This window comes from Cornus florida, unplaced genomic scaffold (genome assembly GCF_030987335.1).
Source record: "Cornus florida cultivar Cherokee Brave unplaced genomic scaffold, ASM3098733v1 CherokeeBrave_3.0.0_Hap2_Chr11, whole genome shotgun sequence".
In the NCBI taxonomy this organism is placed as follows: Eukaryota; Viridiplantae; Streptophyta; class Magnoliopsida; order Cornales; family Cornaceae; genus Cornus; species Cornus florida.
The window spans coordinates 84,609,743-84,753,921 of record NW_026775581.1 but is presented as its reverse complement, the minus strand read 5'-3'; the positions used below and the strand labels follow the sequence as shown (position 1 = coordinate 84,753,921).

The 144,179-nt window shown below is 34.2% G+C and overlaps 7 protein-coding genes and 1 long non-coding RNA gene across 11 annotated transcripts; 7 read left to right on the top strand and 1 right to left on the bottom strand.

Annotated features, from left to right (window-relative positions):
- Positions 1 to 33,154: 33,154 nt before the first annotated feature.
- Positions 33,155 to 33,877, top strand: LOC132281440 (uncharacterized). The gene has a single exon (XM_059783141.1). It carries the CDS (start codon positions 33,155 to 33,157, stop codon positions 33,875 to 33,877), a length of 723 nt encoding a protein of 240 aa, XP_059639124.1.
- Positions 33,878 to 34,795: 918 nt separating this feature from the next.
- On the top strand, positions 34,796 to 37,485 carry LOC132286512 (geraniol 8-hydroxylase-like). Its single transcript, XM_059788864.1, has 2 exons — positions 34,796 to 35,726; positions 36,713 to 37,485. The coding sequence occupies exons 1-2, from the start codon at positions 34,845 to 34,847 to the stop codon at positions 37,325 to 37,327; spliced, it is 1,497 nt and encodes a 498-aa protein (XP_059644847.1). The 5' UTR covers positions 34,796 to 34,844; the 3' UTR covers positions 37,328 to 37,485.
- Positions 37,486 to 62,700: 25,215 nt separating this feature from the next.
- On the top strand, positions 62,701 to 67,170 carry LOC132285357 (geraniol 8-hydroxylase-like). Its single transcript, XM_059787540.1, has 2 exons — positions 62,701 to 63,752; positions 66,340 to 67,170. The coding sequence occupies exons 1-2, from the start codon at positions 62,871 to 62,873 to the stop codon at positions 66,952 to 66,954; spliced, it is 1,497 nt and encodes a 498-aa protein (XP_059643523.1). The 5' UTR covers positions 62,701 to 62,870; the 3' UTR covers positions 66,955 to 67,170.
- Positions 67,171 to 86,287: 19,117 nt separating this feature from the next.
- Positions 86,288 to 100,556, top strand: LOC132283240 (secretory carrier-associated membrane protein 4). The gene is made up of 12 exons (XM_059785163.1): positions 86,288 to 86,474; positions 88,742 to 88,855; positions 88,959 to 89,021; positions 89,272 to 89,305; positions 89,408 to 89,530; positions 90,445 to 90,507; positions 90,600 to 90,693; positions 92,830 to 92,875; positions 92,978 to 93,045; positions 94,365 to 94,413; positions 99,867 to 99,932; positions 100,278 to 100,556. Exons 1-12 carry the CDS (start codon positions 86,418 to 86,420, stop codon positions 100,308 to 100,310), a joined length of 810 nt encoding a protein of 269 aa, XP_059641146.1. The 5' UTR covers positions 86,288 to 86,417; the 3' UTR covers positions 100,311 to 100,556.
- A 2,224-nt stretch (positions 100,557 to 102,780) lies between these two features.
- On the top strand, positions 102,781 to 105,813 carry LOC132283239 (phosphoribulokinase, chloroplastic-like). Its single transcript, XM_059785162.1, has 5 exons — positions 102,781 to 103,371; positions 104,330 to 104,414; positions 104,589 to 104,673; positions 104,962 to 105,206; positions 105,306 to 105,813. The coding sequence occupies exons 1-5, from the start codon at positions 102,848 to 102,850 to the stop codon at positions 105,555 to 105,557; spliced, it is 1,191 nt and encodes a 396-aa protein (XP_059641145.1). The 5' UTR covers positions 102,781 to 102,847; the 3' UTR covers positions 105,558 to 105,813.
- Positions 105,814 to 107,709: 1,896 nt separating this feature from the next.
- Positions 107,710 to 117,672, top strand: LOC132283717 (uncharacterized). Its single transcript, XR_009472120.1, has 2 exons — positions 107,710 to 108,057; positions 117,083 to 117,672. It is a non-coding gene; the product is annotated as an uncharacterized LOC132283717 (long non-coding RNA).
- LOC132285587 (uncharacterized) lies at positions 109,338 to 115,087 on the bottom strand. Its single transcript, XM_059787776.1, has 13 exons — positions 114,739 to 115,087; positions 114,437 to 114,648; positions 113,960 to 114,170; positions 113,631 to 113,868; positions 113,375 to 113,525; positions 112,835 to 113,142; positions 111,605 to 111,699; positions 111,368 to 111,544; positions 111,028 to 111,263; positions 110,538 to 110,748; positions 110,199 to 110,436; positions 109,955 to 110,105; positions 109,338 to 109,886 (listed from the first exon to the last, which is right to left on the bottom strand). The coding sequence occupies exons 1-13, from the start codon at positions 114,893 to 114,895 to the stop codon at positions 109,575 to 109,577; spliced, it is 2,697 nt and encodes an 898-aa protein (XP_059643759.1). The 5' UTR covers positions 114,896 to 115,087; the 3' UTR covers positions 109,338 to 109,574.
- Positions 117,673 to 121,945: 4,273 nt separating the features above from the next.
- Positions 121,946 to 141,787, top strand: LOC132283606 (protein TOPLESS-RELATED PROTEIN 2-like). 4 transcript variants are annotated; one of them, XM_059785592.1, is made up of 26 exons: positions 121,946 to 122,149; positions 122,915 to 123,020; positions 123,484 to 123,663; positions 123,755 to 123,868; positions 123,953 to 124,111; positions 124,285 to 124,462; positions 124,547 to 124,673; positions 124,780 to 124,892; positions 125,033 to 125,171; positions 125,342 to 125,451; positions 125,561 to 125,630; positions 125,750 to 125,823; positions 125,904 to 125,999; positions 126,197 to 126,292; positions 126,444 to 126,571; positions 130,777 to 131,011; positions 131,117 to 131,284; positions 131,378 to 131,485; positions 131,570 to 131,716; positions 131,989 to 132,099; positions 132,204 to 132,386; positions 132,523 to 132,651; positions 133,314 to 133,409; positions 133,570 to 133,755; positions 140,365 to 140,540; positions 141,298 to 141,787. In XM_059785592.1, the coding sequence occupies exons 2-26, from the start codon at positions 122,941 to 122,943 to the stop codon at positions 141,512 to 141,514; spliced, it is 3,420 nt and encodes a 1,139-aa protein (XP_059641575.1). In that variant the 5' UTR covers positions 121,946 to 122,149; positions 122,915 to 122,940; the 3' UTR covers positions 141,515 to 141,787. The 4 variants fall into 4 exon arrangements, with proteins under 4 accessions (XP_059641575.1, XP_059641573.1, XP_059641574.1 ...); XM_059785590.1 differs by having other exon boundaries at positions 122,625 to 123,020; XM_059785591.1 differs by having other exon boundaries at positions 121,946 to 122,804.
- Positions 141,788 to 144,179: the final 2,392 nt, after the last annotated feature.

Here is a 144,179-nt window from a genome sequence, read left to right as displayed (position 1 = left end):
GCAATTTAAAAACCTCCCGAAGCCTTATTTCTAAAACTTGGGCAGTAGCTCGGATTAGTTTTTTTCCCCTTGACCTGATTTTCTTGGGGGCATTCTGGGCAATTTATAACGCATTTTTTTTGTTTTCATCAGCGATCGGGGTAGGAAACTTGATTTTAGGGGGGTTTCTTCTTTGAGTTTTTCCAAAAAAGTCCGTTTAGATGCCCGTTTTTACTCTCAGTTGCAGCAGTGGTGGGTTGTCCTCGTCGGTCCGCCACGACATCATTTTTGTTTTTGACCTTTCTCTCCCGTCCGGACTACAAATTGAGTAAACTTTGTTTTGAACTTAACTAATTTGTCATTGACTTTCCAGTGGTGTGCTCAATAGCACCTGAATCCACTTTTTACAAAATGACCATTTTGCCCCTAGGTTCTTTTTGTCCGTTTTTGAAATGACACTTCTGCATTTGTTTCCTTTGGGTTTCGTGACCTCATTGAGGGTTACATTGGTGTCTTAGAGACGCATTATATCTCTAGAGACCGTTGTTTCACCTTTTGCTTCCGCATTTCGGATCCATTAGCGGGTCATCTTTTGGTCATCACTAATGCACCGGGTTTACAAAAACTTGGGCCGTCACAAGTCGTATCAGAGCTCCTAGGTTCGAAAACCTTAGGATGACGGGTTTTGGGTGCATATCATACTTTTGTTGCCATGCTCTATGTGTTTATATGCTTTATGATAACATGTTTTGGTTGATAACATGTTTATGTGCTTACGTGCTACATGTTGTATACCGTTCGTTTAGCATTGTTTTATTCTAATGTAAAGAGCATGACATGTGACGTATGCTAGATTAGAATTGTATATGCATAATTGTGTTGCATATTTGGCATGACACGGGATTGGTCATTGAGACACGAGTTGAGGTTGATAGTGATTGTAGTCACAGTTTAGTTTCGTGGTAGTATAAGTTGTTGTCGACCTAGTATTGGTTTTAAGGTAGGTGGATGGTCACATTTTGTTTAGGCTCTCGTGAGATGAGTTGTTTGGCGTTACCATAGTGCTGGATTTGTTAGTTTGGGGCCATTATAAGGTTATGGACCTCTTAGGATCCTTGATTGTTCAGGATGATTCCTCTGGAACTTGCGTTTTTCGTGGGCGGGTACGTTGTGGGCGGGTGCATGGCACTGTCATGCTATCGTACTGGCATGCCACATGTGCAGTTCGGATGGAAGCAGTGTCGATTTTGTTTTGATAGGCGTTGTCCTTTTGATCAATGATAATGGTGTTTGTTTTGAGGATCAGTCGTAGTGATTGATTTGGTTGTTGTTGGTATGGCTGTAGTTGCCATTTTCTTTGAGGAGTTCTTGCGTGATGACGCTTTTGCGATCAAGTCGATTGATTCATCCTTCGGGTAAAGTGAGAGCACTACATTGTTAGTGTCACTTGTAGTGTCGCCCTAGTTTCGAAGATGGATTGTTAGAGTCTTACCATTGCGGTAAAGGCTTCCGTTTGTTTGGAGACAGGTTGTTGTCGTACTAATTTTTGGAGACAGTTTATGGCTAGGAATTGCTTTCCTTTTTTCCTAGGCACTCTAGGACACGATGTCCATAGGGTTCATTATTGCATCTTTTTTTTATCTTCTGCAGTTTCGTTTTCTACTATGTTAGTAGTTTGATATATGATATTGTGATCCCTGAGTAGGTGGAGGTCTATCCACATTTGCATTCTTGTCGTGTGGCATTAGCATGCCTTCTTTATATGCTTAGAGATGCCATGTTGTTATTGCGCTTTAGTGACATGCTTTTGTGCTTACGTAGAGACGTGTTGCATGTACCTTTGATTTTTATCTATGTGAGTAGATTTTCCTTCTAGTAGTTGCATTCCTTGTCATATGCATGATTTTCAGGGTTGGTTTTCCCTTTTGTTTTCCCTCGGTTGCATGTGGAGTGTATGTGGGTTTCCGTAAGGGTTTCGCTGGGAGATTCCTTGTAGAGGAGTTGTCACATCTGTTTTGTCTTGAGCTGTCCATTTCCCTAAGGTGGGAAGGATGCTCCATTTTCGTGGTTGTTATATCGACACTTGTGGGAGGAGGGTTTCTTCTTTGTTCTTGGTTCGAGTAAGGGACTTCACAAGGAGTGAGTCTCTTCTCTTTGTTGCGTTGTGCACGGTTTTGGGAGTTGGTTGGTCCGTGAGGATCACCATTGTTGTTTTGAGTCCTTGGTGAGGATTTGATGGGTTGTGGTCGACTTACTTCCATGTAGGGGGTGAAGTCTTTGACCTTGTTGTCTTTCATTTCAGAGATGGAATCGTGGTGTTGTCCTTTTTAGGACTGGTAACTCCCTTTCTTTCGTGTCTTCCCTTGGGGAGTTTCTGCCGTGGTTGTTGACGGTTGTGGTGCTCAGAGTGAGTTGATTGGTATGAGGTCATTTTACGGGGAGTTGTGTCCATATCACTGAGGATTTATTTGATTTGTGAGGTGAGCTCGATGCACTTTTGAGAATATCTTTTAGAGACTTGTTTTAGTTTTGGAGACCTTGATGTGGTTGACTCTTAGGAGGAGTTTTTGAGGATCGCTGTTAGATATGGCTTGTTTGTGGAGTTTTTCGTCCTAATTATGACTAGGCGTGGTTTTGAGGAATGGTAGTTCCGATGATTGGTTGTGGATCGATCGAAATTAAGGAATTTTGATTTAGCTTGGTGTTGCCAAGCATGGTTTTGAGAGATTCATCTTATGACCTTAGTTGTTGGCATTTTGATGTGTGTGCCACTTGGTGGATTTGTATTTTGAGGATTTAGTTATCCGTGATAGGGATGTGGATCTGATGTTTGATCATGGTGATTGGTTTTGTAGTTGATCTATTTCAGGGAGAAATGTAGGACTTTTGATGAAATGTCTTGAGGTGAGGTTCATTTTTATTTTGGAGGTCTTGATTTGTTTGTCAGGTTTTGGATTCCTGATTAATGTTGTTAATAGGAGTGTTTTGAGACATTGGAGAGGTTGGTTTCGTTGTATTGAGGATTAAGGGCCTTAAGTATAGCGGTACCTATAACATTGTTATCAGAGTTTTGGTCCCCGTAGTGCTTTTGGTAATGATCTTTTTTGACATTGATGTCATTGGTATCGAGAGTTCCATGGGTAGACCTAGTGGGGGCAGGTTATGAATTAGTGCCTTATACTGTCATGTTACCATACAAAGTTGTGTGTTGTGGGCGAGTGCTAGTTGCAGTCGATGCTACCTTACTGACGAGTAAGTGGGTGGGCACTAGGTACTGTCATTGCTATCGCACATTTGAGTACGTCAAGTGCGGGATCTGGTCACTATTCATACTGTCACTTTGTCTTGTTCGGTACCCTGATATAATATGTGGTTATCTTGGAGTTATTTTGGTGGTTGTTTGTGGATCGGTTTGATGGTTCAGCAGGAGGGATGGTCACGGTTGTTGTTTTCCATTCTTTTGTCTGACCTTGGGTTCTGTGTGTAAGTTTTGACTAGTCGTGTGACCATGCGGTCACTTTTCTTTTGAGAGGTTGTCTTGTCATGAGCACGTAGGTGCAAATGACACTGGTTGGTGTGTTCCTTTTAGCTTGAGGTCGCTGGTGTGGCGTGTTGTGTGGGATGCTCGGAGATGTGCTCTGTAGTTATCCTGATTTCGCCTTTTGTTTTGTTGGGGCTGGGTTTCGGGGACGAAATCCCTTTAAGGTGGGAAGGTTGTAATGACCTGGATTTTCACGGATAATTTTTTTTCCATTGTCTTTCCTTTCTGAGTTTGGTTTCTCGTTGATTAGTGTCGTCTCGAGTACTCTGGAATGATTTCCGAGACTCGTTCTTGTGGATTGACAACTTCCTTTGAGGACCGAGTCATTTCGATATTTTTCATTTTTTGACATTATTCACTTTTTTGTCCTTTTCCCTAGTTCGTCCTTTTCCTTATTTTGTCTTTTCCCCGTTTGTCACTTTATTAGCGTAACCACACTTCTTGTGTTCGGCAGTTTGGTTTTGATTTCACGTATCTTCATTTTGAGTGGTTTCCATGATATACGTATCTTTACTTTTGAAAGAAAGTACTCTGGTTGCTCCCGGTGTCCGTAGGGGCATGGATGCAAAGTTCTTTGGAATCTTTTTCTTTTCTTGGGGGCTTTTCGTAAATATCTTTTGAAGATATTTTATTTCAGGGGTTTTTAAGAAAATATTTTTGGAAGATATTTTCATTCTGGGCCATAAGTGCAGTTTTCACTTTTTGGAGGAGCCATTGTGCAATTAATGAAAGTTATTGCAAAATGTCTTGTTTTGAGCTTGGATCCTCGTACGGGATTTATTTTCACATTTCGTCGAGTTGTGTACTCTTGGAATTTCCTCCTGGTCGATGTTTTCCAGTTTTAGGGTTTCTGGCCCCGGTTTACGCCAAACTTGTTTTGGGCATAACTTTCTGCTCGGGACTCGATTTTTGACGCCGTTTCCTCCGTTGTTCATATTTTCTTATTTTGAATCTTTTTCATTCATAGAATTTTTTCATTTGAGAGCGTCTGCTCAAATTTCACTTTTTCAGACCCAGCGAGGCCCGTTCGGGGCACTTTTTGAGATTTCTATAAAAAGGGGGTGAGATATTTTAATTTTTCATCTTCCCCACTCTCTTGCACGACCTGAAGCTTCCATGACAGCCCAAGGGAGGCTGCCACCTTCTCTATCCTCTTTTGAGCTTCATTCCTTTGTCAGAACGTAGTAAGGCCTTTGCGTTTTGTGTTCGTGTTGACTACGCGCTTCTTTCACCCTTATTAGAACCTATTTCTAGCCAAATTTTGAGTTGGGTTTTGAAGTCAAGTAGTGATTTTCATGGGTCCTCTTTGGAGTTTATCGTTCATGGCGTTGTTCCAGACAAAACCTTGAAGTTTCGTCGGATTCGAAGCGGTTTCCATTTGGTGGCTTTTGAGAATTTCATCTCAAATTGAGGTAGAGGATGTTCTAGGTTTTTGTGTGTGTTGTATTGAGTGTTTAACATGATTATATAACTTAATTGCATGCCTTGTATCGATTTTAGAAAATTAGTATTAATTATTTCTTTGTACGAAATTTAATTCACAAGGATGTGTATAACTTAGAATGGAATTGTGGCATGTTAGAAAATCATGTTTTAATATGTTTGTTAACATATATTAAATTGGGATTAATTGAATGAGAATTGCATATTTTATTTAAGATTTATCTTTTGTGAAAGATTAAATCCCATGGCCGTACCTAGCATAAAATTGACTTGTAATATGTTTTTCAATTATGTTTTAGCATGTTGTTTAACATACTTTAATTTGAGAGCATTTGGACAAGTATGAAAATCTAGAGATTTTAATTAAAATGATTAATTAAAATCTAATTAAGGGTTCCATTGGCCTAATTAAGTGTTTAACTTGATATTTGTGATAACTATGACTTATGTTCTAGCATATGTGTGATACCCCTCGGATCCGAGACGCGGGTTGATCAGGCCCAGGTCCAAACCCGAGGGATATCAGACAATTAAAGTATTTTAAAACGAACACGGATTACAAAATAATGAAGAAAATAAATAATAACGCTGAAAGAATTCTAAATTAAAAATCCTCAAACTATAATTATTAAAATCCGATAATCCAAAACTCCATAAGTTTAACAACTCGGGAATCCATCCTTGTGGACCCCTAATAAAATCCCAAACTGAAACTGAAATAACTGAAATGAAACATAAAGCTAAACATAGAGAGTAGTCCTACGTAAACGGAGGAATGAGTGTCTGTATTTGCTCTGCACGTCCAAGCTCTAACCACGGAACTGACGAACACCTGGAAAATAAAGAGTGGGTCAGGCCTACATGTAAGTCCCATTCTACTACGATCCAAACAGTAATCCGATACGCAGATACATTCTAGATAGCTCAACAATATCTATCTAGTCCATACATATATATATCCACACTAAGGGACATTCACTGGACTACAGTAGGGGTCTCAACCTGAATAGAAGGCAACATGTGAAAACGCACCCAAACGTGGGCATGAGTACCTAGACCTAACAGGGTACACCTCAACCTACTATAACCAGCTATGCATCCACTGCATATACGCACCCTAACTAACGAGTCTGAGACTCAAGCTCATCTCGTGATACCATAAACATATATATAAAGTCCGTCCAAAACTAGGGTATGTCATTTAAATACTTATTAAGATGACATACAATATGCAAACTAGTTAGTCACTCAACTTATTCAGTTGATATGACTTAACTACCATCCATTAATCTAGGAAGCCATTCAACTTAGTCGCAGTTGATCTGACTTAGTCACAATTAGGATTCAATATTTTTCAATCCATTCCTTTAATCCAATAGGTTAGGTTTAAGCGTTTTGAGCTAAACCATCCATGGTATGTCACCGTCCCATACCGGTGCATACAATCCTCCATATTCTTATAAATTACAACACATGCATAATAAGCTAGTAATTTACAATCCAAACCATTATCCATATCATTACAGAAAAGTATTTAAAATTGCAGCAATATAAATCTCAGCATTAATTCATGTAATTGTACTAGAGAATTTGATATTCCAACAATTAACATCCAGAGCATGCATAGTTCAAACCTTAAACATAAAATGATCTATCATGCATCCAATATAAGATTTATAATCTTATTTACAATTCATTATGTTGCCCATAATTTAACTAAACAATTTGGTTCTTTCCATCCATTATCAGTATGCTAAGTTGTATGCTTTTATACTGATTCATCCTTTAAATAATTTATAGAAATTATTTTCAAATCTATTTTGTCCAATTCCTTAGGCCTAAGAGATGTATTATACACTCTAGAACCTTCCCTAGTCCATTTAACCCATTAGATTTAATTAAAATAGGTTTTAAAACAAATCTGGGCATTAAAAACCAAAAATCCCAACTCAGCCGCCTAAGTTACAACTAAGCAGCCTAAGTTACCAACTCAGCCCCCTAAGTTAGTGCGGAGGTCGTCTTCTTCGTCTGTTCAGCCTCTCCTAAAACTCCATTGTTAAGGTCTCTAAACTTCAACCTATGTCCCATACGTCCATAATAAATTATTTTAAATGATTTAACAGACAAAGATTCAAATTAAACCACAATTCATGCATAAAGATTTAAGAAATAAAGAAATCATGAAGAAGCATATAAAATCTGAAACTCTCTGTTTTAATCCAATTAAACATGCATGATTATTATGTTTTTAGCATTAATTAAGCTCCTGGAATCTAGCTAGGCATGCACAGAACACAGATTAAAGGGAAAAAGAAGAACAGAAACTTGCCTTTGAGTTTCAGATTTTAAACTCTAATCCACGTCTCTGAACTTTCCGTCAATGTCTTAGGCTATAGTTCTATACCTCCAGTGCTTTGGTTCCATCCAGAAATAACCATGTTTCTTCCTCCTTGAATTGCTTTGTTAATTACCCAAGTTCCACTCTCTGTTCCTCTCTGCCTCTCACAACCTTACTTTGTTTTCTCTCAATATACTAAGTACGTGAATAGGGTTTTCTCTAACCCTAGAAGACTTATACAAGCTTATATATAAGCCCCAATGAAAACCTAATCCTAATCCTAAGCTAATTAAAAGTCAGCTATACAAAAACGTGATATCTAAAACAAAACCCGAAAACAATTAAAACATTTAATTCATCTAAATTAAATAAAGAATATAATAAACCATTAACTAAAAAAAAACACATAATTTAATTAAATAACACAAATACCATTAAGCAAATAAATTATTCAATTAACTAATACAATTAACACAATTCAATCAACTAAGCAAATAAATAAGCAAATACACAATTAAACAATTAAAACAAAATAATTAAACAATTAAAAATATAATTAAATAATTAAAAATACAATTAAACAATTAATTAAATATCAGGACTATCCTTTTAAAATTATCCTTTTAAAATTAGGGGTATTACAATATGTTAATTTGGAACCATTTGATGTTGTTTTAGAAGTTAGGGATTTGATTATCATGATTTAATTAAATTCCACTTTATTGTTCTTATGGCCTAATCGAGTTTTGATGTGGTGTATGTAATGACCATGCTGTATTATTTATCATGTATTAATTGGAGGTCATTTGATTGAGATTTGAAACCTAGAGATTTTAATTAGTTTATTGATTAAATTCCATTTCTTTTGTATTATTGATTAACTCATGTATTTGACATTGATAGTATGTTTAAAGCATGACTTTTGACTTATAATGAATTTATAAGTTTATGTTTTCAATATTGGGTTATATTGTTATAGCGTGTAATGAATCGCACTCTGAAGATTCGACATTGTCATCCTATAGTAGTTGTGGATTTAGAGCATGTATTGTGTGGTTACAATCTACTTGTGCATGGAAGGTGACTTCGTGTATTATATAAATCATGTATAAGTTGTGAACTTATTTGGCGTATTTTGGAATCACTTGGGACATTGTTTTGTCAGATGGCTAGAGTTTGGCTCTAGTATAGGGACGTGAGTCCTCTAAGTCAAAAGTTCGCGCGTTGGGTAGGCTGTCTGGGGGTTAGTAGCTCCAAATTTGCCTTGTCTCAGCGAAAATTCAAGCTTTGATGTCCAAGTCTTCCACTATTTGTTTTCGCATTCAATTCCAAGTTGACAACCAATGTTTAATTGTGACTTGTGATTTTGGTTATTGGCGATTTGACGTTGTTAAGTACATCCATACTAAATTGTTATATTTAGTTGATTTCACACTTTTAGATTTCTAGTTGATAGTCTAGAGAATCTATGTCTTGATGTGTGGTATTAGATATTCTAATTATACTAAATTGCTATATTTAGTTGGTTTAGCATTTTAGATTTCAAATTGATAACTTTGAGAATTTATATCTAGTTACTTTGTCTAAGCATGTTACTATCTAGTTTCCTTGTGTAAGCAAGTATATCTTGTTACTATGTGTAGCATGCTCTTGTGTTGTTGAAACTGCATAAAGGATGTGATTTGTGCTAGAAATGATCTTAGGTAGCTTAGGATGCTCCCTGAGTCTCACATAGACATAGACGTTAGGTGGAATGAACCATAATGATTAAATCATGCAAACTTGTAAAACGTAGGTCGATGCATGCTCATTTCCTATGAGTAGCTTTATGTTACTCACCCCTACGATACTGGGGCATATTTCAGGTACAGGGTTCAAGATTAGAGATTGCAATTGCTTGGGTGATTTGCTGAGTTGAGCTTCTTTAGAAACATTCTTGTTCACATGCAAGTGTTAGCATGTTCATGATTTGTCTATGAAATGTAATTTTTCTAACTTGAAGGTTTGACATGTCAAATGTTGTAAATGTATTATAATGAGGCCATAGGCCATTGTAGTACATCTATTTTATCATATTACATACACTTTCATGCGCACTTTGGTAAACAATACCTTCCCTGATGAAACAAAAACTCTAAGTAGCATTTTTAGGGAGTTTTACCCTATTCTGTTCTAGGGGCATTTCGGATATTTCACAATGCGTTTTTTTCATTTTTCCTTGTGAGTCACATAGAAAGCTCAATTTTGAGGGGGGTTTTTTCTTTGTGTTTTTCTAGAAAACATCATCTTGGCCCACAAAAATCAATATTTTTCTGAAAAATCCTTGCTGCCAGGTTTTGCAAATTTTTAGTACAAATGTAGTTGGTACTATTCATCGACTTTTTTTTTAAAATCGTCACAACCGATCCGACTTCCGGAGGTCTTGTGGGTGCATTTTAAGATTGAATTTTCAATTTAGGCAATTTAAAAACCTCTCAAAGCCTTATTTCCAAAACTTGGGTAGTAGCTCGGATTAGTTTTTTTTCCTCTTAACCTGATTTTCTTAGGGGCATTCTGGGCATTTTACAATGCATTTTTTTTGTTTCCATCCACGCTCGGGGTATGAAACTTGATTTTAAAGGGGGTTTCTTCTTTGAGTTTTTTCAAAAAAGTCCGTTTAAATGCCCGTTTTTACTCTCAGTTGCAGCAGTGGTGGGTTGTCCTCGTCGGTCTGCCACGACATCATTTTTGTTTTTGACCTTTCTCTCCCGTCCGGACTCCAAATTGTAATGACCCGGATTTTCACGGATATTTTTTTTTCTGTTGTCTTTCCTTTCTGAGTTCAATGCCTCTTCGCTTAGTGTCGTCTCGAGTGCTCTGGAGTGATTTCCGAGACTGTTTTCTGTGGATTGACAACTTCCTTTGAGAACCGAGTCGTTTCCACATTTTTCGTTTTTTGACGCTATTCACTTTTCGTCCTTTTCCCTATTTTGTCTTTTCCCCGTTTGACACTTTGTTGGCGTAACCACACTTCTTGTGTTCGGAGTTGGTTTTTGACTTCACGTATCTCCATCTTGATTGGTTTCCACGAAAGACGTATCTTTACTTTTGCAAGAAAGTACTTTGGTTGTTCCCGGTGTCCATAGGGGCATGGATGCAAAGTTCTTTGAAATTATTTTCTTTTCTTGGGGTGTTTTCGTAAATATCTTTTGAAGATATTTTATTTCAAGGGTTTTTAAGAAAATATTTTTGGAAGATATTTTCATTCTGGGCCATTAGTGCAATTTTCACTTTTTGGAGGGGCCATTGTGCAATTAATGAAAGTTATTGCTAAATGCCTTGTTTTGAGCCTGGATCCTCGTACGGGATTCATTTTCACTTTTCGTCGAGTCGTGTACTCTTAGAAATTCCTTCTGGTTATTGTTTTCCAGTTTTCAGGATTTCTGGCCTCGGGTAGCGCCAAACTTGTTTGGGGCATAATTTTCTGCTCGGGACTCAGTTTTTGACGCTGTTTCTTCCTTTATTCATATTTTCTCATTTTGAATCTTTTTCATTAACAGAGTTTTGTCATTTGAGTGCGTCTGCTCAAATTTCACTTTTTCGGACCCAACGGGGCCCGTTTGGGGCCCTTTTTGAGATTTCTATAAAAGGGGGGTGAGATATTTTACTTTTTCATCTTCCCCACTCTCTTGCATGACCTGAAGCTTCCATGGCAGCCCAAGGGAGGCTGCCACCTTCTCTCTCCTCTTTTGAGCTTCATTCCTTTGTCAGAAGGGCCTTTGCGTTTAATGTTCGTGTTGACTACGCGCTTCTTTCACCCTTACTAGAACCCATTTCTGACCATTCTTTGAGTTTGGGTTTGAATTCAAGTTGTGATTTTGATGGGGCTTCCTTGGGGATTATGTGCACGGTGTAGTCCTCGACAAAACCTAGAAGTTTCGTCGGATTCGGAGCGGTTTCCATTTGGTGGCTTTTGAGATTTTTATCTCAAATTGAGGTAGGGGATGTTGTAGGCTTTTTTGTGTGTTGTATTGAGTGTTTAGCATGATTAAACAACTTAATTGCATGCCTTGTATCAATTCTAGAAAATTAGTATTAATTATTTCTTTGTATGAAATTTAATTCACAAGGATGTGTATAACTTAGAATGGAATTGTGGCATGCTAAAAAATCATATTTTAATATGTTTTTTAACATATATTAAATTGGGATTAATTGAATAAGAATTGCACTTTTTATTTAATATTTATCTTTGGTGAAAGATCAAATCCCATGGTCATACTTTTCATGAAATGAACTTGTAGTATGCTTTTAAATGAAGTCTTAGCATGTTTGTTAACATACTTTAATTTGAGAGTATTTGGACAAGTATTTGTAACATACTTTTAAATGATTAATTAAAATCTATTTAATGGTTCCCTTGGCCTAATTAAGTTTTTTACTTAATAATCATGATGACTAGGACTTGTGTACTAGTATATATTAAATTGGGACCATTTGAAATTGCTTTGAAATTTAAAAGTTTAATTATCATGATATAATTAAATTCTACCTTGTTGTGCCATTGGCCTAATTGAGATTTTAGTGAATGTATGTATATACTATGCTATATTGTATAATATGCATTGATTAGGGGCCATTTGATTGAGATTTGAAAGTTAGGGAATTTAATTAGTTTATTTGATTAAATTCTGTTTCTATTGTTTTAATGATTAAATCCTGAAATTGGCATTGATAGTATGTTTGAAGCATGATTTTAGACTTCTAATAGTTTTATAAATTATGTTTTCAATATTGGATTATATTGTTATAGCGTGTAGTGAATCGCACACTGAAGATTCAACATGTGATGTTATTATAGCGCGTAACGAATCGCGCTCTGAAGATTCGACATTGTCATCATATAGTTGTTATGGATTTAGAGGATGTGTTGTGTGGTTACAACCTACTTGTGCATGAAGGTAGTTTCGTGTACTGTTTAATACGTATATAAGTTGTTAACTTATTTATTTTGGAGTTGCTTGGAATATTGTTAAGCTGTAATGGCTAGGGTTTGGCTCTAGTACGGGGACAAGAATCCTCTAAGTCAAAAGTTCGCGTGTTGGGTAGGCTGCCTAGGGGTTAGTAGCTCCAAATTAGCCCTATAAAGTTCGCGCGTTGGGTAGGCTGCCTGGGGGTTAGTAGCTCCAAATTTGCCTTGTCTCGACGGAAATCCGAGCTGTGATGTCCAAGTCTTCCGCTATTTGATTTCGCATTCAATTCCAAGTTGACAACCAATGTTTAATTGTGACTTGTGGTTTTGGTAATTGGCATTTTGATGTTGTTAAGTACATCCATACTAAATTGATATATTTAGTTGATTTCACACTTTTAGATTGCAAGTTGATAATCTAGAAAATCTATGTCTTGATGTGTGGTATTAGATATTTTAATTATGCTAAATTGTTATATTTTGTTGATGTTGCATTTTAGATTTCAAGTTGATAACTTTGAGAATCTATATTTAGTTGTTTTGTGTAAGCATGTTTTTATCTGGTTGCTTTGTGTAAGCATGTTTCTAACTAGTTGCTTTGTGTAAGCATGTTATATCTTGTTGCTATGTGTAGCATGCTCTTGTGTTGTTGAAATTGCATAAAGGATGTGTTTTATGCTAGAAATGATCTTAGGTAGCTAGGATGCTCCCTGAGTCTCACCTTTGACATAGACGTTAGGTGGAATGAACCACAATGATTAAATCATGTACACTTGTAAAATGTAGGTCGATGCATGCTCATTTCCTACGAGTAGCTTTATGTTACTCACCCCTACGATATTGGGGCATATTTCAGGTACAGGATACAAGATTGGAGATTGCAATTGCTTAGGTAATTTGCTGAGTTGAGCTTCTTTAGAAGCAGTCTTATTCACATGCAAATGTTAGCATGCTCATGATTTGTCTATGAAATGTAATTTTTCTAACTTAGAGGTTTGACATGCAAATGTTGTAAATGTATTCTAATGAGGCCATAGGCCATTATAGCACATCTATTTTATCATATTACATACACTTGCATGCTTAATTTGGCAAACAATACCTTCCTTGATGAAACAAAAACTCTAAGTAGCATTTTTAGGGAGTTTTACCCTATTCTATTCCAGGGGCATTTCGGGTATTTCACAATGCATTTTTTTCATTTTTCTTAGCTAGTCACATAGAAAACTCAATTTTGAGGGGGTTTCTTCTTTGTGTTTTTCCAGAAAACATCATCTTGGCCCTCAAAAATCAATATTTTTCCGAAAAATCCTTGCTCCCAAGTTTTGCAAATTTTTAGTACAAATGTAGTTGGTACTATTCATCGACTTTTTTTTGAAAATCGTCACGACCGATCCAAAACTTCCGGAGGTCTTGTGGGTGCATTTTAAGATTGTATTTTCAATTTAGGCAATTTAAAAACCTCCCGAAACCCTATTTCCAAAACTTGGGCAGTAGCTCGGATTAGTTTTTTTCTTCTTGACCTAATTTTCTTGGGGGCATTCTGGGTATTTTACAATGCATTTTTTTTGTTTCCGTTGGCAAATTGGGGTAGGAAACTTGATTTTAGGGGGGGTTTCTTCTTTGAGTTTTTCCAAAAAAGTCCGTTTAGATACCCGTTTTTACTCTCAATTGCAGCAGTGGTGGGTTGTCCTCGTCGGGCCGCCACAACATCATTTTTGTTTTTGACCTTTCTCCCCCATCCGGACTCCAAATTGAGTAAACTTTTTTTTGAACTTGACTAATTTGTCATTGTCTTTCCAGCGGTGTGCTCGATAGCACCTGAATCCACTTTTTACAAAATAACTATTTTGCCCCTAGGTTCTTTTTGTCCGTTTTTGAAACGACACTTCTGCATTTGTTTCCTTTGGGTTCCGTGACCTCATTGAGGGTCACATTGGTGTCTTAGAGATGCATTGTATATCTAGAGACCGTTGTTTCACCTTTCACTTCCGCATTTCGGATCCATTATCAGGTTATCTTTTGGTCATCACTGACGCACCGGGTTTACAAAACTTGGGCCGTCACACAAATTGAGTAAACTTTTTTTGAACTTGACTAATTTGTCATTGTCTTTCCAGTGGTGTGCTCGATAGCACCTGAATCCACTTTTTACAAAATGACCATTTTGCCCATAGGTTTTTTTTGTCCGTTTTTGAAACGACACTTCTGCATTTGTTTGCTTTGGGTTCCGTGACCTCATTGAGGGTCACATTGGTGTCTTAGAGACGTATTGTATTTCTAAAGATCGTTGTTTCACCTTTCGCTTCCGTATTTCGGATCCATTATCGGGTCATCTTTTGGTCATCACTGACGCACCGGGTTTATAAAAACTTGGGCCGTCACAGTGTTAAGAAATTTGGGGCTTTTCTCATTGTTGAGGTAGGGGTGTTCTAATACATGATTTCCTATGCTTCTTGTGAGTTAATTCTTTAATTGCATGTTTAATTAATTTAAATTCTTGCAAATTGTTTAAATATTATGTTTAGAAGGTGTGTGTATGTGAAAGTTGATATAATGTGTATGAGCATGCCTATGTGTAATGGAAATTGTATCTTGTATACCTAACTAGCTTGAATTCTTGCTAGTTACTTATGTGTTGTACATAGGAAATATGGGATTATGTGCTAGTTGTCAATTTGTGTAATAGCATGCACTTGTGAAATGGAAATTTCTCTTTATAAGATTAATATGCTAAATTAATGTTGAATAAAAGTATGAGGTACTTGTTTTAGAAATTTAACTTGCAAGCATGTGCGATGTTCTATAGTGGGATTAACAATTAGAAGTATGGGGCATTCATGCATCCATTGGGAAAGGAAAAAGGGAAAAATGCTTTAAAAGCAAGTGAAAGGATTTTGGGAAAATTATTTTTGAAAAGTGTTGCGAAAACCGGAAGCCTAGGAGGCCCCTAGTGGTCTGTGTTGTTAGTGTAGTCTAGAAGGGAGTAAGGTTGAGCTAACTAGGCTGGATGCGATGCCTTGGAGGTGCCTTGTGGTCGTGGATAGTTAGTCAACCCTCCATTCGTGACGTCTTGGAGGTGCCTTGGGTCGGATTACATTAACGATTTGGAAGTTGAAACGGGAATGTTTCGGAAAATGGGGATCGACATGAGCAAGGCATTGCACTTCATTGGCATACATGGCAAGATTGTGACTTGGGTGGTATATGTGTTTATATCGGATGTTGTGGTTATGGTATACATTCCCGGTATAATATGATCCCGTTCTCTTATTTCTTATTCTATACGTGGACTCACGGGGTCATAAGAAGTGTGTCTTAGACACTTCCTACTGAGCGTTTAGCTCACCCCATTATTTTAACATTTTCAGGTTCGGGAAAAGAAGTGGCGGGCGACAATCCACCACAGATCTTAGTTTGGATTAGAAGGATGTATCTTTTTGCTACCTTTTGTATTAGGCCTCATTTTATAAAGTGTTGACCCAAATCTATCATTTTGCAGCATGTGAAATATTTAGATACATTTTGTATATGGCATGTGAAATATACATTTTGTATATTTAGTAATTATGTTTAATTACATTAAATTATTTAGCGTATTTTATGTAACGTATTGTAAATTAAGTTAACATTGTTGTTGTTGTTAATGTATTAGATGTTAAAATGTATTTAAATATGTACGTGAGTGGAGTGGCGTGGGTGGTTGGTTATCAAATGTTGGTGTATTTTAGTTTTCTTTGGACAGTGAGTAATTGAGTGTGGATAACCCAAACCAGTTGACGTAAAATCCCATACGTCGATCGGATGACCTGAACCAATCGACGTGAATTTCCCACACGTCGATCGGTATCTTCGCAGTGAGCATATTCACTGAACAAGTTTTGAACCAGTCGACGTGTAGCCTTCCATATGTCGACTGGTATCCTGGCAGTGGGCTTTTCCACTATACACGTCCCAAACCAGTTGACGTGTGACTCCCCATACATCGACCGGTTCCTGTGCAGTAAACATTTGTGACTTATTTTCCTATTTTGCCCTTAACCACTCACTCAAGTGTATTGTTACACATTATAAGGTCCAGTAAAATACAATAATTATATTTTAGCCATGGGAATGACTATATTGCCCCGGACTTTATCTTATTTATTAAGTGATATAAGTTAATGACTATTTTACCCTTTGAGTCTCAGACCATTAGAATTGTGATAAATGACCATCTTGTCCTTGTTGGACTTTAATGTACAAATTTAACTTGAAAGGACCATATTACCCTTGGATAATTTTGGGTCGGGTAAGGACCCATTCAATGATCCGGATCCAATGGATTTGGGTCATTATAGACTGGAGAAAGCTTCATTGACCAACAAGATTCAAATTAATTGGATTCCTTGAGTAGGTTGGTCAGAGCCGATTTAATAAGAGAACGCCGACGATTATAGAGAACAACAACCATGAACGCCGGCGAGAATCTTCAGTTATGAAAAATCGGTGAAACCCGGAAGCGGCCAATCGACTGGAGAAAGCTTCATTGACCAACAAGATTCAAATTAATTGGATTCCTTGAATAGGTTGGTTAGAGTCGATTTAATAAGATAACACCGGCAAAGCTGCATCTAGTAACAATCTTTCTCTTTTTCTATTGTTCTATATTGTCTACTTTAATCAGTATACTTATGCATGAGATAGCCCGCCTATATTGAAATTATCCTTGTTTTCTCCTTTATTTTTTACACTTTGCACCCTCTGTGTAAATCATTGCTCAAAATTATAAATCCCAAATTAAAATACAAGAGGATAAACTATAATAGGCTAGGAGCTCTAAGATCATCCCTTATTGTGGAAAACCTTAATTTCTAACATAGTAAATAAGGGAAAATAAAATCTATTGATGTTTTCGTCAGGAAGTTACTATATTCTTTGGTGAAGTTCTATGTATAGCTCTTTCACCCTCTATCAAGCACTCAAGAATTACAGACAATGTTGATAATCGAGTTTCCAACGTCTTGAAGTTCCAAATGTCTCAATCACTTATATTTTGCATTTGTTGGACTCGGACCTGAAACTAATTCCTCTCCAGCCTAATCCACCACATGTAATTTTGCTGTATAAACTATTCAGTGGAATTTGAAAAATAAAATAGAATATGGATCTATGACAGTTCATGAAAATTGGAGTTTTTGAAAAGTTGTAACTATATTGATCATAACCTTTCTAGGGGTAATGAAATCATTTTTTGAATATCAACTATCAATGTGGTGCCATATCATACAGCCACCTCATTTAGGATTGAAAATGAACTTTTGGAAAAAAATTAAATTCTTTTATATTTCTTTCCATATTTATTATTTCTAAGAACTAATCAGTAAATATAGGCATATTCTTGCTTATCTTTATGATCAAGTTTGTTGAACTACAATTCTTCTTTTTGGTGCATAATTAGTTGTTGTGTTAAAGTTCTATGTCCAGGTTAATTTCTATTTCTTGTATGTTCAACTGTTTGAATATTGTTTATGACAAAATATATTTTTCAAGGAAAAAAATGAATACTTCTTATAAGTTGATTCCTTTCCTAGTTGTACTTATTGAACCTCTCTGAAAGGAATTAAATAGAATTACGTTTGAAAATTCCTTCGGAGTTGGAATGCATCAAAGGGGAGAACTTGACAAGTGATGTCGTTGGTGGTGGATGTTGTAGCACCTTTAACAAACACTAAACACGCAGTGAACGTTGATATCGACTACAACATCTAAATAGTGTATAATTTATTGTTTAAAAATGTTGTTATTGAAGTAATATATAAGATGCTATGTCAATACATGTGATACCCCTCGGATCCGAGACACGGGTTGATCAGGCCCAGGCCCAAACCCGAGGAAATATCAAACAATTAATATTTTAAAGTGAACACGGAATACAAAGTAATTAACAAATATATATATATATATATATATATATATATATAATGAACTGAAAGAAATCTAAAATATAAAATCCTTTAAAATTAAATACTTAAAATCTCAGATAATAATAATCCAACTCCAAAACCTCCAAAGGTACAACTCGGGAATCCATCCTGTGGACCCCTAATAAGAAAACCAAACTGAACTGAAAAACTAAAAGAAAACCATATGAATAGAGATCCTACATCATCGGAAGAATGAGTGGTCGTCTCTACTCAGCACGAACAAGCTCAAGTCTGGAACTGACGTACACCTAAAAAAAATAGGAGTGGGTCAGGCCCACGAACAAGTTCTATCCTACTACAATCCAAGTAGAGACTCGGTATGCATATACACTCTAACCAACTCAACAATAACTATATAATCCGTGTCTATATATATATATATATATCCACACTATGGACTCTCACTGGACTATGATACAGGTCTCAACCTGAGTAGAAGGTAACATCAAAACGCACCTGAGTGGGCATGACTACCTAAGCCTAACAGGGTACACCTCAACCTGCATAGCCAGTTACACGTCCTATTGCATATATGCTCCCTAACCGTTGACTCTGAGACTCAAGCTCAAGTCACGGTACCATAATAATATATTTAAAATCCATTCACATTCATCCATAAGAAATCCAGTAAGTCGTTCAGCTTATTCAACCGCACAGACTTATATATAAGGAGGATTCTATTTTGTAATCCATTCCCTTATTCCAAAGTAGGTAGGACTTAGCAATTTGACCTAATCCAAACCTAGTATGTCACCGTCCCATACCAGTACATACAATTTAATCCATCCAACAGTTGATATAATACATAATCAATGCACATAGCAACTGAACCATAATAAGCGTAAATAAAAATATAGATTAACATGCTTACTCCAGTAACTGATAGATCAAAATAATAAGACATATCAATTAATTCCATGATGAACATAAATTAAATAGCTAAGCATCATGTTCATCCCATATCTTCGTTACAAATTATCTTACTCTGAGCATATAGATAATTTATTCTTCTCGTCCATAAAACCATAACAAGTCTAATAAAACCATATTAATTATCATGCATGTCCACTATTAATAATATCATATTAATTAAAACTTCCACTCACAGATAATAAATAAATTAAGGTTCAGTAATTTAAAATCCCTTTGCAATGGAATAAAACAATTTCCGTCGAGACTTACCAGTGTTCAAGCTATAAATACCTACTGGTTTATTAAGCATTAATCCACTCTCAAAAGTGTTAACTAGACTTAGAACATCTCAAAACACCCAAGTATAGCTTCCTACAGAATCTGAAAATCCCAAAATCTGAGTTCCGTAGCCAAACAGGTCGTAGAAAACGTAAAACTGGAAGCCGGTTGAAAGAGCCTGCTCTTTCCAAAGAAAGAGCTTGCTCTTTCTTGCTTGGAGCCGGCTCTCCTAGTCTTGGAGCCGGCTCCAAGACCCCTTAGAGCCAGCTCCATGTTCCCATGGAGCCTGCTCTTTGCTCCAAAGAGCCGGCTCTTTGAAATCTTGAACCGTCTTTTCTCTGTTCTTCATCCCTTTCGCGTTCAGCGATTTTCCGAAGAATTGTTCTTCATCCCTAGGGTTCCTAAGTGTTTTAATTAGATTCCAGTGTGCTCAAGAAATAATTAAATTCCTTACTCACTCAACGACATTAATTATACATCAATTATGCCATAAGGAATTTAAACCGGGATAATTTCCATTCATGAACACCAACTGTTTTAGCAAATCAACCTTGCAACTAAATTACTTTCAGTGTTTCTCCAACATGTTATAGACCTACTAAAATTCATTATTCATCAATTTACATGAATTAAAACAGAATCTACACCAGAAAGAATTTAAAACAAAACAATATACAATATATAAACACATCCAGTTTGTAAGCATCTAACCATGGAACCCAGTTTAATTTTAATCCTTATTAAATCCTGGAGTTGTATTAAACGTGCAAAGAACACGAGTCAACGGGATAGAGTTAAGACAGAACTTGCCTTTGAGACTTTTGTTCAAAATCTCTACGTCGTCTTTTAAGGTTCCGGCGATTCCGACTATAAAATTCCTCCTTTGTTCTCTCTCTGCCTCCACAGACATGAATAGTTTTTATTTTAAACCCTAAACAGACGTATCCTACATATTTATAGAGTTATACCAAACCCTAAATTAATTCAAGCCCCAACTGAATTCTAATCGGCCCATAACAACTTAATCAAAACCTACGTCGGCTACAACCGTGATTTCTTAAAAGAACCATAGTCTAAATCATTAAATGAAAACAAATAAGTAAATTAAAATAGTGATTCAAATAAATAAAAATAATGACATTTAAACAACTTACCAATTTAAAATTAAGTCAAATAACTCAACTAATTCACATAAGTCAAATAATTCAAATAATTCAAGTAATTCAAGTAATTCAAATAATTCAAATAAATAATTAAAAATTCAATTAAAACAATAAATTAAATACCAAGACTATCCTTTTAAAATTAGGGATATTACATTCTTCCCCCCTAACAAAAAGAATTTCGTCTTCGGAATTCGCTCTTACCTTCTTCCCATAATTTAGGAAACTGCGAGCGAATGACATCCTCTCGTTCCCAAGTGGACTCAGCCTCATTGTGATGACTCCACTGAACACGAACTAAAGGAATAACCTTGTTACGAAGGATTTGATCCCGATGATTGACAATACGACACGGTGACTCCAAATAAGTTGCATCCGGCTGCAACTCAATCTCCCCAACATAGATATACTGATACCAATCCTCATCTCGTAAAAATTTCCGCAACATGGAAACATAGAACACATTGTGAACGTAATCCAAAGTATCCGGAAGTGCTAATCTATAAGCAACAGCTCCAACACGATCCGTGATCATGAATGGACCAACAAACCACGGTGACAACTTCATTTTCTTCCCAAAGCGCATAACACCTTTCATAGGCAACACTTTGAGTAAAACCTGATCTCCAACCCTAACCTCCAAAGCACGAGTACGCCGATCAGCATAACTCTTTTACCTACTCTGAGCAGTACGCATGCGATCCTGAATAAGAGCAATCTTCTCAGAAGTATCCTTAATAACTCAGGACCCAAGAATCTGCTCTCTCCAATCTCCATCCAACAAATAGGTGATCAACACGGTCGACCGTATAAGGCCTCAAATGGTGCCATACCAATAGTCTTCTGGAAACTATTGTTGTAAGAAACTCCACAAGTGGCAAATAATCCTCCCAGTGGCCCTTGAAATCAAGAACACACGACCGAAGCATATCTTCCATAATTTGATTCACCCTCTCAGTCTGTCCATCAGTCTGAGGATGATAAGTAGTGCTAAGATGCAATTCTGTACCCAAAGCCTGCTGAAAGCTCTTCCAAAATCCAGACACAAAGTTCGAATCCCTGTCTGATCTAATAGACAACAGAATACCATGTAGTTTACAATCTCTGAAATGTAAAGCCTCACCAATTGCTCCGAAGTTAAATCAGTGCAAATAGGTAGGAAATGAGCTGATTTGATTAACCTATCCACGATAACCCAAATGGAATTGTGACCCTTGAAAGAAGTGGGCAATCCCTCCACAAAGTCCATAGAAATGCTCTTCCATTTCCACTCTGGTATCGGTAGTGGTTGTAGAGCTCCTAGCGGCCTTTGATGATCAATCTTAACCATTTGACAAGTACTACATTGAGAAACAAACAGAGCAATGTCCCACTTCATACCTGCCCACCAAAACTACCGCTTCATATCCTGATACATCTTGTCTCCGCCTGAATGAACTAAAAACTCAGAATGATGAGTCTCCGTCATCACGTCCTTCCTCAAATCATCAGCAGAAGGTACCACTAAACGTCCCTTGTAACTCAAGCCTCCGTCAGTCCCAACATGGTAAAATGGAACCCCCCCAGAAGCTATCTCTGCAACTTTGTCGATACACTGCTGATCAGTGAGTTGTGCTTGTAAAACCTTGCGAATGATGGAAGGTGTAACCACCATGCAAGCCATAAAAGCGTCCGACAACTCATCTACATTCTTCAAAGCATTCCACTCAGTGGTGAATAAAGCAGAAAGACTACCAATAGGTCGGCAACTGAGTGCATCTGCCACCACATTCGCTTTCCCTGGATGATATTGTATAGAAAAGTGATAATCCTTTACAAACTCCAACCATCTGCGCTGTCTCATATTCAACTCCCGCTGAGTGAATATATACTGCAGACTCTTGTGATCACTGAATAATCTAAAAGACTCACCTAACAGATAATGCCTCCATATGCGCAAGGCAAAAACCACAGCTGCCAATTCTAAATCATGTGTTGGATAATTAAGCTCATAAGGCTTAAGCTTCCGAGATCCATATGAAACCGGTCGCTCCTCCTGCATCAAAACACATCCAAGACCCTGCAAAGAAGCATCTATATAGACTAGATACTCTATTCTGCTTTGTGGAATAGCCAGAACCGGTGCAGAAGTCAACTTAGTCTTCAGTTCATCAAAAGCTCGTTGACAGTGTTCATCCCACACGAACTGTACACCCTTTTTAGTTAGGTGCGTGAGTGGTCCAGCTATCTTAGAGAACCACTGGATGAACCTCCGATAATATCCAGCCAAACCGAGGAAACTCCGAATCTCGGTAGGTAAAGTAGGCTGTCCCCACTCAATTACGGCTGAAACCTTGGCTAGATCTACTGCTATCCCCCTTTTGGACACCACGTGACCTAGAAACTTCACTTCCCGGTGCCAAAATTCACACTTCTCGAACTTGGCAAATAACCAGTGTTCACGAAGTGTCTGCAATACTATGCGAAGATGTCTCGCATGATCGTCCTCCGACTGAGAATAGATCAAGATATCATCAATAAAGATAATAACAAACTGATCTAAATAAGCCCTGAAGACTGTGTTCATTAAGTCCATAAACACTGCTGGTGCGTTAGTCGTCCCAAACGGCATGACACAAAACTCATAAGAACCATATCTGGTGAGAAACGCTGTCTTAGGAATATCCTGCTCCCTAACCCTCAGTTGATGATACCTAGAACGCAAATCAATCTTGGAGAAATATTTGGCTCCCCTCAACTGATCAAACAAATCATCGATCCTGGGTAGCGAATACTTATTACGAATAGTAACCATGTTCAACTCCCTATAATCAATACACAGGCGAAGCGAACCATCCTTCTTTTTCACAAACAAAACTGGTGCTCCCCAGGGTGAAGTACTCCTGCGAATGAAACCCTGGCTGAGTAATTGCTGAATTTGATCCCTCAGCTCTCTCATCTCTACTGGTGTCATCCTATACGGTGCCCTAGCAATAGGTGTAGTGCCTGGAGCTAAGTCAATCACAAAGTCGATCTCGCGACTAGGTGGCAACCCTGGAATCTCCTGAAATATATTTGGAAAGTCCTGTACAATTGGTATACGATCCAATGATAGAGTAACTGTAACACCCCTAATGTTACAAAGGATAGTCCTGGAATTTCATTAATTATTTAATTGCAATTTTTAATGATTAATTGTTTAATTGCTTAATTTGTTTGAATTACTTATTGTTATTTGAAGGATGTGTCAGTTTACTTGATTATTCGTGTGATTGTTTTAATTGCATTTCATTGTTTAAGTTAATTAATTAATTAATTGTTTTGTTTTAATTAGTTGTCTTAATTGTTTTAATTTAATTATTTTAATTGAATTAATTTTGTGGGATTTAATACTTTTATTGTTTTAAATTAATTATTTTCAATGACTGGATTTAGTTACATGGATTTAGTTTTCTCTATGGGCCGAGTAAATCCAATTAGGGTTTAAGAGAGCCTAGGATTATTGCCGCCTATAAATACTCATCTACGGTGTCTGCCTAGGGTTTTAGAAGTAAATTACGCCATAGTAAGACACAAAAAGTTTGGAGACGTCTGGGGAAACAACCAAGGGAAGAAATAGAGGATTTGCCGGAGATTATAGACGAATGTTGGTGTATGACAAGTTCTATCCTTACTCTCTCCCTTAGGCTTCGTGTTTTTTGCATTCCTAAATAATTCTAGGATTGATTTAATCAATAAAAACGTTATCTGTTTATGCTAAAAAAATTGGATTATCACAGTACGTTTGCTTGCTTGCTAAACCAGTTAAACTGTGTTACTTGCTTGCTTAATTCTCTGTTTAAACCTATATATGGAATGTATTAAAGACTTAAACATGGACTGGGGAACCTACTGGGATTGAGTTACAACTTCTGGAAACAATAGCATAAGGCAGAGGAGTTGCAAAAGGGTTCTGAAGAAGAGGGAAAACGAAGAGACCAGGCAAGAGAGGGAGAGAGCCGGCTCCATTTGAGTTAGAGGTGGCTCCCAAGTGTGGGAGCCAGCTCCAAGTCCAAAAGGAGGCAGCTCCACTTTTGGGAGACGTCTCCTTGATGTAATTTTTATTTTTTTTTCGTTTTCAGTCATTTCAGTTGCAGTGGTTGGTTCTCTGTGTTTTTAGTTGGGTTTAGAATTGTGTGTGAGGTGTGTGGATGATGCTTAGAGACAATTCTAAGACTTCAAGGGGCATGCTAATAATCTAACTGTGGTTGTCACTTGAACTGTATATGTTTAAAACAAATTAATACACCGTGGTTGGGTTGAATGAATTAAACTAGTTAAATTCTTGGTGATCTGTAATCTTCTGAGACAAATAGTATAATTAAATCATGCTTCACCATGTAGCATGATCATGTATCTGAATTATACATGTGTAGGATGTGTAGTGTTAAATGATATTAAGTTTAAAGTGAGCACTAACTGGATTTTGTGAAACAACCTAAACTAAGCATGTTTAAGTATATACTGTGGTTCTGTTTTTGGTGTTTACCTTATCATTACTAGTACCAATTGTTGGAACGATGGACTTAGTTGATGTTTAACTTAACCGATGGTAAAATCAACGGCTGGATGTTGAATGCTAGTAAGGTTTAAACTTAGCATTATATCGAAGTTTGTGAAACACTATAAATTAAGCATGTTTAGTTAAATAGTTTGACTGTGCTTAATTGATACTTACCTTATGTTTGTTAGTATCAGTATTGGATATAAATTGAGTCTGTGTATGTATATGGTTGACTGTGTTTATTGATGCTTACACTATGACTGTTAGTATCAATGATGGAGATATGGATTTAGTTGATTTTTACTTTATTTGATTGTGTTATCAACTGCTGGATGGTTGGATAGTATACACCGGTATGGGATGGTGGTATACTAGGGACGGTTTGGTTTCAAAATACCAAAACCTACCTACTCTGGATTAAGAATTGGATTAACTAAAAGTTAAGTCCTATTGATTGTAGTGTCATGGCAACGACTAGTTGAGCGGCACTACCAGGATACAGGATGGATTTTAAATATATTGTTATGGTACCTCGATATGAGCTTGAGTCTCAGGATCGACGGTTAGGGAGCATATATGTATTGGGATGCATAGCTGGATACGATGGTTGGAGGTGTACCTTGTTTAGGTTTAGGTACACATGCCCACTTCATGTGCGTTTTAGCATGTTACCTCTATTCAGGTTGAGACCAGCCTGTAGTCCAGTGAGAGTCCTTTAGTGTGACTATATATATATTTACGGACTATTAGCTATTATGGAATTGTTTAGGGTGTACATGCGTATCGGGCCTCTGTTTGAATTGTAGTAGTATAGAACTTGCGCGTAGGCCTGACCCACTTCTATTTTTTAGGTATACGACAGTTCCAAACTGAGACGTGTTCGTGCTGAGCAAAGGTTTCTACTCACTCTACTGACGATGTAGGATTTCTTTCCATAGTTTATACCAGGACATTCTTTCAGTTGTTTTAATTCAGTTTGGATTTTTATTAGGGGTCCACTAAAGATGGATTCCCGAGTTGTTAAACTTATGGAGTTTTGGATTGTCAGTTTTTCAGTATTCAATTTTTAAAGGATTTATATTTAGTTTCTTTCAGCTTTTAATATTGATTCATATTTGACTTTGTATTCTGTGTTCGTTATAACATATTAATTGTTTGATATCCCTCGGGTTTGGGCCTGGGTCTGATCAACTCGTGTCTCGGATCCGAAGGGTATCACAGTAACCTCCTCCTTTGTTTCCTCCTCCACATGGAACAAATACGTGCTACCGCCCCCATTAGAACGTGGCATAGCTACAACATACATATCCTGACCAGGTATGGTGAACACAATAGACCTGTCAAAGCAATTAACTTGGGCATGGTAGTGAGATAACCAATCCATCCCAAGTATCACGTCATAAGTGTGCATGTCTAGGACCAGTAGATTGGCTAGAAATCTGAGTCTACCAATATCTAGTGTCACAGGCCCATCACTCTCACGTAAAATGGCTGTATCGCCCAATGGTGTAGAAATACCCTGAGGTCTAGTGCATACACTCATCCTCATCCCAGATAAAACAACAAAAGTCCTAACTATAAATGAATGTGTAGCACCCGTATCAAATAAAACACGTCCATGCAAACCATGAATAGGAAAATTACTCTCAACAGCCTGAGGTACATGAACACCCTGTGGCATAGAGTTGTACACTATACCATAGTGCAACTGCTGTTGTGCCTGTCCCTGAGTCTGCGATAGTGCCGGTAAAGCCAGATGTGTCGGTCCCTGAATCTATGGAACCTGTAGAACTGGTAGAGGCACTGGCGCCCTCTATCCCGGCTGCACATGTTGTCCCTGTTCCTGACCCTGTCCTGCTTTAAGATACTGCCTGGTAGTATGACCATACTCTCCACAAGTGTAACAACTACCCTGGAAAGTACCAAATGGCCTCCTCTGTCGGTTAGCCGGTGGCTGACCTTGTCCTGCCTGTGGTCCCCCATTCGGCTACCTCTGAATAGGTGTCCCATTCCTGTGAGCATCTGAACCACCCTTGTGCTTCTTCTGAGGCTGTTGTCCCTGGAACTTGCCTTTGTCATTCTGTCAGTGACCATTGTCGTTCCCCTTTTCAGCTGACTGATTATCAGAATCTTTATCACCCCGCTTCTCACCACGAGTCTGTCTGAAGTCCACGGTCAACTAATACTGCTGAGAGCGGCGTCTACCACCTGAGCATATGTAATATAAGCTGGACTACCTGTAATAGCTCTCTTGATAGACCACATCAATCCCTTAACAAAATTGTTGCGCTTCTTCTCCTCTGTATCCACCTCCTCCGGTGCAAAAAGAGACAAGCACGTGAACTGCTTCTCATACTCCGCTACTGTCATGTTCCCTTACTGCAGATTAAGAAACTCAGTCTTCATGGCTGCCCTGACTGCATAAGGGAAGTACTTTTTATCAAAGCGTGCACTAAACTGATCATAGGTCAATAACATCCTCTCCTCTGCGGTGGTAACTGACTCCCACCACTGTAGTGCATCTCCAACTAGCTTGAAGGTAGCAAGCATCTGCTTCTGAACCTCCGTACACTGAACCAAACGAAGATGTCGCTCAATGTCCTGTTTCCACTGGTGAGCTGCTTTCGTATCAGTGGAGCCTGAGAACACAGGTGGACTCCCCTTTGTGAAAGAACTCTTAGCCATTTCCCATGAGTCAGTCTGAACAACCGGTACTGGTACAGGTGCTTGCTGAATCGGTGGTTGATTCCAAAGTGCAGCTGTTACCCCAGCTTCTATAGCCCGAGCAACGAAGTCATTGAGGTGAGGAGGAAACTCTGGATCTCTAACCTGACCCGGAGTTTGCTGAACTTCCTCCTGCTCATTACGAAACTGACCATTGTTATCCTCAAATCCAGGCAATTGCTACTCCTCTTCCATTAGCTGACGCTGTAGGCGTTCTTGCTACCGACGTACCGCTCTCCTCTGCCTCTTATTTCCTTGCATGTTCTAAGAATTTAACACGGAAAGATAGACAGCATATTGCTTCTTGTTCCCACTGTTTCCTTTTACCATCTGTTAACACGGAAAGATAGACATCGGTACATTCTAAGCGAACCGTAAAAGAATTTAACGAATCCTAAACTTAAGCACTAATCAAAAGAAAACGCTACACGGAAGACTTAATACGAAACACCCTAGAGACACTTGAACCTGGAGTGCTCTGATACCAACTGTGATACCCCTCGGATCTGAGACACGGGTTGATCAGGCCCAAACCCGAGGGAATATGAAACAATTAATATTTTAAAGTGAACACGGAATACAAAGTGACTAACAATATATATATATATATATATATATATATATATATATATATATATATATATAACGAGCTGAAAGAAATCTAAAATATAAAATCCTTTAAAATTAAATATTTAAAATCCCAGATAATAATAATCCAACTCTAAAACCTCCAAGGGTACAATTCGGGAATCCATCCTATGGACCCCTAATAAGAAAACCAAACTGAACTGAAAAACTAAAAGAAAACCATATGAATAGAGATCCTACGTCGTCGAAAAAATGAGTGGCCATCTCTGCTCAGCACGAACAAGCTCAAGTCTGGAACTGACGTACACCTGAAAAAAATAGGAGTAGGTTAGGCCCACGAACAAGTTCTATCCTACTACAATCCAAGTAGAAACTCGATACGCATATACACTCTAACCAACTCAACAATAACTATATAATCCGTGTCTATATATATATATATATATATATATCCATACTATGGACTCTCACTGGACTATGATACGGGTCTCAACCTGAGTAGAAGGTAACATGCAAAATGCACCTGAGTGGGCATGACTACCTAAGCCTACAGGGTACACTTCAACCAGTATAGCCAGTTACGCGTCCTATTGCATATACGCTCCCTAACCGTTGACTCTGAGACTCAAGCTCAAGTCACGGTACCATAATAATATATTTAAAAGTCGTTCAGCTTATTCAACTGCACAGACTTAAGTCGTTCAGCTTATTCAACCGCACAGACTTATACATAAGGAGGATTCTATTTTGTGATCCATTCCCTTATTCTAAAGTAGGTAGGACTTAATAATTTGAGCTAATCCAAACCTAGTATGTCACCGTCCCATACCGGTACATACAATCCAATCCATCCAACAGTTGATAGAATACATAATCAATGCACATAGCAACTGAACCATAATAAGCATAAATATAAATATAAACTAACATACTTACTCCAGTAACTGATATATCAAAATAATAAGACATATCAATTAATTCCATGATGAACATAAATTAAATAGCTAAGCATTATGTTCATTCCATATCTTCGTTACAAATTATCTTACTCTGAGCATGCAGATAATTTATTCTTCTTGTCCATAAAACCATGACAAGTCTAATAAAACCATATTAATTATCATGCTTGTCCACTATTAATAATATCATATTAATTAAAACTTCCACTCACAGAGAATAAATAAATTAAGGTTCAGTAATTTAAAATCCCTCTGCACTGGAATAAAACAATTTCCGTCGAGACTTACCAGTGTTCAAGCTATTAACACCTACTGGTTTATTAAGCATTAATCCACTCTCACAAGTGTTAACTAAACTTAGAACATCTCAAAACACCCAAGTATAGCTTCCTACAGAATTTGAAAATCCCAAAATCCGAGTTCCGTAGCCAAACAGGTCGCAGAAAACGTAAAACTAGAAGCCGGTTGAAAGAGCCTGCTCTTTCTTGCTTGGAGCCTGCTCTCCTAGTCTTGGAGGTGGCTCTAAGACCCCTTAGAGCCGGCTCCATGTTCCCATGGAGCATGCTCTTTGCTCCAAAGAGCCGGCTCTTTGAAATCTTGAACCGTCTCTTCTCTGTTCTTCATCCCTAGGGTTCCTAAGTGTTTTAATTAGATTCCAGTGTGCTCAAGAAATAATTAAATTCCTTACTCACTCAACGACATTAATTATACATCAATTATGCCACAAGGAATTTAAACCGGGATAATTTCCATTCATGAACACCAACTGTTTTAGCAAATCAACCTTGCAACTAAGTTACTTCCATTGTTTCTCCAACATGTTATAGACCTACTAAAATTCATTATTCATCAATTTACATGAATTAAAACAGAATCTACACCAGAAAGAATTTAAAACAAAACAATATACAATATATAAACACATCCAGTTTGTAAGCATCTAACCATGGAACCCAGTTTAATTTTAATCCTTATTAAATCCTAAAGTTGTATTAAACGTGCAAAGAACACGAGTCAACGGGATAGAGTTAAGACAGAACTTGCCTTTGAGACTTTTGTTCAAAATCTCTACGTCGTCTTCTAAGGTTCTGGCGATTCCGACTACAAAATTCCTCCTCTGTTCTCTCTGTGCCTCCACAGACGTGAATAGGTTTTATTTTTGTTTTTATTTTAAACCCTAAACAGACGTATCCTACATATTTATAGAGTTATACCAAACCCTAAATTAATTCAAGCCCCAACTGAATCCTAATCGGCCCATAACAACTTAATCAAAACCTACATCGACTATAACCATGATTTCTTAAAAGAACCCTAATCTAAATCATTAAATGAAAACAAATAAGTAAATTAAAAAAGTGATTCAAAGAAATAAAAATTATGACATTTAAACAACTTACTAATTTAAAATTAAGTCAAATAACTCAACTAATTTACATAAGTCAAATAATTCAAGTAATTCAAATAATTCAAATAAACAATTAAATAATTAAAAATTCAATTAAAATAATAAATTAAATACCAGGACTATCCTTTTGAAATTAGGGGTATTACAATACACTTGGATAAAGGGTATACTATTCCATTTTCATCGTTGTGATTCTTCATATAAATCCCTTCTATGAGTTCTACTTTGATATTTGTTTGAATGACTTCATTTTAATTTTCGTATAAAAAATATAAGGTGAAGCAAACTATATGATTTAATATTCCTTATTGGGACTGAAATCCTGTCCATTTATACTTTGCATTTATGAAGTCACCATAACATGATAATTTTTGTAGTTTTTCTTGAAAGTTGTCCTATGATAACTAGTTGTAGAAACTTGCAGAAATTGTCATCTCAAGAATCTTTAAGATTAAAAGTAGATATAAGTTCTATTGTTATTTTATTGTCCCTACTGGTATAATCCTTAACATAGAAATATTCTTCCATAGATTCCCTTAAGGAACACTATGTACCAAATATTTATTATGTAAAAGGAAACAGTAGGAACAAGAAGCAATATGCTGCTAAGGAGTAGCTTAAAGATGTTTAAAGATGTGTGATAGACAGGTTCTTGCCACAACAGATAGGTCTTTGTTAACCATCTGAATTGTTGTAAATTATTCCCTTTAAGGCAAATTTTGAAAACAACAACAAAGGTGCCGCCGGTAGTCAATATCTCAAGATAACCCTTATCAAATGGCGAGCTAAGTAAAGCTCAAAACTACTACGAACCCCTTTAGCAAAGGGGAAGGCTAAGTAAAACTCAAAATTACTTTGAACCCCTTTAATAAAGGGATGAGTTGAGTGAAGCTCGTAATTGTTATTCCCATACTAAAAGGGGTAGATATCAAAGTGCCCCGTACTATAAGGGCTTGGGCTGAATGAGTCCTGCAATCCAAATCCCCGTATTTTAAGGGATTGATATCAAAGTGCCCCGTACTATAAGGGTTCAGGTTAAATGAACCCCGTAATACAAATCCCCGTATTATAAGAGATTGATATCAAAGTGCCCCGTACTATAACTGGCCTAGCTGAATGAATCCCGTAATACAAATCCCCGTATTATAAGGGGTTGATATCAAAGTACCCGTACTATAAGGGCCCGGGCTAAATGAATCCCATAATTCAAATCCTCGTATTTTAAGGGATTGATATCAAAGTGCCCCGTACTATAAGGGCTCGGGCTGAATGAACCCCGTAATGCAAATCCCCGTATTACAAGGGATTGATATCAAAGTACCCCGTACTATAAGGGCCCGAGCTGAATGAAGCTCGTAATTGTTGTCCTCTATATTAAAAGGGGTCGAAATCAAATTTCCCCATACTATAAGGGTCCAAGCTAAATGAAGCTTGCAATTGTCATTCCCAGTACTAAAAGGGATCAAGTCAATATGTCCTATATTAAAAGGCAAAAGGCTGACTACACCTCATTTCTTCATTAAAAGGCGAGAGGCCGACTACACCTCATTCTTTCATTAAAAGGACACGAGACCGACTACATCTTCTTCCCTTATTAAAGGGACGAGAGGTCGACAACACCTTCATCTATCATTAAAGGAACGAGAAAATGACTACTCCTTCTACACAGAAGGGTGAGATAATTAAAACTTTCTTCATTTACTAGAGAGACGAGACGACTACCTCTAGTATTAAAAGGGTCACCCTCATTAAGATTACACCTCTTTCCCCCATAAAGGAACAAAGGGTCAATTTCATATTCTTCCCTCGGTAAAGAGACGAGGGGTTAACTACTCCTTTATTAAAGGGTAAGCTCACAAAGCTCGAGCAAATACACTCCCTTATTAAAAGGGGCAAGAAAGTAATCAGCAAGCACGCTTAGCTTGGAAGGACTTGGCATTCCTGACGCTTAACAAGCAAGATTTCAGGAATGGGGGGCTACTGATACGGAATATTTGATTAGATAAGAATTTCAAGTGAAATGGAGACTCAAAGGGACTTAAGAAGATAAGGTGACCATCTCATAAGGTAATTAAAGGATAAGATTTGATTAATTCAAAGGTTGCACTAAAGATACGATTAACTAATCCCTTCTCTCCTAGAAGGAAATGTGAAAACGACAACTTCAACTTTCTATAAAAGTGAGGCCAGTCAACATAAAAAGGTAGGCCATAAATCCCATCCAACAGAAAATCTTTTCTGAGATATTCAATCGTCAAGTACTAACTTGATCGTCGGAATGCACCCGGCCGGCACCACGCCGGTCATCACTTCTCTTATCTTGCAAGAATGGCATTGGCTTCGGATCGTGCAGATTTTTGCATCAACAATTGTCAATCCATATGGTCCTTTCCCCAGCAAATCACCACACTACGACCACATCAAACTTCCCACCATCTCATCCACAGAAGCAAGATAGATTCATTTGGTCTCCATCCCCTTCAGGGAAATTCTCAATTGCCAACACAATGAAACACATAAACAGGCATCTTCCGACCTTTCATTGGCCACATCTTGTTCGGACTAAACCTTTGATACCTAAACACTCCTTTATTCTCTGGGTTGCCATTAACCTTCGCCTACCAACACTTGACAGGAGGTGTAATTCACATATTGACGCCACTACTTGCATCCTCTGCAGTTCGGATTTGGAGTCCCACGATCACCTTTTTTTCAAGTATAGCTTTGTCAAGCCCATGTGGAACTTCTTACAAACACGTTGTGGGTTCCATATCTTGCCGGCATCTTGGTCTGAGTTCATTACTTGGGCATCCTATCATTGGAAAGGGAAATCAAATTCATGGTTTTACAACAATTCAATTTCCAGATTGGCATTGGCTGCATTGGTTTACAACATCTGGAATGAGCGTAACAATCGAATTTTCAAGAAAAAGTTTGCCTCTGCAAATGCGGTGCTGCACCAAACACTACAATCAATTAGATGGAAGTTGATGTCCTCTCCTATTAAAGATTCCTTGATATCAATCGATTATATGCAGAATGGGGGATCCTTCTTCCACCTGATCAGCCTCCGGATCACTGATATTGTGAAGCTTCCTCCATGATCACGTTTCTTTGTGTTGTTGGATTTCGTTGTCCTTGTTCCCTCTGAGCTTATGGTTTTTTCCTCTGGGCTGGGCCTTTGAGTTTTATTTTTCTCTTGGGTTGGTGGCTCCTTGGGCCATATTTCCTATGTAACACTATGTTTGTACCCTGGTCTAACCTCTAGGCCTGTTCTATTTTATATTTATATATTGATTTTACCTTTCAAAAAAAAAAAAAAATGTTTTGTAACTGGGGAAGGAAACCCGAGAAGTGCTACGTTAATTTCTCCTCCTCCTCGGAGTCATGGAGTAAGTATGATGAATTCTTAAACAATAGTGTCAAAAGTGAATTATTGAACAATATTGTCAAAAAGTGATGTGGTTTATTATTTTATAAAAACCCTACCTACATTTTTGGACAATACTGTCAAAAAGTCTCTTTTATTTTATAGAAACCCTACCTGCCTTCCATTTCTCCTGCACGCCTCTGATTTTTTTATGTGCAGCACATGCAGAAACTTAATTCACAACTTTTTTTTTTTTTTGTTATTAAATGCTCAAATACATTTTTATTAATAGAACAATGGGCACCAACTCTTAGACACTGACTTGGTGTATGAAGGGTGATGGAGCGTTACATATTTTCTTTGGAAATACAAATTCTCATTTTCTCTAAAAGAAGAGTTTTATTTTCTTAAAATTGAAAAATAAAATTATATTAGTAAATAAAATTATATTATTTGTACGGATCTTATACGTACAAATAAGTTTGAAAAATTAGTTAGCAATATTTTTCTCAATTTTCTGGTCATCTTTTCCTTATTTGAAGAGGAAAAATTAATAAGACTCCGTATATGTGCGAAATTTGTCGGTCAATACTCAATGACTTGGGGTATCTACATTCATCAATAATTCTTGTTTCTATATATATATATATACATACTTTATCAAGTGACCACACTGGAGAGGTGTTTGAGAGAACACCCAAATGGAGATCCAATTCAACCTCTTCACTACTGCAGTAGTAATACTGTTATTCTGCCTCCAATGGTGGTGGCTCCGGCGAGCTCCTGCCGCCAAACAACCACCCGGTCCAACCGGACTTCCCATTGTCGGTAACCTCCTCCAACTGGGGAAGAAACCCCACCAGACAATGGCCAATTGGGCTAAACACTACGGCCCTCTCATGACTCTCCGCTTCGGCCTTGTTACCACCATTGTTGCTTCCTCCGCCGAACTGGCCAAAGAAATCCTCCAAACGCACGACAAAACCTTCTCCGACCGGCCTGTGCCGGATGTCATCGCGGCCCAACCCTACCCGGAAGGAACCCTTGCGTGGGTCCCCGGCAACCAAACGTGGCGCAACCGCCGGAGAGTCTGCACCACACAACTGTTCACCAACAAGACACTGGACACCATGCAACACCTCCGCCACAAGAAAGTCGGGGACCTCCTCGGCCATGTCCGGAAGCTCTGTGCTTCCGGTGAGCCGGTGGACATCGGCCAAGTGGCTTTCGCTACCACCCTGAACTTGATATCGATCACCATCCTCTCCGTCGACGTGATCGACCCGGACTTCGAGTCAGCTCAGGAGTTCAAGGACCTGGTTTGGAGGATTATGGAAGATGGCGGGAAGCCGAATCTTTCTGACTATTTTCCGGTGCTGAAATGGTTTGATTTGCAGGGAATAAGGCATCACATAAAGCCTTCTTATAAGAGGCTTCATGAGATCTTTGATGAAATCGTCAGTCAGCGTTTGAAATCTAGGGCTTTGGGTTTGGGTGCTGGTGATTTCTTGGAAGTTCTTCTTGATCAATGTGAAAAAGATGAATCGGATTTCAACAGCCTAACCATCAAGCCTTTGATCCTGGTAAGAACCATCAACTTCTTTTTGCTATGTAACTTCATGTTTTTGGATAGAAAATGTAGCACACAAAAAAGGATTTTTTGTTGGATTGATTATGTAGTACAGAAATTGGGATTTGCTTTTTCTTGAAGACAACTTGTCTCAGTCTAAAGAAAAGTTTAAAATACCTTTTTTTTCAAAAAATTAAAATAGTGACACATTTTTCAACATAGTAAAATTTTAGTGATTCCACAAGAGAAAAATCGAATGAAGAAACCTAGGGGCATGCTTGTTTTTGTAATTATGAAAATAATTTTATGCTTTTAGAAAATTGAAAATCAGAATATTATAGAAAAAAAATTTATTTAATTTAATTTTTTAAAAAATTCGGTTATAAAAATATGTGTTTTTAGATAATTGTGTTAATTTTATAATTCTTATAAAACAGTTTTGTGTTTTTTAAGCTCATGAAATTTTTTTTCAGAGTTATAAATGAAGTAGGTCCTAAAATTTTGAAAATAATATTTTTTTATTTAATTATATATATTATTTTTGAATAATACTATTAATTTCAAAGAGAGATGAAGACTTTTTATTCAATAAATATATTCTAATTATACCTTACGGATATGGTCTTTTGACTTTCTATTTGGTTCAAACTTGAGGACTTTAAAATCACCATCGGTGATTTATTTATTTATTTATTTATTCTTCGGAAGGGGGAAGGTCAAGAAATCCCACCCACTCAAAGATTCAGACCATCTGAACTGCATCCAGTTGGTAGACAAATGTTGTTTTACATTTATTCTTCATCATATTATTTTTGTATCAGCCTCAAGAATGCATTAGGCAGTAGTTATATTCCCTACTTTCCAAATTAAATATTATTTTTTAAAATTGTGTTTCACATGTAATCTTGAAAATTGTGACTCACAATTTTTTTTCAAAAACTACACTTAATTTGGGACAGTGAGTATAAAATTTTAAGTTCTCACAGTATACAATCACAGGACTTGTTTATTGCTGGGAGTGATACATCTTCAATAACAACCGAATGGGCAATGGCAGAACTTCTTCGCAGCCCGGACACAATGAAGAAATTACAGAACGAACTCATCCAAAAAATTGGCTCTAACCGGTCCGTCAAAGAATCCGACATTGATCACCTCCCATACCTGCAAGCCGTGGTGAAGGAGACCATGAGACTCCACCCCGCCGCCCCACTTCTGCTACCATACAAAGCCGGGACTGACGTAGAAATCGGCAGCTTCACCATATATAAGGACAACCATGTCGTAGTGAATGCATGGTCTATTGGTAGAGATGAATTGTATTGGGACAACCCATTGGTATTTAAGCCAGAGAGGTTCTTAGGCTCTGACATGGACTTTAAAGGCCAAGACTTTCAGTACATACCCTTCGGCGCTGGCCGGAGAATCTGTCCTGGTTTGCCTCTGGGGTTCCGAATGGTTTATCTAATGTTAGCTTCTCTTGTCCATGAATTCAATTGGAAGATCGCCGGAGGAATCGCGCCGGAGAATTTGGACATGGAGGAGCAGTTTGGGATTACATTGAAGAAAGCCATCCCACTTACTGTCATTCCTATGATGAAAAAGATGGAATGATTTAAGTCCTTAGAGTGTTTTTTTTCTTTTTCTTTTCCTTTTTTGTAACACTGATATTTCCATGAACATGTTTCGAGCTTCTAGAGCTTCTATGTGGTTCCAAGTTAGTGTTTCATTCCCTTAAAATAAAGAAATCCAATTTACTTGTCTTGATTCAACCCATTTCGATCTATTCATTTAAAGGCACGTGAACTTGACTCAACCTAGCCATTGGAGCAAAATCAACAAGATTCATATTAGTGTGATTGACAATTTGCAAGTTAGTTGATTTTAAGTGGAGAGTGTAATCAAATTCGTTGGATAATTAGATCAAGTCAATTAGATGGTGAAAACGTGCTTAAGAGAATGAGATATACTATTTTTTTTTTTGGAGGTAGCCACATGTTAGGTTACTTTTTAATATCATTTTATAACAAAATAAAATATACATTGCTTATGTCATCAAGAGGAATTGGTTTTTTCAACATTTAAGAAAAAGATGGAAAGAAAATTGGAATGGTACTCCTTTTACAATATGGTGCATGAGAGAGAATTATCTGAAAACTAAGCTGCACATGTACTTACAAGTGGAAAGGGTAAATGATGTTTTCTGTCAAACTTTTTAATTTGTACTTAATTTACACCTAAATAATGTAAGTGCCACGTGGTGACCAATTACTTTGATGCCACAACAAAAGCAAAACCAAAGCAAACTACTTTATAATAGGTACAAACATATTTTTTTTTTGAAATGGTTAAAAAAATAAATAAATAAAAAGACAAAGATGTCCAAACCAGCTCCATCATAAGTACAGTATTTTATGAATAGTGATATATACCCACCTGATTAAGTTTACTCTACATATCTTGTTCTCTTGGTTTTGTAATGAAAAATAGAAATATAGTCATTGCTATATATTGTTAGTTGTTGGTTGGGTGCAAGATCTAATAGGAACTGATCCGAGCAATTCAGTTGGGTTTCACACAGCTACTGATTTGAGGCAGGAATGGTCTAAATCGGTTCACTTCTGTGATGTTTCACATTATGTGTGGAAGAGAATTTATTAACATTTGTAAGAGGAATGTCCGATAAAGGGGTAGACGTTTTGCATGAAATAGGTAGGTCCTTCGTATCAGAGTCCATTCCCACCTAAAATATAGGAGAGCGTGCAAACACCTGTAGGTGGCTTCAATGAGAAAGTTAAAGCTTTAAGAATGAGTGACTGTGACGTCCCAATTATACGGGGAATGCACAAACACCGAAAGGTTAGATCAATGAAGATGTTAAGTATTACACTCACTTTTAGAATGGCGCTAGTTTTAACATTTAACAAATATGAGGGTATAAACAACTCTTTGACATAAAGCTTAAAAAATAAGCGAGGTAGCAACACGTGTTATTAGTTGGAATCGTATAACAATCGTGGAGGGACAGTTGCTTACACTCGTCTATATTAAGAAGAAGGTCTCATCTTTTACAAATTTGAGAAAAACTTTCTTACTTTAACTAAGATGTTGTTTGATAACTCAATTCAGTATTTAATTTTGATCGAATTAAGTATTTATTTAATTAAATGAGTTAGATAACAAAATTTGAATATAACTAAAAAATGCTAAGCATCGCTTAAAATGAGATAAAATTTTAAGTGATAAGGGCATCACTTATTACCGAATACTAAACGCTGAAAATTTTAAAAAATATTTATTTTTTAATGACCACTTAGAAACATTCGTACTTAAAATTTTCAATACTTAATTTTTAATTTTATCAAACAACATCTTAATATTTAGTTTTTGTTCAATTTTTGTGCAGCCAACCCATGCATCATGATTCACCCCCTCTCTCTCTCTCATTACTGAAAGTTTCCTGTTAATATGAGAAATGCCTCAAAACAATAGGTTAATTTTATATAAAATTCAAGCCAACCAAAGTAGAAATTGTATTCCTTGATTCTTTTTAATTGGTCTTTTACAAAGTTCAAGAACCTTCGTAGTAACAAAGAATTTGCAGCCTTCCTTTGTGGGAGCTCATTTGTTCTAAAGGAGTCGAGCCTCACTTTTTACTTTAATTTGAAAGATATAGGTCATACCAAAGTGATGTAATATTAAGTGAGAAATGCTATTGTGGCTCTTTTGGACAGGTTAAGAAGGCTTGAATTAATTTACAATTGGTTTTAAATAAATAAACAGTTGCAAATAGCCATGTAGTAGTAAGTCATCTTTTAAGTGATGAAATACATACATATATATATATATATATATATATATATATAGGGTTAAGTGTAAAAAAAAAAATTGAACATATAAGGTTTGTGCAGAAATAGTTTTTACTTTTTGAAAATGTGCATTTCAGTCCATAAAATTAAAAAAAAAAAAAAAAAAGGTCCAAATAAACCCATCTAACCACTTTTTGATCAAAAGTGACATAAAATAAATTCAAAAACCCTATTTTGCCATTGAGTTAAGTGCAAAAAAACCCTCATCTACTATCGATATAGTGCAAAACAATCTCTGTGTAGTATAAAACCCCTTATACTATCAATTTGGTGCAATTACCCCCTGTTCGCATAAAAAGACATTTACACCCTCTCCAATGTAAATGAAATAATATTAAAAAAATTAGACAATGTAAACTTACCATTTTAGATAATTTATTATTATTATTATTATTTTCCCTTTGTATTTGATTGATTGATTTGTAAGTCGTGGTGGTGAAGGGTTCAAAGGCAACCGAGGTGATGGAGGGAAAGGAGGAAGGGGCTTCAAAGGAGGAAGAAGCTTTGGAGGCCCCAGAGGTGGCGGCGGCTTTAAAAGTGTAGTGGCGGTCTAGATGATAGAGGGAGGGAAGAAGAAGCCCCAAAGGCCCTAGAGGTGGCAGCGGCTTTAAAAGTTGTGGTGGCGGTAGAGATGATGGAAGGAAAGGAACAGGCAGAGGCGACCGCACTGGAACCACCTCATGAGGTTCACCGTCCGCTATTTCATTGTCGTAGAATAAGACCTCAACCTTTCACCGTCAACCAAACTCCGGCGGCAAGTTCTCATCCTTATCGAACGGCAAACACCAACAGATCCAGACCCTTCTCATCAATTGCCATCACCGATGGCACATTAATAGCGTCTCAAGCTCGCCGTCCTTCACTGTCGCCAACAACCACCAACAGTTAGGTTTGTGATGTGACTTTGTTTGATGACACACTAAGTTAACTCAATAGATTGGCGCTAAACTTTGGCTATTGGGCTGAATTGAATGGCCAAAATAAACATATTGGTGGTGGTGGTGGTGGTGGTGGTGGTGGTGGGGGTGGTAATGGTGGAACGTAGGAGAGATGGGTAAAATAGGAAAAGAAAAGGGCAAAATAGGGTTTTTGAATTTATTTTATGTCGATTTTGACCAAAAAGTGGTCAAAGGGGCTTATTTGCACCTTTTTAAAATTTTATGGACTGAAATGCATATTTTAAAAAAATAGAGACTATTTTGCACAAATCCTATATATTTGGGTTTTTTTTTTTTTTTTTAATTACACTTAACTCTTTTATTTATATTTAGAGGGTATTAAAGTCTTTTTATGCGAATAGGGGGGTAATTGTACCAAATTGATAATATAGGGGAGTTTTATACCACACAAAGACTATTTTGCACTATATCGATAGTAGATGGATTTTTTTTTACACTTAACCCACATATATATATATATGGGTCAAGTGTAAAAAACGCCCATCAAGTATGCATATAGTGCATATAACATCCTTCCCTTGCAAATAACACCCCTCAAGTTTCAATTTGGTGCAATCAAGCCCTTATGGCAAATTTAAAACTAAATTTGACTAAAATACCCTTAGTCAACAATTTTATAAAATATATAAAAATACAAAATTTTGTAAAAAGACCAAAAAGATAATAAACAGTCCCATCACGTGCCTCTCACGCACCACTTCTTCTACAAACTCCCTCTCCTTCACCGTCACCAATGCGAACCAACAACCTCTCTCCCAACCTAGAAGACTCAACGACCACTGTTACCTAATCACAGTCAGATACATTAGCACCAATGAACGACGATGACGACGAACCCACCACTACCCTCCCGTAGCCGGCGACGACGTTGCACTTGTCCCGATCACCGCTATTGTTGCCCATCCGCGAGGACTGCTGGTCCGAGGACGCTACTCACACTCTCATCGAAGCCTGGGGCGAACGCTACATCGAGCTCAACCGCGGCAACCTCCGTCAAAAACACTGGCAGGACGTCGCCGACGCCTTCAACGCCCGTCACGGCCACGTCAAAAAGGCTCGCCGTACAGGTATCCAGTGCAAGAACTGAATTGACATTCTCAAAAAGAAATACAAGATCGAACGGCAACTACACTAGCTAGTGGCCTTTCTTTCCCACTCTCGAATCCCTAATCGGCTCCTCCTACAAGCCCTCGCCGTCATCTGCACCTTACCGGAAAACATCGCCGGATTTTAACAGATTCTTATCAACCCTATTCGCCATTGTTTAATTTCTTCTTCTCTCAACAGCCTCACCTACAAATTCAACACAAACAAAACCCAGATCCAAAAACCATTCAATTCCCACGTGGATTTAATCAGATTCCAAACAAACCCATAACATACATTTGCTCACACACATTACAAACAGAACTTTGGTAAGACCCACTAAAACAAAACTAAGAACGAATTAGCCATCACCACGAAATCCCCAAATCCAAGAACGAATCAGCCATCACCACAACCAAAATTTACATATTAGAGAAAATTTTAGAGAGAGACAGAGACAAAAATGCAAGACCTAATGTTGGACCGCTATTATCGACGCCACCGGAGTCCTTGGCATCATTTTCGACGTCTTCTCTTCCATCAAAGTCTTTTGATTTGACGGTAGAATTGGCCGAATTCCAACTCCCAGCAGCGGCGCTCCTCTTCGTACTGCTCAATCATCCTCATCGTCGCCACGCAGGATCTCGTCACCATGATGGGTCGCTTGCCGCCGTCGTCTCCTGCACTTTCCCCGCAGCCGTCTCTTGCGCCGGTGTTGGTAGTGGTGTGTGGTGTATATACGTCTGTATATATACCCAGTTAGTATATGTGTGTGTGTGTGTATATATATGAATGGATGAAATTGATTTGTGTGTGTGTGTGTGTGTGTGTATAGATATCTGTGTGTGTATATAGATATGAATAAGATTGATGGATAGAGTTAATGGGTGAATTATGGTGTGAGGAGGAGGAGGTGTGTGATACCCTCGGATTTCCGAATGCGGGTTGGCCAAGCCCACGCCCGAATACCCGAGGATATCAAAACAAATTGATAATAAACGAACACAGAGTACAAAAGAATAAAGAAGAATAAATAAAATGCTGACAAGAAACTAAAATGATAATCTAATAATAAACCTCAGAATATATTTTCATTAGTTAATAAACTCTTCTGATACAACTGATCCTCCAAAATATAATTTGGGAATCCATACTGTGTGGACCCCTAGAAAATCCAAACGAAACAAATGACAGCAATAACTGTCTAAATCAGGAAACTGAATCATAAAGAAACTCCTATGTAGCATCGGAAGAATGAAGTAGATTAATCCTCGCTCAACACGAACAACCTCTATTCCTGACGAACACCTGAAAAATAATTGTGGGTCAGGCCCACAAACAAGTTCTGTTCTACTACAGTCCAAGTAGAGATCCGATACACGTATACATCCTAGTCAATCCAACAGTAACTAATAGTCCGTATATATATATATACACACACACACTAAAGAAACCTCACTAGACTATAGGGTTGTCTCAACCTTAATAGTAGGTAACATTCAAAACGCACATACAGTGGACATGAGCACTTAGACCTACCAGGGTACACAACTACACTATATCTAGCTACACATCCCTAGCGATATACGCGCCCTAACCACTGATCCTGAGACTCAAGCTCATATCATGGCACCATACTTATATATATATAATCTAGTAACAATCCTATCCAGTATATATTAATCCTCCATAAGTCATTCAACTTGTTCAGCTGACTTGACTTGAATATAAGTAGAACTTAACATTTTAGTTAATTCATTCCCTTATATAATAAATTAATCCTCCATAAGTCATTCAATTTGTTCAGCTGACCTGACTTGAATATAAGTAGGACTTAACATTTTAGTTAATCAATTCCCTTTATATAAAATAGGTAGGACTTAACTGATAAGTTAATCCGTCCCTAAAATGCCACCGTTCCATACTGGTGCATTAAACTACACAATCCAACAATTAATGTAACGATTAAGGAAATACATCAAACAATCCAGAAATAACTATAATAATATAATATCAAGTTATCACAAAATAGGAATGACTTATTATTTATTTAAGCTTCTTATATCATATGTCCTACACAAACTGAATCTTATATATGATAATATTTTATTATACCGTCAAATAAGTATTCTCCATATTCAATTCATCCTACACATTTAATCTTAATTGCTAAAACATTTTAAAAGATTAAATCTATTCGTTTGTTTAAAACATTCAAATAGAAAGCATCATTATGATTGAGTCTATTTAAATTTATTTAAACCCAAACCTAGTTCCTATTTAATGTTCAGGAATCCTATGCATGTTTCTACGTTCCATCATTCCACAGATATGAAAAATACATAATGTAAACATATAAAAATTCACATCGAAAATCACATCAAAATCATGCATTTATCAATTCATAACACAAGAACAGATATGAACCAATTTCATAAAACCTATATTCTAATCCAATTAAACATGCATAATTATTTAATTTTATATGTTTAATAAATTCTGGAATTTCCTAGGCATGCATAGAAACACGAATCAAAGGAAAAGAGATAGAAGAAGAACTTGCCTTAAACTTTCGGATCGAAAGTTAAACATCTTCTTACTTGATATTCTCTCTACATGATTTTTTTCCTCATTCCTTCATTTTCCTCCTTCCCTCTCTAACTCTCTCTCTATAGAATATATCACGTGAATATTTCTAACCCCTTTTTACAACCTATAACTATATATTTATATGTTAAATAAAATAACCCTAACCCTTTTCCCAATCCAAGTCAACTTAAAAAAAAATAAATATTAAAATATTAAAAAGGTAAGTAAAATATGTTACGTATATAATTTATGTATATCTTTATTAAATAAATAAATTATACACATCCCATTATTTATTAATGGATTATGCAATAATACTTAAGTTATCATAATATTATAAAGTAACTTAAAACATAACACGTATCAAATCTATGTATATTTTATTATTTAAATATAAAACATATACATTAGATTAAATATTACTACTCAAGTTACTATAAAAGTAATTAATAAATTATTTTTCCTTTTATATATATTAAAAAGGTAAGTAAAATATGTTACGTATATAATTTATGTATATGTTTATTAAATAAATAAATTATACACATTCCATTATTTATTAATAAATTATCCAATAATACTTAAGTTACCATAATATTATAAGGTAACTTAAAACATAACACGTATCAAATTTATATATATTTTTATTATTTAAACATAAAACATATACATCAGATTAAATATTACTACCCAAGTTATCATAAAAGTAATTAATAAATTACTTTCCTTTTTTATATATGTATATAATATATATCTATATATATACATACACAACTATCCATGAGTAATAATCCATACACATCCAACCTCCTATCGAAATAGTCTATGGGACCCAATTGGTTCACCCATTACTACTAACCATAATCATAAAAGAAAAATAAAATAAAATAATAAAAGAAAAGAAAATATTTAATTTACAATTAATCAAAACACCATTTAAGCACATAATCTAATTAAATAATTAACATATAGACAAATACAAATAATACATAGACACATAATCAAATAATCAAGTAATACCTAATTCAATTAAACACATAAGCAATTAATTAAATAATCAATTAAATAATTAACAATACAATTAAAATAAATAAATAAATATCGAAACTATTCTTTTAAAATTAGGGGTATTACAAGGTGGTTGAAGAAGAAGAAAACGACGGTGGGAGGAGTTGGCGGCAGAGAGTAAAGAGAGAAAGATGGGTATTTTCGGAAGATTAAAAGGGCAAAATAGACATTACAACACTAATTCATATCAAATTTATGACAGATGGGTAATTTTGCACAATTTTAAAAGATTATGAGTACTTATTGCACACTTTTTAAAATAGGGGATAAAATTGCTACAAAAAATATACTTCAGGGTGTTTTCTACACTTCCCTCTGTGTCAGTTGCGATGCGACAATGAATGGAAGGAATTTCAGCAATTTCAGACATTGTTACAAAACATAAGAGAAAGCTTGAAGTTCAAAACTCGAATTTCATAATAATAATTATTGTTGTCTTGTTGTAGTTATTAAAAATGAAAGCTCGAATCAGATAATTGGCACAAAAAAGAAAGTTCAGAGGAGTTTTCCCTAGTTCTGAAGGTTTAATGAATTTTGCCCAAGAAAGATTATCAAAGCTTTAAATGAATTGAATGGCTTGGAAGCTCACACCATTAATCAACTACATTATTGGACCATTCAAGCTCTTTCATGAACACACACACACACACACACACACGCACACACAAATATATATATATATATATATATATATATATATATTATCAACCATCTATGATCTACCCCCTAACAAGTGATAACCTACCTCTCCCTTTCAATGTTTGGTTGCCAATTATTAATGCCTTGAAGTAAAAGTTATTTGATTAAGGGATATTTTTTTATTTTTGTAAAGGGTTTGGTTGAGGAATTGACAGAACGACATGTGCAATCTGATATTTTTTTTTTAAGTTTTGTAAAGGGTTTGGTTAAGGAATTGACAGAACGACATGTGCAATCTGATAAGTATTTCTTCAAAAATAAAATAAAATTATTTGGTTCTATGCAATAAATTTAAAATTGTTTTTTAGAGTGCATTTGATTGGATTTGTAACCTTTTGGTCGTCTCCACCATTAATGAATTTGATGAGAGTCAGATTAGAATGACGAGAGAGAACCTAATCCTATTTGAAAAATTAAATGCATGTCTTTAAGATTTCTGGAAGACTCAGATTTTAATGGGTGACTTTAATTTCAACCAGATAAAATTCTAATAAATAAATAAAAAATACTCGTATCAAAGAAATAGAACTTTTAAGTAAGAATTTGGCAAAATACCAGATTTTAAAAAATTAGAGAAAAGATGGTCATTTCAACTTTTTAATTAATTGGATCAAGTTCTTATAATTCAATTAAATTAGGACTTAATAATAAAAGGACAATAGTTAGGTCCTCACCAGTAAGAATTTATAACATACTCATTAGTGATATGAATCAATAATAAATTGACATGTGATTTTTAATTACCAAATCAAAAATGGTGACCATGGTAAATATCCACTTATTAAATCCAAAATTGTGATTTAATTACCATTTAGTAATTAAAATAAGAGGTCCATTTATTTTTGGTCCATGCAGTGAGTATGTCAGAAATTTTCATTGAGGACCTAAGTATTACCCATAATAAAATATTTGAGAAGTTAGAATTGATATTATGAAATGTAGGAAATACATATTTTTATAACCTTGCATAATCTCAACCACTTCTTATGCTATTTAAGATGAACACTGGGTCCTTCCTTTAATTGTGTAAAATTAAAGTATATGGTTTGGTGTCACTAATTTGAATTAGCCAAAATTCTAATAAAAATGAATAAAAATCTACTCCAAATTAAGATTTGACAATTATATACTTACGGTAATGTACACATATCACCCCTATACTATGAGATTAGTAACATATATACTCCTTAGGCATTTTCGGAATAGTAAAAGGGCAAAACAAGTATTACAATACTAATTTATGTTAGACAGTGTATTTTTGCACAATGTGAAAAAATTATCAACATTTTTTTGCACATTTTTTCAAATAGAGATAAAAGTGTCAAGTGAAGTATATTTGAAGGGTATTTTCTACAACTGTCCCTTATAATATTCTAATTAATTAAATTTGTTTTTCTTCCCACCAGTTTGTAAGTTTTACTTTCATTTTCTTATTCGCGGTTCATTTCGATTCAATTATTGATGGTCCCTGTAATCAGATAAAAATTATTAATTAATTAGCAGATTTAGGGAATTAAGTCAGAAGAAAGATTGTGTTTGATTCCATACTATTTGCAAGACTTCTTTAGCTCTCCTTGTCAACATCATAAGAGTTTTTTGAAAAATGGTATTCATAATTTGAGAAAAAAAAAAAAAAAAAAAAAAAAAAAAAAAAAAAAAAAAAAAAAAACAATAACGTAACTTCCTTTGAAATTTTTTTTATTTTTTATTCTTACATTCTCTAAAACTTCAAAATGTCCGAAAAACTCAAATAATTGATGCTTTAGAGTTGAGATTAGAGAAATTTTAGTTTAAAGTTTTAATTATTTTTTTTTTTTATTCCAAATCTAAAAGATAAATTTAGTGTTTCTAAACATACCATTTTAGTAATGTTATAATATGAAATTTTTGTCTTCTTGCCATAATCATGCAAACATGTTAAAGTGCACAAAATTCTATATATTAAAGAAATCAGACAAGCTTTTATATTATTAATTTTTTTTACTTCATTTGACCAAATTAAACTATAATCTTTAACCGCCACATGGAGAAATTATTAGATGGGTCAAACTTGACTACGGAAGCTCTACTTGTGTTCACTGGTGAATACTAACATAGAGCTCATGAATACTAACACCTTACACTTAATTCATATAATTTAAAAAATATCATACCTTTAATAAATATAAAGAAAGTGAGAATTTCTTAAAAAATTCATAAATATTTATAAAATAAATTATATCAAAAGATTTATAATAATATGTTTTAGGAGATAACGAGTCTAGTGAGCCCCGTTGACTTTCCTTGTGTAGCAACACAAGTTGTATTAGGGGTGTACACGGTTCGGTTTGGTCCAGTTTTAAGGATTTTTATAACCAAATCGTTCCCTACGGTTCCAGAAAATATGAAACCGAACCAACCCAAACCATGAAAAAATGGTGGTTCAGTTCAATTCAGTTCAGTTCCACGGTTCTAGTTGAATTTTTTTCCCTTGAATTGTATATACATATTATAACGGTTCGGTCTGAACTAGTCCGGTCCTATGGGACCCTAATCTAGGACCAAACAAAAATTTCACGATTCCATTATTTTTGAACCGTGACTAGACCGAACCGCTATGGAACCAACCCAGACAGTTTGATTTTTTGGGTTGACGATTTTTTTGCACACCCCTAAGTTATATGGCTTTAAAAATAGTGGGTTACGTAAATTTGAGGTTGCTCACTATACCATGGGCCTAATGTTGAGGTATCTTATGTCGGATCCAAATGGGAAGTAAAATAGGTTAGGTAGTTATACCTAATAGTTTAAACTTTTAGGTCTGATCGCAAAGCACCCAACCCATTACAGTTGGGATCAGAGCTAGTTCTAATATTTAATCCGATGTCACACCAAACTAATAATGACTTTGGAAATAAACTAAATTTTAAGCTCTAAATTTTCAAGAGTAATGATATATCATCCCAAATTAAAAAGATGCCCAATAATGGATGCGATCATGAAAGAGGGTGACATCATGTGCTCCCACTCACACATCACTCATTTGGCACACTATTTGACATCATTCCAACTACGGATGACAACTGGTGGGTTTACCTAAATATGTACCCGCCCAATTTAATTATCGATAAATTCATACTCGCCTCATGCCCACGATGAGTTTAAAAGTTCACAATTTATACCAGCCACGTTAGGATATGAGTGTACGCGTGCTCACCCCACCTAGTTTAAGTTTTTTTTTGTTTTTTTGGGTATAAATTGATAAAATGTATAGATTCTATACAATGTAAATACATAGGAAATAATGATATATATAGATATATATACACACATATACATAAATATATATGAACACAATAATTGTGTACATTTATAACATATATATACATCTATATATATACAGGGGCGGAACCAGGATTGAATTTGAGGGGGGCATAGTGTATGCTCATTATACTATGGGCCTAGTGTTGAGGTATCTCATGTCGGATCCAAATGGGAAGTAAAATAGGTTAGGGAATTATACCTAATAGCTTAAGTTTTTTGGTCTGATCGCAAAGCACCCAACCCGTTACAGTTAGAATCAGAGCTAGTTCTAATCTTTAATCCGGTGTCACACCAAGCTAATAATGACTTTGGAAATAAACAAAAGTTTAAGCTCTAAATTTTCAAAAGTAATGATATATCATCCCAAATTCAGAAGATGCCAAATAATGGATGTGATCATGTAAGAGGGGGGTTGACATCATGTGCTCCCATTCACACATCACTCATTTGGCACACTATTTGTAATACCCCTAAGTTTCAAAAGGATAGTCTCGGTATTAATTAATTGTTTTATTTAATGCTTTAATTTTATTTAATGCTTTAATTGTTTTCTTTTCATTAATTGTTTTATTTCATGTTTTAATTGGTTTAATTGGAATTAGTTGTTGGTTGACTTGTTTATTTGATTTCATTTTAGTTGCTTAAGTGTGTTATTTAATTATTTATTAAATGTTTTATTTAGTTTATTTGGTTAATGGGTAATTAAAATAAATTAGTTAATTAGATTTTTAAACGTGACTGTTATATAGTTCCTTTAAGTATGCACAGTAGCCGTCATTGTTTAACTTAAATTTCTGTATGGGCCGAGCAAATCCGATTAGGGTTGAGGGAACCTAAGATTAGTGTGGCCTATAAATACTCACTTAGGATGCCTGCCTAGGGTTTTAAGAAGAAGATTACGACATAGTAAGTCTGAGAGCAGTTTTAGAGACGGTAGGAAAACAGAGAGCAAACGAAGAAGAGTTACGCCGGAAAATTTAGACGAACGTCGGTGTAAGGCAAGTTTTGCCTTAACTCTCTCCCTTAGACTTCGTGTTCTTTGCATGCTTAAATAGTTTCAGGATGATTTATATGTTTAAAATAAAATAAAATAAAAAACGTTGTCTGTTTACTTGATTAAAAGTTTAACTGTAACAGAATCTGATATACCTGTGTTAAACTATTCCAAGTTGAAACTTTCTTGTTTAGTTCTCTGTTTAATCCACATTAGTGATATAATAAGAACTGAAACAAGGGTTGGAACATACTGGGATCTAGGTACAGTTTCTAGGAACCTACACAGTGAAGTGCCGGAGGAGTAGACGATGCCGAAAAAGAGAACACGGAGAAGAGGAGGGAGAGAGCCGGCTCTTTTTGGGATTGGAGCCGGCTCCTTTGGACTTAGAGGCGGCTCCAGGTCACTTAAAGGCGGCTCCAAGTCACTTGGAGGCAGCTCCAAGTGTTTTTGGAGCCTGCTCCATTCTTTGTTTTCCCCTTTTTTCATTTTGTTGGTTTTTCTCTTGATTTTCAGTGAGACAAAGGCTTGGTTATGAAGTTTCTAAGTTTTTCCTAAGAGAGTTCAACACTTTAATGAATGGTTTAACAGTGGACTGGTGTGGGAATAAATATTTAAGGGTAGTGAGTCTGCTCCATGGGTGTTCTCTTTGGTGTTTTACTTTCTGTTTTGCTTATTCTCCATTTGCAGTAATAAGGCTTCATGAGGGTTGATTTCTTATGTTTTAAATGGAAATTAAATACTGTGAGAAATAGTTTAGAGTAAAGTTAAATTGCCAAAAACAGAATAGTATAAAGCTGCACTCAGAGCATCTAACGTTAAAATTGTATGGAATCAGTTTAGGTGTTCTGCAGAGAGGTATGGTTTTGGTTAATTAAATTTCTTAATGTTATTAGAAGTTTCTGTGAGAGCTTATTTCACTGTTAATGGAATATGTCTGTACAAGTATAAAAAAATATACATGTTTTAAATCTATGTTGTGCTAAGATTTTATTGTAAAATTGAGTGCATAAACTTGTTGGACAGAAAACTACAAGTATGATAAATTACTTATAGTTATTTTTGCATGCCATGGAATTGAGTTAAATCATATCTATTTATGCTTTGTTGGTTATATGGAAACTGGAAATGGAGTTATAATACAGTTACAGTCCGGTGTGATCAGGTTATGGTTTCGGTGTTGATTTAATTAAAGCATGTCTGTTAAACTACTTTATCATGCTTAGTTTAGAATTCTCGGGATTGACATTCATATGGTCAGTATGTTTATCAACTGGTTTAGTTAAAGTGTAATACCCCTAGTTTTTAAAAGGATAAAATGGGAATTTAATTTTGATTATCTAAGTGACTTATGTACTTATTTGATTAGTTGTGTTTATTGTATTTGTTTAAATTAATTGACTGATTAATTGTGTGTTTAAATTAATAATTAATATTGTTTAAGTGTGTTTTATTTTATTATCCATTTGACTTGAAATTGTATGTGTGTTCTGTGTGGTTTTTAGTCATAATTATTTATTTATTTTTCTTAATTATGTTTAAGGGTAATTAATTAATTAGTTAGTTAATTTTGTTCCAGATAAATGTATAATGAACGTAACTGTTGTGGTCACTTGTTTATTACCATGTTGGGTGATAATTAGGTTTAGAGTGTTATGATTAAGTAATTAGGTAGCCGACTTGTAGTTGGGCTGGACTTAGGGTTAGGATTACTGGATTTGGGATTAGGGTTTCAGAGGAGTCTATATATATATAACGATTTATGTTGCAAAGGTTTTTGGGAGAAAACCCTATTCACGTAGGGGTAATTTAAGAGGAAAAACAGATATACATAGAGAGGGTTGTATACACTTCAATGTGTATATTCTTGTGTAGTCTGCAAGGGTTAAAATAAAACATTATTCACATAGTATTAATCTATGAAGCTAAGGAGGAAGAACAGAGGAATGGAACAATGGTCAGAGGTGGGAGCAGTATAAGAGAATTCTGAAACTTAGAAACGATGCTGCTGTAAGGTTTCAAAACGAAATCTAAAGGCAAGTTTCATTCTCTCCTTCCTGTAAACTTGTGTTCTGTGCATTCTTTATAGTCTCCAGGGACTAATTAAACTTTTAAAAATTCATGATTGACGCATAATGTATCAGACTGTAATCTGTTTATGGTTTAGATCACTGAAATTTGGTTCTTGTATAAAACTGTGCTGAGTATGGTTTTAAACTTCTGTAAATTTATTCGTAAGGAGTTTCTAGGATGGTTTGGACTACAATTTAACACTGAAAACTTTAAAACGAATTGTTGATATATGTTTCAGACTTTAAACTGTTCGTATGCTTAGTTAAACTGAATTTGGTTTTTCTTGCATAAACTGTTGTGTGTAGTTTAAGTTCTTTGTCAATCGGTTCACACTGGAATAAGAGGAGTCTCTAGGGGTTTAAGAACTTTAATTGACCTCTAATAATCTTAAGAAGTCTGGAATAGGATATTGGACGTCGCCGGAAACACAGAAGGTAACCGGACGAAGCAGAAAAGAAGTTGGAGCAGAGGAGAAGGCTCAAAGGGCGGAGAGGCGGCTCCAGAAGGTAGGAGCCGGCTCCCCCTTTCATAGAGCCGGCTCCAAGGGGTTAGGGAGCCGGCTCTAAGGTAAAAAGAGCCTGCTCTTGATTTTTAGAGCAGGCTCCTTTGGTTGGGTCTTGTTTGGGTGCGTTCTGGAATTTGTCTGGGCACTTTTGGGCCATGTTTGGGGTTTTTAAATGGTTTCAGGGACTGGAATGAAAATTCTAAAAGTAATTTCAAGGGATGTTAAACCATCTAAGTGTATGATTTGGTTCATAGGGCAAATGGAATAAACAGTGTAAAAATAAGTGACTTTGTACGCTGCTAACGGATCGGAAGGACTAAGTTGCTAAGTCTTGTTTTAAAAATTTAACGGATGGTAGCATGGACTTTAAACATGATATTGGGCTATATTGGAGCCACACTTGATAAATTAATGTTTATATATTCATGGATTTAACCGTAGGAATGTTCAACGGTGCAGGCTGTTAATGGAAAGAATGGGTTTAATTGCCCAGTTTAATTTCAGCAGTTTAACGGAGTATATATATCTTTATAAATTTTATTATGGTAGCATGCTAGGATCATTTATATATCATGGTTGATCTATGCATACCTTGGATATTAATTAATGAAATACAAATTCTTTTTCTGCGATATATGGATTTAAGCTTGGATAGTAATTGATGTGATATTAAGCACTATTCTACAATTACTTGGGTTATAGTTTGAATTTAAATTTCTGAACTAATATTTGGGTTCTGTTAATTTAATTGGATGTTGGCCTGGAATTAATCGAAGACATAACTATATATATATTTTCTGTCAATTACATAAATGGATGCTGGATTTTAACTTGGTGAACTGTTAAACCTTGTCTTGATTAGTTACGTGGATGGATTCTGGATTGCTAGTTGATGAACTGTTTAAATTATGTATATCAACTATTTGGATTACGTGGATATGATTTGATGAACTGCTTAAAATGTTACATCATTCAATGATCGTTTGCATTATATGTACCGGTATGGGACGGTGACATATTAGGGATGGATTAGATTAAAAAGTTAAGTCCTACCCCTTCATACATAAGAAATGGATTAACTAAAACAGTTAAATCCTACATGGATGCATGTCCTGTCAACTAAAACAGTTGAACGACATAATGGATATTTGTTTTATCTTTCTGCACTAGGAAGGAATTTATATATATATTTATAATACCGTGATACGAGTTTGAGTCTCCTGATCACGATTAGGGCGCGTATATCGCAAAGGTTGAGTAGCTGGATATAACTAATGTTCCCTGGTAGGTCTAGGTACTTGGCCGCTGAAAAGCATGTTTTATAGGTCACCTTCTACCCAGGCTGAACTATGTTATAGGCTAGTGAGCATCCTATAATGTGTATTTATATATATATGGACTATTGTAGATATTGCCGAGCTATCTAGGATGTATCTGCGTATCGGGTTTATGTACGGATTGTAGTAGGATGGAACTTGCATGTGGGCCTGACCCACCTTTATTTTTCGGGTGTTCGTGAGTACCAGCCTTAGGGTTTGATCGTGGTGATGCAGATACAGTCACTCACTCTTCCGATTACATAGGATTTTCTTTCTTATTTTGGTTTTCGATTTTAATTCTGTAAATGTTTTACCAGTTGGAATTATTAGGGGTCCATTAGATGGATTCCCGAGTTGTACAGATTTGAAGGATTTAAATGTTATTAATTTATTATTTTAAATTGAGGATTTTTATTTTAGAATTCTTTCAGCGTTTTGATATTTTATTCTTAATTCAAATTTTATTCCTATTTGTTTACATATTAATTGTCTGATATCCCTAGGATCTGTGCTCGGATTTGATCACTCGTGGCTCTAGAATCGAGGGGTATCACACAATTAGCATGTTTGATAATTATTTTACTATACCTGGTAGGGAATTGTTGATATTGTTATTGTAAATACTTTGTCAACTATTGGATGGATGGGATTATTTGCACCGGTATAGGACGGTGTCATATTAGGTTTGGATTAGCTCAAATTGCTAAGTCCTACCTATTTTGGAATAAGGGCACGGGTTATTAAATACAATTCTCCTTATATATATAAGTCGGTACGGTTGAATACGCCGAATGACTTACTGGATTCCTTGTGGATGGTTATGAATGGAGTTTAAATATATTTTTATGATACCGTGTCATGAGCTTGAGTCTCAGTGTCGACGGTTAGGGTGCGTATATGCAATTGGATGTGTAGCTGGCTGTGAAGGTTGAGGTATACCCTGTTTAGGTTTAGGTACTCATGCCCACTCAGGTGCGTATTGTGTGATGCCTTCTGTTCAGGTTGAGACCCTCTTCATAGTCTAGCGAAAGTCCAGTAGTGTGGATATATTTATGTACGGATTATTAGTTATTGTTGAACTATTTAGTATGTACATGCGTATCGAGTCTATGTTTGGATTGTAGTAGGATAGAACTTATTCATGGGCCTAACCCACTTCTATTTTTCAGGTGTACGTTAGTTCCAGGTTTGAGCTTGTTCGTGCTGAGCAAAGACGATTTTTCATTTTACCGACGATGTAGGATTTCCTTCCAGATATTGAATTTGGGTTTTATCTTTAGTTTTACTTTCATTCAGTTGGGATTTTTATTAAGGGTCCACTAGAGATGGATTCCCGAGTTGTTTAACTTATGGAGGTTTTGGATTGGTTTTGAAGTATTGGGATTTAAGTATATTTAATTTTAAAGGATTTTATATTTAGTTTCTTCCAGCTCTTATGTTTTATTTTTAAATTCATTTTGTCATCTGTATTCGTTTTAAACTATTGATTGTTTGATATTTCCTCGGGTTTAAGCCTGGGCCTGATCAACCCGTGTCTCGGATCTGAGGGTTATCACACTATTTGACATCATTCCAACTATGGATGACAACAGGTGGGTTTACCTAAATATGTACCCGTCTAATTTAATTATGGATAAATTCATACTCGCCTCATGCCCATGATGAGTTTAAAGTTCACAATTTATACCAGCCACGTTAGGATATGAGTGTACACGTGCCCGCCCCACCTAGTTCAAGTTGTTGTTGTTGTTGTTTTTTTTTTTTTTTTTTTTTTTTTTTTGGTATAAATTTATAAAATGTATAAATTCTATACAATGTAAATACATAGTAAATAATGATATATATATAGATATATATACACAAATACACATAAATATATATGAACACAATAACGTGCATACATTTATAACATATACATATATATATATATATATATATATATATATATATCTACATATATATATATATAGGGGCGGAGCTAGAAATGAATTTTGGGGGGCATAGTGTATTTGACAAAAAAACAAAAAAATTCAACTAACATCAGAAATATATATTTTTTTAAATCAGAAGGCGAACAAAAAAATTATTCAATGCCAATATTGATTTGTTGAACTAATAAGGACAGTTAAAATACTTGGCAAATATAAAAACCAAATATAGATTTGGTTAATATATCCATTGAATGCCAAAATAAACATTCGCAAATTGGAACCATAGATTTTGAAATTCAAACCCAAAATGTTGACACACACAATACAAAAAATTTGCATACAACTGATATACATACAATATGTTACAAATTGTAATTATATATATATATATATATACACACACAGTCAAAGTATGATAAAAACTAAAATAAATCTGTGAAATTCTTAAAAAAAAAACAAAAAACAAAACAAAACAAAACATAACCTAGGGTTTCTGATTCTTAATTGAATAAATAAAATAAAAACAAATTTTACGAGTGAATCAGTGCAAAGGGCTAATTCTTTCAATCTTGGGATTCAATTAGAGCATAAAACTCCAAACCAAATTAGTGAGTATGAGAATGGAGACCTGGACTCTGGAGGCTGTGAGAGGAGAGGTTTTTTTTTTTTTTTTTTTTTTTTCAAATTAGTAAGTATGAGAATGGAGACCTTGACTTTGGAGGCTATGAGAGGAGGGTTTTTTTTTGGTCTTAAAGCTGATGCAATTATAGTATAAAATAGTTAGTACAGCTAGGCAGATCAAATGGCAGAATATTTTAATAGGTAAAATGATTAAATCATCCTTAATATATCATCAAATATTTTTTTGAGGGGGGCATATTTGAACTTTTAAAAAAAATACACATAAGAGTACTAATTTTTGTTTTTTTAGGGGGGCCCTGGTCACGGTCCCTCCGCCCCTGTATATATATAAATATATATATATTTTTTTAAAAATAAAGTATAAAGGGTTGGACTAAGGATGGCAATTTACCCCAATCCGGTGAGGAACCGCCCCACCCTTGCCCCATTTAAAGCGGGTTTAGAAAACCGTTTATTTAAATGGGGTGGGGATGGGTTGGGGAAAAAAAAAAATTGGCCGGATTTGGGATTGGGGGCGGGGGCGGGGGCGGGGGAGGGGCACCCCTGCCCCGCAACCGCCCCGATTACATATGGAATTACTCCTATTAGCCCCTACTATGCTATTGTACTTACTGATTTAACATATTATATTATTTATACACTTATAAATAAACCCTATTTATTCCTATCTTCAAAATCGAGACAGGACAGGGCGGTTATGAGGATTAAGGGTAAAAAAATAATCGGTTATGGGGCAGTTTTTGGGGGTGCTAAATTTAAACAGGGATGGGGGATAGGGAATGAGAAACCAGCCCCATTGCCATTCCTAGGTTGGACTAGGTAGGAGGATATTTCTCAAAACCAGTCCCGTCCCTATAACCCGCAATAGGTTTAAAATCTAAATTCATACCTGTGCCATTAAAGACGTGCGAAAATTCGGTGGGACGGTACAAAAAATCATCCCTATTTCCAATCGGAAAGAAGTATCTTAAAACTGTATATTAATAAAAATGTATGCTTGTTCTTTGTATGTTTGCTTCCTTGCAAGGAAAAAGAAAAAGAAAAATAATTGAAATAAAAGAGAGTAAAAAAAAGCTGCATACGGTAGAGTATATTGCGGATTGGAAGTGAACAAAATTAGTTAATATTCGAACATATATAATCTTCAATGCTTTGTTAAAAATTATATAGGAAAAATGTTAATTTTTGGTCTTGATAATTATTGATATTGTAGCAAGTTTAACATTTAACGAGAAAGTATATTCTTATCATTTGCTGACTACCGGTCCTTTTTAGACTTCATTAGTTGAAATCATATCAAAAAATCGATTAATTTTTGTATTTTTACTTATACATATGTGTGTGTGTGTGTGTGTGTATATATATATATATATATATATATATATATATATATATATCTTCAATGCAATTCTGATCATAAACTCCATGATATCAAGTGCTACGGTCTCAACAATTTTTTGGATAAATCATACATAATTTATTTTGGAGGTGTTATGGTCAGATAAAGATTTGTAGATCCACTTCACGCTTCCATGGATACGAAGCACCGACGAGAAGAATCGAGTGATCAACTAGTCATCCACTAATGTTGAATGGGTTGGACTGGGTGGGAGGATATATATAATTTTTTTTTTTTTAAATAAAATATAATGGGTAAGATTGGATAGGAAGATATTTCTCAAAACTCATCTCGTCCTTATAACCTGTAAGGGGTTTAAAATTTAAATTTATATCCGTGTCATGAAAGACAAGGCGGTGTGAATTCGGTGGGAAGGTACAAAAAATAGCCCTATTTCCAACTGAAAGTATGCATCATAAAAATGTATATTTATAAACATGTATACTTGTTTTTTTGTATGTTTTCTTCCTTGCTAGGAAATAAAAAATAAATAAAAAATAAAATAAAATCGGTCTTTATAACTATTGATATTGTAGCAAGTTTAACTGTAAATATATTCTTATCGATCATCTGCTGACAACCCGTCCTTGTTAGACTTTTATTAGTTGAAATTATATAAATTCTGATCATGAGCTCCATGATATCAAGCGCTGTGGTCTCAACAATTTTTTGGTTGAATCTGTTGGGAAATGTGCAAGTTTTTAAAACTTTTGAGGGATTTGCAATCATGGATCTTGATTCATCACATAGAGACAAGTTTTATGCAAAAATAAATAAAAGATGATATATAATTCAATAAACAAACTGAATACTTACATCAAAGGTTTGAGTAAACCTTTTAATCTTTCCTCTAAAGTGAATGTTCTCACTTATTGTAGATTCCTTTAGCAAGATCTTTTCTCCTTCTTTTTTATTATAATCTTCCATTTAGGAATCACCAATATGCCTTGATGAATAACCTTAGAATCTAGGCTTGTGGTAGCCTCCTTTTAGAAGAGAAAACAAATCCTAAAATCTAGAGAGAGAAAGTGTATTCCTTTTTCTTGAAATAAAAGTCACCTCTAAAATATACATGGACCCATGTATATATAGGTAAAATAAAAATAAGAATAAGGAAACAATAAATCATTCTCCATCTCTAATTCAACTTTCTCAATTCTAACAGGACTCCAATATCAACTTGGGCTATTGGTGAGAATCCTTTTGGGCTTACTATTTTCTTGGCTCCTATAAATTAATAATTGGTCCGGTCCATTAAACCATAGACCCAATTCAATTAATTCATAAATTAATTTCTACTCCACTAAAAGAAATTAATCGCACTCCAATTAAATAGTAAATAACCTCTAAGTCAATGTTGCACTTTGACCCCTCTATACTTAATTATTTATCGGATAATTAAAGCCATCAATCCGACAATATAATTAATATTATTATTTTGTTACCTTTGATTACTTCCGGCTTGATCACAATAAAATATTTATTTGACAAAAATAATAATTTACTAAATAAATATATATAGAAAACATTTGTCTAAAATGTACGAAGGCCTTCGAATTTAATTTGTGATCAATCATTATCAAAACAAAATAAATACAAATAGTACTGATGCAAATATTGAGAATATAGACCTCTAACTATTAATTACATAACTACCCAAAGTATCGATCTAAGAATCCCGAGGTATCTGCCGAATAAATTAAAATAATTATTAATTAATAAAAGAGTCTATACTTTTCTCATACTTGAGAGTCAAAAGCCGTAACCGTGATAGAGAGCAATTGCATACGACAGCTCTCGCAATATATCTCGATCTATCGTGGACTCGGTTCAAGTTTTAACTAATTAAATATCCATCCATAATTACTGACTTTGAACCATTTATGATTACTAATTTATAACTCAGTATTAATTGCCATTACATACATATATATAAATTTATCTTGTAATCAAGTGAACACAATCAATTCCATAATGAATCGAAAAATAATACATTTCATTCACCAATTGTATAATATTTTAATAATAATATTCAGATAAGGAACCATAACTTTTACAATCCAAAATAAGAATTTACTATATTAGGACACACATATCCCAACAGAATCATTCATAATTTATTTTGGAGGTGTCATGATTAAATAAAAATTTGTAGATCCACTTCACGTTTCCATGGTTGCGAAGCACTGACGAGAAGAATCGAGTGATCGACAAGTTTAATTATTGAGAAAGATTATGATAGGACGTACACCTTTAATAGTATTTGTTGTCTTGTTCATAATAATTTAAAAGAAAAATGACTTTTAAATGAAATAATCAACCGAAAGTAGAGACCTATGATTTTTGAGTCCAGGGTGGTGTTAAAAGTTTCACATGGACAGTCACCCAACTTTCGAGTAAATTTTTTATTTTTTTGTGTTTAATGAAAAAAAACCCTTATAATCTTAGTGATTTTTTATATACGAGTTTACAAAAAAAAATTCATTGTGTTATTACTTACAAAATACACGGTTCATGTGTTTTTACATCACGTGAAAGACGAATTCATGACCGTTCAACTGTTCAAGTACTTTACGAATTGCCTCAAAAACTATCTTATGCACGTCATGGCATAGTTGAAACTTACGTTACATATTCAATGGCGCTCACCCATTTCTAATTGACTTTGGTGGTCCTTCTAAAATGACTTCATTTTTTCCTTTCCTTTTTGTTCACGTGCTAAGTTGAAACTTAGGTTACATATTTAATTCAATCACTTTAATTTTGTTTGGGGAAAAACACTCACTTACTACTAGTGTTGGTGCTGCTTCTTCTTCTTCTTTTTCTTATTTTATTTATTTATTTATTTATTTCTAAGTAACAATGTTTTTAATATGTCTCATTATAAGTTTTTTTTATTTAATTTATATGAATTATATCCAATTTTTATGTATATTATTTTAAACAAAAAAAAAAACAAATTACTGAGTATAAAAAATAATTAACTCTCTATCTCTCTCACTACTGATTGTATAATTTCAACTAATGTGATATGTGTTGATGGTATTTGAATGATTGTGGTGTATGATCTGTACTGATTTTATTATCTGGTGTGTGCGTGGTATTTGGCGCGCTAGAGGAGAATGAGGGTTGTACACGTGTGTTAGTGGTGATTGCGTGTACGTATATGATGCTATAATATATTAATATGTAAATATATATAACTGGAATGGGGGACTCTTGTTTTTCGAAAGTTTCGTATCGGGACTCTTTCGAGTAGGAATCAGTGTCTCTCCTGTGTCAATTTTGTCATGTGCTTTGAGTAAATAATTTTACATGGTGATTTTTTTTTTTTTTTTTTATTTATTTATTTATTTATTTTTGTCCTGACAAACAAAAAGTGAACAGGCCATTACTGGATCACTCAACAAACAAAACACAAACATAACAAAAGCATAACAGAACCACATACACATCAAATTAGACTACTCCAAAGAAACCTAACATTAAACTAAGACATGACCACCGTCATGAGAATTAGAGCTTAAACAGTTTCTGCAGGAGGAGATCGTCCAGCACCAACGCACCAAACAACAGCAGAAACCACCAAGAGGAGAAAAGCAGCAAGCAAGGCAACTCCAAGGCTGCATCTACAAGGCGCCGCCGACTGAAAAAAAAACCACCCAACCCCACATAAGAAGCGGGAACAACAAAACTCGGCATAAATCAGAGATCTAACTGGAGACAAAACAACAGATCCACCCGTTGAATAAACTATTTACAACACGCCAAGTTTATTATGTAATGGGTGGTAAGAATCGACACCTCCCCACTCCCATGGAAAGCAGTGGGGAACAAGTAAAAAGCCGAGATAATATATATATATATATATATATATATATATATATTAAATTCTCAATTTAATAGAACATGGTATAACATGTTGTATGTTTCATAATTTTTTTTTTTTTGTTTTTTTTTTTAAATTGTCAAATGGGTATTGCATTTTGTGATATAATTTTGTTGCATTATGACATAATTATGTTATGTTTTGTATTCGTGGAATGAGAATGAAAATAGAATGAAATGGTCATTTGTTATTTTATTGTTTGATTGTAAATATAAAATGATGTAGTTATTCTAATATTTGGTTACGACCAATTTAAAACATAAAATTAAATTAAACTCTACGAAACATTCTCTTACTGACAAATAAATTAAACAATCATAATAACATTATTTTATAATTTTTACTTCTTTTTTTTTTTGTAAAGGTATAGTAACGGTAAAGGAAAACGGTGGCAGAAGACAATGGTGATGGTGAAAGGCAACAATGGTGATGGTGGTGGTGAAAGGCGGTGGAGGTGGTGACAACGGTAGGGATGTGCAATGACTTTTCATTCTTTTTTATTCCAAGTGATTTTGAGTAAGGGTGAAGTTAGAAATTTTTTTTTTTGGTCCAAAAAATAGTCTAAAAAAAACTTCTAAAATAATAATAATAATAAAATTGTTGTAATAAATTTTATAGCTAGCAAGTGATTGACACTCGCTAGCACACAAACAATTCAAAACTCATCCCCAATTATTGAAAATCTCCGTATTTTTATTGTACCGTGACACTCTAGACGAAGTAAGCCATCCACCCCATAAGTTGGAAGATGAGGATTGAGGACTGTCCTCACCATATACTGTACAAAATTAACTTCCACCACCATCAACCTAGAGAGAGAAAGTGAACTAAAATGGAACTCCACATCCTCCTCTTCTGCCTCACCCTCCTCTGGTTCCTCATCAAACCCTTCCTCCACCGTTCCACCACCACCAAACTCCCACCCGGCCCCACCGGCCTCCCTGTCCTCGGCTCACTCCTCCAACTCGGTCCCAGACCGAACCAATCCCTCGCGGACTTGTCCAAACTCCACGGCCCACTCATGACTCTCCGCCTCGGCTCCGTCACCACCATAGTCGCTTCCTCAGCCGAAACAGCCAAAGAACTCTTCCAAAAACACGACCAAACCCTCTCCGACCGCACCATCCCCGACGTCATCACCGCGCAGCCAAACCCCGAGGCCACGCTCGCCTGGGTCTCCGGCAACCACCAGTGGCGCAACCGCCGACGTATATGCAACACCCAGATGTTCACCATCAAAAGACTGGACTCACTCCAACACTCCCGACACGAAAAAGCCCGGGAACTCGTCGGTCACATTGCAAAACACTGCGTTTCGGCCACACCAGTCGACATAGGCCGAGTTGCTTTTGCGACTACAATTAACATGATGTCTCAGACCATTTTCTCCATGGACCTGGTTGACCCGGAATCCGAGTCGGCTCAGGAGTTCAAAGATATGGTGTGGAGGATCATGGAGGACGCCGGGAAGCCTAACCTGTCGGATCATTTTCCGGTGCTCCGGTGGCTTGATTTGCAGGGAGTGAAGCGGCATATAAAGCCTGCCTACATGAGGTTGCATGAAGTATTTGAAGATGTTATTGATAAGCGGTTGAAATCTAGAGCGTCTGAGGGGATGACTAATAGGACTGCTGATTTCTTGGATGTGCTTCTTGATCAGTGTGATGAAGAGGGTTCAGGTTTTACCAGACAAACCATCAAGCCTTTGATTTTGGTAAGTTATCCTCATCATCATTTAGAATTTTCCGATCTCTGTTTTGGGTTGTCTCAAAATACCAAAAATAACATAACAAATATAGATTTTTAGCATAAAAAAGCAAACAAGAAAAAATACAACAAAAATTATTAATTTTGTCAATTCTAATTTACTAAATTGCGTGTATAAACCATCATATTAATCTAAGGCACCATATACATATAAAAATTAAAAATAATAATAAAATAAAATGAAATAGATAAATGCTTTTTTATAAGGAAAAATTACATATAAATAGATATAAATGGAGTTAAAGTTTCATATTTATTTAGAGATTGAGTCAAAGTTTTATATTTCTCTAAAATGGATTGCTGAGGTGGCACATGGTTTTTTACTGTTTAGAAAATTGTGGTGCCTAAAATGCCGTTTCCTAACAAAAAAGTAGTACCTTTAGTACAAAAAAGTAGTACCTTCAGTTCAAAAAAGTAATACATTCGGAGAAAAAGTAGTACCTTCGCGGGTGTTTAAAAAACATGGTACCTGGACGCCAAAAAGTAGTACATTCAGTTCAAAAAAGTAGTACCTTCGAAAAAAAAAGTAATACCTTCGCAGAAGGGTATTTTAGGCACCACAATTTCTGAACAGTAAAAAATCATGTGCCACGTCAGCAATTCATTTTAGAGAAATATGGAACTTTGACTCAGCCTTTAAGTAAATATGAAATTTTGACTCCATTATATGTAATTTTCCCTTTTTATAAATAACTTTTAGGTTTAATTTTTTTAAAAAATTAACATAATCAAACTTGAAAATTCATATATTAAAAAGGAAACAATAAACTATTATTGTTCCTTAAAATATTTTATTATTATTATTTTTTTTTCGGTTGGAAGTTCACGTGGTCTTAAAAGTTTTAATATCAAAAGTAATAATGTTGTGATGAGCAGGGGCACGAATCACCTGCAGTGAGCTCCCATATAGTTTCCTTCAGTAAACTTTAAGTGGTTCATATTTGACCACATCATTCTTCAATTAATGAACACTAAGATCATGTTTAGCCAATTATATCACTATTTATAAGTAACATTATACCATCATTTATAAGTAATATCACATAAACTAAAAAGTAATGTCACATATAAACATAAATCAATTCAACATATCATTTATATTATTATTTAAAATTAAAAGTAGTGACTTTTTTTTTATAAATGGTGATGTTACTTTTTAGACTCTGTGATGTTACTTAAAAATGGTGATGAAATGTAAAAATAGTCTAAAAAGTAATATCATCACGTTTTGAGGGTGAAAGATATCTATAAATGGTGATGATGTTACTTTTTAGACTATGTGATATTACTTTTAGACTTTTGTGACATTACTTAAAAATGGTGGTAAAATGTAAAAATAATCTAAAAATTAAATATCATTACCATTTATAAATAACATTACATAGTCTAAAAAGTAACATTATCACGTTACTTAAAAATGGTAATAAAATATTATTTATAAATAATGATGAAATTGTCAAACACAATATTATTATTTATTAAGTATAGTAAAACGTGATCAAATTAAGACCACTTATTGCTTATTGTAAGAAAAAGCATGAGAATTGCACAGAAAGTGATTTGCGCCTTACGACTAGTCATTATTACGACTCTTGAATGTCAAAATCAATATAATGGACTATTAGGACTCCGTATTTTTCGGCCCCTGGTGATTTGCGCCCGATGACTAGTCATTTTTACGACTCTTGAATGTCAAAATCAATATAATGGACTATTAGGACTCTGTATTTTTCGGCCCACACTCAAACATTAATGGTTTTGTCTTCATGTGTCGGTAGGTTATCTGTTGTGTCTCGATTGAAAGAACCAACTAGTTTTAGGTATCCTTTTCAACATTCAAACCCCACTTTGTTTCATTAAAGATTGAAAAAATAATAATAATAATAGAAGTAATTTTAGCCCAGTAAAAAAAAAAATAATAATAATAATAATAAATAAAATAAAATTTAATAGTATTAATCCAAAATATATTAATTCATCTCATTATGCATTTTTCGATGTGCATCACTGTCTAAACTCGTAGACTTTATCATTTTAAGTACGTCACTGTCTCTCTATTACCATACCTGCAAGGCCGCTACGCCATGCAAGGGAATATTATATATTGCATAATCGTTTACATATAGAAGTAGTAAATTAATGCTCATACGTGTATGTATCATACAGAATTTAACGTATATTATAGTTATAATGACTGTCCATACTAGTTCGAATTATTATATACTTTCTTGCATTTAACCACTATATCTAACATTTTGACCTACTTACTTTAGTAAAGATACAAGATTAGTTGGGTTAGTTGTTACCTTCTCTTGTATTATTGTATATAGCCCATTCAGAGTTGTAGCATCCACAATCTTGTGTTAGAAGTAGTTTTCAGACATTGAAATAACTTTGTATTGAAAAGGTAAGCACGAAAGGGTCCCAAAAAAACATAAAGTAAAATATACATGTTGTCATAATTTTATGATTTTCTTGGTATAGTTGCCATTATTGTCATAATTTTACTAGAGGTTAATTTCATCAAATTACAGGATTTGTTCATCGCCGGGAGCGATACATCCGCAATTACAACCGAATGGGCAATGGCAGAACTTCTCCGAAAGCCGGATGTGCTGCAAAAAGCTCGAAAAGAAATTGTTGAAACAATCGGTACAAAAAGACTGGTGACGGAGACAGACATTGATCAACTTCCCTATCTCCAAGCAGTTGTCAAAGAGACCATGAGACTCCACCCTGCAGCTCCACTTCTCTTGCCATATAAAGCCGGAGACGACACCGAATTACTAGGCTTCACCATACCTAAGGGCAGCCAAGTCCTGGTGAATGCGTGGGCAATTGGTAGAGATCCAAAATGTTGGGACAACCCCTTGTCATTTTCGCCCGAAAGGTTCTTAGACTCGAACCTAGACTACAAAGGCCGAGATTTCGAATACATCCCGTTCGGTGCTGGCCGGAGAATTTGCCCCGGTATGCCTCTTGCTGCTCGGATGGTGAGTTTGATGTTGGCTTCCATTATTCAGTCGTTTGGTTGGAGGTTGCCTGAAGGAACAACTCCGGAAAATTTAGACATGGAAGAGCAATTTGGAGTCACATTGAAGAAAGCTGTGTCTCTTCTGGTTATACCTACTGAAAGTGGAGATGTGTGAGGCTCTAGTTCCTTGCTACATAGTATTTATAATTCTACTCCTTTATGTATATGTGATCTTTTCACAAAAATTAAGTGTTTCAGTTTTGTAAGATTTAAAACTGCTTATGAGACAAAGTGGGGTGTGGGCTTAATTTGGTGTAATGGATTACTATTGTACAAAGGGTTGAATTACAGGTTTGAAGTAATAAACTTGGTTTGTCCTTTGACTTGGAAATCTAGGATACATATATTTTAAGAACTACTTTTGTTTACTTGGTTATAAGTTATAACCAAACAATTTTGAACTCATTTTTAAGATTCATTATCTGTCAAGTCTGTGTTTGTGAAGACAACCGGATCTTGGCTTACTCATTCTACTAGAGTTGGAATAATTGGCAAATGATTATTACAATCTAATTAAACAGATTACACCCACCCACAAACATTATTTTTGCAAGGCTCGAACTCTAGTAGGATCATTACGGATGGAAAGGAACTTCGAGAATTTTCAAGGGGGTTATTCTCAATCCCATGATCTCTGGAAAATACCTGAAGTACCTTCTTGTCATTTTGTCTTTCACCTTGCCCCGATCCTTAATAGGGAGTAGATATTGAGTGCATCGGATGCGTCATATTATTAGTGTACTCATTCAATCACAGTATACTTTTTAAAAGTGAGCAAGCTAGCTAGAATACATATTCGTATATGATGAGGACCATGAGGTTGCCTCAAGTCTGGTCCATGTCTAAAGAAACATTACTTGTCAAATTGCTTACATATTTGTGGTTTATAATGTGCTTTCGCACCCAAATCAAACTTGATTTGAATGTGTCCACATACAACTTTGATTTAGAAGCCTAACACAAATCATCCATCCAAGTGGTCCGTGGCAGGTTTTGGACAATCTGTGCCGGTCGCAAATAGACAATCTATACCATTTCAGGGATCTACTAATACATTAATTAAAGGTAGGTACCCTATATTAGATGACAAAGTTTGACACGATTCGTCTCGAATACGACATGAATGAAGTGGATTTGAGTTAACCTTAAACGAATTCATTTTGATCTTCACATTGATTGAAAATATCAAGATAATCTTAATAACATAATTTTGATCATATTCACCTATTAAGCTATATTGATTCATATTATTGTCAAGTAGAATAACTGAGATTGCTCTACTTCATAGATAATTAGACATTCTCTGAATCTCTGATGAGTGTTTTAGTAAAAACATTTTATTTTGATCGGTTCTATGATTATATTTAATAAACCGTTGATACCATATTATTAGTATCAATAACTTATGAGTGACCTTAGTATTAGATAGAGCTCAAATGTAATTGACAGTCGCCTTTATGATTCCTAGTTGTCATATTTCAACCGTGTCAACATCAACACATAAATTTCCTTGCCCATATGACCTCCACTGAGTGCCCTGTTCAACTTTATTATTAAATAGAACTCAAATGTAAGTGTAGGATGACATGCAAGTTAAGGACATCTCTCTCTCTGCATCACATATAATGAAAAGACCTACCCAAAAAAATAAAACACGCACACACACATACACGATGTCTATTTAAATTTGTGTTGTATACACCTTAGTGGTGTATATGAATCAATAATTATTCTATATAAATTATAGGACAATGTTGCAGTTGACATACAAAACTAACTAACAAGAATAAATTTTTGTGTCATCCATGTATATAAATAATACTCACCAGTCACCAAAAAATGTTTATATATATATATGAACATATATATATTAAATCAAACTGACCTTGTCCTTTGGAGAGCACCTTTTTTTGTTTTTTGTTTTTTTTGTTTTTTTGTTTTGTTTTTCCTAAATGGTTGAAGAGCACCTTTAGTTGGAGAGAGAGAGGAGAAATAAACTAAATTTACAACAAATTGATTCTTATAAAGGAAGGGGGTTTAGAGGTTGCCAATAAATACAAAAATAAAGTCACATAACACTTAAATGGCAAGAAAGTTTTCACCCATAATATGAAGAGGACAATATGCAACATGTTTATAATTCATGGACTGGATTTGCTCCCAAAAATAATTGAGAGGTATCCTACAATCTTTCAATAGTTGTGGGAAAGTTTTTATAGGGAAAATGATATTATTGACAACTTTAATGTCCCGACTTAAAATTGACAGAGATGTGTTATTCTAAAATTACCCTATTTTTAGTTTTTATATTTAATTTTATCATTATCAATATCAATAAAAGGTAATTACCAAAATAAAAATAAAAACGTTTGAAAGAAAAATAGTACTAGTATATATTAGTACTAAAATTTTGTTTTTCTTTACATGTTTCTTTGAAAGAAATATTTCTGGGAGCTCTATTTTTCACTTGTTTGAGTTGATAATAGCAGGTAAAAGACATCATTATTACTTTTATTTGTTTTCATAAAATACGTCCACCATTTGTCGTTTCTTTATCTTTTCAACTTTTTATAAAAGTATCATGTTCTTTTTCATTTTCACAACAACTTTCATGATATTTAAATATAATAATTTGATTTGTACAAAATCTAGAACAAAAACTGTCATTTTTCTTTAAATTTTTCTTGTTATTTTTTTTATCATTAAAACTAGGGTATTACATTTACTCCTTAATAGGAGAGAAAAAACTTTATTACAGTACAACGGGCATCCGAATCGTTCACATATTATACGTATTAATACGTATATTACACATATCGATAACAAATAATTGGATGTGCTTGCTTCCCCGTGCAATAAAGCTTTTGTTCAAATAGCGACCTTTAGGAGAAGTTATACTAGTAATATGATGTGGCAAGGCTGACACACAATTAATGAACACGGGGCATGTATTAAAATAACTTCATGGGAGCACATGGCTTATATATTTATTAAATTGTGATAGAAGTTGTCGTGATCTTCTCTAGATGACTTGCATTCATTCATTTTGTAACATGTGATACTTACATTAAAAACTTTGGAGTTAATTATTTAATTGAATAATTTTTTATTAATTATTTATACTAAATATAAATAATAGAAAATTTTATTTTCTTATTTTTTATATAAATAATCAATTAAAAAAAAAATTAACATTCACAGTAATTATTCAGTACAAAAATAAATTTTTGAATAAATATATACCACATCGTGACGTAGCATCAAATGTGGGTTGTTGGGACACCTATAAGCCGTTTTAAAACTCTTTGTTTTTTTCTTTTGAATTCTATTGGGTTCATGGGCTTGGGCTTTTGCCTTATTGGGCTGCTCTTTTTGTTTAGGTTCATATATATGTAAAAATATGCTTCTATACAATTGTTTGAAGGGAGGGAGAACCTCACAATCATATATATATATATATATATATATATATATATATATATATATATATATATATATACTAGGAAAAGGCACGTGCGACGGTGCGATCGTGATAAATATTTTGTAACTTATAAAATTTTTGTCTTCATATTGATTAATAAAAATTTATTTTATATTAATAAATAAATACTGAAATATTTTGAAATTGGTGATAGAGTTTAAGTTTCATAAATTAATAAATTCTTTTATGTTTTTATATTAATACTGAAATATGTATATTTTATTTTTTATTAAAAAATAATTTTTTATTTTAATAGTGAAATATTTGAGTTTTGCAAAGTAACAAATTTTTTTAGGTAATTTGAATTTTATTAGGTAATTTGTAATTTGAATTTTAACAGATAATTTGAAATTTAGTATAATTTTTAATTTACAATAGAAATTCAATTATATTAATTTTTAAATAAATTTTAAAATAGAAATTCAATTATACTAATTATACATTGGATTGAAATTGATATAAAAATTTATTATATGGAGTTTGTGGTTTTTGGAAGACCCTAGGTTATATTTTATTTTCTTTTAATATGTAATTTGTGGTACAATTTTATAGAAATTATTTTATTTTATTTAGATATATCTTTGTAAAAATTAGATTTTCTTTTATTAAAAAACGCATAAAAAATAGATAAATACAAGGGTTATATACTTATATGTGATAGAGTTCTCTTTTTGTATTAATTAATAAATATTTTTTATATTAAAAAATAAATATTGAAAGGTTCAAATTCTTTAACATTTATATTTTATTTATATCTATTATTATATTATTATATATTTTCTTTAAATATATCCTTGTTTAATGTGATAGAGTTATAGAAATTATTTTATTTTTTTTAAATATATCCTTATTTAATTAGATTTTATTTTATTAGAAAACTCATAATAAATAGATAAATAAAGGTTATACTTGATAGAGTTGTAAAGAAAATAAAATACTTAATTTGTGGTAAAGTTTTGGTAATTTGTGTTAGAATTTTATAAAAACTATTTAAATATATCCTTATCTAATGTGATAGAGTTTCATTGCAAATAAAATAGGTAATTTGTGATAAAATTTTATATAAATTATTTATTTTCTTTAAATATATATATCCTTGTCTAATTAGATTTTTTATTATTAAAAAACTCATAATAAAAGATAATTTGTGGTAGAGTTTTAGAAAATTTATTTTATTTTTATACCGATTATTAAATATTTTTTATATTAATAATTCTTGTCTAGTTATATTATATTTTATTAAAAAATTCATAATAAATACATAAATAGGTAATTTTTATTAGAATTTTATATAAACTCTTTTAAAAATATATTTTATTTTCTTTAAATATATCGTTGTCTAATTAGATCTCCTTCATCAAAAAAATCACAATAAATAGATAAAAACAAGTTATATGTGATAGAGTTTTAAAGAAAATAAAATAGATAATTTGTAGCAGAGTTTTATAGAAATTATTATATTTTCTGAAAATCTATTTATAATAAATAAATAAATAGGTAATTTGTGTTACAGTTTAATAGAAATTCTTTAAAAAACACTTTTTATATCAATTAATAAATATTTTTTTATATTAATAATTCTTGTCTAATTAGATTTCATTTTATTAAAAAAAAACTCATAATAAATAGATAAATAGGTAATTTGTGTTAGAGTTTTATAGAAACTCTTTTCCAACCTCTTTTTATATTAATTAATAAATATTTTTTTATCTTAATAATGCTTGTCTAATTAGATTTTCTTTTATTAAAAAAACTCATAATAAATAGTTAAATATGTAATTTGAGATATAGTTTTATAGAAACTCTTTTAAAAACTCTTTTTAAATCGATTAATAAATAATTATTTAGATTAATAATACTTGTCTAATTAGATCTCCTTTTATTAAAAAACACTTAATAAATATATAAATAGAAAATTTGAGTTAAAATTTTATAGAAACTCTTTAAATATTATATCTTTGTCTACTGTGATACAGTTTTATTGAAAATAAAATTTGTGATTTGTGATAGAGTTTTATAAAAATTATTTTATTTTCTTTAGATATATACTTGTTTAATTAGATTTAACTTTATTAAGAAACTCATAATAAAAGTTAATTTGTGATAGAGTTTTAGAAAAATTATTTCATTTTATATATCAATTAATAAATATTTTTTATATTAATAATTCTAGTCTAATTAGATTTTGTTTTATTAAAAAATTCATAACAATAAATAGATAAATAGATTAACTTAAATTTTATTAGATATACTTTAGAGTTTGATTGACATTTTTTTTTTTTATTTATAAAAACTCTTTGCATATCAATTAATAAATACTTTTTTTATAAAAATAGATAGTTAAATACTGAAACTCTTTGCATATGTAATAACACTATAGATAAATTTTTTTTCTATTAATTAATAAATAAATAAATACTTAAACACCTTGGCACAACTTTTGTATTTTACTCAGAAAATTAGGTTTTCTTTTATTAAAAAATTCATAATAATAAATAGGTTAATTTGAATTTTCTTAGGTAAATTTTAGAGTTTTATAGAGGTTTTTTTTCTATAAAAACTATTTTCATATCAATTAATAAATATTTTTTTAAATAAATAAATAAATACTGAAACTCTTTCCACATTTAATAAATATTTTTTAAATAAATAAATAAATACAAAAATTTTAGATTTACTTTTATTAAAAAATTCATAATAATAAATAGATAAATAGGTTAATTTGAATTTTATTATGTAGATTTTAGAGTTTTATAGAGTTTGTTTTTTTTTTTTTATTTATTTTTTACAAAAACTTTTTCCATATCAATTAATAAATATTTTTTATATAAATAAATAAATGCTAAAATACTGAAACTCTTTGCACAATTAATATTTTATTTTCTTTAAATATATCCTTGTCTAATTAAATTTAATTTTATTAAGAAACTCATAATAAAAATTAATTTGTGGTAGAGTTTTAGAAAAATTATTTTATTTTATATATCAATTAATAAGTATTTTTTATATTAATAATTCTTGTCTAATTCAATTTTCTTTTATTGAAAAATTCATAATAATAAATAGATAAATATGTTAATTTAAATTTTTTTAGATAGATTTTGGTGTTTGATAGAGTTTTTTTTTTTTTTTTTTTTAAATAATAATAAAATACTTTTCATAACAATTAATAAATATATTTTTTTATAAATAGATACTTAAATACTGAAACTATTTACACATTTAATAGTCGTATAAAAAAAATCTTTTTTATATTAATTAATAAATTTTTTTTATATAATTAAATAAATACAGAAACAGTTTGATAGAACTTCTGTATTTTACTTTGAAAATTAGATTTTCTTTTATTAAAAAATTGTAATTTGTAATACGGGTTGAAGTATGATAGAAAATATTTTAAAACTCTTTTTACATGAATTAATAAATATTTTTATATTTTAATAATTCCTATCTAATTAGATTAGCTTTTATTAAAAAAAAAAAAAAAAAAAGGGTAATTTTTGGAAGAATTTTAGAAAAATTATTTTATTTTTTATATCAATTAGAAATATTTTTTATATTAATAATTCTTGTCTACTTTGATTTTTTTTATTAAAAAACTTATAATAAATAAATAGGTAATTTGTGTTAGAGTTTAATATAAACTCTTTTAAAAACTCTTTTTATATCAATTAATAAATATTTTTTATTTTAATAATTATTGTCTAATTACATTTAGTTTCATTAAAAAACTAATAATAAATAGATAAATAGGTAATTTGTGTTAGAGTTTTTTAAAACCTTTTTTCATATCAGTTGATAAATAATTTTTTATATTAATAACACTTGTTTAATTAGGTTTCTTTTTATTAAAAAAACTCATAATAAATAGATAAAAAGGTAATTTGTGTTAGAGTTTTATAGAAACTCTGTTGATAGAGTTTTATGGAAAATAAAATAGGTAATTTGTAATAGAATTTTATTGAAATTATTTTATTTTCTTTAAATATATACTTGTCTAATTAGATTTAATTTTATTAAGAAACTCATAGTAGAGTTATATAAAAATTATTTTCTTTTATATATCAATTAATAAATATTTTTTATATTAATAATTCTTGTCTAATTAGATTTATTTATTAAAAAATTGATAATAATAAATAGATAAATAGGTTAATTTAAATTTTATTATGTAGATTTTAGTGTTTTATCATATTATTTAAGAAATATTTTTTTACATAAATAAATAAATACTGAAACTCTTTACACATCTAATAATAGTATAGATAAAAACTCTTTTTATATCAATTAATAAATATTTTTTTATATAAATAAATAAATATTGAAATACTCAAATTCTTTGACAGAGCTTTCGTATTTTACTCTGTAATTTTACTCTTTTTATATCAATTAATAAATATTTTTTATATAAATAAATAAATACTGAAACTCTTTAGCAGAACTTCTGTATTTTACTCTGAAAATCTAGATTTCTAAAATTCTTAATTTCTGTACCCCTTTTTCCTTCCTCCATGCCTCTATTTATAGGTTTCTTGGATGAATAGGATAATGACATGTGTCCTTTTCTAATAATGACATAATCATAACTGGGCCAGGCCGGTTATATTGTGATAATTATCCATAAAAAATAACTAAAAATAAGAATTTTATATAGGATATGATTGATTTTATTAGGTAATTTTTAGATTTTTATAAAAATAATAATTATCCATAAATAAAAAAAAAACTAAAAATATGAGTTTTATAGAATGTGATTGGTTTTATGAGGTAAATTAGATTTTCTTTTATTAAAAAACTTGTAATAAATAAATAAATAGGTAATTTGTGTTAGAGTTTAATATAAACTCTTTTTATATCAATTAAAGAAATATTTTTTATTTTAATAATTCTTGTCTAATTAGATTTACTTTTAGTAAAAAAAAACTCAAAATAAATAAATAAATAGGTAATTTGTGTTTTAAAAACTCTTTAAAAACATACTTTTGTATCAGTTAATAAATAATTTTTTATATTAATAATACTTGTCTAATTAGGTTTCCTTTTATTAAAAAACTCATGATAAATTGGTAATTTGTGTTAGAATTTTATACAAACTCTTTAAACACATCTAATAATAATATAGATAAAAACTCTTTTTATATCAATTAATAAATATTTTTTTATATAAATAAATAAATACTGAAAACCCTTGACAGAGCTTTTGTATTTTACTCTGAAATTCAACTCAATTAATAAATATTTTTTATATAAATAAATAAATACTGAAATACTGAAACTCGTTGGCAGAGCTTCTGTATTTTACTCTGGAATTCTGGATTTCTAGAATTATCAATTTCTATACCCTTTCCTCCTTCCTCCATGCCTCTATTTATAGGCTTCTTAGATGAATAGGATGATGACATGTGTCCTTTTCTGATAATGACATAATCATAATTGGACCGGGCCAATTATATTGTGATAATTATCTATAAAAAGTAACTAAAAATAAGAGTTTTATATAGAACGTGATTGATTTTATTAAGTAATTTTTAGAGTTTTATAGAAACTATAATTATCCATAAAAAATAACTAAAAATAAGAGTTTTATATAGAATGTGATTGATTTTATTAGGTAATTTTTAAAGTTTTATAGAAACTATTTCTACAAAAACTATTTTTATATCAATTAATAAATACTTTTTTATATAAATAAATAAATACTGAAATACTGAAACACTTTGCACATTTAATAATAATATAGATATATATATACATACATGTATTACGTATCTATACTTGCACACTAAAAGCAAAAGCCTTTCCTTGTCAAAAACCTTGCATTATTCAACCACTGAATTATGTTCAACTTAATTACGTGGTGTTACACATGGAGTATTAAGTAACTAAATTCACATACAGGAAATTATACTCCTAAATTATGACGAGTAATTGATGACAAACATGTCTAAAAGCGAGCAAGGCTAGAATGCATATACGTATATGATGAGGTTGCCTCAAGTCTGGTCCATGTCTAAAAGAAACATTACATATCAAATTGCTTACATATTTGTGGTTTATAACGTGCTTTCGCACCCAAATCAAACTTGATTTGAATGTGTCCACATACAACTTTGATTTAGAAGCCTGACACAAATCATCCATCCAAGTGGTGGTAACAGATTCTGGGCAATCTATACCAATCGTAAATAGACAATCTATACTACTTCAGGGATCTATTAGTACATTAATTAAAGGTAGGTACTCTATATTCGATGATAAAGTTTGACACAATCAGCATTGAATACGACATGAGTGAAATGGATTTGAGTTCACCTTAAACGGATTCCTTTTGATCTCCACATTGATTGAAAATATCAAGTAATCTTAATAACATAATTTTGATCATATTCACTTATTAAGCTATATTGATTCATATTATTGTCAAATAGAATAACTGAGATCGCTCTACTTCATAGATAATTAGACATTCTTTGATGAGTGATTTTAGTAAAAATATTTTATCTTAGTCAATTCTATCATTAAATAATATTTAATAAACTGTTGATATTATATTATTAATAGGGCTGCAACTTGGGCTGGCTAACCCAGCCCAGCCCAGCCCCAACCCAAAGATTTTGAAATTTGGACATACAATTCACAAATCGGGTTCATGTTCGGGTTGGATTTTGTCAAAACCCAGACATATTCGGGTTGGGCTCGGGCTCAACCCAAACCCAACCCGAAACCCGAAGAAAAAAAAAAAATCTCTCTCTTCTTTCTCTCTCCTCCTCTCTTCTTTCTCTTTCTCTCTCTACCCATACACATACAATTTCATGATATGCCGATCTAGTTTATATGTGGGTAGAAGCTTGCGATGGAAACAGAAAATTTTCCACTCTAGTTCTTTCTTTTTCTTTCTCTCTCCTGAACAAAAATATAACATATTTAGATCTGGAAAGAGAGAGAGACAGCGGCTAAAGCTTTGGATAGAAATAGAGAGAGACAGCGGCTGAAGCTTGGGATGGAAAGAGAGATCTGAAGCTTGGGGTGGAAAGAGAGAGAGACAGCGGCTGAAGCTTGCGATGGAAAGAGAGAGAGAGAGACGACAACTAGAGCTTGGGAACGGAACAGCGGGCGATGGAAAGTGAAAGATCTGGGTTTTGATTTTTTGAACAATCTGAAATGATGTGCCGATCTGGGTTTTGAACTTTTTGATTCTTGTAGATTTTGTAGTTTGCAGTTGGAAAGAGAGAGAAAGAGAGAGGAAGGGGGGAAGTTCAGAGAAGATAGAGGCGATAGGGGACGCTGAAATGATTTGACCTAAAAATATATTACTTTTTTATAATTTTTATATAATATATATATTCTGTGTCTATTCTGTGTCTTCTCTCTTACTTATCTTGTTTGATTATTCTGTTTATTGATTCTCATATCGTTTTACTCTTACTCCTTCCTGTAAGTCCAGATCCAAACAATAAGACCCGAGCCAAACAGTAAGACCCAAGAGAGGCCTGAGCGGGACAGCATGAGCGGATGAGTGCGTGGATAGGAATTAGATACCACTTTGAGAGAATCATGAAAATAACATGTTTTATCCAGTCAACCAACCAAAGATAGTTCGAGATAAGTAACCATGAATAGGTTATTCAGGTCTTCCTCTTCAATGAGTTCTAGATCCAGAACTAGCCTACCTCCCCCAGTTCCAAACATAGTCAATGAAGAAGAATACTAAGTTGAAGATATTAGTTTAGATTTTAGTGATTGGAGTATTTTTCGTATTCCAACCAGAGAAATCTACAAAACTAGTTTCTTTAAATCAACTTTCCTTAGTGACTACACAGTTAAAACAGTAGAACAAATCTACTCCCTATCCAGAGAACGTGAAAAATGCCAGTTACTCACTAATAAAGCAATCAAGAGACAAAAATATCGTGGATCCAATTTTATCCACATAGGTTTAGTCCAAGTGGCCATTAATCCATTTGGTGGTGCTGGTCTCAATGCCTCTGTACTCCTAGCCCTTCGTGATGCTAGATTTCTAGATTACGATGATAGTCTCCTAGGCATAGTCGAAACCAGTCTCTATAATGGTCCAGTTCACTTTAATTGCTATCCAGATCTAACCCTCAATCTTACTGATCCTCACCTATTAAAGGCCTCAACCCTTAATATTAAAACTTCTGGTTACAAAATGCTCCCCGGCTCACAACCTCTAGGTCTTATTTATCGAATTTAGTATAAGACAAGAGGAACTAATCTCAACACACAAGTAATGAAGAAAGATGCTAAAGGACATACTCTATTAATTGAGAGTAGTTCTGCTAATGCTAATATTCAATTCAAGAAAACTATTGTTTGGAAAGATATTTCTTTACCAAATGAGTGGATTCTTGAGAATGAAAATCATCCAGTTAAAATACAAAATGATATCTGTAGTCTTGATAGAGTCCAGGAATATCTTGACGGAACAGTCAGAATAAGCTTTGATGAACAACGCCTTCTGACTCGTTCTCGTCCTTCTTACTTCCTCCAAACGCGATCTTAACAAAGATAGTGACTCAGTTCCTCCTCTTGAAAGAAAGAATTCAAAACTTAATCCTCAGTTTAAAGACACTAAGTTAAAGGGCATTCACATTGAAGAACAAGTTAGTCATCCTTGTTATGAGCAAACTCCTCCAACTGATAACAAGTTGCAGTCTGCACCTAATTCCCCTTCACCCTCTGATTTCATTAGTAACCTTAACCCAGTAGATCTTTCACTAAATACTATTAGTAAACCTTTTAAATATAATCTCTCCAAGTTACATGATGAATATTCTTCCCAAGAAAATAAAGTAAAAAGAAGAGCCTTCCGAAAAAATCATACTGAGAAGGAACAACAAAGAATCCTCCGTCATTGGCAAAGATTTATAACAGAGCATCAATTAGAAATCAAAATTTTTGATTATCTAGAAAACTGTTATAATCAAGTCAATGTATTAACTAAAGTCAAGTGGAAAAAATCGGATAAATCGACTATTTCCTCTTCTCACCCCCCACTAGACTCCGTAACTCTAGATCACATGGGAACAGAAATTCCTGCCTCTCCTTTAAAAGTCACTACCACAGTCACTGATAACGACACCCGAAAAATCATTGAACAAAATAATTTCACTAATCAGTATTTACATACTATTGGAACTCAACTTGATAAAATTGAACTTTCCCTCACCCAATCTACCATTCCTCCTATTCCTTTAACTCCACTTGAGTCACCCATTATTTCTATGCCTACACAGCGAAAAAGTCTTCCCAAAGCCCTTCTTGATCCTTCTGTCATTCTCCAGATCGAGTCCCTTCTCAAAACCATGGAGAAAGGCAAAGCCATTAAAGAAGATAAAACCATTACTGTTATTAATAATACCGATGATTCTGATAGTCCTTCTTCCACCTCTAGTTACCCCTCTGATATCCAACAAATTGAACATGTTTTTTCTAATCCAACTAGTCTTACCAAAAATTGGTATCCTAGGCCGACACCCCCTGATCTTCAATATGAAGAAAGAAATATTCAAAATCAATTCTCTGTCTCTTCAGATAAACTCTATGAATGGAATATAGATGGTTTATCCGAACAGGAAATTTTTAATAAACTCAGTCATATTTCCATGGTGGCTAATAACTATGTTACCACACATAATCTTAGTCAACCAGAAATAGTTGATCTTCTTGCTTCAGGATTTTCGGGGATGTTAAAATCTTGGTGGGAAAAACACCTAACTGAAGATTCTCGCACACAGATCAAAAATGCTATTCAAAAAGATAATGATGGTCTTCCCATTTTTGATGAAGCCATAGGCCGAGCTATTCCTGATGGTGTTAATACCCTTATTTACACCATAATTGACCATTTCATAGGCACCCCAAGTAACATCACCTCCAGAATACATGACCAACTTACCAATCTCTCTTGTCCAACCATGAGTGATTTTAGATGGTATAAAGATGTATTCTTATCCAGAGTTATGATGAGAGATGATAGTAACAAACCATTCTGGAAAGAGAAATTCATTAATGGATTACCTAATCTCTTTGCTCATAAGATTGGAGATACTCTTAGTAAAGCCATAGGTAACATTGATTACGATAATCTCACATATGGCAATATCATTAGCTTAATCCAAAAGGAAGGATTAAGAATGTGTATTGACATGAAAATTAGTAATCAGTTACAAGATGATAGGAAGAGAGCTAAATATGAAATGGGAACCTTTTGTGAACAATATGGTCTTCCACCCATAGCTCCGTCCAGACAAAACCCCAAAACACAAAAGAAAAGTTACAAAGGTTACCGCAGACGTTACAAAAATAGGATCCAGTCTCTCCTAAAAATGAATACTATTCTCAAAAGCCTAAACCTAAAAAGAAATTTAGCAAAAAAGGCTTTAAGAAAAAGAATACTCCTACTACCCAAGATGTTAGCAAAGTTAAATGCCACAAGTGTGGTCGTTTAGGTCACTTTGCTAAAGATTGCTATGCAAAAATAAAGATCAATCAGTTACAAATTCCTAGTGAAATTAAAGAATCTATTTACCAAATTCTTCAGTTAAAAGACACTGATGACAGTAGTAGTGATCCCGAAATTGGTTCCTCCTCCCAGTCATCAGATGCTTCTCCTAGTTCTCCCAATGCAAAGACAGTTGCTGCAATCCTAATAAGTCACTTAATGTTCTCACAAAAAATGATGAACAATAACATTTGCTTATTGATTTAATTAGTAAGGTAGATGATCCTGAGTTAAAAACCTTATATCTTAAAAAACTTAAGGTATTATTAGGCAACTCAGAACCTGAAGCCCCAACAATTAGTAAACCCAATTTTAGCCTATATAAAACCTGAGAAAGGTTTAATAACAAACCAAAAGAAGTCACTATTCAAGACCTTCAAACAGAAATTAATATAGTAAAAAATGAGATTAAAAACTTCAAAACAGATCACCAAGTCATGAAAAGTGATATTCAAGAACTAAAACAAAATCCTGTTTTTTCCTTTACAGGAAAAGACTCTTCTGAGTCCTCTGATGAAGAAGCCTATGCTCATTCAGCAGATTCAAGTCATTCAAAATATTTTGAAAATTCTAAAAAACTCCAAACTTTGAGTCACATTTCATTCCAAAAATGGTATGCTAAAATTACCCTTATTATCAATAAAGATTTCAAACTTGAAGTAGTTGCCTTGATTGATACAGGAGCTGATTTTAACTGCATTCAAGAAGGTCTCATACCAATCAAATATTATGAGAAAACCTCTGAAAGGCTAAGCTCAGCTAATGGTAGTAAAATGGACATAAAATATAAGCTATCAAAAGCTCATATTTGCCAAAACAATGTATGTTTTAAAACATCTTTTGTCTTGGTAAAAAATATGACTGATAAGCTAATATTAGGAGTTCCATTCATCTACCTCCTCTATCCTTTTACTACTGATAATGAAGGATTAGTTACCAGACCTTTTGGACACAAAGTTCAGTTTAAGTTCCTTAGTCCTCCTTCCAAGAAAGAGTTAAAATCAGTCATAGATTCTTCTGTTTCAAAAACACTAAATCTATTACATAACAAAACTCAACAATTGAGTTTTTTAAAAGAAGAAGTCAATTACAAAAGAATTGATATCCAGTTAACTGATCCAGTTCTCCAAACAAAAATTCAAGATTTTGAACAACAAATTAAAAATACAGTCTGATCTACCAACTGCTTTTTGGCACAGAAAGAGACATTCTGTGAAGTTACCTTACATTAAATGATTTAAGAGAAGGCATATTCCCACTAAGGCAAGGCCTATCCAAATGAGTCCTGAAGTCATAGAATTCTGTAAAAAAAAATTAATGATCTTCTACACAAGAAGATTATTAAAAAGAGTAAGTCACCTTGGTCGTGTCCAGTTTTCTATGTTCAGAAAAACTCTGAAATCGAAAGAGGTGTTCCCCGCTTAGTCATCAATTACAAATCCTTAAATAAGGTCTTAGAGTGGATTAGGTACCCTATTCCCCTTTGTTCTATATAGAACTTTCCCTGAGTCACCTTACCGACCTTGCAAAATTAGTCAAATCCTATTTCCCTCTTAATCTCCATTATTATGCCGGTCAGCCATTCAAGTCACTTCAATTCTACAAGAATATTTTATACTCCACTAGTTCTATCCGGATTAATCCCATTTATGATAAAAACAACCCCAAAAAAGTCATCTACCATTCCTTTTACATCATCAAGATCATGTCTCTAGATGAATGGGGATCTCATTCAGCAACAACCAAACAGTTACCAGATCACGATTATTCATACAATTATCATGATTACATGATAGCTTGGTCTGTCATTTTACTTTACCAGAATCCATCATTCACCCATTCATGGTTCTTCTGTTTTGATAACAAATTTAATTACAAAATTCCTACTTGGTTTCTTAAATGGTGGTCAATGTTTGGCTCCATTCCAGAAATCCTCCCTCTTACTCTAGCAGATCAAGTCACATACTTCCACACAATTTACAAAACCAGTAAACATAATTCCCAGTTCCCAATTCTATTCCTATTTTCTTGCAAATACAAAGTCCCCTGGATTTTCAAATGGTTATATGACATTCAGGGAAATACAGTCATTCGTCGCCACTATGTCAAATGGTGGGATGCTTTCAAAATTGCCAGGATTCTTGATTATATAAAAGAAGAATTCCCAGCACCAGTTACAGTTGCTCTAGTCACAGCCACCCCTCTACAACAGCAAGTTACTCAGTCAAAACAATTGACCTCTGCCACTACTTCAAAGTCACGCAAATCCACTCCTAAATTAGAGTTGGATTATCTCAAGAAAATTGCAGCAGATTTAACCGGTCGCATCCAAGAGATGTCACAAGAAGAAGAAGAAGCAGTTGATACTTCCACTGTCGATGAATCTAGTTACCCAGTTACCAACCTATATGATGACCCAGTATTCCAAGATAGTCAAAATCCCTACGATGATCCTTACTAAGGGTTTTTTGGGAAAAAGTCAACAGTGCTACAGTAACATGTCAAAGTCACTATTTCTACAGTAACTGTCGGCAGAATCACTATTTCTACAGTGCTCCCGACAAGGAACTATTCATCTGCAGTAACCGTCGGCACAAACGACAGGAACAGTAACTCACTATTCATTAACAGTCAAAAGCAGTCTGAAAAGTCAAAAGTTACTTTTTGAAAGTCAAAAATTGCGCCTCAGATGTCTCTAGTCCCGCCTATAACTGCAGTGGTCAGTCCCATTACTCATTAGGCTTCGTTTGAGAGAGAATTCAGGCTTCATTATATTTTCTCATTGTAATATTCAGTTCAGTTCTTTTTCATCCTTTTTGAGTGTAATACACCAACAGTATGTTGTATACATCAGACTACTATCAGTAACATATCAGTTTGTAAGTTATTCAGTCATTATAATCTTTTGTAATTACTTTCTGTTTTAGTAATATCAATTTAGTTTCAGTTATTTTACTCTTATATATATATATATATCTTGGTCGGTTATATACGGCCTTGATTAATTTTTATATAATATATATATATATATATATATATATATATATATATATAATATAAATTTCAAAAAAAAAAACTTAACCCGTCAACCCGACTCAACCCGTCAAAAAATATTCGGTCCGGGTTATGACTATAACCCATGTTAAGTACAATTCGAATTGGCCTAACTCAACCCAATTCAGATTGAGGTTGGGTTGGGACTGAGTTGAGTTGGGTCAACTCAAATGTAATTGATAGTCACCTGTATGATTCCTAGTTGTCATATTTCAACCGTGTCAACATCAACACATAAATTTCCTTGCCCATATGACCTCCACTGAGTGCCCTGTTCAACTTTAGTATTAAATAAAACTCAAATGTAAGTGTAGGATGACATCTTATAACTGCAAGTTAAGGACATCTCTCTTTGCATCACATATAATGAAAAGACCTACCCAAAAAATTAAAGAATAAAACACGCACACACACATACACGATGTCTATTTAAATTTGTGTTGTATACACCTTACTGGTGTTTATGAATCAATAGTTATTCTATATAAATTATAGGACAATGTTGTAGTCGACATACAAAACTAACTAACTAACAAGAATAAATTTTTGTGTCATCCATGTATATAAATATACTCACCGGTCACCAAAAAAATGTTTATATATATATATGAACATATATATATTAAATCAAACTGACCTTGTCCTTTGGAGAGCACCTTTTTTTGTTTTTTGTTTTTCCTAAATGGTTGAAGAGCACCTTTAGTTGGAGAGAGAGAGAGAGGAGAAATAAACTAAATTTACAACAAATTGATTCTTACAAAGGAAGGGGGTTTAGAGGTTGCCGATAAATGCAAAAATAAAGTCACATAACACTCAAATGGCAAGAAAGTTTTCTCCCATAATATGAAGAGGACAACATGCAACATGTTTATAATTCACGGACTAGACTTGCTCCCAAAAATAATTGAGAGGTATATATCTTACAATCTTTCAATAGTTGTGGGAAAGTCTTTATAGGGAAAATGATATTATTGACGACTTTAATGCCCTTACTTAAAATCGACGGAGAAGTGTTATTCTAAAATTACTCTATTTTTAGTTTCTATATTTAATTTTACCATTATTAATATCAATAGAATGTAATTACCAAAATAAAAATAAAAACGTTTGAAAGAAAAATAGTACCAGTATATATTAGCACTAAAATTTTGTTTTTCTTTGAAAGAAATATCTCTACGAGCTCTATTTTTAACTTGTTTTTGTCAAAAAAGAAGAATTACAGGAGAATTGATAATAGCAAGTAATAGACATAATTACTACTCTTGTTTGTTTTCATATAATACGTCCATTTGCCGTTTCTTTATCTTTTCAGTTTTTTATAAAAGTATCATCTTCTTTTTCGTTTTCACAATAACTTTCATGGTATTCAAATATAATAATTTGATTTTACAAAATCTAGAACAAAAATTGCCATTTTTCTTTAAATATCTCTCATTATTTTTTTTATTCCCTTGGACTCACATATATAATTAGTTTTAATCATTATAACAATTAACAAATGTCTATCAAAATAATAGATAGATATTAATAATCAAAGACATAATATTTTATGTATAATTAGAAAGATGTAATGTGATATATATATATATATATATATATATATATATATATAATTTGATATACATGGTAATAAAAACTTTAATCCATAAAAAAACATACTATATTAAAATGAAACATAGAAAAGGGATTATAACTTTTTAAATAGTTAATTACATTATATTTTAAAAAGGGTCCTATTATATTTGACACATACTTAGCCACATTGATTCAGTAAAATAATAAATTTTTATTTGTCGAGATAAATAACAGGATTTTTTTTTTATTTATAATTTTGCCAAAAAAAATTATTTAAAAAGTTGACAAGAAACATTTATTACTTGCTTTCATTATAGTGTCTATCATATCACCATTTGAACAAATTCCTATTTTGTAAAAATGTCTATATACCCTGGCCACGTGTCATTCCACATGCTCAAATGATGTTTTGAGAGCTTTTTTCTACCATGGTCCCGTTTATATTGTTTAAAGGGCCTAACTCCGTGATTGATTTATCACAACTACCGTCGGAAAAATGAGTAAAAAATTTAAGATCCCGTGCCACAACATCAACGCAAAAATGGGTCTCTCTTTGGTGCAACAGAAACTACACCACCTATCAAGTTAACCAATAAATAGTCGCCACAAAACACCCACCTCTGCACTAAAATTACTCTCACGTGGCAGACACGTGACTATTTCGTTCTCTAACAAAATTTTACTGGTTAGATAGATGGAATAACCCTAGGAGATTGCACACCGAATACAAACCCCCCAATACTTACGTGAGGATACAACTGGTAATTTTGTCCTTTTCAAGGCGTAAATACAAAGCCACTTTCATTCTAAATGAAACCGCGCGGTGCACACAAATAACAAGAGTAGTGCTCTGTACTCAGTACTCTCTCCACTTTCTCTCTCTACATCTATCTACGCGGAAGTTTTTTCTGCAAATCTTTTGGGAACCAAAGAAGGAGAGACCATGAATCGGAGGGACGATCCGAACCCTTTTGAGGAAGAAGAAGTCAATCCATTTTCGGTAACCGTTCTCAATCCGCTTTCCTCTTGTACCCTTCGTAGATCCAACTTTTTAGGTTTTCAATTTTAATTCTGTCTAATTATTTCGTTTACTATCTTTAATTTATTATTAATGTCGTGAATGTGTTGATTTGTTTCATATTTTGATTTTTTGGATGTGTTTACGGGGTATTTTTGTAACGAGGTTTTGTTTGATCTAGATCTGAAAACCCCTCAGTCTTGAATTTTGGTATTGCTCTTTGTATGGACTGTTCTGGTGGCATAGTTTGGAATGAAAGGCAAAATGATGGGCATTTTTGTTTGATATGTACACTTAATAGTTTGAATTTTCTGTGTGGGATTTTTATTGGTATAGTGTAGTTCCAATAATACACATTGTACTAGTTAAGATTAGCGGGCTTTAAACTTAACTTCTTTAAATGGGATTATGAATGCAAAGTCTAATAATTGAATTTTGAGTTCTATGTAATAGTTTGGTTGAGACGATGAATATGATTGCATCCAATCACAGATTTATTGAAAATGTTCTTTGAATTTTCTTTTCTTTAAACATGTATCCACACGTTGTGCCAGTTGGGCTTTGAACCCTTAATCATTTAACCTCCTCTTTGGGGGTGAAGAAGATATCTTAATGCTTGGAGGTGGAGTTTTTTCATTTGTTGTACACATATAAATTTAAACAAAATCAAATGGAGTTGTGGGATTAGTTTTTAGAAGATAAGAAGGATTTTGATAACATTCTTTCAAATGAAAAGATGAGAAGGATTTTGAGAAAATTCTCTCAAATGAAAAGATTGGCAACAGAATTTGTATTGGCCAAATCAGAATGATATCCAAAAGACTGCATTACTACCCATCAAAAAATAATTTTCAGATTTGATTGTTGGAAAACTCACTTTGTAAACTATCATCTAAATAAGACAAATCTACCATGTTCCCACATGCATTACCGTGCTGATTCATTGCACCATAGCATGTTACTAGGCCATAAAAAACCTAGAGAATAACTAAACATCGTTACCCTCTTCTTCTTCTTCTGCTGCTGCTTCTCCTTATTTCTCCCATTGGAAAACATTTTATTTGGTTGACAATGTTTAACTCTAATAATTTCTTGGATTAGTCGGTTAGCCCACGAGGCTAATTGCTTTTCTATTTTTTCCCCCTCTTTGAAAATATTCAAACTGTAAATGATGTAATTAGTACATCTCTTGGTCCTATAATTGGAAATGTGGTTTGTTATTTCTCCCGCTAGCCTCTTCACAACACGCAATTGGCCTCTAACAGCAATTCTAGGACTCCAGAAGTAAAGAATTCTTTGTGTGAGAGCTTACAATGATGGCACTAAGATAGCATACTGCAGAAGGGTTCGGATTTGGTGTGATTCAATTACTAATATGTTGCAGAACTTGGAACCAAGTATGAATTTTTTTTCATACAGTTGTCAGCAAAGTATGCTTTAAAATGGTAAATGTGATGTTGTATACGTGAACTTAGTGAAGGAAGAAAAAACACAAATTAAATGATAAGCATAGGTAAAAATGTGAAGGAAAAAAAGGTTTTATTTTTCTTTTAATTTTTAATTTTTTAATTAGAAGAAATATGCCCAAAAGATGAAATGAAACTTATTATAATCCAATGCATGTTGATCAAGTTAATGGGATGTTTTCTTTTACTCCCTCTGTCCCATATTAGTGGTCCATTTTTCAATTTTGGTGTCCCAAATTAGTTGTCCCATTTCAAAAGTCAAAGTAAAATAATGCTATCTTTCCATCATTGCCCTTTAAGTTTTCAAAAAGTCTTCCAAAGTGATTATATACATATTTAAACGTAAAAGGGCAAATTGGTAATTTTGAAAGAGGACACTGCATTAATTGCATACTCCCTCAAAAAACTTCTAATACCAAAGATGGCCAACTAATATGGGACGGATGGAGTATCATTCATTTCATTTTATTTTTTGTTGTGATAGTAAACTATTGAAGGTGATGCGTATTGGTTTTAAACTTTTCATCAGGTGCAATGAAGTTCAGTAATTGCACCAGTAAAAAGAAGAATGTTACAACCCAGATGTAAACAAAATTAAGTTACTTATTACCTCCAGATGTACCAAATTTGGCTACTGAACAAGGAGGTGCATCTGGTTTCTAACTCGCTTTGATATTTTTATGACTCTGGTTGGAACATGTTGTTTGGATTTAATTTGGATTCTCTTGCTATATATTTTTATTCATGTTGCCTTATAATGCCCTTGATTGGATTTCGTTGCAGAATGGAGGTGGTGCTCCTGGATCAAAGTCCCGAATTCCTAAAATGGTTGCTCAGACTCTGGGTTTTGGCCAAAAACATGATGCTACCGTGGATATACCGTTGGATACAGTGAACGTAATGAAGTTACAGTTTCCTACTCTCTCTCACACGCACAGACATCTATTCCTATATGTAATTGGGTGCACTCAGTTCCATATCTTATGTTACTACATTGCAGGATGGAAGTAAAAAGGAGAAAGAACTTGCAGCTTGGGAAGCAGATCTGAAAAGGAGGGAAAGGGTTAGTTGAAAAGATTATAATTTTGCACTTCCTTGCCTATATATTTAATCATGTTTTCTTAATTGCAAAATCACTCGTTTTAGTTTCTTCCAAATATAATCAAAGTGTTATGTAAAACTTTGATTGATCTAGATGATCCATTGCTCTAAAATAATATTCTTGATTCTGAAATTTTTTTAAAGGTGAATATTCGTAGGCATTTCATTTGAATTTAGTACTGATGCATGCTACCTTTAACTGCCCTTTGTAGGACATTAAACGGAGAGAAGATGCTGTTGCCAGCGGTAAGTCGCAAAATAAAGGCAAATTTTAGGATCACATTTTTGTTTTTCCTTTTCTCATGCCGCATAAAGCTTCTATATATTATTTGAATTTTTCATTTTCAGCTGGTGTCCCCGTAGATGATAAAAACTGGCCTCCATTTTTTCCAATTATTCATCATGATATAGCAAATGAGATTCCAGTTCATGCTCAGAGGTTGCAATATCTGGCTTTCGCTAGTTGGTTAGGTATGGTTGCTCATCTCCGTTTGTTTTCTATAAGAGAAAACTTTAGCTGACAATTTTTTTTCCTACTATTTTGAAATATTTCTTCTTCTTGCAAACTGATAAATTTGTCTGGAAGTAGCATTGTTTTATACTCTATTTGGATAATAAGGAGGAAAAAGAAAAGAAAGGATATCACCAGTTATGGAATAAAAGAAGAGAAAAGAAAAACAGTGTTATCCTCTCTTCACGTTTGGATAATTAAGGAAGGAAAAGAAAGTGAAGGATGGTGGTAATTCTTTATCATGTTTGAAAAGATAAAGAAGAGAGAAGAATTTCTTGTTTTATTTTGTAAGTAGTAAGGATAAACAAGTATTATCTCCTATCCTTCCAAATCCTCCCACTTTAGGAAGGATAGACAAAATACTATTAAACAAGTTAGGCTATCCCTCTTTTTTTTTTTCTTTTTTTCTTCTTCTTCTTCTTCTTCTTCTTCTTCTTCTTCTAATCTTATAAAATCCTCTTCTTTACTTCTTCATTATTATAACAAACTCAAGATAAGCGACTCTTCCTCTTTTCATTCTTCCCCCCCACCCCGCACACGTGGCCCCAAGTCCCCCAATCCAAAGATCATCTCATAAGCCTTATTCTTTGTTTACTTCAATGCTTTCTGCTTTTTGTAGTAGCTTCTTTACGAAGCAAATTTTGTCTTTCTGCTCTCTAGATAAAGCCATTTTCCCCTTTGTCTTAAAAGATTAACGTTTGCAATGGGATTGAAATTTGTTCCTCAATTTTTCTTTCTTCATATTCTCTTTGGTTATCTGGCCAACCTTAAATAGTTGGGATGGTGCTTTATTTGGTCTTTCTGGTGTATATCTGTTAAGAAGAGTGATGAATTTGTGATTTTTCAGCGTATCTTCTTTTTGCTGTCTCTGCAGGTATAGTTCTTTGTCTCGTCTTCAATATTATTGCTGTGATTGTTTGTTGGATCAGAGGCGGCGGTAAGCTTTCTTTTCTTGATTATAAGTGATGCTTTTAAGATTTGGTGGCTTAGTTTCAATATAGAGCTTGTGACATGGTTGACTATCTGCAGGTGTCAAGATTTTTTTCCTCGCAACAATTTATGCTCTAATGGGATGTCCCCTATCATACGTCTTGTGGTACAGGCCACTGTATCGTGCAATGAGGTATTAAAGTTGTGGCTTATTTTGGCTTCTCCTCTCTTGGCTTACATTTCTGCTATATATAGAATGTTCAATTTCATAACTTATTTTTGGAGCTTTTGGTTTAAATACTATGCTGAGTGGGAACTTATCAATATGACTATATGAGTATGGCCATGATTGAACGTGATTTTTCTGAACTTGACCTTACAAGTTTCAATTGCTCGATCAAGAATATAGTTTGTTGTATATTGCTCGATCAAGAATATAGTTTGTTGTATATTAGTGATTTGTTATTTGGTTTTGACTTCCATTTTTGTTAATTATATCTTATTATAATTATATTATTTCTAGTGCTGTTTCTTTTAGAATATACAAGTTTATCCCCTGGGGCGGGATAGATAAAAGACTTTATTAAATACACCAATGGATGCAATTTCATGTACACACAAAGAATACACAATGCGAACTGGAACAATTATCTATACAAAACTATAGCATCATCTTCCCAGAAAGCTGACATCCTGAGATTCAAAGGTAAAAGGAGCTTGACATTAAATGCTTCAACTTTCACAAATGTATTGGTGGGTCTTGATGTGTGTACTATCACTTAGTATTGCAAGACAGGCCTTGATATGCAGATAATAGGGTATAAATACCAATAAAGTAAACACTCACACACAAAAACAACTGAAATAATGAAGAGCACACCTTTAAACGAGGAAATTGATAAAAATGCAATGTATACTATGATATAAAGAAGTTCAAGAAATGCAATATATTGTAGTAGTTTGTGAGAAACTAAATTGCTGTTTCCAATAATGGTCCTGTCAATTAGGATTTCTGTATGGGTGCATTCGTTGTGGACTTGACAGAGACATGGGCCCTAGTGGAGGCCCATGGGTAGGGTCTCGTTATTTTGTGTCATTTTTTGTCATTGGATCCTTGTTTAGCTGAATGTTATTTGTGATGCAGTCCTAGCATTAGTTCTGAAGACTAAGGCAACTTAAGAGTGATTTCTATGATGCCATGTGTGCCCTTTTGATCCAATTTTATGACAATGGTTTTATGTTTTTAGAGAAGGGAAAAACCGATAGTCAGATTTTTTTTTTTCATTGGCAAAATTGATTTTATTTTATTTAAAAAAAAAAAAAAATTAAAGGAGGACTTATTTCAGAGTGTTATCATTTGTGGTTATCTCAAATTATTTTCTATTTTCAGAGTTGTAGAAAATTGGTTTCAGAAAACTCAACCAAGCAAGCATTATGTTTCTTCTTCCTCCCACAATTTTCCTACTTAAGTTGTTTAGGGAGTTGGTTGGAGAGTGTTGCCTGACATTAGTTATTCCGCAACACCTGATCTGTGCCTTTAGTAGTAAGAAGCAGTTGCTTTCGTAGTTTTGGCCTTCATTTTTGCACCATATAACTTACGTTTATACTATTGCATCAAGCAATGGCCCTTTTGATGGCTTATCAATCATTCAATCTACTACATAACATTCAAACATTAAATATATGGTATCATGTTGAGACCAGGAAATAATCATTAAATCCTTGACCTTTTTTTATTTTTTTTATTTTTTCTTTTCTTTTAGGAAACTATGAACCAACCAAACACATTCAGAATGAGTTTTTTGGTGTATGCTATTTGATGGTCACATTATTTTAATTGTTGAAATTAGTTGAAGGATTTAAATATTAAAGTTACACCCTCTCTAATAGCTTAAGCATTGTGTTTAACATTTTTTTTTGACACGTATTTATATGGTGTTTAACATTAGGATCTAAAACGTTAATTTTTTTTTTGTATTGATCAATTTGTATCACATCATCCTTCTGGTTGTGATACATAAATATCACACCATTAAATACAATACTAATTGTCTGAGGTATTTGTCATTCCTAAATTTGCATAGTGGTTTTCATTCCGGATGGGAGACTATTGATACTTATAATTGTTGGGTTTGCTGATTCACTTTTGGTTGTGGCCTACCTGAATTTAGAAGTGGTTGTAGTGATGTTTGGATCACATTTATTGCATTTATATTGTTAACATGTTAAAATGGTTTCATATTTGAACTTAATAAATATGGTTATTGCATAAAGGTGCTGCACTGGTGCTGATAGTTGTAGCATTTTGCTATTTGTTTCCAAATTGCAGGACTGACAGTGCATTGAAGTTCGGTTGGTTCTTCATGTTCTACTTGGTGAGTTTATTAACCAGTCAGTTGCCGTGACTGTGTAAAACTTTCCTCCCTCCCTATACTTACTCAATTGTTGCTTTGTTTGATACCATTGGCATTATGTAGATTCACATTGGTTTTTGCATCTTTGCTGCCATTGCTCCGCCAATTGTCTTTCGTGGGAAGTCATTGACGTAAGTTATTTACATTTCTGCCTTTGCTTACCGAGTTTAAACTTTAAAGAATTTTCTGTGTCCTTTTTTTTTTTTTTTTACCCCCATTAAGGTTTGATCATTGACCAGCATTGTTTTTTTTATGTTTATCATAACATATTGTGGGTTTTAAGATGAACTATTTAATTTGTAAATTGTTTCACCAATGGGATTTCTTCATTTTTTTTATTAGTGTCAATTATAATAAATACATAATTTGATAAGGGGGCTGATAAGTGACCAGCATTCTGCTTTATGATTAATTGTTTTGGGATAATTTATTGCATGTTTTAACATGCATTATTTCATTTATAATATTGTTTCCCACAATTAGATTGCTTTAGTTTTTACCCGTTAGCTCGAGTGACTAATTTTACACTGGTTCTCATATTTGGATTAAGTAAAATTTATGTTTAATAAATAGAAAACTGGAGAGATATCTGGAGGTAACTACTTATATTTTACTCTTCTGCTTATCCTGGAAATCAGTTTTTTTTTTTTTTTTTTTTCTCTTGGATTATGAACTAATCCCATAGGTAATAGTTACACAAGATTTAATAATCTTGGGATTTGATTCTGTCTCATGGTAGTTGGGATTTCAATTTGATAGATTGTAATGTTGTAACAGCTCATGAGCGAACCACTGTCTTCCAACCTTTAGGGTAAGAAGCATGGAAGCTCTATTCTAGAGCTGGAGTCTCAATTGATACTGGAGGTTTTTTTTATAAGAAATTGGTACTGCTTTTCTCAATGTACACATTTACCTTCAGTGGAATAGATGTGAAGAGTGGTTTAGACTAAGACCTATTCTACAAATGTGCTTCAGCCTTTAGGATTCGTGTGACCTGTTTGCCTCCTATATTGCTGCATGAGTGCGCCTTTATTAATATGCTTTTACATAATATATTGTATTAGTTTTTCAGTTCTTAGTAATAGCATGCGGGCTCAGAGTACGAAGCAATTGGGCTTTTTTTTTTTTGTATATACTGGTCTTGCTCTCACCATGCCAGTTTAGTCATTTTGGGTCCTCAAACAAGGCTCAAAGCTATGGGACTTCGGAGATAATTGGGTATAGTGCTATGAAGCTAGTTGTCGTGCTTTGATGTAGCTTTGTTGTTTTGTCTTCCCCCGAATAAGAAAAAAATTGTTTCAACTCCATTTTTTATCTTCAGGTGCTTTAATTTTCTACCGCTATGGTTTTAGTGTATTACTTGTTAGAAGTGTGATGATGACCATTTTTTCTATTTACTCATTTTTAAATTTCATCTAGTAACTATCATGCTTTGCCTTTTAAATCTCAGGGGTATACTGGCAGCAATTGATGTCTTCTCTGACCATGTTTTGGTGGGGGTAAGTCGTATAAAGCTTGCATTCATTTCTCTTCTAGTTCTATGATATATTTATGTCAGATTTTTATTCTATTGCAAATCTTGAAGTTTTAAATGTGTATTACTTATCAAAAAAATGCGTATCACTCCGGTAGCGTAGTATGTAATGATGCATCTGTGACAGGAATGTGTAGTTAAATACAACTGTAAAGGAGGAAAATTAAAGCCATGAATTATTGTTTTTTGACGTTAATGAAACTATTTTATGTAACCAACTTTTAATTTGAGAATAATCTTTCTGTTTGTTTATAATATCTGGTTGATATGCATATAACCTATGAAGCACGGATATGGATGCGGCAATATAGCAAATCTCCAAGAAATAGGATATAGTATGGCAAGATGCAGCAATAAAATAATAACATATTATATTTTGGGTAAAGTGCAAAAAACCTTCCTACATTTTTTAATTTGTGCAAATAAGGACAAATCTTCACTTTGGAGCTAATTGAACAATGAAATGACTAAAGTACCAAAATGGGTATAATACACACACACACACACATGCATATATTTTGAACTGTGCACAGTGTATATATCTTTTGTTTTTTTTCAAGTCAGATAAGAAATGAAGAGGGACAAAAAAACCTTCATTATAATGTAGCACATTACAAAAAATATAAACAATAATGTAATTTAAAAAACCCACTCACTCCACCTCTTTATGTCGTACACAACAATGTTTCTAGCCGTGTTTACTCATCACAACCAGCGGCCAGCCACTGTCACAGCACCATCCCCATAACCGCCACAACCATCCCCACCCCATAACTGCTACCACCACCCCACCCCACCCCACAACCACTAGCTGTGCCGCCGCCACCCACAACCACCAGTTTTCACATCCCATCCTCCATACCCGTCGACAACGTGTTCGTAGGATGATCGAATCTCTGCCGTTTATAATATTTCAGGGTTGACATAGTTTTCTACTCAGAAGAGAGAGACGTTGCTCTGTTCGGCGATGTTTCTCTGTCCTGCAGCAACGGCAACAATTCTTCCAACAGCCCATTCACAATGGCTCCTTACCATCGTTGCCCAGTTTGCACAATGCGAACGTGGTTCCATTCAGATGGTGTATAATTATATTCATGTGTGTTTAATATATAATTATATATATGTATGTATACAGTATACACAATATTGTACATGCATATGTAGGAGCCGTCAAGGAGATGGAGGAGGAGACGAGGAGGGCTATGTGTGTATAATTATATGTGTGTGTACAGAGATATGCAGGAGCAGCAGCCATATATTTGTTTTAGGGCTCAGATCAGTAGAGAGAGGGGAGAGAGGATTCATGACGCGACAATTGTGTACGGAACAAATTGGGTTTGCGCAATATATATGTTGTATAATATATATTTAATTTGGGCTTTGACCAAATTTAATTATATTTTTTATCCTTGAGGGCATTTTAGGAATTTAAAAAAATTGGTCCAAATTGATGGTGAAGGAACAATTTGCTCCAAATGTTGATAATATAGGGATCTATATGCACAAAATAAAAAGTAGGAGTGGTTCTAGCACATTTTTTATATAACGAGGGGATTTTTTGCACTTTGCCCTTGTGTTTACATAAAAAGATTAGCTTTTTGATTATTTTTCAACAACATTGTGATTGTAAACGTATTTACCAATGTGTTCATATAAAAGAGGCAATTATATGAAAAACAAAGAATAACCCTAACCCTAGAACTTGAATGACCCAAATTAATACAACCCTTAGTAGACACCGGATCTCCTTTCTTTTTCAACAACATGGTGATTTTAAGTCCTTTTTGTTTTATTTTCTTTTAAACAAAGAACTTTTTTATTTTACAATTAGACCCTTGTTTTTTTATAAATATAGTTATGATTTTGCCCAGTCGTATCCCAGAAGTATCTTGCCATGTCCCAGCCGTATCCGATTTTAAAAGAAATATTTTAAAATTCAGGACATTTCCCAGTTGTATTAGACACGTATTCCGTGCTTACCTGTGTCGGATATGTATCCAATTCGGCCACGGAGACCTTGTGGAAGTATCCGTGCTTCCTAGCATATAACAAAGACAGTAGATGAGAATCCTGATTAAGTATAATATTAGGTGGTTGAATAAAAAATTTCAATTGATGTTTCCTGTTAAGAGATATATATTATGCCTCAGATCAAAAGATTGAAAGAAAAGTAAGAGATGCAATAAGAAGATTTTCAATTTTAATTGGACACCAAAATTGCCATTGTTGCCCTTCTGCTGTCCGTCTGAAGCACATATGTCTGCATGATGGCTCTAGTTTCCATATGTCTGAAGCTCAATGAGAGGTAAAAGTAACATTAATTTTAAGAAAAGGTCCTTAAAGTCGAAATCTATAACTCGCTTTATTCATATGTTTGGCTAAAAGATTAAGGTCCTTAAAGGCGATGAGAGATTGAAAGATTAATTCCAGTTATTAGAGATATATTATACCTTCCCCCAACAACTTTATTAACTTACCTTCGTAATAATTTTTATTGCTGGACGTGGGATATACAAGTATACAACGTTCCTTAAAGTCGAAATCTATCACTCGCTTTATTGGATTTTGTGTCATATTGCAAGGAAAAAGAAGTAACAACCATATGTTTGACTATCCTGGAGGTAATAATGTGTCATGAATGTAAAAGCTCCTTTGTTCTCCAATTAGAAAAGGGAAGAACAATATGATATTTTTCTGGGTCTTGTTCAATTTCAAGAAACATTAGGAAACATGACTGTGTTTGGACTTAGGATGTTGTAACCGTCTGATCAGGTATCTTAATTAGGTGTTGTGAAGTAAGAAAAAGCTGTGTCTTCTACTGGCTATTAACAAGGGGGGACTGAGAAAGGAAATACTCGAGTCCCATCACTGTTGACTGTTGTTAGGTCAAAATAGGACTTAGGCTGGCATAATTTATGTCAAAAGCTCAAGTCTGAAATTTTATATTTATATTTATTTTTTGATATTTTCAAATGTTAAGAGTAAGTTGGTTACCCCTTGTTAAAGGGCATAATCGGAAAGCAAAACAACATTCAAAAGGCAAAAAAGTAAAATCAACACTCTTTTTTATATTTTTTTTATGCACTCTCCAATTAGGATTCATGCATTCATCAATTAAAGTTTCATACCTTCTATGTTTTATGCAGATCTCCTTTTTGGTATGCATAAAGTGTTTATGGGTAGTTCCTTAAAATCAAAATCCTAGTTGGAGGACACCCAAAAAAAAAAAAAAAAAAAAAAAAAAAAAAAAAAAAAAAAAATTCCTTCTTGGAGAAGGAGAGGTCACTTCGATGGATTAAGGGATCGATCAATTGAAGGCCACTGGCCTTGTGTCAATCGATTGACATTAGGCTCAATCAATCGAGCTATGCAGATTTCAGTTCCTTTTTTGGACAAAATCCCTTAAAATCCTAATTGTTTTATGACTCTAAACTCTATAAAATGACCTCTTGTATTCAGAAAAACCAGAACACATCTTCTTGGTTTAGTTCCTTGGTTATTTCCCTTGGGGTTAATATAATTTGCTTTTTTGATTACGGCAGATGAATTAAATTAAATTTAAAATTAGTTAAAACCGTTAATTAGCTAAATTAGACCTATTCACCCCTGCTCTAAGTCTACCTCATGGACCTTGCGCGACTCTATATCAGAGCCTAGGGTAATAGTCCTAGATTCTTCTACTGTTGAGAGTTACGTTGTAAAATACATCATAACTGTGACGGAAGTTTAGGCTAGTTCTTAAGGAATTCTTCATACAAGTAATGTGAGGCATGATGGCGAATGTTGAAAGAATAAGTAATCTGAGGCATGACAGCGAATGGTGAGAGTAATTAATTACATGGTGAACAGAAACTATTCATTGTGATGACTTGAAATTTGCTTGGAGTTGGAAATTATTTAACAAATATGTCATCACATGAGAAATCAAAGATAAAATGATAACCTTAAGATTACTTATAAAAAAAAAAATTTGATAACCTTACGATCCATTAGGAGTTAGGACAACATTTGGACCAAATTGGTGGATGGGGATAGTTTGTCCTAGAAAGTTAATCCGCAAGAAAGATAACCTTAGTTTATTTATGGTCACATGTATTAAAACAACACACCTTTTGTTCATTGTTGGAAAAGTTTTGTGTGGGCTATGATTCTGAAAAATGAAAGAACACAAAGATTTTGATCCTATCTTAGTAAATCATTGGATTGTTAAGACAAAGGTTACTCTTAGAGGATCCAAGAATAAAATGGGGGAAGGATGCTCTTATGTAGGGTACTCTCGGTGCATATGGTAACCCGCTTGATCTAATAATTTACTTTGAAAAAAGGATTTCAAATAACTAAATAAATTTCCTCCAGGTACTACTGTTAATTAGAGGCCAATTTTTGATGAAATGGTAAAAGCTCAGATTGACAAGCTTGAGCCGTGTGGCCGTTAGTCAGAGTATGTGAACAGTTGTTGTGTGTAAAATAGTGTTAATGGTAAAGTATGCTTATAATCTTCTCGTCTGAGCATCCCCCATGACCGGCACTGAGTAGTGTAGCCTTTAGACTATTACTAATATCATTTCAGCAGTCACTTTGTTTACTTGACATGAAGAACTCCATGTAGTAGTTTGTCCTTTTTTTTTTTTTTTTTTTTTTTTTTTTTCTCTCTCTCCGTAGAACATTATAATCTACAAATCTGTTGAGGCCCTTAACCTGGCTTCATCTGCTCCTTTGGATATTGTAATCTTCCCTGGGCTTCTTTCTTTCTTTTCTTTTTTCTTTTTTCTTTTTTTATTATTTTTTTGTATTTCTATGGTTGTAATCACTTTCTGTTTAACAACTGATTTCTTTTATTGTTTTAAAAAAAAAAAGAAATGAATCGGAATGTTGCTTGGTGCAGTGGTGAAACATCCGGCTGCCAAGCATTGGAACGTAAGCTAGATTTTCAGATCAGCCACTGTATGCATAATAGCATCAAATGTTAGGTCTTTGTCCACTCTAACCCTCCTAGAATGGTAATCTCGTTTTGGGCATATGCACAAGGGTTCTCTCTCAAATAGTTGAGTTACTAATAGCCGTGTCTCGTAATTACCTGCTCTATCATAGTGTCCAATGTGATAATTTGTGCGAGGTAGTTGTATGTCATCAAGAAATGCCTCTTGACCGATTTCACTTGTATAAGCTAGAAGCAATAAGAACTTTCGGCGCCTTTGGGCTTTCGTTGTTGATGAACATTGAGTGAAGGAATGCTACAAAAATGCTACCATATATAGTGAGATATGTTGCAATGTTGGGAGACAATGGAGATTTGCACAATTTATCTTTTCTGGGTTTTAAGATGCCTAAAATGATTATGAGAAGTAAACATTATATGCGCTTTAAGTTATTTCATTGAATGTCTGGATACAGCTAATGTCTTTGGCTTTCTTGCAGATATTCTACTTAATTGGATTTGGCTTGTTTTGCTTAGAATCACTTCTAAGCTTGTGGGTACTTCAGGTTAGAAAGCAGAAACAGAATAACACTTGGCTGTTTTCTTATAAGCCTCTTAACACTGTGGGAATATATATATATATATATATATATATTGTGGAAAAAAATGCATACCATGATTTATGTTAAATTTCATCCATAGCTATGTTTTGCTTTGGATTTCTTTGTTTTTGCTTTAGGAAAAATAATAAGTTGGAATTTTGTATGAATGTTCTTCTCTTCCTTTTTTTTTTTTTGGTTGTGGATTATGATTATGTGAAGTTCGATTCCATATACATCATTAAAGCCCTACTTTTTCTTTCTCATTGATTTGATTTCTTTAACTGTTTTTTGTTTTCCCCTTATGTGCAGAAAATTTATATGTACTTCAGAGGTAACAAATGAAAAACCTGGGGGTGTAGTCTTGTTGAGATGTTCAATACTGCTTGTTGAGGTGCCTCAGTATATTCTTCTCTCATGTCAAAGTTCATTTCTTTGTTGAGATGGTTGAGTTGAGTTGAAACACAAAGGCGTGCTAAGTGACTTTGTAAATTTTTATATTGTTGGTATTATGCTATGTAGCTCTTGAATAATTTGGTTCCTTGTGATTGAAATTCAGTTAATATGATAACAAGTGTTGCTTCAAGTTCATATGCCAGTAAGTTCAGTAACATCTCTACAATATTCACTCACTCACTCTCATACATGTGGAAGTGGTTCAAGTTCATATTCCACCAACATTGCAGCTCTAGGATATTTTGGTTCCTTGTGCTCCAAATCTGCAGAATATATTTATAACATGTCATGCTTGCTATATATATGTGTGTGTAAAACATGTTGAAGTGGGTTCATGTTCATATTCGACAAACATGTCTACCCTAGAATATTTTTGTTCCCCCTGCTTGGAATCTGCAGGGGTATAGATAACATCATCTTTCCTACTCTCTCTCTCTCTCTCTCTCACACACACACACTCACCCACGGAAGTGGGTTCAAGTTCATATTCCACAAAAATTACAGATCCTGAAAAATTTGGTTCCTTGCGCTTGAAATTTGCAGAATATATATATATATATATACACACATATAACATCATCTTTCCTTGCACTGTTTAGGATTCTGAAAGCTGTCATCATTTCAGCTCATTCTGCACTCATGGAATTTAAAAGTTCAAGGCTTAAGCTGGCCCGTCAACGGGCACAGATCGGCCTAAAGCTTGGTGGGGTTAGGCTGGACTTTCTGGTCTCACGCTTTTTATGTTTTGCATACTCTTACATACGAAGTTAAGTATGTAGATTCAAGTATGAATGCACCCATTTTAGCAAGTAATACCAAATGTCAAGTTTATACTCGGTCTGTTCCTTTTGCTGGTTCCAAATTTTTATGAAATGAACTAGATCTTTACCAACCATTATGGGGAAAATGGTGATGTAAAACCCATTTGAAATTACGTTCTATTATGTTTCCAAAGCTATATTTTTCTTCTGTTTTGCTAGAAACCTTCTCTTCACCACAATGTTGCCTTCTTAGCAGAAAAGTTTAGTTATAATAAAGTACAAAAGAATTTGGAAACAGGTTTGTTTTTTAGTCGATTGTCTTTCAAACAAGATTTCCCCTCTTCTTTTTAAGTTAAATGACTGGACATTTTTCACCTATTCATTGAGTTATTTTCAGACCATTCCCTCTTGCTTTTACTATTTAGCCAGTCAAAATTTTCGATTCAAAAAAGTTATTTATTCATGCAAGTCCCGAAACAAGTGAGATCTATTTAAAATAGAATTAAAATTTATCCTTCAAAATGGAGGGATTTCAAATCCGTCCCTGCTTCCACTTTATATAATAATATCATTCTTTTTAAATGCAGATACTGATTGAGCACTACACATGCATTTTTTTTATTATATATATATATAAGTAAATAGATTCTATAGTATAATTGTAGACAGAGCTCAACAGAGAGATGCTTATGAAATTAAGTGGTTCTGGAAACTTACTGCCAATACATATGCTAGGTTGATTTTGGGATTGTTATTGCAAAGTTGGAGCCTAAAAACTGTTATTATAAAACATTGTTGGCCATGGTTGGAGGTTATAATTAGAACGTTTTCACTTAGCTCACACCTTTATGGTTGTTGAAGCTCATTTGTTCTGAAATGATTCAAGATTAATTAAAAGAATGTGATCTAAAATGAATCCCCAACCAAAAGGAAAAAACACACACACACGCACTACTCTCACTAGTCTCGAGTAATGTCCAAAGTTGAATGGGTTGACATAGGGTCCATATCTCCTCCACTACACACCCTCCTCTCCTCATCTTCAACAAACCAACCCCTTGTTGCCGTGTGGCATGCCAAATATCCAAACTGCAAGGAATGACCACCAAGCTTCTCCATGCCTATATTTATCACAAACACCATCACCTCATCAACAATTCAATCTTTTTACTTATTGCACCAAAAAAAAATAAAAAAATGTTTTCAATTCAAACAAAATATTCATATGACAGTTGTACCCTAGCCCATAGAATTTATACAAACCATATCCCCTCTCTTCCGCCTTAAAATCACCTCCAAATTTGTCCAAAACAAGGGGTAGTCACATAAACCTAAAAAGTGACACATCAGCCATCCAACATTTTCCTATCCTTCAAAACTGCCTTCTGTTTTTTAACAGCCACACCCACAACTCTTTCATCTGTGTCTAAAACTCCATTCCTTTGAAACCAAAGCAAAAGAATCAGAGCCCCATTTCATGTGCCCTCCCAAAACCAACTAAACTCTCCACCCCAAACACACCACCACCACCCCCCCCCCCCCCCCCCCCCCCCCCCCCCAACACACACCCACACAAAAGAAAAAAAAAAAAAAAAACCCACATCAAGTCCTCTCCTCTCTCCCTCCCTCCCTCTCCCTCTCCCTCTCCCTCAAAATCCTCTGAAAATGGCAACTGTGTGTAAAGTCTACACAGTCCAAACCCTCAATTCAACATGTTCAATCTCCACACCCACAAAAACCCACTTGGGTTATCCCCAAAAACTAGTTTTCTACAACAAGAAGACCAAAATAACATGCTCTGTTGATGACAAGACTGTGGTGATTGGTTTGGCAGCTGACTCCGGCTGTGGGAAGAGCACTTTCATGAGGAGGTTGACAAGTGTGTTTGGAGGGGCTGCTGAGCCACCAAAGGGAGGGAATCCAGACTCCAACACACTCATAAGTGACACCACCACTGTGATTTGTTTGGATGATTATCACTCACTTGATAGGACTGGAAGGAAAGAGAAGGGAGTGACTGCACTTGACCCCAGAGCCAACAATTTTGATCTCATGTATGAGCAGGTCAAGGCTCTCAAGGAGGGAATTGCTGTTGACAAACCTATTTATAATCATGTCAGTGGTCTCTTGGACCCTCCTGAGATCATCAAGCCCCCCAAGATCTTAGTCATTGAAGGATTGCACCCTATGTAAGTTTTAAATCATCTTTCATAATCTAAAATTTTATTTAGTAATCAACCATGAAAGCATGTACTAGCTTTCTCAGAACATATGGCACATAGGAATTTTGATTCTTTTTCTCCTTCCTTCTTATATTTAATTTTTTATTCATTATATATATATATTATATTTTGCAGGAAGTTCAATGAAACTGATTAAATGGGTATTTATGTTTTATGTTTATTATTGTCAAAAAAATAAAAAGTAAATATATATATATATATATATATATTTGGTAAGCTTTCCTCATATTTCTTAATTTATTAAGAAGAAATGAATGTAAAGATAATAGGTTCTTATCAACATATATATGCTGCTATTTATTGGTTTTTGGATAGATAGGGTATTATGCGTTACCTTTATTGTATGGCTGAGGAATTACAACTGTCCTTGTCTTTTTCTCTTCTTGGGCCTTTTCGTGGGCCTTATGTGATAGGCTGATTGGATAGCACCCTCTCTCTCGCAGACACAAATAATAACCATTGTAAGCAGTAACATTTGCATGGAGGATGTATTTTTTATTTTTTTCAAACCAAGAATTATTAGAAGTTAAATTAATTAGTTGATGTAGAGAGTCAAAGCCTAGCACTATAAAATTCATCGGAGACATTAACCCATTAGGTTGTCGAGGCTACATACAAAATGTATAATATAGGTCGTAACACCATGAGCCAAATATTAAATATTCCAAGGTATTATGATGTATCCTGGCCAATGTATATTCACCAATTTTCTCGATAACATACAATAACAACTAATCATTATTAGGAGGTATTATATTTTCGGTACTCTTGCATATTAGATCTTGATACCTGAAACACCTAGTACTTTGTCAAAAAGGTGGAGCCAGTATTATGCGTTACGAGTATATTAGTCTACTTGTATTGTGCAAGATCATTTAATCAAAGTAATATTGCTTATATGTAGGTATGATGAGCGTGTAAGAGACCTCTTGGACTTCAGTATCTACTTGGATATCAGCAATGAAGTTAAATTTGCATGGAAAATACAGGTAATTGCTTTGCTAATTCAGTATATAGAATATAGATCATTGCTCAATTCAATGATAAAATTTTATAGTAAGAACTTTTTATGTTCATGTAGATAGGACCAACACTAAGTAACAACCTTTTCAATGTAAATTTTGCGCATTTCTTTCAATCTGATTATGTTTCAAGAACTGCAGAGAGACATGGCGGAACGAGGTCACAGCCTTGAAAGCATAAAAGCTAGCATTGAAGCCCGAAAGCCAGACTTTGATGCTTACATTGGTAAATTCTCTTGGCCATGCCTTAACTTGTCTAGTTATTAAGACTTAAAGGATATTGATTCTCAACCCTAATAGTCTAACCGAGAATGATAGCTAGCTAATTTCACTCAATGCATCCAAAGGATAGAATACCCTCATCTTTCACTCACGGCTTGAATTTTTGTTCTAAATAGCATTGTCCTAAGCTTAATGCTTTGTCCATTTGGCATCCTATTCTCTCTCTCACACACACACACATCCACGCACCCTATAATACAAAATCCATTTTCATATCTTCTTCATCTTGCAGATCCACAAAAGCAACATGCAGATGCCGTGATTGAAGTGTTGCCAACCCAACTCATTCCCGGGGACAACGAGGGGAAGGTTCTGAGAGTTAGGTTGATAATGAAAGAAGGAGTGAAGTTTTTCAGTCCAGTTTATCTGTTTGATGAAGGCTCTACCGTCTCATGGATACCCTGTGGTAGGAAGCTCACTTGCTCTTACCCTGGCATCAAATTCTTCTACGGCCCTGACACCTATTTCGGCCATGAGGTACATCAAATCTTCTCTGCAGCTGTGTGTGTGTGTGTGTGTGTGTGAACTAGTTCTGCATAATGCTTATCATTTGCTCTGTTCCATTTCTCTCCTAAGGTGTCCGTGTTGGAGATGGATGGACAATTCGACAGATTAGACGAGCTGATCTACGTCGAAAGCCATCTAAGCAACATCTCCACCAAATTCTACGGCGAAGTCACCCAACAAATGTTGAAGCACGCAGATTTTCCGGGCAGCAACAATGGGACTGGTCTCTTCCAAACCATAGTCGGATTGAAGATCAGAGACCTCTACGAGCAACTTATCGCTAGCAAGGCTGCAGCTCCACTGCAAGCCACTAAAGCCTGAAAAGATTAAGCCAAGGCTTATCAACTCATCTAAAAATCATTCTTCTCCTTCAGCCTTTCCCCTAAATTTTCTCTAGATTTTATTTTCCACTCCCACTTTCTTGTTCGAGTGTTAGACTATTCCTTGTAAGAATGATGAAACACTCCATAGGTATCTATTTCCAATTGGAATTCTGTGGAGACTTGTAATATAGAGAAGCAAAATCAGAAATGACAATCAAGTTCAGAAGTTCAAGAAACATTTTTACCTTTTGGCATACTGTTTCTTTTCTTTGCATCATCATGTAACTATTTATATATATATATAAATCTCTAATTAGTTGATGATTTAAAACCAACCCATTTGAGAAAATTGTAGTATGATAAATGGGTGTATTCATAGAATTACTTAAAATTGGAGTATTATTGTTTTTATGTTATCGTGTGTTTATTTCTTTTAATAGCAACATGATTTTTTTTTTTTTTTCAGAAGATGACATCAACATACATATATAATAGGCATAGGCGATACTTTAATCATTTTGCATTCTTAACGTCCCTTATGAATCTATTACTCCTTTTTAATAGTTAAGGGGTTTTTTGGGAAATAGAAAAGGGTAAAATTCAAAGGGGTTTTTTTTTTGGACTTTGCCCATATCTTGTACACAATACCTTCTTAACTAACACATTTTGTTGCAAAATACCCAAGCATGAGATATTTTTTATTAAATGATCATAATGCCATTTTTTATTAAATTACAATTAATCCACTTATCTTATTAAAATTAATGTTGAAAAAATTCATATTAATTGGATAACATATTCTTCATTAAATTTATATAAATTTATCTTAAACTTTTGAAATTAATCGTTTAAATAAAACTCTTCAGCATAAAATTTTAAAACAATTTAAATAATTTCTTAGTATTTTTTATTTAACTAATTTATTAATTTTCCATGAATATATTGTATGAAAAAGAAGGTGAATTTTTATGGTAATTTTTTTTTAAAGCAAGTATAATAAGTTTTATTATAAATAATAAAGTTTTAATAAGTTAATCATTTTAAAAAACAATAGCTACAATAATATATATATATATTCATGTTATAATAAATTGATGCTTGTAATAAATTTAGGAAGGGGATATCAGCTACAATTGCACTCCACTCTTAAATAAAAGGACAGTAATATCCCTAATTTTATAAATAAATAAATTTTTTTTTTCTCAAATACCACATTTACCCATTCAGTTATAGAAAGATCTATTGGTCTCCTCCTCTGCCATTGATTAACAGTTACTTCTAGCTCTCTCAACTATTTCTTTACTTTGTATTATAATCTCTTCTGGAGTTGAACAAAGTAATTGATCTTTTTACGGAAAACATGGAAGAATTATGGAAATTTTACGAGCCAATAAACTCTTTTGATGTTATGTTACTGATGATGGTAATTTTTTCTTTTCGAGTTTTTTAATGCTTTTGAGTTTAATTTGAATTTTTTTCCCTTCATGCTTCAAAATTTCCAATTGATGATATAGAAGCCGGTTTACAAAATTTAATAGAAGTTAGTTGTTTTTCTTTTTTTGTTTTGTTTTTTGGAAGTTACCAAGCTTATTATACTAAAAAGATACTAGAAGCAGTATTTTATACAGCTGTAGGGCACAGTTGAGTATTAAAAAAAAAAAGTATTCCGCATTTAGAATAGGAAAAGATGATAAAAAAGAAAAAGAAAAAAAAGAAAGTTTATTGTGAAAAAGACAATTATGATATTATAAAATAAGAGATAAAACATCACTCAGTTTATAAATTTTATTGTCAGTTGCTTTAAAGAAAAAAGAAAAGTGGATAGATGATATAATTAATATTTAAATGAAAGAAAAGATAATAAAGGTAACTTAATACAGAGTAAGAAATAAAAATTAATGAGATGAATAAAATAATTTTTTGTAATGAATTTATCTATAATTACAATCAATCATTCATTCGGGTGAATTTGTAATTCTTTGCAAAATGACAACAGTTGAAAGTGTTTTTTTATTATTTTTTTCTTGCATTTTACCCTTCAAACAACACATCACATCTGGTTTTTATATTAACAATTTGTGTCATTTTCATGAACATGATTTAGTCAAAAACTTAAAATAAATAAATAAAAATTTGCTGCTTCAAAAATTTTGTTGCTTTGTAATTTCCCTATCAAGTTCAACCAATGTTCAGTTTCTTCCCTATTGGATGATCTTTACTCGGGGGAGAACTGGAGGCTTGGGAATTTCAAACGTAGATATTTCTGGACGGATGCTTCTATATGAAAGAGCCGTATAAGCATAAAAATAGCAGTCCGTGTATTCACGAGTCTCAAGAAAGGGTTTATGATGTAGAACGGATTGCCAATGATTATGAAAATCGTTTGGGTCCCAGATTAGTCAAACGAATACATTTTTTGAGATAATTTGAACGAACCCATTTGGATCTGAAAAGATCCATTCTTGATCGGAATCAAGCCAACCAACAATACTCATAAGGTATGCTCCTGACATACACTTAAGTCACTGTTGAAAAATTTGAAATTTTTGTTAGTGGTCTAAACAGACTCAAATTATTTTGATTTTTGGTATATATATAATAGTTTTTAGTGATTAGGTCTCATATCCTAGTTTTCTCTAATTTTTACGGATTGTTGAATTTTGGGGTTGTTTTTGGGCTTCCTTGTGCTGTTAGATTCTTTTAGAAATAGTTGAATTTTGTTATATATATGCATGTACTACAAGAACAGATTCATTCATTTCCCTTAATAATATTTGAGAATTCTGTTGCTTAAACTTTGTGAATTCAAAGTTGTTTCATTGTTCCTTAATTTTGTGAATGTTCATAGCTTTCGCTACTTCGGTTTGAATTTATATAACTAATCTGAAATGGAAGTATTTTGACTTGTGGATTGCTTGAGAGCAGCAGAAATGAGAGAATTTTCTCTGCACTTAAATGTAACATCTAACAGAGAGGGGTCAACTCTATGCACTACTTTTCCAAATTGACCAGTTCAGCATTGCTACTGCATTTCTTCTCCTTCTCAGCTTATTCCTATCTAGTGTGGTTTTTCCCTCGCTATCTCTAGACACTGCTTCATTCTTTGGTTGACAATTTAATCTAATCTCCCCACCACAGATAGACTGTGACGACCTTGTGGGTGGATGTGTGTGAGCGTGTGCAGGTAGCACCAGTAGGCTACCACACTGGGCGAGCTACGAGTGCACAATCTCACATCGCCTGGGTGTAGATGGGGCAAGTGATATATGTAGATTCAACATCTTTCTATAGCATAACGCGTTTTAAAATCGTGATGGCCGTGAACCCGCCAGAAGTCTGGAGTTAAGCGTGCTTAACTAGCAGACAATATTGTGTCTGGCCAGTGTCCACCCCACCCCCCCCAATATTGTGTCTGGCCAGTGTCCACCACACCCCCCCCCCCCCCCCCCCCCCCCCCCAATTGCCTATTTTCACATCCCTAATATTTGTAGCCTATGCAACTCACCTCTAAGTGTTCCAATTTGTGGGGCGGCTCTATGGCAAATTTTCAATGTGCTTGGAGAGGACGTTCATATTTAGGTCCTATAGATACTCGCACAACATCTCCTATTCACAGAACTTGTGAATTCCATTCCTATTCTTTTTTTTCCCAGTGCCCGTTTTCTTTAAACATGCAGAATCACTTTCAACACAGTATCAGTAAAAACTAAAAAGGATTATGGATCTACTAGAGAAACTTAAGGATAATCTCAGCATGCAATGTTTATCAGTAAAAACTAAAAATGTATTCTTCTCGTGACAATAAATATGAATGTCGTCGACAATTTAAATTTGCTTAAAAAAAACTATATATATGTATATATATATATATATATATATATATATTTATGAATGTTGATACTCTGTTTATGTAGATGTTATAGAATTGGATTAAGCTGTTGCCCTTATCCTAATCTACCTCAACCATGAGTGATTTCTTACTGTGGAAAAAGTTGGGCTGTGAAAACCCATACCGCTATCTTCCATCTATAGTTGAAATGGACAACCCATTTACTGAATAGTTTTCTGATTTGCTTTCTTCTGTTTCTTCCTCAACCACACTGCGTCCAATTATAAATGCCGGTTTCATTGGCAGAGGCAGTGTCATAACGTCATTTTTTAACATTGAAATAACATCTGACATGGTTGGTCTATCGACTGCACGATCTTCTACACACAAGAGACCCACATGAATGCATCTTAGCAATTGGTGTTTTATACTCCAACACTTGCTCAGTGTTGGATCCATTAGCTCCAGTGCAGCACCTTTCTTCCACATATCCCATGCCTACAATACACGGTAGTATCCTTATCATTTAATCCTTCTAAACCCATAAATAGTAAATATAAACTTACATATTCTACTAGGCTTTGTGCACAATCATCGTAATGAAAGCTGTTGTTTTTCCGACCGCTAATGGTTTCAAGCATTAAGACTCCAAAACTGAAGACATCGGATTTAGTGGAGAAGATGCCCTCCATGGCGTACTCGGGAGGCATATAACCACTGGGAAAATTATTCAGTATGACAGTCTTAGTATTTAGTTACTTAGATTAATAATACTAAAGAAAACAACACACTAATTTTTTGTTTACTTACTATGTTCCAACCACTCTTTTTGTATTTGCCACTGACTCATTCTGCTTGAAAATTCTTGCCAAACCAAAATCCGAAATTTTGGGGTTCATGTTCTCATCCAACAATATATTACTCGCTTTTAAATCTCTATGGATAATCCTCAATCTTGAATATTTGTGAAGATAAAGTATTCCTTGAGCAATCCCTTCAATGATGTTAAAGCGTCTCTCCCAAGTTAATTGCCCTCCCTTTCTTGGATCTGCCTTGAAAAAAAGTTCAAATTTTTCTTAGCAAAAACTAGATATATATGAATAAATTCACGAAAGTGATGTGACGTCAAGGGCAATATTTTTGTCTTACCAAAGAGAAAGTAGTCCAAACTTTTATTTGGCATGTACTCATAGATCAACATTTTCTCATCTCCTTGAATGCAATAGCCTAGAAGACGGACAAGATTCGTGTGTTGGAGTTTGGCTATGACTGTGAGCTCATTTTTGAACTCTATTAATCCCTGTCCAGAACTTGTCGAAAGTCGCTTGACTGCTACTTCCTGCCCCCCAGGCAATTTTCCCTGAAGTAAAAAAAATCATAGTAGATTCAGTCTACAAAATCATGATTGATTGTTTACAAAATCAATCACATCAATAAAATGCATTAACATTTACATACTTGCAAATATTATATATGCAAGTAGTATTGTCCAAAGGAACAACTTATACTATGTCACCCTTATAAAAATTGCATACCATCCTTTCTCATTCTCATTTCTTCTCTATGGCAATTCAGTTCATTTTGTAACTCCTATATTCAATTCTTTTGAGTGTTTCACAACTTCGCATATATAATTTACCTTGAAAACAGGTCCAAAACCTCCTTCCCCAAGCTTATTTCTTAGCGCAAATCCATCTGTAGCCGACATGATACTTGCAAAACTCAATGCTTTTAGATCACGGCCACTGTTTCCTTCATTTTCAAGCTCGACCTCAATTGCTTCTATATATTCATTGCTTATCGTTATTTTTGCTTCATCTTTCTCTCTCTCTTTCTCTTTCTCTTCCTCTTTCTTTTTCTTTTTCTCATCCTTCCCTGTTAAAATTAACATAGAAACGCATTAAGTTACCTTCACAGGAATAGGAAAATAGATTATGATAAATTTAAATGGAAAAAAAAAAAAAAAAATTGTTAATTACCTTCTTGTCTTTGATTCCTCTTTTGCCTCCTCCTTAGATAGCACATGATGTACAATAAAGCCAAGAGAATCACTACCAAGCCAAAAGCAACTGCAGTTACAATCCATATCCACTTCTTAGGATTCTCGAAGTGTGTTTTAATACTGTCTAACATGGTGGTGCAAGTCTTAGAATCACCTTAATTAGTGTTTGGCTGGAGAGAAACAGGAAGAAAGCACAAAACACAACTTTTTAAACGTTGTATCTTTCCTTGCAGCTTGGTTTGGAGAGTTGAATTCTCAACCTTTGGGTTAGGTGGGGTTTCCTTGCCATGCTGCATATGAACCCCTGTACTTCAGATTTTTAAACTCCCTTCTTTGTGATCTACTTCATATCTTATGTCCTTTTGGCAATGGATTGACTTAGACCAGAGAACATTCAACCAAGAAAAAAGGGATTATTTATTTTTATATGTATTTTCTGGAACATTGGAAAAATCCAACCTACGACTATGACTTCCATGAGCAGGGGGTTCTTTCTTAAAGACAGACCCTTTATTGCCTATTTTCACATCCCTAATATTTGCAGCCTCCGCAACTCAGCTTATGAATTCCTTTCCTGTTAGTTAATCACAATGCCGGTTTCGTTTATACATATGCATGGGATCACTATTAACATCTTTGTGGATCTCACATTAATCCATTCGACCGGTTATCTCTCATCCCATGCCTTTAGGCCTCTGTAAGGTGGAAATCTAATATTCCTACTAACAGGGTTTTGCTTGTTTAAAGCTTTGCTTGGCAGGATTTGTGTACTATACTTTGAAAGATAAGGAATAACATGATTTTTTGGATGTCTCCTTCATCCCCTTCTCGCCTCACTAAAACCATTTTCGACACCATTAGATGCAAGTTTGTTTATTTCCTTCTTTTTTTTCTTTCTTCTTTGTGTGTGTGTGTGTGTGTCAAGCTCTATTAGCAACTATTCCTAGCCTCCAAATTCATGATTTTCCATGCCAGGCTTAGTTTTATTCCATTCATGTTAGAATATCCACATTACCTCTATTGAACAAATTTTCACAATTTTTTTGCTCCACTTTCTGAACTAGCTCTTATAACTATTGAAAATGGTTTTTTTTTTTTTTTGTTCAAATGTGCCTATATTTTGTCCAATTTCTCAATACTCTGTATCAGTAAAAACTAAAAAGGATTATAGATCTACTACAGAAACTTAATGATAATCTCAGCATTCAATGTATATCAATAAAATCTAAAAAATTATTCTCATGACAATATATGTGAATGTTGATACACTTTATGTAGATTTCATAGAATTGGATTAAGCTTTATACTAAAAAATCCTTTCTTTTGACTTGCTTTTATCCTAATCTACCTCTACCATGAATGATTCTTCCCGCATAAAATGTTGGGCTGTTTCAGTTTTGCAGTGGCAGTACCAACTCCTTCTTATTGCAAAAACTCATACCGCTATCTTCCATCTATAGCTGTAATGGACATCCCATTTACTGTATAGTTTTCAGACTTTCTTTCTTCTGATTCTTCCTCAACCACACTGCTTCCAAAGATAAATGCCGGTTTCCTTGGCAGAGGCAATGTCATACTGTCATTTGTTAACATTGAAATAACATCTGAAATGGTTGGTCTGTCGATTGCACGATCTTCTACACATAAGAGTCCCACGTGAATGCATCTTAGCAATTGCTGTTCTATACATGAATTTCTCAATGTTGGATCCATTAGTTCTAGCGCAGCATCTTTCTTCCACAGTTCCCATGCCTACAATAGACAGTGTCATCATCATTTAAATGTTCTAAACCTATGAATAGTGAAAAATAGAAGAGTATGTCTATCATGAGGATGCTCTCACCAAGAACACCATTCTCAATCATCCATTCATATAATTGATTGATAAATCTCTCAATCCGACGACTGAAATGGTTATAGTGAAAGCACCCCATGATGGCTTTTCAGGAACATAATCAAAGCTGAGATTACATTAAGAACTTACATATCCTACTAGGTTTTGTACGCAATCAGCATGATAAAAGCTACTGTTTTTCCGACCAGTAATGGTTTCAAGCATTAAAACTCCAAAACTGAAGACATCGGATTTAATGGAGAAGATGCCCTCCATGGCATACTCAGGAGGCATGTAACCACTGCGAAAATTCATCAGTAAAACATCTTAGTATTTGATTACTTGATTAGTGCTTATGAAACTATGAACTCTGCCACAAGAACACATTAAATTATTGCTTACTTACTATGTTCCAACGACTCTTTTTGTGTTTGCCACTAAATCATTCTGCTTGAAAATTCTTGCCATGCCAAAATCAGAAATTTTGGGGTTCATGTTCTCGTCCAACAATACGTTACTAGCTTTTAGATCTCTGTGGATTATTCTCAATCTTGAATATTTGTGAAGATAGAGTAGTCCTTGAGCAATCCCTTCAATGATGTTAAAGCGTCTCTCCCAAGTTAATTGCCCTTTCTTTCTTGGATCTGTCTTGCAAAAAAAGTTGAAATACAAGTTGAAATATTTGAATAATTTCTTGAAAATGATGTGAAATTAAGAGCAAAAATTTTGTCTTACCAAAGAGAAAGTAGTCCAAACTTTTATTAGGCATGTACTCATAGATCAACATTTTCTCATCTCCTTGAATGCAATAGCCTAGAAGGCGGACAAGATTCGTGTGTTGGAGTTTGGCTATGAGTATGAGCTCATTTTTGAACTCTACTAATCCCTGTCCAGAGCTTGTCGAAAGTCGCTTTACTGCTACTTCCTGCCCCCCAGGAAATTCTCCCTGAAGTAAACAATTTCATAGTAAATTCTAGGTTCAGTCTACAACAATCATGATCAGTTTATGTACAATATCACATACATAAAATGCTAATGCATTTACATACTCACTCACACACACACACACACACACAAGTATTGTCCAAAGGGACAACTTGTACTCTGCCACTCTTTAAAAGAATGGCTTACCGTCCTTTCTTCTCCTTATTTCTTCTCTATGGCTAATTCATTTTGTAAGGGGAAAAGAAGATCTTGCCTTTTGTAATGTACCTTAAAAACAGGTCCAAAACCGCCTTCCCCCAGCTTATTTCTTGACGAAAAGCCATCCGTAGCAGACATGATACATTTAAAGCTCCATGCTTTTAGATCATGGTCATTGTTCCCTCCATTTTCAAGCTCAAGCTCAATTGCTTCCATAGATCCGTTGTGTATCGTTATTTCTACTTGATCTCTGCTGTTCTGTTTCTTTTTCTTGTCCTGTCCTGTCAAGGTTAACATATCAAACTTATGAATTATGGTAAATTGTAATGAAAAAAAAAAAAAAAAGCACCATCTTTTTGTAAGTTATTTACCTTGTTGTCTTTGCTTCCTCTTTTGCCGTCTCCTTAGATAGCAAATGATGAGGCACACGAGAGCCAAGAGAATCACTCCCAAGGCAATTGCCACTGCAGCTACAGCCCATATCGACCTCTTTGCATTCTCGAATTGTTTTTTAACATAGTCTAACATGGTGGTGCAAGCCTTGGAATCACCTCAATTAGTGTTTGGTTGGAGAGAAACAGGAAGAAAATCCAAAGCACTCCTTTTCTGAACAGTGTGTCCTTCTTCAGAATTTTCAATGCATTGAAAATTTAATGTGATCTACTTCACTTCTTACTTTTTATGGTCTTTTGGCAAAATACAAGAGAGTCAAATTTGGAGTCTGTGATGCCAAAATGTCGTTAAATGAATTGACTTTTTGTTCAGAGAAGTTTCTACTAAGAAAATAGGGATGGTGATTTAACTTTCCAGGAAAATTCCTTGGAAAACTAGTGACTATGACTTCCATGTTCAGGGGGGTCCACCTTTATCTTTCCTGGAAAATGAGCTGGAAAACTCCTGTTTTGACTCTGGCGATCATGAATGTTTCACAAACGCGTTTTTGTAGTGGACTTGGATGTCCTATCCACATTTGTTTTCTTAAGTTTCAATTCTTTTATTTTATTTTATTTTATTTATTGATTCGGCGAATTTATTCCTATGTCAACTGCATTTCCATCTTAATTCTCTTCAACAACCCACCATCCACGTCAGCTTCCCCTCTTCTTTGTTTGGGTTTCTCCATGGAAAATATATACACCCGGCGGGGGCACATCAAAACAGTTGTACAATGCGTACCCAGAAATCGTTGTACAACGCCCACCTACATGAATGGCTACGATGCGTGTACAACAGAAACGGTTTCGATGTATCCGGTGCACGGGGTTCATTGTTTATTTTCCATTACTTATTTGACAAAAAAAAAAAAAAAAAAAAAAAAAAAAATTGATCTTGAATCCATCCATGTTCAGTGTGATGTTAACATAAAATTAATATTGAGTAAAACGATAATAATGAAAACAGTTTTATGTCAAGTTGGCGATGTGGCATTACATGTCCAAGATTAATCTAAATTAAGAAAAGTTAAAAACTAGTAACAAGGGAATTCATATTCCAACTGTTTCCACCGAGAAAACAAAAAAATCTGACCCGATTACGAGTTCTCAATTCTAAAATCAGCTTCTCCGTATTACACTGTTATAAAAGGTTAAAAATAGCCAATCAACCCATATGAACTTGAACACACACACAAATACAGACATACATATATATATATATATACACACATACATAAAGAATCAAACCCGAAAAGGGCTTACACAATCTCTCCCACTCTGTCGCTCTCCCATGGCAGCAAAAAAGGGTACGCAGTTATGTTTTGTTGCAAAGAATGCATGTTGAATGTAATATCATCACACTTGCATATTATTTATACTTTGATCATCCCTTTATAGTGTGTGTCTATATATATATATATATTATGATTATGAACACTTGAGCATGAAATAAGAATGTTTGGTCCACTTCAACAAAATAAACTCGGCATCTTTAACATATTATATAGCTGATCATTTCTTATTTGACGTTCTATTAAAACAGAACTGTATTACATACACACACTCATATATTATGAACACTTAGAAAGATATTAATATGCATTTTCTTTTCTATGGTTTGTATTCTGAGTTGGGTTCATCCCTGTCATAATTGAATAATTGAGTTGTAGACATTAAAGGGTTTTAAGTTTTAACTCAACATTGTTTATCTCCCTTGTTTGTTTGGTTTGAATGGGGAGGTCCCATTGAGTTATTAGTTATTACTAAACATAGTATATAATTTCTTGGCAAAATTGACGAATATATATATACATATACATATATATATATATATATATAATTTGCTTGGTAAATTTCAACAATATAAACTCTGAATCTTCAATAACTGGAAATAAAGAGCAACAATTTTCTGTAGACTTGTTTAATGAATGGAATTTCCCTTTCATTGTTCTACCATACAATCTCTATGCATTTGGAAGTTATTATGCATGTTTCTCTCTTCCACTTCTAGAATTCACAGTTGTTCTGCTTCTCATTAATTGATCTAAAACTTCAATCAAAGACAACATTTCTTACTTGGAGCTCGCCTTCAATGGTGATTCATGGTGAAAAAAATTGGAAGAAATAGAAAACAAATTTCCCAAAAAAATTCCCATATTTCTCTTTTTAACTGCATATAGAACAATACCACACTTTTATTCCAACAAAAACTAGAGTATATCACAATGAATGAACTACTTGGTAACTTTTTTTTTTTTTTTTTTTTCCTGTGTTATTTCAGGAGGAAAAGAAAGAGGAGAAGAATGTACCACCACCACCACCACCATGTCTAGGGCTTTCATTGTGCTACTTATGGCCGTGTTTTACTTCATCCCCTCGTCTGAGGCGTTCTTGTTCTTCAAGATGAACAATCCGGAGAAGAAAGTGACGGTAACAAATAACCACACAAATATTTTGAGTTTAAGATGCTTCTCATTCAGTGAAGACCTTAAAGTGCACTATATGAAGCCCAACGAAAAAATGGAGTTCAAATTCCACCAGAGCCGGGTTTTTCCTACATCCACAATGTATAACTGCTCAACCAATATGGGTGCATTTGTGGTGTTCAAAGATGACTACGAGTGCAACAGCATCTACAACCATTGCCAATGGAGATGTGATACCAAACAAGCCTACTTTTATTCCCCTAAACAAGACACTTGGCTACCCTATGAATTCAACCCAAATTACCAATCTCAGTCCAGAGCTGGAGTTGTAAAAGGGATGTATAAGAACTGAAAAATAACACTCAAACACGCTCGTGTTGAGTCGTCTTGGATTATAGATTCAGTTACGCATGAATTAGAATTTTTTTTTTTTTTTTTTTTTTTTTCTTATAGAACAGCTCATGTTAAAACAACAAATGAATATGTCTCTCTTTACCGTCTTACGTGGTTGATGAAGCAAGAGCTCTCCTGATTCTCTATAGCATTGTTTGTTACAGAGGGAAGTCACTGGTCCTCCCAAGGAACAGTCATAGAGTAGTAAGGCGTTTTATGTCCCCTTGGATTCTCTTGTAATATTCTCTTTCACTAATTAATGGTTTTCATTTATATATACATATATACACACACACACACACTATATTACGTGTGTTTTTCTTGGATATTTATTCTCACACCTGGTTTATTTTTGGCTAAATGCCCTCAACCACTCATTTAATTGACCATTTCATTAATAGAGGATTCGACAACATCCTCTAGGACTTTAAAATAAAAAATAAAAATACGACATATAAACATGTAGCATAAGAGGGCAAAAAAGACACACACAAGGAAATGTGGAAAACTACTAGATTTTATTGAAAAACGAATTTCTAATTGTACTATAGTAATTGTTTACCATAATTGTTTCTTGACAACTTGAATGATTGTCTGTTGTCAAATCCCTTACCACGAGTCGGTGACATAAATACTATATTTTTCATTAAGTCTTTTCTATTATTAGTCATTTTTTTTTATTGTATTTAATTTTATAAAATAACACCTAGTTATTTCTATCCCATATGAGTTTTGATTAGTCAATAATTCATTTTTGCAGCTGTTTTACTTGGTTTGAAAAGAAAAGGTCTTATCTGTCAACCACTCTCAAACACAAACAAGTTGCAAAAAAATCATTAGAGAAGGAGATTTATTTTTTTTAAATTATATAAAGATTTATTTAATGAATAGAACCGGCCAAAAACTTTTATCACACATACATCATAAATTAATTTTTCTGTTTCAATTATAACATTTATCAAAATTAGTCAATTTAGAAAAGAAAATAAATTCATATTACAAATATAAAAATATAATTGTTGTTATATCTTTTATTATAGAAACCCCTCAACAACTTTTTATGCCTTATCATTCCTTAATACTCCTGTTATATCTTTAATTAATGGTACTTACTGAAAAAAATTAATTAGTGGTATATTTACTTGATTGCTCTGGAAAGACACTACTAAATACTAAATACTCCGTATTTACCTCTTTTATTATTTTTTTATTTATTTTATTTCAAATAATAAATGAGGAGAACCACACAAAAATAAATCTAGGTGGACATGTGGACCACTTCATCCATTGATTGGCGCCGTACTATCTCAAGTCGGGTCCTGTTAAGTCACACAATTAATTCACGTGCAACACTTAACTAATATATATATATATATATATATATATATATTTCACCATATAAAATCGTATTTAATGATAGTGAATGTTAAGCCACACAATTATTCTTAATATGTGTTGCTTCTCTGAGCGTGTTTTCGCTCTTTACGCGCGCTTTCGCTCAAATTCTCACTACTTATAACTTAATTCTATTGCTCTCACGCTTTCGTTCTCGAATTAGCTCCCGCTTCCGCTCCCGATTTATGTGACTTAAGTTGTATGTGCTATTTTCTTGATGTAACGGTGTTGTATTTTGATATCATGTATGTTGTTTCTCATTATAACAAGTGCTGTGTTTGTACGTAAAGTATTGTGTGCATAAAAATTATATTATTTTTACGGTATTTCGAGCCATACACCTCAAAGAGTCAAACTCCTCAATTTCATATATGGCTATAAGAAATAGATCATGGTTCGGCGTAGGCCCTTATCGATCAATATGGGCTAGTAACCATTTTTCAAGTATTCGATACCTTTATACATTTTTTTAAATTAGTCGATTCGATCGATTTATATCGATATTCGATCGAGTCTGTTACACCATGACCACGATACGGGACTGCAAATTATGAAATAGATGCATTTATGTTATCATTTTTACACATATATAAGACATGCAGTTATTCAAATAAATTAAGGTGAAATGAGAATATATTATTGTATTACTGTAATTCAATGTGATTTTCAATTACCATATTATATAAAGGAAAATTAATTCTTTAACATAACATAAATTGGTTGGATATACATTCAATATTTTATTGTATTATAATTAATTTTTCAATCAATCAAACCATCGTCCTCTAATTCAAAATTGAAAATTAATTAGAGGACAGATGTTTTGATTGGTTGAAAAACTAATCATTGCAGCTCTAATTAGTTTATGTGTTTTTATTTTTAAGGATGTTAAAAACTTACCTATTTTAAGATAAAATTGTGTTTGGAAAAAAATTAGATTTTAAAATGAATTTTAGATGTTTAAAATGAATGAAATTTTAAAAGAATTTGAATTTGAGCAAAAATTTTATAAAGTAGACAAATACAGAGAAAAATGAGAGAATTTGAAGGGATTTGATAACTGACTATCACTCATGTCTTAACTTACCAAAGTTATTCCTCTATGTAGTCTATATATTGTGAAGTTATTATTTAGTCTTGAATCTATTTATACACAATGTAATCTTTGTAGTACATTATTTTTGTTTTATTCTTTAATAGGTTTGGTGTACATTTGCAAACTGATGCAAATATACATTATTATACACACATTTTTTAGGTTAAAAAACTACACAAATATCTACAGGGTAAAATGGAATAAAATTTATTTTTCTTTAAATGAATTTCATTTTATAGCAAACACAAATGGAATTCCATTTTAATTATAATCCACTTCATTTTCTAATTCTAATTTCAAATCTAATCATTGGTTGAAAAACTTACCTATTTTAGGATAAATTAATTAGTTGAAAAACTAATTATTGCAGCTCTAATTATTTTATGTGTTTCTATTTTTAAGGATGTTAAAAACTTACCTATTTTAAGATAAAATTTCCTTTAAAGTCCCAACTCTTTCTTTCTACTCCTGAATGCGTGTGTATCACACTATCATTCTATTCTAACATCCAAAATTTGAAAAGAAAAAAAATTCCAACGGCCGAAAAAAAAAAAAAAAAAAAAGAAAAAACATTTATTCTTTCCTTTTCACTTTTTTTCATTGTCTTTTAATGATTTATATATTTTAAAAGGTAATTTTATCTTAAAACAGTCAAAATTTTAATATCTTGAAAATAGAAACACATATATTAATTACAATTGCTATAATTAGTTTTTCAACCAATTATTATTCTCTGCATTTATGTGTAAACACTCCTTTATTTTATGTTATTTAGCCCATTTAAACTTTATGTATGTGAAGTTTAGAATCCTCTCCCACTGGACCTGTCCGACACTCCAATGTGATACTCCATTCCAAGAAAAAAAAATCATTATTAGCAAAATACAAATAAAAATATATATGCCTAGTATAACGGGCGGATATCTGTTCATTTATTTAAAAGTTTAAGTTATTAGGTAGTTTTGCACAATAAGCTATTTATACACATTTTACTTTTAATTTGGATCCGATGTGAGACAAGTTCCTCTTGTAACATTTTCTCCCACCCGAACTCGCAACGCCTTCATTGCTATTGGGCCACCCTGCCTACCTGGATCGACTCACTTAGACGCTTTTGAGATGGGCGTTTGACGTGATATCGGATCAAGAATTGAACTAGATTTTGATTCCAACAGTAACAAGTGGACGCTTACTCATTTATAAAAAAACTTAAGATATTGAGTAGTACTACATATCCATTCATTTATATACATTTTATTTTTCGTCCGGATCCAATGTAGGACACGTACCACTTGTAACACCTTAGTTAATAAAGTGTTCAGTTCTTCGAACGAGTGTCTCTTCTTTTCAAGTCCCTCCTCTTAATTTGGTTGGATTAAAAAAAAAAAAAAAAAAAATTTGTAGTTAAAAAAAAAAAAAAAAAAAAAAATTGCAGACGAGTGCATTGGACTTCGAACTAGGTTACAGAAGATACAAGCTCAATCAAGAAAAGTAGATTGGAAAAGTGAGACCAAAACCAAAGAAGAAACAATGCTAGCAACACTCGCACACTTTTCATGTGGTAACTTTAAACCGTCAGATGAACCAACCCATAACATCTGAACTGTTGATAGTCGCGCGTGCGCTATACTTTTGAAAAAACTTAGGTATAAACTAGCAGAGTAAAAAAAGAAAAAATTTAAGGAACAGTATTTGTCAAAATGGTTTATAGAACACCCAATAGGAATACGACACATTACCTTATAAAGCTAGGTTTCATTGGTGAACAAAAACCTCTTTCTGACACGCATGTGGCTCTTTCACTACCCTTAGTTGTTAAAGACAGCAGTCGAGAAGAGAGAGAACACTGAAGAAAGCCCACATATAAAATGCAGTTCTAGAGAGAGAATATAAAAACATAGTAAAGAGAAAGATAGAGAGAGAGAAAGAGGAGAGAGAGAGAGAGGGCGCAAAAGTACAACAGGGATGTGCAACATGTGTTGTTGCAGAGAAAAGAGGTTCTTCACAAAACCCTAGCTCTGTTTCTTCTGGGTCACCAGTAAGGCCGCCTCTTCGTTCCATTTTCATTTCAATACATATAGTTTCATGTGTTTGGATCTGAAGTAGTTAGTTCATCCCCAAGTTCCTCCCAATTATCTGCTCTCATTTCCAGTGGATATTAGTTAGAGAAAGTAGGGTTTGAGAGAAAGAGGTTTTGTCGGTTCATCGATCATTTTGGGTATTCTGCAGAAGAATTTGAGCTTTTCTTAGGGCTCATCTTCAATTAGTAGGGGGTCTATGCTTGCTTGGTTAACAAGTTTTGATTTGGGTGTTTCATTTCAGGCTCTGGGTTTTTAGAAATTAAGATAAGCTTGGTTACAGTATTGGTGTTTGGTAATGAAAGGTGAATTTTAGGACCCCAGGTGTTTGAGCATTTGCAGTTGGTTACTTGTAGCATTGGCATTTTTAATTTTTGACATATTGGTGTCAAATTCATCATTTTGGATCAATCTTTTGGCTGATTTCATATACAGGTTTATTTGGTGAAGAGATGTGAAGTGGGTGTTTGTGAATGTAACCTGATACTGCATTAAGAAGTTCAGATACCCAAGAATCACTGTGTTGATTAATTGTACTGTACTCTTCTAATTGTTCTAGAGAATATTCGAGGCATAAGGGGTTGTATTTATACTGAAGTTCTTAGACTTGAAAAGGTTGGAGAAGACAGTCTTCTTCAAAGAGATTGAAAATTTTATTCTGTGGTTACTGAATTTCTAATCTGTATTTATAGTTTGATACTGAATATTTGCGCTGGAGTGGTTAGGGATACCAGGAACGGGAACGGGAACCATGTCATCCTTGAGTAGGGAGTTGGTTTTCTTAATATTACAATTTTTGGATGAGGAGAAGTTCAAGGAAACAGTCCATAAGTAAGTTGTTTCTTTCTTATGTTTGTATTTCAGCATTCTTTAGTTGCTTGGAAAGTATTGGATATGGAAATATATTGAAATGTTGAATCTTAGCATCTTCATCACTTGAGACCTACGAAAAGAAAAGGAAAAAAATAAAAAAATAAAAAAATAAAATAAACAGGAAAAGAAAGAAAGACCTCCCCTAAATTCTGACAAATAAACTATATAAATCAAGAGCAATAATCTCTCATATAGGTGTAGTAATCTCTTTGACCTTGAGAGATGGGTATCAAAATTTTTGTAGATTGAAACTACACGAAACATAACTTTGAAGGTTCTAGTTGTAATTTTTCTATGTCTTTAATTCCCTAAGTTATCTTGGCAATCAAAGTGGCAGGGCTTTCTTTTTTATACTTCAAGAAAGACTAGTTGTCTAGATTTGTCGGCACTGTTATTAATTTGAAACGATGTGTATCTTTAGGTTGGAACAGGAATCTGGTTTTTTTTTCAATATGAAATACTTTGAGGATCAAGTGCAAGCTGGTCAATGGGATGAAGTTGAACGCTATTTATGCGGGTTCACAAAGGTCGAGGACAACCGCTACTCAATGAAGATTTTCTTTGAAATAAGAAAACAAAAATATTTGGAAGCCCTTGATAGGTGAGTCTATGTTTGTGCCACTTTTGGTATCTAAATGAGCTTTTGGGTTCCTAAATATCTTTTGATCACTTTTTAATGTCATGTGTCTCAGGCATGACCGAGCAAAAGCTGTTGAGATTCTTATGAAGGATCTCAAGATGTTTTCCTCTTTCAATGAAGAACTCTTTAAGGAGATTACCCAGCTACTTACCCTTGACAATTTTAGGTACTAAATTCAGCCAGATAGCTAATAATATAATTTGCAATTTGTTACCTGAGTACCTCCAACCTTTTTGTATCATTTCATTAGGCAGAATGAGCAGCTTTCCAAGTATGGGGACACAAAATCGGCACGAAATATTATGCTGGTTGAACTTAAAAAACTTATAGAAGCAAATCCATTGTTTCGTGACAAGCTCACATTTCCTGCATTCAAAGCTTCACGACTGCGGACATTGATAAATCAAAGGTTTGTAAGACTTTTTTTTTTTTTTTTTTTCCTTTTTAATTGTGTACTTTCTTTTTTTATTGCCAGTTTCCAATCATTTGATGAAAATTTTGAACATGTTAAATAATATTGAACTCTTCTTGTTGCTATTTTATTAAGATACTATCAAATTTTTATGTTCTTCGGGTTTTCAGTCTTAATTGGCAGCATCAACTTTGCAAGAACCCGCGTCCAAACCCTGATATCAAAACACTTTTTACTGATCATACTTGTGCTTCTAGCAATGGAACTCGTGCTCCTCCACCTACTAATAGCCTTCTTTCTGGACCTGTTCCAAAAGCTGGGGCTTTCCCTCCTATTGGGGCCCATGGTGTAAGTACAATTACATTAGCTTATCTGCACATGCAAATTTTGTTGCCTTCAAATTTTCACTCAAGTCGGCTTTCTTATTTGCAGCCATTTCAGCCAGTTGTCTCTCCATCTGCAAGTGCCATAGCTGGGTGGATGTCTGGTACTAACCCTTCCATACCTCATGCTGCTGTTGCAGCAGGACCCCCTGGTCTTGTGCAGCCTCCTGTTCCAGGTGAGTTTTCTTTAAAATTTAATGCAAGCTTAGCTAATACCCTCTTAGACATTCAGTGTCTAATTTATGCTGTTTAACTAAATATTGCTTGTTCTATTCTCTACAGCTGCATTCCTAAATAAACACCCGAGGACGCCTCCAGGTGCTCCTGGAATGGACTATCAAACGGCCGACTCAGAACACTTGATGAAACGAATTCGCACCGGCCAATCTGATGAGGTGTGAACTAATGAACATACCATGTCTCTCATAATCGCGAAATTTTTTGTTGTTGGTTTGGAGTTATATACAACTTTCCAATTTAGGGTGTTTTATTGATTTTGTGTTTGCGTATTGAAACACTCAAATATACTGTGTAGGTTTCTTTTTCTGGTTCAACACATCCTCCCAATATTTGTTCTCCAGATGACCTTCCAAAATCTGTCGTGCGGAATCTTAACCAGGGATCTAATGTCATGAGCATGGACTTCCATCCACAGCAGCAGACTGTTCTTCTAGGTTGATGCGTGAATAACCTCTTTTAATCCGGCTTAAGTTTTAAGCAACTAACTAGTGATTTGTTCTTGTATCTCTGATGATGACAAACAAAGAAGTAGCAAAAACTATAAGCTCTAACGTTCTTACAGCTTAATGTCTAAATTTATTATTGTCTTAACTATTTCTTATAGTTGGAACAAATGTTGGTGACATTAGCATATGGGAAGTTGGATCTCGAGAAAGGTTAGCACATAAAGTCTTCAAGGTTTGGGATATCTCAGCTTGTTCAATGCCATTGCAGGTAAGAATTTCATTGGTCTCACCCCTTTTTTTATTATCTTGATTTGGTGCTTTATTCAGGTCATGAATATCTTGTCATTTTTGTAACAAAATCTTTATTAAATCAACAGACAACTTTGGTGAAAGATGCCACAATCTCTGTTAATCGATGCATTTGGGCCCCAGACGGATCTATTCTTGGTATATCTCTAAATCTTTAACTTTTTATACTTAATTTTTTTTTCTAATTCTTTTAGATGTTCTACTTCTAACTTTCCAGATTGCATTTTATTGTTCTTAATAAATTTTCTCTCTTGCAGGCGTTGCATTCTCAAAGCACATTGTTCAGATATACACGTACAATCCAGCAGGAGAACTGAGACAGCACTTGGAAGTAAGCCCGTTTACATGCGAATGTTGCTTTTAGTAGTTAGACTAAGGTTCATGAACTTGATGACTCTTTCCGTTTTGTAGATTGATGCTCATATAGGTGGCGTTAACGATATTGCCTTTGCTCATCCCAATAAGCAACTTTGTATTGTCACATGTGGTGATGATAAGACGATTAAGGTATCACCTTCTGATCATAGTAAGGTCTGGAACAACCAAATTTTAACTTGACTAATATCCCCTCCACCTCTCAAAGAGGAGGTTGAGGATCTGAGTTCCATGTGGAACAAAGTGGCTGTATTTCTTTCTTTTTAGACATCATAATATGGTTTTGATCATGCAAAATTATGTGTCCTCGTGTAACTTTTTGTGTATAGGTGTGGGATGCTGTAGCTGGGCGCAGGCAGTATATATTTGAAGGCCATGAAGCTCCTGTATATTCTGTCTGCCCTCACTATAAAGAAAATATTCAGGTAAAATTCCTTAGAAATTGATTTCACTCTTTCCTCTGACATTTAAGTGAATTCATAGGCTTATCTTGACAAATGGGGTAAGTGAAGTTTCAGAGAGCTTAGTACCCCGTTGAACATTATCTGGTATGAATCTCTTTTCTTCTATCTGCAGTTTATTTTCTCCACTGCCATGGACGGGAAAATAAAAGCATGGCTCTATGATTGCTTGGGATCAAGAGTCGATTATGATGCCCCTGGGCTTTGGTGCACCACAATGGCATATAGCGCTGATGGAACCAGGTCTTGGGATTTTAATTTGATGCAACTATCTTCTTGTTCTTCTCTTAAAATCTAGGGATTACTAATATATTATGATCTTTCAGCATGTTCCTTTTCTTTTTCATATTATTATTATTATTTTATATCTTTTACGATTGTCATCATCATCATCATCATAAACTTACACTTTCACTTTCAGAGGTTTCTTATAATTGGTGCTTTGTGCCTGATCATTCTGAAATTAGTAATAACCTTGCTTCTCAAAGAAGGATTGTAGATTTTCCCTTCTTTTAACCTTCATCCACCAAGTAAGGCCTGTCACCGTATTTTGCTAAGCTATGATCATTATTATATGTATATAAATAAATGAATAGGAGCCATTGCTTGGTGCGTCGGTTAAAGCTTAAAGATGTGGATGATTTGAGTTGTGACTTTATTAAAAGTAAACAAGCAGGGCCATGTCACCAATGTTGTTTTGATGTCATGGATACAATGGCAGCGCTAACCAGTAGAATTGTCAAACAGTAATAAACAACAAAATCCACCTCTATTTTCATCAAATCACTCACCAAAACCTCAGTCTTCGACAATATTAAGAAAAAAGGGGAAAATATCCCTAGTTACAGATGTAGAAGGAAATTTTGGCACTGTAACTAAAAAATTAAAACTTCTCATCTTAAAAAATGCTTCTGTTGATAACATGTAGGTACACTAGACAAATCCCTTCTTTTGTCCTCTACTTCATAATGGAACTTGAAAACAGCTCAAAAGCTGTTTTTGGCATTGCCTACAGGCTACAGGATCAAATGAATGAAGCATGATGACCCATTGATACTATGTCACTTACAATGTAAAAATATGTCTTCCTCTCTGAATAAGAATGTTATATTAATAGCATTGTGATCTATGATTCTTTGAAAGGTAACTTTAGTGTCTTGGAGGCATCCTCCGAGGAGTATTCACATAGTGTTTTTCATTGTTGTATTTTAATTAGCAAAATGGCTGGAAAAGCCAGTAGCCTAAAATTTTGATTTTGGGGGGGCGCATGCGGTTGCTGGGATTGCAACTAGACTGTATTATTAATAGTTGAAAACCAGTATTGTAATATAATTCTTTTTTATGATATTATTCTTTAGTGTATATGTTGAGAAAAATTTAATCCAAATCATGAGAAATTCAACAAAATTTTGTGGTTTCATATGTGGTTAGGGGCTTCAGGCTTGCGATCCACGTGATACGATTTGTAACTCTCCTTGATGCCACATTATCATATTTGGAGGATAGCAATTTGATACTCTGCTTTGCTCCAAAGTTTTTATTCTTGGATGGAGAACAACTGAGTAGTTTTTCTAACCAAAATAGTAAGCAAATCTCATGTTCAAGCAATTTTGCATATGGTGATGGGTATTCTGGAACTAAACAGCTCTTGAAAAGGGACTTCACTTTCTGCTAGAACATTTTTGTTTCCTAGCCATGAATGAGCTCAATAGAATCCAAGTCATAGGAAAAATTAAACACTTTTGTACTATATACTAAGTTATTATCAAATGAATGAACTAATCGAATGAATGCCTTCTATCTTTCATCTTATTTAACTAGCTAAGAAGCATGGACACAGACAATACGACATGGATACACCGACATGTCAAAGTCTAAAAAAAACTAGGACACAAACACGGACACGGCTAATATAAATATAAAATTTCATTTATATATTTAGTCAGTAAGGCAATTATAGAACTTTAATTACTTTATAATTTCTACACTAAAGTTGCATAACTTAGAAAGTGAAGTTATTTGAATACGAAAAAGAGTATATTATATAGATGATATTACTATTCTATCTTGTCATTGTAGTTGTGTTTTTGTTCATATTACTTACTATGACGTGTTTAATGTCAATATATATATATATATATATAAATAAGAGGTTGGACACTCTGATATATGTTCATAATTTTGTTTCTAGGGCTTTCATATGGTTCTTTTATATAAGACAATGTGGGATATGTCGGCCAAGTGTCCGAGGTAATAAAAAATATTTTTAAATTATGGACATGGTCATGAAGTGTCGGTGTCTGACATGGACACGACACCTCATAGAAGTGTCCATGCCTTTTAGGTAACTTGTCATAAGGAGTTAAAACATGTAGCAACCTAGAGTTATGCTTTACTGAAGAATGACAAATAGTGGGGACTGATATAGTAAAGCAATGCAGTTTGAAGTTGGAAACATGGCGTAGAAATTAGGTTCCAAAGTCATGCAATGTGGAAAAATGGCTTCTCTATATCCAAACTCTTATGGAGTTTAATACTTGCCAGATTATTTCAGAGATTCTGCGCTGAATAATGATGAGTCAAAGATGGAAGGGCTTTAAAATCAAATTCGTTATGCCTGGATTAGGGACGAAGAATTAGACAATTAGGTTCAGCAATGGAACCTTATACCTTTGTTTCAGTCAACTTGAAAAATGGAGTCAGGACAACTGATGAAATTTGACAATTGAATACAAACAAAATCGAGCAGGAAATACAAGACCCTCTCCGTGTAAACGAGTAAATTGTTAAATGCAATACGAGACCTAACTCCTTACTAACGTGTGTGTACCTTGTTTTTTAATTATTTATTAAACCTCTTTTAATTAATTAAATATCTTTACCTAACGCGCTCCCCATTAATTGAGGTATTGGGTAGGGTATTTTTGACGCAGACTTAACTTTTGATATTATTTGCACAAACTAGCTGCTCTCAGTCTTGAAACTGTGTTCCCATGTTTGACGCTTGACAGCCTGTGTATTATTAATGCAGCAAAAAAAGTGTTTAAATAAGTAGATACTTTGGTTAGAACATGCATAATAATCAGTGTTTTTAAAGGCGCGTCTAGGCTCGAGGCGCAGGTCTAGCGCCTGTGTTGTCATCGGAGGCACACTGATGTTTACTAGGCGCGCGCCTTGGTTTTGCCTTGTCCTAGGCACACCTCACTGTTTTTTCTATTTAAATGATTATTCTATTTCTTAAGCCAAAAAGGGTAATTTTGGCAACTTAATAACCAAATAAGAAAGCCTAAGCATATGAGAGAAGGAACTTTTGTTCAAAAGAATAAACAAATAAGAAATTCCAAGAGTCAAAGTGTCAACCGAACATAGAAAGGGTGAGACTGAGACAAACGACGAAACCCTAGACACCCTAGTTGCAGAGACGAACGACGAAGCCATGTCAGTTATTTCTTTCTTCTCTCTCTTCTCCTCTACTCCTCTACTACTCTCTTCGTCTAGGTCTCCTCTCTCTGTCCTCTTTATTATTATTATTTTTTGTCTGTTTTTTTCTCCTCCTTTTTCTTTAACACTTTGTCTTTCTTCTCATCTACTTCTTTTGTCTCTACTTTTTTTTTTTTCCCTTTCATTGTTAACAGTTTTTTTTTTTATTTTAATAACTTTATTTCTTTTTGTGCTCTGTTTTGCCTTTAAAGAAAACAAATTTGTGCTCTGTTTTATGGTTCTTGAATTCTGATATGGTTGATGGATTTACTTTTTATATTTGATATTAATTTTTAGAATATTGATACAACTTATGAGATATGAATGCTTTTATGGTAGTTTAGAATTTCAATTGTGCGCCTCACTTCACTCAGTCGCGCGCCTCACTTCACTCAGTCGCGCGCCTCGATGTGCGCCTTGTACCTAGGCTCCGAAGGACCTCTAGCGCCTTGGTGCGCCTTGAGCCTTTAATAACACTGATTATAATTTGGATCCCGATCATGCAATTGGATCAGATCATTCATTTTGTTAGCAGTATTATGTCTTTCAGAATGTTCAAGGAATAAAGGTCTTGAAACTGTGTTCCCATGTTTGACGCTTGACAGCCTGAGCATTATTAATGCACCAAACAAAGTGTTTAACTAATTAAATACTTTGTGTGTGTTTTCCCTGTATATCATTTCCATTAGTGAAATTTGGTTAAAGCATGCATTATAATTTGGATCCTGGTCATGCAATTGGATCCGATCATTCATTTTGTTAGCAGTATTACGTCTTTCAGAATGTTCAAGGAATAAAGGTCTTAATTTCATAAATTTTAAGGAAATGAGTAATTTACTCCTAACATAATCATTGCCATTATCATTCAAAAAAAAAGAAAAAAAAGAAAAAAAGAAGAAGCAGCAAATTTCTTTGGCGGTTATTGTTGTCATTAGTTCCTTATATTCTTAATTTCATATTTCTTTCAGACTATTCTCCTGTGGAACGAGTAAAGACGGAGAATCCTACCTGGTTGAATGGAATGAGAGTGAAGGAGCAATTAGGAGAACATATTCTGGTTTTAGGAAGCGGTCTTTAGGTGTTGTGCAATTTGACACGACGAGGAACCGTTTCTTAGCTGCGGGTGATGAATTTCAGATTAAGTTCTGGGATATGGACAATACCAACATACTAACAGTTTCTGACGCGGATGGTGGATTACCTGTAAGTACACTTGGCACACATCGGCAGTTCAGTTTGTCAAATGCATTAGCAGCTTGAACGAGTAAAATTCGTTGGGTTGTTAATTCATCTTTTGCTTCCTTGCAGGCAAGCCCTAGACTAAGATTTAATAAGGAAGGGTCATTGCTGGCTATTACAACCAGTGACAACGGAATCAAGGTCCTAGCAAATACCGATGGGCAGCGTATGGTGAGGATGCTGGAGGGCAGAACATTTGAGGGGGCTCGAGGGCTTTCTGAAGCTGTCAACATTAAAGTATTTTTGCTCTTGTTTTCATTATTTCTCTTGTTTGTCATTCAAGTCATGACTGTGGTTTTGATAATTTCTTCTTTGCAACTTCCTTTGCAGCCTTCGGTTGCCAGTGCATTAGGACCCATTGCTAATGTTTCTGCTCCCTTAGCTCCAGCGCTAGAACGTTCTGATAGAATCCAGCCTCCAGTATCCATTGGCAGTCTTGTGAGTTGTTGTTCCTATTCTTTTCATCATCATTTATTTAGCTCTATTTATAATTTTTAGATTATGTTGTTCTATGTATTGCAGGCTTCTGCGGAGAGCAGCAGGGGGGCTGATATTAAACCTAGGATATCAGATAATGCTGATAAAACTAGAAGCTGGAAATTCCCTGATATTGTTGACGCATCTCAACTAAAGGCTCTAAAGCTGCCTGATCCTTTGATGGCAAGCAAGGTATTTTTCGGGATGGTGCCTAAGATGATCTGGTTAATACAAATAAATGTTCACTTTCCTGTTTGGGGTGGCATTTGATTTGAATGTGACCTGCCTTGGAATGACTCACAAGCTCTGCAGTTTTGTGGTACCATAATTCAGTTCCAAGATGGCATGTTTTTTATTTCAACATGCATCCTCGTTATCATAAATTTTTAGTACTTCATGCTATTCTGCTCTCGTGTTTCTCTTTCCATGGCTTGAATTAAGGTAACGCATAGCATGAACTGCAGGTTGTGCGGCTGCTCTACACAAATTCTGGGCTAGCTTTACTGTCTCTTGCCTCCAATGCTGTTCACAAGCTCTGGAAATGGCAACGCAGTGAACGCAATCCATCTGGGAAGGTTAGTCTTGGAATTCACATTCTCTTTTATTCACTCCGTTTGTTTTTTCTTTTCATTTATCCTTCGGTCCTTTCATTCTAATCCCTTTTCTCTATATTTTTCAGTCCACTGCATCCAATGTGCCACAGTTCTGGCAGCCTTCAAGTGGGGGTGTCATGACTAATGACTCGAGTGACACTAAACCAGCTGAAGAGGCAGCTGCATGCATTGCCTTGTCCAAAAATGATTCTTATGTCATGTCTGCCTCGGGCGGGAAGGTCTCCTTGTTCAACATGATGACGTTTAAAGTTAGTTGTTATCCCTTCTAATCATTCACGGCTTGCTTACCATTGCTTTTCCAGATCCAGACTGGTTAATGGTTGCTTAACCTTTTCTCAGGGTATTTTAACATAACCGAACTGAACTATTTAATTTTCTGTCCAGGTAATGACAACTTTCATGCCTCCGCCTCCCGCAGCCACGTACTTGGCATTTCATCCTCAAGACAACAATATCATCGCCATAGGAATGGAGGATTCTACTATTCAAATATACAATGTCCGGGTTGATGAGGTGAAACACTCCTCTTATTTACGTGCGAGAGGCTATAAAGTGCACTTCCTTTAGAGGATAACAATACACATTGTATATGTTAATCATAATGATAGTCTTATTATTTCAGATTCTCTTTTGACAGTTTTTTGATAAGAAATAATAAGAGGCAACTCTGGGATACTGCAATTTATGTAACAAAATGTAGGTGTTATTTTAGTTCAGAAATATAGTTGTTTGGCAAATGATTCTCTTTTTCTTATCTGCAATGATGATTGCTAATGCTATTGGTGAATATTAAGCAACCAAGTAATGTTTCATCTTCGCAATCTCTCTACATTCTACAGCTGTTGTTCATAAAGATAAATATAGTAACTTATCCAAAAAAAAAAAAAAAAAAAAAAAAAGGATAAATATAGTGATTTTGTGTTATTAGGTTTTGGAATATCGTCACTTACTTTAAGACAATGTTTAAGTGAGGGAAAATATAAGCAGCAAGTGATCACTTAGCAGTATGGTTTTAATTTTTGTTGGTGCTCTTATATATGACAATGAAGGGTATGAATTTATCCTGTAGGTCACTGTCCTTCTTAGTTACAATTCTTTTGGCAAATTTTTATTTCCATTTTCTTCGAATCGTATTCAATTCTTTTTATATATATACTTTTTAACCACTTCGGTAGGTTAAAACCAAGCTCAAGGGTCACCAGAGACGGATCACGGGGCTTGCATTTTCACAGACTTCGAATTTACTGGTATCATCTGGAGCTGATGCTCAGGCAAGTTCTGTATACGAGTTTTTTTTTTTTGGTGCAAAATTATGTTGTCCCTTAAAGTCATTATCTGGCATTTCAATGTTGAGAGGATATGTATTTTTTGGGTAATTTACATGATGTTCAACTGCTGGTTTAAGTGCTTTATACTTGATCTCAATTGCAGCTATGCGTCTGGAGTGTTGATGGATGGGAGAAGAGGAAAGCAAGGCCCATACAAGCACTGCCTGGTCACCAATCTCCCCTGGTCGGAGAAACTAAAGTTCAATTCCATAATGATCAAGCCCATCTACTGGTGGTTCATGAAAGCCAGATTGCTGTTTATGATAGTCAACTCGAATGTTTGCGATCAGTAAGTCCTCTACATCAAAGCTCATTGTTTTAGCCTTGTAGAATTTATATTGCCTATTAGAATTAGATCTCCTGGTTATTAAAAGTTCAACGTTCCTAGCCTCAAGAACGTGAATAATTCAAAATATATATTTGTTTTGGCTCGTTGATTTCTTTTCTTTTTCTTTTTCCTTTTTCCTCACACCAAAAAACATCTAATGAGCTCCTATGTCATGCTTTGATGTTTCACTTTTAGAATATATTGCTGGTATTATTTATTGTGCCGCACTGCTTCAGTTACTGGTGCTTTGTGATTACTTTTTTAGAATTTCTGAATTTATCATAAAGAAGCTGAATACCATTAGACCATATTGGGCCTGCATAAAACTGATGCTACAGTAGTTAACACATGTTAACTGTGTTTATCAGGATTCTTTGACAGGTATATTTGATTAATAATGCAATTTACAAATTATTCCCGAAAAATATTGAGAGGTGAAATGGAGATAATACAAAATGGTTTATGTGGTTCGGTCAATGCTGCTGGACAACTTTATTTATATTTTTCAAGTTTTATGAGGTAGGCATATTTTGGTAATTCCAAATTTTCAAGACATGACCATTATGTAGAAGTCCATGGGATTTTTCTAGTCAAATTATGTTATTGTGTCTTTATAAATGACCTTCAACAAGTCTATAATAGTCTTAGTGGTCAAGTTTTTATACTTCCCTACTTCAAATTCATAATTCTGTGTAATTTATTATAAGTATGGTAGCATATGTTGATCCAGGATGGGTAGGGGCTGTTTTGAATTCGATTTGATGCAGAATGGGAGAAGAAGAGAGAAGAACAAAGGAGGAGGACGTGAGAGAGAGAGATAGAGAGATTTCTTTAATCAATCTCAGTATTCAATATTTATCCAAAAACTGTCTGCTTAATGTCACAAGCCATATATATATGAGCATCAAAGTAGAACCCTAATCAACCCTATTACCAAAAAAAAAAAAAAACGTGTATTAAATTACTAAAATATCCCTAAAATTAAGACTATGCCAATAATAATAATAAATAAATAAAATTTAATCTTAATATCTATCATTGCCTCTTCCCCAAAATTAGAGGCAAAACACATGAATCGCATGTGTGCCAGTCATATCTCGTTCTCCGTGATATGTATATCTATGCCAGTTTTTAGTTTGAGTTATTTATAAATTTGAAATTATGGTTGTATGATGTAGCTTAAGTAGGAGTGTTACCTAGATGAGTAGGGGTAAATTTTTTTTTTTCCCGGTCATCAGCTCAACTTGGAATGTTAAAAGCCTCAACCAAGTTTGAGCCCAACGCAAGCTCCAATCCCACTAGTTTTCTTACCTTGAGTTGGGCTGGGTTGGTTGTCTGCTACATTTGGCTAATCCAAACCTTAATTCAGTGGGGTTGAAATCTTTCAACGAGTTTGACTGGAGCAACAAAAAGAGTTACCCTAGCCAGTAGATCGGTTAGGGTTGGCTTGCGTAAGTTGCACCCTGTAAAGAGAATATCATGATAGGAGTGATTCAAGCCTTGATATAATATTGATACAGGTGATTTATGGGATTGATTTTAGAAATAATCCATCAATGTATTTTTCATATTTATCATTTGTATTCTTTCACTTATAAATAGAGGTGGTCATTATAAACAAAATTAAGAGAGAATATAATAAAAGTGATGAAGCCCTTTGGACTTAGTGCGCTGTAGATGTAGGACGTAGTGGCCGAACCATGTATATCATTGTGTTTCATTTTGTGATGTTATGGCCCGAATTTGGTGTCGGGTACCCGTTTACGACCCGAGGAGGAAAATTTTTGACCCGTTTTTGCTTATAGGTCGTGGACCCTTATTAATACGCTCTTGTAGCCCAATGTATAAGGGTGCTTAGGGTTTGGAGTGTGATGATCAAGAGACTGAAAATCGTACACAGAGAGAGTGAGGGGCTGAAACTTATAATCTCCAATTTTACACATAGTAAAAACTTTCGCCGGATCTCCACTGTGGATGTAGGCTTTGCCGAATCACGTATAAATCTTTTTGTTTTTTGTGTGGTGTGTTTATTTTTCTGTCGTGTTTCGTAATTGTCGCTTGGTTCGCTGTGTTTGTCGTAACACATTCAAATTTCTCTCTTCAATCTTTTTATTTTTTTATCAACATGGTATCAAAGCAAATTTATCATACCTACTCTAGGACTCGTTCGGCTCTCCTTTGTCTCGCATGAATTTTGTGATCAGATGTACTCATCTCGGATCTTCGGATCTACTCATCTTGAATCTCAGGATCAGGTTGTCTCGAACCTCCGAATCAACTTGTCTTGGATTTTTGGATCTATTAGTCTCAAGCTCTCGACAATTCTGTGTCAAGTTGGACACTTGTTAAAATCTTCGTGTACCAAAATGCTTTTGTTGGAGGTCTTCGGATTTTAGATTATGTCCTTATTGCTAGTGAGTGCGTTGACTCTTGTCTGGGTGAGGGTTGCCAGGTGTTTTGAGCAAGTTGGACATCGAGAAGGCGTATGATCATGTTAGCTGTAGTTTCCTTCTTTATCTTCTCGATAGGATGGGGTTCAGTAAGAGATGGAGGAAATGGATTGAGTTTTGTATTTCCAGTGTTCGCTTCTCGATCCTCATCAATGGAGCTCCAACTCGTTTCTTTAGCATTTCGTTTGTGGGGGAGGTTTTTGACCTTTGTGTGTGGATTCTCTCTTCTCAAGGTCGTTTTGATGTTTGGTCTTTTTACATGTCTTTCGGATACTCTGGGCACTACCTTCCCATGAAGGGCCATTTGGCTATTGAAAATCCCTCGGAAAGTGGCTTTTTTTGCATAGACGTCCATCTTGGGGAAGATCTTGACTTAGGATAACCTTAAGCGAAGAAAACAGATTTTGGTTAATTGGTGTTGCATGTGCAAGAATGACGTCGAAACGGTTGATCGCTTTCTTTTGTATTGTCCTGTGGCTTTGGATTGTTGCTTTTGTTGTTGGGTTTGTTTGGGGTTTCAGTGGGTTATGCCCAGGTCCTCCAAAGGTTTGGTTGAGGACTGGAGAGGTTGTATAGTGGGGGCCCAATTTCGTGATTTTTGGAGGGTTACGCCTTTATGTGTCTCGTGATGTTTATGGTTTGAAAGAAATAGGAAATCCTTTGAAGGAAAGGAGAATCCTATTGGGATGTTGAAGTTCTCCATTATTAGTACTCTTTTTTGTTGGGTTACAGGGAGAAATTGTAAATCCTTGGAGGAGCTTGTTGATTTTTTGGACTCTTTGAGGGTTTAGACGCCCTATTTGGTCTTGTGTAGCTTTTGAGGGATGTGTTATCCGTTTGAACGCATTTTATACAATCTTTGTTTTTTTTATAAGTGAACACTTTTTATACAATCTTTACTTGTCCAAAAAAAAAAAAGAGTGATTGAAGCCTTGATACAATATTGATAATGCTTTTTATACAATCTTTACTTATCAAAAAAAGAAAAAAAGGAGTGATTGAAGCCTTGATATAATATTGATAGGGGTGATTTATGGCATTGATTATAGGAATCCTCCATCAATATATTTTCCAGATTTTTCACTTGTATTCTTTCACATATAAATAGAGGAGTTCATTGTAAACAAAACTAAGAGAGAATATAATAAGAGCGATATAGCCCTTTGGGCTTTTTATGCTTTTTAGAGTTGCATGGACTGGTTTTGTATATATATGTATGATAATCTTAATCAACACTAACAACTTGATATCAAAATGTATGGCCGCAGTGGATAAATTGAATAAAAGTGTCTAGGAATGGTTTTTTTTATCTTGGTTAATGCATTCTAACAACTTTGGGCTTTATGTTAGAATTATTATACATTTGTCTTCAAAAACAACATTTTTTTTCTAAGTGGATAAAATTATTGGAATCAATTGGAATGGAACACCGACTGGGATTATCCAAAATAGCTAACATGGCTATGTTGGACCTGCAAATATTGAAAAGGGTACACTTATTGTGATTAATTTATCAAACAGAACTATCTTGAACCTGTTAATTCCAACTAGGATAAGTATGATAACTTGAATTATAGTTGTAATTGTTCTGATTTAATTCTCTTAGTAACAACAATATTGTTAATGAACCTGATAACTTGAATTGGGAGATCAATTAGCGGACCATTGATCCAACTAATCAGAACATTGGGCTCAAAGGCTGATTAAAATAGATTGAAGACTAAAAGACAAACCAAACAATTTTAATAGAAGACAACTACAAAATCCGCTATGGGGTAAACAAGACATGGTCTGAAAATTTGATGGTTTCAACCTCAACAAAAGAGTGCTTCCTGAAGAGATTTCCTCCTGGTAAAGGTACCTGGCAGTGCATTATTCATGGTTGAGTCATTCAGCAATTAGCACCAAAAAGCATCAAGGACATTTCAATTATTAGTAAAGGGGAGAAAAAGCATTACTTAATCTCATCCTGCCGTGATACGATCTTCGAGTAAAAAAGACTAACCTTTGATAATTCCCAAAGTGATAGCTCACCGGCACCAGTGGCACGAGCAGCCCCCTCTACAGCATGGGGATAATAGATATTTAAAAAAATAAAAATAAAGAACAAAGGTGTCGGAGATTCCAGGTGATAAGAAATAAGCATAGAAGAGACTTGTTATTGACAAAAATATATTCTCAAAAAGTGCAAAACTATATTATGCAGCGCTTATGGGTTGATTTAGATTATCATTTTTCTAATTAAACCCACAAGTGCAAATTATGGATGTCTTCATTTATTTTATAACTGCAAAAAGTGTATAAAAGGGATATGGAATTATAGTTAGAATTAGAATACCATATACAATGCTCTGGGTGACTAAAGTGGTGGATGATTGTATCCCTCCCTATCCCTATATTCTAGGATACGGTTACAAATCATGATTCTCAAAGTCATGTATTACGACAAAAGCCCAAAGGGCTACATCACTTTTATTATATTTTCTCTTAGTTTTGTTTACAATAAACCCCTCTATTTATAGGCGGAAGAATACAAGGGATAAATATGAAAAATAAATTGACAGAGGATTCCTAAAATCAATGCCATGTATCACCCCTATCAATATTCTATCAAGGCTTAAATCACTCCTAACATGACATTCTCCCCACACCCACTCTCAAGTTCGTACACGGAGATTTTAACTCTACTAGAGTCCAACTTGAAACTAGATACGAAGTTGTCGGGAGTCTGAGACGAGTAGATCCGGAGATCCGAGACAAGTTGATACGGAGATCCAAGACGAGTTGATCCTGAGATGAGTAGATTCGAAGGTTTGAGACGAGTAAATCTTTTCACAAAATTCAAGCGAGGCAGACAAGAGCCGAATGAGTCTTAGAGTAGGGTATGATATACCAGCTTTGATAATATGTTGGTAAAAAAAAATTAGTAACTAAAGAGAAATTAAGAATGAAAGAACACAAGGATATACATGGTTCAGCTACCGCGGCACACAGTCCAAAGGATTCATGGTGGATTGAAAAGAGAAATTAAGAATACATGGTGCGTTGGATCCATATGCTTGCAGCTGTGGTTGTCCTTGTTGTGGACTAGTGTTTCCATTTCAGTCGAACCAATGCTCTTCTTTCCAACTATGAATATCAAGTGTTGCTTTCTTTCTAGCTTCGTTGCTTATGGTTGTCTCTGTTGACAGTTGTTGAATGTAGAATATGGTTTCTCGGTCTACATATGTACACACACACACAGCTCCACACGGGCACACTTATATTTATATACTAGTGTATAATTGTGTATACTTGAGAGCTGTGTCCACCATTCATTGCTCAGTGGTTCTCTCATGCTTGGTTTTAGATTTTGATTGTACAGTAAGGGTATGCGCTTTCTTATGGCCGTGTACCATGTATATATATATTTATATACTTCAAATTTTATAAAATTATAACTAAATTTAGATATTTTATAATATTACAACTAAATTTAGGAAAAAGAAAATTAGTACTGTAATGATCGGACAACTTTTATGACTTTTTTTTTTTTTCTTTTTCAAATTAAGTATACAATATGAGATTTTGTTTAGTTATAATGAACAGGTCCTAGTCCCATCTACTATTATTGAAAATTTTGCAGTTAACTTCAATTTTTCAAACATTGTCCTTGCTATATTAAAAGCATTCAGGTTAGGGAATGGATATGTTTGGTATTTTCATGGAGGGCCTGTGTAGTTAGTGGAATGAGCTAGCAGTGGCATCCTTTTAAGCTTTTCTTTTTTGTTTTTTAGCATTTTAATGTTACCTAAAAATGGTTTTGTTTATTGTCTTCAATTTTTTTAAAACAGTTTAAGATTACAAAACAATGATTCTGTTTATTAACAGCATAAGATGAACAATACTTATGTTTAACATTAAACAATAAACGAAAACGAAAACGGTTATTAAACAGGGCCTTTGTCGTTTTGTTTTCATTTCTTGGGACAGAAAAGGTAAGGGGGTTGTTCAAAGTAGGCTCCCCCTCACCCCCACTAAAGGCAAGTTATTATGTTGTAATTTGTCATGTTCAGTAGATCATCCTAAATTTTAATTCATGATTTGTCTAATTTTCTTATAATTGTTTTGTTTATTGCAGTGGTCCCCAAAAGACTCGCTTTCAGCTGCCATTTCAACTGCAATATACTCATGTGATGGTCTGATGGTGTTTACTGGATTTTGCGATGGTGCTATTGGGATTTTTGATGCTGACAGTTTGAGGCTTCGGTGTCGAATAGCCCCCTCTGCGTACACGGCTTCATCAATTGCTGCCAGGTACAATAAACAAAGAAATTTGCATGAATGTTTAAAATTGCACTGAATATGTGGTGGCTCTTTTTTTCCCCTACTATGATGGTGAGGAAAAGATATGAATATATTGAATGTTACAACAGCCTTTCCTATGCTCAATAGTTCTGTAATTGCATATGTTTTTTTCCTCCACACGCGCGCACACACACACACACATATATATATTAGAGTGAGCTGCTAGTAATTTTATGGCTACATCCCTTTTAATTTTGGTTTCATAACTGAGTGACTGTAGTCAACCCAGACCTAGTCACGCTACTAGGTATAAATAGCAATACTAGGCCACCAAAGTTTTGCTATGTTTTTTTATTCAGTCACTTCCCTTCCCCAACCAGTAATCTGCATCCACGGTATCCAACCATCACATTGTTGTTGTTGTGGTAAGCTTGATCCTTATGAACTGACTTCCCCTGCTATATCCTATCTAGAAAGACTTTGAACAACCTTAGCCCCGTTGAAACTATTTGAAGAGAGAACTCCTCTGTAATAATTAATAAACCAAATAAGAAACTCACAAGACTCCGAAAGCTACAATCTTTTGAATTTTGTACTTTAAGATTCAAATCTTTTAGGCAACTCAGTCGAATTTTGGTCCTAGAAATTCCTATGAGAGGGCGGTTTATAGTTTAGGTTTCCAGGCTTAAATCCCAACACAACCACCTCGCTCACACACACATATTTGAATATTTTAAGTATTTGACAATGATTGTTTTTTTTGCAGTAGCTGTGGTTCGGGCTTTCCTGTGGTGATAGCGGCACATCCATCTGAATCCAACCAACTTGCTCTAGGAATGAGTGATGGTGCAGTCTATGTGATTGAGCCGTCTGATGGAGAGCCAAAATGGGGTGGCTCAGCCCCTCAAGAGAATGGGACTCTAACTTCCGTTCCCTCAAATTCTGCTTTGAATAGTCAGCCATCTGAAACCCCCTCCAGATGACATTATAAAACATGGTTCTTTCTACTGCTATGCCATTCACATACTTTTGCTATAATAATCATCTTATTGTAAATTTAGTCTACTTGAGAGTATGTTCTTTTGTTTTATTATTTTTATTATTTTCTTTTTATAGAAAAATGTCCTGCATAGTTGGTCAACCACATATATATATTTGGGTTGTTTAGGCCATTTTTGCCTTCCATTGTAGAACTTTCATGTTGCTCTTGCTTTCAATTAATTGACAGATGCTCATGATATTTATCTTTTGGGTGAGACTTGATTGTATTAAGTTAGAAGCTTCTCTTTCTCTGTTTCTCACATAAAATGTAGGGTTAATTCCATCTACACTCCCTGAACTTTGCCGATATTTCACACACACCCCCTCTACGTTTACACCCCCTGTCAGTAATCGCTGTTCAGTTTACTAACGGAAATGTGTGATTTTACTAATTTACCCCTGAATTATATATTAAAATTTATAACTTGAAGGAAAAGACCTTAACACCCTTTTTCTCTCTCTACTCACAGACATATATATATATATATATATATATATATATATATATATATATATATATCTTCTTCTTTTTTTCATTTTTCTTCATTATTGCCGGTGACGAAGAAACTATGCCGGCCACCGATAGAATTCACAAACAGCAACCATAGGAAAAGATGGTTCTTATCATAGTTGAGCCGTTCTCCTTAATGCCCGTCGTTCAATTGCAAGGAACTGGACTGAACTTTACCGAAGTAGGGATTGCCAGACTGAACTGGGTGAAGCGATCTCTGGCGAGTTACAAAACAATCTCGCCTTTTCTCCACCTCGACCTACCACCACGACGGCCGACCACCAACCACCACGTACATATACGCAGATATATATATACGGATAGACACGTATACACACAGAACACATCTACATTACACACAGGTCTGACTCCGGCGAACTTCAATCCAGTCTACGTGAGCAGTACAAGTGAACCTCAGATTCGACGGCGTTGAAGTCCGCCTGAGCCTCGGTGAAACCCAATTTAAAACGGCCATAGACACGCCAGAGCTCTGTAAAAGAATTCAGCCAAGCTTTGTAACTTCATCACCATTGCGAAACTACAAGCTTCACTGACCTTGTCACAGTTCGCCTCGTACCGGTCATTTTATTCCTCCAAACATGCAATCTCATTGGCGTCCTCTATTGAAGCATGCCCGCCGTTCACGAAAATCTTATATACGGCGGTGATGGTAGATTCCGGTGGTTTCGATGTCAATAGTAGAAACTCGGCGACTAACAACAAACCTATGCTCTGAAGTCTGATCGGTGACCACGGAAAACCAGATGGCGAGAGACATGCAGAATAAGCAAGGACTGAAAACGCAAAGGCAAATAAAATTTCTCCGGCGGCTGTGGGATATGGCGTTAATGGAGGACCGAATCGGAACAGTGGCCACGATTGAAGGCCATGTTGCCTCGAGACCGGCGAAATCGACTGTAGTAGAGAACTTGATTTGTTGACTGAATCGGAGAGCAAAAAGGACTGCAAGACAGGGACGACGGCGACCGCAATAGTTGTGACGAGGACGACGGCGACCGCAATAGTTGTGACGAGGACGGTGGCGACCTCTGACTGGACTGTTCTTACTGGCTATGCAAGAATGTGTGATGAGGGTCTGTTCTTAGTTACGAGAAGTGGGTCTGGACTGAACGGCAGTGAAGAGGATTGAACGGAGATGCATCATCTCTTACCGACGAGAACATGAGGACGACGGCGACATCGACCTGAAATGGTGGGGTTCTGATCGGCAAGGACAAAATTGGGCATTCCCACCATCCACGGAGATGTATGTGTGCGTGACTCTGTGTGAGACAAAGAGAATCCTCTTTAATTCTAGAGTTGAACTTTGAGCATCCTTCTTCACTACAATTTAGAGCTTGATTAAGGTGGCATTGCCTCCTTATTCTTCACTAATAATTTTAGGATTGATTGGGATTTTGATTTGATTTGATTTATTTCTTTATTGCTATGGATGGATTATTAGGCTTTGTACAGAAGAATAATTCTTTTTTAAAGATCTGTCTTGTTGAAAAATTGAGGGTAATTTTGTAACTTTGCATTGGTCAATGAGGTTAAAAATGTCATTTCAAGTATTATAAGGGCAAAATTGACCTTATACTAGTTTGTTCATGCTGACACCTTCAGTTACTTAACGGCAGGGGTTAATTTGCTACATAAACCAAAACCTCAAGGGAGGTAAGTGGAATTATGAAATGTGGAGGGGGTGTGTGTGGAATATTAATAAACATCGAGGGATGTAGGTGAAATTAACCCTAAAATGTAACTGCATATTTTAATTGGGGTTGGGTTTGAAGATATTTTAAATTATATATATATATGCACATACTGACACTACTATTATAAAAGCCCATAAGAGAATTAGATTTTATGAATACATCAATTTCACAGATGAATAAAGCGGAAAGTTTTCAAACATGAGATTAATACAGTGATGTCTGAGTTTTTTGTTAGGACAGAAAAAGGTCTTTGGAATTGGAACTTTATAAACGAACTAATCTGTTTTAAAAGTCCAAGGTCAATGTTTCAAGCCATAGAAAGTGTCGGAATTAAAATTTTCAAATTTTAGGAAGAGTAGTGCTATTTGACCTGACAAA

What these genes read in the sequence shown, in the direction of transcription:
- LOC132281440 (XM_059783141.1), top strand. Translation starts at nt 33,155, where the DNA reads ATGGTCCTTTCCCCAGCAAATCACCACACTACGACCACATCAAACTTC.
- LOC132286512 (XM_059788864.1), top strand. Translation starts at nt 34,845, where the DNA reads ATGGAGATCCAATTCAACCTCTTCACTACTGCAGTAGTAATACTGTTA. An exon ending in CCATCAAGCCTTTGATCCTG is followed by an intron (nt 35,727 to 36,712) that starts GTAAGAACCATC and finishes ATACAATCACAG; the next exon opens with GACTTGTTTATTGCTGGGAG.
- LOC132285357 (XM_059787540.1), top strand. Translation starts at nt 62,871, where the DNA reads ATGGAACTCCACATCCTCCTCTTCTGCCTCACCCTCCTCTGGTTCCTC. An exon ending in CCATCAAGCCTTTGATTTTG is followed by an intron (nt 63,753 to 66,339) that starts GTAAGTTATCCT and finishes ATCAAATTACAG; the next exon opens with GATTTGTTCATCGCCGGGAG.
- LOC132283240 (XM_059785163.1), top strand. Translation starts at nt 86,418, where the DNA reads ATGAATCGGAGGGACGATCCGAACCCTTTTGAGGAAGAAGAAGTCAAT. An exon ending in TACCGTTGGATACAGTGAAC is followed by an intron (nt 88,856 to 88,958) that starts GTAATGAAGTTA and finishes ACTACATTGCAG; the next exon opens with GATGGAAGTAAAAAGGAGAA. An exon ending in GGCTTTCGCTAGTTGGTTAG is followed by an intron (nt 89,531 to 90,444) that starts GTATGGTTGCTC and finishes CTGTCTCTGCAG; the next exon opens with GTATAGTTCTTTGTCTCGTC.
- LOC132283239 (XM_059785162.1), top strand. Translation starts at nt 102,848, where the DNA reads ATGGCAACTGTGTGTAAAGTCTACACAGTCCAAACCCTCAATTCAACA. An exon ending in AATTTGCATGGAAAATACAG is followed by an intron (nt 104,415 to 104,588) that starts GTAATTGCTTTG and finishes CAAGAACTGCAG; the next exon opens with AGAGACATGGCGGAACGAGG. An exon ending in AGACTTTGATGCTTACATTG is followed by an intron (nt 104,674 to 104,961) that starts GTAAATTCTCTT and finishes TTCATCTTGCAG; the next exon opens with ATCCACAAAAGCAACATGCA.
- LOC132285587 (XM_059787776.1), bottom strand. Translation starts at nt 114,895, where the DNA reads ATGTTAGACTATGTTAAAAAACAATTCGAGAATGCAAAGAGGTCGATA. An exon ending in GAGGAAGCAAAGACAACAAG is followed by an intron (nt 114,649 to 114,738) that starts GTAAATAACTTA and finishes TAACCTTGACAG; the next exon opens with GACAGGACAAGAAAAAGAAA. An exon ending in TTTGGACTACTTTCTCTTTG is followed by an intron (nt 113,869 to 113,959) that starts GTAAGACAAAAT and finishes TTTGCAAGACAG; the next exon opens with ATCCAAGAAAGAAAGGGCAA.
- LOC132283606 (XM_059785592.1), top strand. Translation starts at nt 122,941, where the DNA reads ATGTCATCCTTGAGTAGGGAGTTGGTTTTCTTAATATTACAATTTTTG. An exon ending in TTCAAGGAAACAGTCCATAA is followed by an intron (nt 123,021 to 123,483) that starts GTAAGTTGTTTC and finishes GTGTATCTTTAG; the next exon opens with GTTGGAACAGGAATCTGGTT. An exon ending in GTGATGATAAGACGATTAAG is followed by an intron (nt 126,000 to 126,196) that starts GTATCACCTTCT and finishes TTTTGTGTATAG; the next exon opens with GTGTGGGATGCTGTAGCTGG.